Below are 144,179 nucleotides of genomic sequence, written 5' to 3' on the forward strand. Positions count from 1 at the left end.
AGATGAACATGTAGGACTCATATATGCGGTAGCTTCTTGGAATTAGGTTGAGATCGAATTCGCAACAATATAAGGAATTTCAGGGCAATTCTATTATTGTTTTTCTTTCATTCTTGACAGTATGTCGTGCATTTGGCCTTAAAAATTAGAAATACAGTATAACACAACGTATGCGAGTCGTGTGTTGGAATTTAGTATCGGTGGGCAGTTAGGGGTTCGACGTACGTATGCTGGCGAAATTGCGTGAGTTTTGAGAGCAATAATAATCGCCTGCGTGATTTTACTCTCCCGGATAGCCGATAATTATAAATGCATCGACTGAAGTTCGGTTACCCTGCCGTTCCAAGTGATCGGCTACAAATTTCTTAATGTGAGAATTTTTAATGACATGCAGTTTCGGAAGCCATAGACATCCCTGTTTAAAACAGAATAGCTGCGTTGAGAAAAAATACAGACTTCTCGTCCCTGCGAACAAGAAAGAATCATGTCAGGTGTTCCGTGGTTGGTCAGGGTACGCCAAGCTCGTTACTGTGGCATTATAGCGGAATTGATAAATAGAAGAAGAAGACGGTGACGAAGAGGAGAAGAAGAGTGGTGTGCACAGTATTAAACTGGAAATGGGGAAGGATAGATTGACTGTCATTGGAAATACTAAAAATGATTTAATATTTGTTACCAGTTGTGAGGAGCAATTTGATGAGAATTTGTGAAAAGAAAAATGACATAAATGCATTTAAATCGTAAAATTTGTAACTGTAATCAGAATTCTTAGTATACATGTACTTAATGTACGTAATTATACAGGAAATGAATATGATGTCTGAGAAGAAGTGAATGAATGTGTGCGCTTGTAATGTGGGAACGTTTGTTAATTTGGTGGTAACGATCTGAACCTGTACTGCCGTTATGTAAGAAATAGTTGATATGGAACATGGGAGATCACGTGTACATACGTATTTTCCAGACACGCTGAGTTTAGAGTACTAATAACGTTAGGTAGAAACTTAATAATATGCTTTTGTTCAGATTGGGAATCGTTTTGAAATGAATGTTTGAGGACGTCATGTTACCCATTTGAAATGAAGAAGAAAGAGCCGAGGAGACCTAGCCTCTTACATCAGCACTTGGATGCGTTGTAAATATTATTGTTGATTTAGTAGCCTACAGCATGCATCATAGCGGTATAAATGTTCGTGTTGATCATAGTCTAGTCGTTATATACTAATCCGTGGCACGACAGACCATGAAGGACCATGACCGAGCAACCGGCTGCTGAACTCACGTCAACATGCCGAAGCAGAGGTGGACGATCATGAAACCAAAATGGAAGTATCGTGTGGTTAGCACGATGAATCCCCCAGCCGTTATAGAGCTGGCTTTATTTCGCCACCTATCGTAGCTCCCCAAGTGCACCACGATGCTGGGTGGGCACCGGTCCCATACACTGGCCGAAGCCATGAGTACTCGGAATAGCCCGGATTCCATGACGGGAATCCTAGGGAGGATGTCTTAGACCACGGCGCGGGACCTAGTTTAATAGGGATGCTGGCGTATTATGAGCGAGGGTAACGCCAACAGCAGGCGCTAGATGGCAGACACACGTAATGTGCACGCGTGGCATAATAATTCATTGTATTTCGTAATTAATTTTACTTGATATCCGAATGCAGGTGAAGTGTGCACTCTGAATGCGCATGAGACGATAGTAGTTCTGTTCAGAGAGTCTTGCTATGATATTTTGTAATGAATTTAATTTCTGAGGCCAGCGGGATAAGTTCGCGTCCCGTCTGTGACAGGCGTCGTTGTAAGATTAATTGTGTCGCGACGGGCGTCGTTTGGCATCGCTTCTCGGCCTTTTGGCTAAGATCAAAGTGTAGTATCTGTTCTTATCAGCTTAATTTTTGCTACCGCCACCAACCTCATCATGGCCGACCGGGAAGTGGATCACACAAACGTACTGTTGGATGTGCCGCTGCGACCACCTTTTGCCTGCACCGCCTGCCTGCCTGTGCCGAGGAACTACAGGGACCACAACGGCCTCGCCAGGCACTTGAAGAAGGAACACCAGATGCGCCTCTCCTTCCGCTGCGTTGGATGCAGCAGGGAGTTCGAGCAGCTGAAATGCGCCAAGGCGCACATCAACAAGTCGCCTGCCTGCGCCGAGGCGTCTGCTGCTCAGCCCGATCCTGTTGACGTGGCATCGCTGCCCATCCGGCGGATACCTCTTGGACACCGCAGAACACCAGCGAGGACGACTAACCAAGAGGACAGCATTGCTGCAAGCCCCGCCGAGGGAAGCGATGCTGCGGCCGCGGAATCCAACAGGGGTGGTGCCGGTGATTCCGCGAATGTTGCCAACGACTGCTGCGACTCTGCCCCGAGCACCTCCGGTCACCAGCTCGGCGGTGTCGCATGTTCCGATGCACAACCCTGTGATGAGCCAGTGCAAGCATCGGAATCCTCTGCGACTACCGCCGAGCCCAGCGCCCAGGACTCGGAAGCCACCGCCGCAGCCCCCGAGACCGGAGAGTCTACCGAGTCCACCGCTCGGGCACAGATGACACCCGCGCAGCAGCAATGGGTCACGCGCCTCGACTCTGTGGACGCGGCAGAGGGGTTAGAAACTCTTCTAGCCGCTCTCATCGCCGAGGTACAGGAGCAGAAAGTGGGACCCCAGCAACACCGCGACACCGAGGAACCGGCACCACACCGCCAACGCACGGACCCGAGGAGACGACGACGTCGGAGACAATCAGGAGACGCATACGACCCCGCATCGGCATCGAGGATCCAGCGGTTGTATCGACGCAACCGGGGACGGGCATTCCGCGAGATCACTGCCAGCAAATCGCCTTACTGTCAGCTCCAGAAAGCGGAGCTACATGAACATTTCTCGGCAGTATTTAGGCGTCGTGATCGCGAGGAGCTGCCCGCCCCCGAAGAGCTGCCGATCCTCGACTCCCCCGAAGACAAGGACCCGCTGAGCCCACCGTTCACCCCGGAGGAAGCCTGGAACCGGCTCCGTAGATGTCAAGACACCGCACCCGGATCTGACAACCTGCGGTACGGAGCCTGGCGCCGATTCGATCCCGGGTGCCATATCATCTCCGCCCTATTCAACGCAGTCCGCCGCCTCGACCACATCCCGGCGGACTGGAAGCGGTCGACCACCATTCTACTTCACAAGAGGGGGGCGGAGGAGGATATCTCGAATTGGCGCCCCATCGCACTCTCAAACACGGTGGGCAAGCTCCATGCGTCGTGCATCGCAGCAAGGCTCACGGAGTGGTGCCGTCGGCACGGCCGGATCTCCCCAGCGCAGAAGGGCTTTATGCCCTACGAAGGCTGTATTGAACACAACTTTGTGCTTCAAACAGCCATCCAGAACGCGAGGCGCAATCGAGCAGAAATTGCAGTCGCCTGGCTCGACCTGCAAAACGCGTTCTGCTCAGTCCCACACTCCACCATCTGGGACTGCCTCCGCTGGATCGGCCTGGGGGAAGATTCGATCCGAGTCGTGCAGAAACTTTACGACGGCAGCACCACCAACATCAGAAGCTCCGAGGGCCTGACCGACGACGTGGAGGTTGCTTCAGGAGTGAAGCAGGGCTGCCCACTGAGCCCAATAATATTCAACATAGTGATGGAGTCGATCATCCGGGCGGTCACCCAGCTCAACATGGGCTACGTTCTCCACGGCGAGGAACTCTCAGTCCTCGCCTACGCCGACGACATTGCCATCCTATCATCGTCGGCAGCTGGACTCCAGAACATGCTGGACGTGACCGCCACGATGGCTCAGTGGGCGGGTTTGGAATTCAACGTCCGGAAGTGCTCTTCACTCCACGTCGACGGTAAGAAGCACGCTGCGCGACGCACTGTCTTCACAATTCGGGGAGAGCCAATGGAAGACCTAGACGAGAGCGGGGTCTATGAACACCTGGGGGTCCCAACGGGATTCCAGAAGCAGCCATCTGCCGGGGACACCATCCGCTCACTTCTCAGCGACCTCGACAAGATCGACAAGTCGCTGCTCGCACCTTGGCAGAAACTCGACGCCGTGAACACCTACGTGCTGTCGAGGCTGGCCTTCCACCTGAAAGCCGGGGCAGTGCCGAAGAAGCCACTTACGCAGCTAGACAACAAGCTAAAACAACTTGGCAAGAAGTGGCTGCACCTGCCCCAGAGGGCCAGCGCCGAGGTGCTGTATCTCCGTCATCAGTGGGGAGGAATGAATCTGCTCCCCACGAACGTCATAGCGGATGTGTCCCAGGCAGTACACGGGCTGCGTCTCCTGACGAGTCCCGACGTCACCACAGCGCGCCTGGCGAGGGCGTCCCTGGAGGAGGTCGTCAGGAAGAAGCTGCTGCGCAACCCAACAACAGAGGAGATAGCAGCATTCCTGACGGGCGCCACGGAGGGGGACTTGCAGCGAGACAGCGGGGACATCTCGTCCGCCTGGACGAGACTTCGCTCAGCGACGAGGCGCCTCCGCTCGAAACTCGACGTGTGCTGGACGTCGCAGGACCAAGACCTCGTCCTCCAACTCCACGGCGTCAACCTCCATCGGCAGCAGGCGGAAGGCGTTCTGAAGGACGGTGTTCGACACTTCTATCTGTCCCGACTCCTAGCCAAACCCGACCAGGGAAAGGTAAGTGACGTCACCACCTTAGCCTCTGCATCCAACCACTTCATGAGGGGTGGAAACTACACCAGGTTTGCGGAATGGAGATTCATCCATCGAGCTCGCCTGGGTGTGGTTCCATTGAATGGTTGCCGAAGATTTGGTGGTGGCGACAAACGCTGTCGTCGATGTGGAGCCGCCAATGAAACCCTTCCTCACGTCCTGAATCACTGTCCCCCTCACCTTGTCACCATGACCCGCAGGCACAACGCCGTCCTAGACCGCCTCACCCGGGCCATGAACAAGTCAGGCTCGAAGGAGATTTACTCCAACCAGCCCCTGCCCAACTACGAGGGTTCGGAGAGACCGGATCTTGTTGTTGTCGACAGGGACGAGAGGACGGTATTCATTCTAGACGTCACCATTCCTTTCGAAAACCGTTATACGGCTTTCGAAATTGCCAGAAACACTAAAATTCAAAAATATCAGAACTTGGCGGCCCACTTCGAACGGCAGGGTTTCCGCACTTCGGTCGATGCATTTGTAATCGGCTCTCTGGGCGGGTACGATCCGGCTAACGAAAATGCTCTCCGTCACCTGGGCATCTCCCATGCGTACGCAGTACTTATGAAGAGGCTCATGGTGTCGGACACAATTCGATGGAGTCGGGACATATATGTCGAACACGTGACAGGCCACCGACAGTATGAATGATATGTGCTGGATAGTGAAGTGATCGTGAAGTGCGTGAAGGACATATAATTGTTCTATTACTATATGCTTTTTTTTTCTTTTCTTCTAAAAAAAAAAAAAAAAAAAACACACAAAGAACAATATAATTATTGTCCTGTTACATATTATATTATTATTGTGCATACTCTTGTATTTACAAGTATTATCTAAATAAATTTAATCTGTTCTTATCAGCTTAATATCTGATACGTCCTGCATTGCAGGACCAGAATATTAAACTGATTTTTGGAAAATGACGGAGTGCTAGGAGCTTGCTCCACCTCTGTCACGGGTTGGCCCGGTATTGCAGTGCTTCCGGGATCGGCCCATTTAATCGCTATCATGTAGTGTTGTATTTGTGTATGTATATATGTACGGCAATAAAATTATGTAAGATGGCTGCGGATGCTTGGCGGAACTTTATGTTTCGTATTAATTCTCTGCGATATCAGATGTATTTATTGTACGATACAAGTATTGAAAGTGTGTTTGTGCGAAGGAATATGTAGCAGCATTAAGGAGATTAAATGAACGGTACAAAATTCGAAGTACAGCAGCAATGACCGATCCTCTGAACAGGTAGGCTCAAGAGAAAAGTATTTTAATATTATGGACACTGTAACATAATCTTCTACACCTCGCCACAAATAAATCTCAAATATTCTCATTCACTACAGCGGAAGGAACAATTTGATTACATGTGCTCATATCCGCAGCCTTTTCCCTACGGAGATACATCACATTGCCACCATACAGACTGATTAAAATGAACATCTAGTAACGAATAATTCCATTATTCTAAAAACGTTGTACCTTACCTCGCCACCGTTTGGATTTGTGATGTAGTGATATTGTGTTCGACTGGAGCAGAGCGGGTCATATTCAACATAATTTCAATTATTGTAGGTAATATAGTAGTTTTTCTCGGAATGAAGCGTCACGTCTCCGCTGTGGGGAAAGCTACAGACGAAGTTAACAGCCGTTCCAGACAATTGAAAATTAAATTAGTTAAATCTAAAATCTGAAGAAACTTTGCAAGCTGAAACGGTTTATGTGAGACGATAAAAAGAGATGCGAAGTAATATTATATTGTAGTTTATGGCAATTTGCGAAATGAATAGAGAAGCCTAATATTATTCCTATAGTGAGTGACTTGTGTAGGCGGGGATGTTGTGAAAGGAGTTGAAGTTGGACAATGAATTTATATTTGTGGGCACGGGTTAACGTTGGTTGTTGGGATGAATGAATCGCTCAGTAATTCTGAAGCTATGATTGTCACAGGCATAATTGGGAAATCTATGCGAAAAATAGTGTGAACGAGTGCTTTAAATGTCGGTGAATATTCGCTGCGTAGTGGCAAAGTATTGCGAGCGCTTAAGTGCTCATAGCTCAACACTTCGGAAATATGGTTCATAGAAACTATAATACAGCGATGTCAGACAGGGACTAAACGGAGCTGAGCGCTCCACTAGACGGGTTTCGTGCTCCGGTGTTTCCACAGACACAAGCAAGTTCATGCTCCGATCTAGCTCCACAAACGGTATTGGAGCTTACAAATCTGACACTACTGCTATAATAACACAATGAATGTTGCAATGCAGTAAATTCTGTGTAGTTACCATCTGTTGTTTGACTAGTTGTCTCAAGAGCTGGACGCTAGTTTCCGTGCTGTCGCTCCGCTTGAATGAAATTAAGCTGATCTCTGTCTCTTTCTTTTCTTTTTCCTTTATCACAAAAAGTTCATTATTTAAGGATATGATTGCCGTTTCTATAGGTGCGGCAACCGCGGTTAGATAGTTTTCGATCGCTATATTAAGAATTAATGCGAGGAATGTAACATCGGCCTATCGTAGGCAGCAGTAGCAAGTTCACTGTACTTGCGCGAGAATAACTCCGACAGCATTCGCTAGAGGGCAGGTGTACGTAATTTAGACACACGTCATTACAATTTATAATCTGTATTGTGATTAATTGAAATACAAATGGTATGCGCACTCTATTCGAAAGATATGGCAGTACAGCTTTAGCGAGAGTCCCTTTAGAAGATGGTGTATCGAACTGTATATCTAAATGGAGCGGAGTTTGTTAATAACCCGCATATGGCAGGTGCTGTTGTAGAATTAAATAGATCCCGACGGCACGTGATCGGTTTTTCTTCTCGGTCTTTTGGCTAAGATCGAAGTGTAGTATATGGGACTGTTCCTCAGCCTATTGTCCAAGATGAAATTCTGTTGATCTCTGAATTTCCTTGATGGGCGTTTAGCTGATATGGTGTGATGGAGGTATTCATTGTTGTTGGGTTTTCGGATTATATCCGAATGTGATGTCGTATTTGCGACTTTCTTGGGTTTTTGCCTGAGCTGAGGTAGAAAAAATGTTCATCATATCCGATCTAACTTAGTGGCCTGGCCTGGCCTGGCCCTTTGACTGAGATGAACATGTAGGACTCATATATGCGGTAGCTTCTTGGAATTAGGTTGAGATCGAATTCGCAACAATATAAGGAATTTCAGGGCAATTCTATTATTGTTTTTCTTTCATTCTTGACAGTATGTCGTGCATTTGGCCTTAAAAATTAGAAATACAGTATAACACAACGTATGCGAGTCGTGTGTTGGAATTTAGTATCGGTGGGCAGTTAGGGGTTCGACGTACGTATGCTGGCGAAATTGCGTGAGTTTTGAGAGCAATAATAATCGCCTGCGTGATTTTACTCTCCCGGATAGCCGATAATTATAAATGCATCGACTGAAGTTCGGTTACCCTGCCGTTCCAAGTGATCGGCTACAAATTTCTTAATGTGAGAATTTTTAATGACATGCAGTTTCGGAAGCCATAGACATCCCTGTTTAAAACAGAATAGCTGCGTTGAGAAAAAATACAGACTTCTCGTCCCTGCGAACAAGAAAGAATCATGTCAGGTGTTCCGTGGTTGGTCAGGGTACGCCAAGCTCGTTACTGTGGCATTATAGCGGAATTGATAAATAGAAGAAGAAGACGGTGACGAAGAGGAGAAGAAGAGTGGTGTGCACAGTATTAAACTGGAAATGGGGAAGGATAGATTGACTGTCATTGGAAATACTAAAAATGATTTAATATTTGTTACCAGTTGTGAGGAGCAATTTGATGAGAATTTGTGAAAAGAAAAATGACATAAATGCATTTAAATCGTAAAATTTGTAACTGTAATCAGAATTCTTAGTATACATGTACTTAATGTACGTAATTATACAGGAAATGAATATGATGTCTGAGAAGAAGTGAATGAATGTGTGCGCTTGTAATGTGGGAACGTTTGTTAATTTGGTGGTAACGATCTGAACCTGTACTGCCGTTATGTAAGAAATAGTTGATATGGAACATGGGAGATCACGTGTACATACGTATTTTCCAGACACGCTGAGTTTAGAGTACTAATAACGTTAGGTAGAAACTTAATAATATGCTTTTGTTCAGATTGGGAATCGTTTTGAAATGAATGTTTGAGGACGTCATGTTACCCATTTGAAATGAAGAAGAAAGAGCCGAGGAGACCTAGCCTCTTACATCAGCACTTGGATGCGTTGTAAATATTATTGTTGATTTAGTAGCCTACAGCATGCATCATAGCGGTATAAATGTTCGTGTTGATCATAGTCTAGTCGTTATATACTAATCCGTGGCACGACAGACCATGAAGGACCATGACCGAGCAACCGGCTGCTGAACTCACGTCAACATGCCGAAGCAGAGGTGGACGATCATGAAACCAAAATGGAAGTATCGTGTGGTTAGCACGATGAATCCCCCAGCCGTTATAGAGCTGGCTTTATTTCGCCACCTATCGTAGCTCCCCAAGTGCACCACGATGCTGGGTGGGCACCGGTCCCATACACTGGCCGAAGCCATGAGTACTCGGAATAGCCCGGATTCCATGACGGGAATCCTAGGGAGGATGTCTTAGACCACGGCGCGGGACCTAGTTTAATAGGGATGCTGGCGTATTATGAGCGAGGGTAACGCCAACAGCAGGCGCTAGATGGCAGACACACGTAATGTGCACGCGTGGCATAATAATTCATTGTATTTCGTAATTAATTTTACTTGATATCCGAATGCAGGTGAAGTGCGCACTCTGAATGCGCATGAGACGATAGTAGTTCTGTTCAGAGAGTCTTGCTATGATATTTTGTAATGAATTTAATTTCTGAGGCCAGCGGGATAAGTTCGCGTCCCGTCTGTGACAGGCGTCGTTGTAAGATTAATTGTGTCGCGACGGGCGTCGTTTGGCATCGCTTCTCGGCCTTTTGGCTAAGATCAAAGTGTAGTATCTGTTCTTATCAGCTTAATATCTGATACGTCCTGCATTGCAGGACCAGAATATTAAACTGATTTTTGGAAAATGACGGAGTGCTAGGAGCTTGCTCCACCTCTGTCACGGGTTGGCCCGGTATTGCAGTGCTTCCTGGATCGGCCCATTTAATCGCTATCATGTAGTGTTGTATTTGTGTATGTATATATGTACGGCAATAAAATTATGTAAGATGGCTGCGGATGCTTGGCGGAACTTTATGTTTCGTATTAATTCTCTGCGATATCAGATGTATTTATTGTACGATACAAGTATTGAAAGGGTGTTTGTGCGAAGGAATATGTAGCAGCATTAAGGAGATTAAATGAACGGTACAAAATTCGAAGTACAGCAGCAATGACCGATCCTCTGAACAGGTAGGCTCAAGAGAAAAGTATTTTAATATTATGGACACTGTAACATAATCTTCTACACCTCGCCACAAATAAATCTCAAATATTCTCATTCACTACAGCGGAAGGAACAATTTGATTACATGTGCTCATATCCGCAGCCTTTTCCCTACGGAGATACATCACATTGCCACCATACAGACTGATTAAAATGAACATCTAGTAACGAATAATTCCATTATTCTAAAAACGTTGTACCTTACCTCGCCACCGTTTGGATTTGTGATGTAGTGATATTGTGTTCGACTGGAGCAGAGCGGGTCATATTCAACATAATTTCAATTATTGTAGGTAATATAGTAGTTTTTCTCGGAATGAAGCGTCACGTCTCCGCTGTGGGGAAAGCTACAGACGAAGTTAACAGCCGTTCCAGACAATTGAAAATTAAATTAGTTAAATCTAAAATCTGAAGAAACTTTGCAAGCTGAAACGGTTTATGTGAGACGATAAAAAGAGATGCGAAGTAATATTATATTGTAGTTTATGGCAATTTGCGAAATGAATAGAGAAGCCTAATATTATTCCTATAGTGAGTGACTTGTGTAGGCGGGGATGTTGTGAAAGGAGTTGAAGTTGGACAATGAATTTATATTTGTGGGCACGGGTTAACGTTGGTTGTTGGGATGAATGAATCGCTCAGTAATTCTGAAGCTATGATTGTCACAGGCATAATTGGGAAATCTATGCGAAAAATAGTGTGAACGAGTGCTTTAAATGTCGGTGAATATTCGCTGCGTAGTGGCAAAGTATTGCGAGCGCTTAAGTGCTCATAGCTCAACACTTCGGAAATATGGTTCATAGAAACTATAATACAGCGATGTCAGACAGGGACTAAACGGAGCTGAGCGCTCCACTAGACGGGTTTCGTGCTCCGGTGTTTCCACAGACACAAGCAAGTTCATGCTCCGATCTAGCTCCACAAACGGTATTGGAGCTTACAAATCTGACACTACTGCTATAATAACACAATGAATGTTGCAATGCAGTAAATTCTGTGTAGTTACCATCTGTTGTTTGACTAGTTGTCTCAAGAGCTGGACGCTAGTTTCCGTGCTGTCGCTCCGCTTGAATGAAATTAAGCTGATCTCTGTCTCTTTCTTTTCTTTTTCCTTTATCACAAAAAGTTCATTATTTAAGGATATGATTGCCGTTTCTATAGGTGCGGCAACCGCGGTTAGATAGTTTTCGATCGCTATATTAAGAATTAATGCGAGGAATGTAACATCGGCCTATCGTAGGCAGCAGTAGCAAGTTCACTGTACTTGCGCGAGAATAACTCCGACAGCATTCGCTAGAGGGCAGGTGTACGTAATTTAGACACACGTCATTACAATTTATAATCTGTATTGTGATTAATTGAAATACAAATGGTATGCGCACTCTATTCGAAAGATATGGCAGTACAGCTTTAGCGAGAGTCCCTTTAGAAGATGGTGTATCGAACTGTATATCTAAATGGAGCGGAGTTTGTTAATAACCCGCATATGGCAGGTGCTGTTGTAGAATTAAATAGATCCCGACGGCACGTGATCGGTTTTTCTTCTCGGTCTTTTGGCTAAGATCGAAGTGTAGTATATGGGACTGTTCCTCAGCCTATTGTCCAAGATGAAATTCTGTTGATCTCTGAATTTCCTTGATGGGCGTTTAGCTGATATGGTGTGATGGAGGTATTCATCATATGTCTTAACTTTGTTGTTGGGTTTTCGGATTATATCCGAATGTGATGTCGTATTTGCGACTTTCTTGGGTTTTTGCCTGAGCTGAGGTAGAAAAAATGTTCATCATATCCGATCTAACTTAGTGGCCTGGCCTGGCCTGGCCCTTTGACTGAGATGAACATGTAGGACTCATATATGCGGTAGCTTCTTGGAATTAGGTTGAGATCGAATTCGCAACAATATAAGGAATTTCAGGGCAATTCTATTATTGTTTTTCTTTCATTCTTGACAGTATGTCGTGCATTTGGCCTTAAAAATTAGAAATACAGTATAACACAACGTATGCGAGTCGTGTGTTGGAATTTAGTATCGGTGGGCAGTTAGGGGTTCGACGTACGTACGTATGCTGGCGAAATTGCGTGAGTTTTGAGAGCAATAATAATCGCCTGCGTGATTTTACTCTCCCGGATAGCCGATAATTATAAATGCATCGACTGAAGTTCGGTTACCCTGCCGTTCCAAGTGATCGGCTACAAATTTCTTAATGTGAGAATTTTTAATGACATGCAGTTTCGGAAGCCATAGACATCCCTGTTGAAAAAAGAATAGCTGCGTTGAGAAAAAATACAGACTTCTCGTCCCTGCGAACAAGAAAGAATCATGTCAGGTGTTCCGTGGTTGGTCAGGGTACGCCAAGCTCGTTACTGTGGCATTATAGCGGAATTGATAAATAGAAGAAGAAGACGGTGACGAAGAGGAGAAGAAGAGTGGTGTGCACAGTATTAAACTGGAAATGGGGAAGGATAGATTGACTGTCATTGGAAATACTAAAAATGATTTAATATTTGTTACCAGTTGTGAGGAGCAATTTGATGAGAATTTGTGAAAAGAAAAATGACATAAATGCATTTAAATCGTAAAATTTGTAACTGTAATCAGAATTCTTAGTATACATGTACTTAATGTACGTAATTATACAGGAAATGAATATGATGTCTGAGAAGAAGTGAATGAATGTGTGCGCTTGTAATGTGGGAACGTTTGTTAATTTGGTGGTAACGATCTGAACCTGTACTGCCGTTATGTAAGATATGGAACATGGGAGATCACGTGTACATACGTATTTTCCAGACACGCTGAGTTTAGAGTACTAATAACGTTAGGTAGAAACTTAATAATATGCTTTTGTTCAGATTGGGAATCATTTTGAAATGAATGTTTGAGGACGTCATGTTACCCATTTGAAATGAAGAAGAAAGAGCCGAGGAGACCTAGCCTCTTACATCAGCACTTGGATGCGTTGTAAATATTATTGTTGATTTAGTAGCCTACAGCATGCATCATAGCGGTATAAATGTTCGTGTTGATCATAGTCTAGTCGTTATATACTAATCCGTGGCACGACAGACCATGAAGGACCATGACCGAGCAACCGGCTGCTGAACTCACGTCAACATGCCGAAGCAGAGGTGGACGATCATGAAACCAAAATGGAAGTATCGTGTGCTTAGCACGATGAATCCCCCAGCCGTTATAGAGCTGGCTTTATTTCGCAACCTATCGTAGCTCCCCAAGTGCACCACGATGCTGGGTGGGCACCGGTCCCATACACTGGCCGAAGCCATGAGTACTCGGAATAACCCGGATTCCATGACGGGAATCCTAGGGAGGATGTCTTAGACCACGGCGCGGGACCTAGTTTAATAGGGATGCTGGCGTATTATGAGCGAGGGTAACGCCGACAGCAGGCGCTAGATGGCAGACACACGTAATGTGCAAGCGTGGCATAATAATTCATTGTATTTCGTAATTAATTTTACTTGATATCCGAATGCAGGTGAAGTGCGCACTCTGAATGCGCATGAGACGATAGTAGTTCTGTTCAGAGAGTCTTGCTATGATATTTTGTAATGAATTTAATTTCTGAGGCCAGCGGGATAAGTTCGCGTCCCGTCTGTGACAGGCGTCGTTGCAAGATTAATTGTGTTGCGACGGGCGTCGTTTGGCGGGAGAGGACTTCTTTCTTGGACGTGAAACGAGCAAGACGTGTCCTGAGACCTTCTGATTGGCGCACCAGCGAAAGCAGCTACAGCGGACAACCAACCAGATCCCTCAGTGCTACAGCAGCAAGCGAGCGCAGCAGCCAAGCAGCTCTCGGCCAGGGAGGCTCGAGGCGCCGAGCATCGTACTTCTGTCGGCCAGGCGGCGGACACTTACGTAATCGGCACTTCTTAAAGAGCAGCCTATTGGTTCCATTGCCGCACCGGCGCTCAGCGCGAAGAAAGCCGCGCAGCCTACGGAGGGCTGTGCGCACTAACTTCCCTAGGCCAGGCGGATCCCGGTCGGGGATTGGGTCCTCTCTCGAGGAGACCCCTAGCCGTCCTCGGCCCCTAGGCAGGCTTCCTGCTAGGGAGAGACTCTGTGCCTTCGTGCCGGAGTGACTGCCCAAAGGCAGGGCCTTCGGGCTAATTTGCTTTCCGCCCTCCACTCTTCTACTATTGCCCGGCCCTTCTGAGGGCTACGCAAATTTTCGTCCGGCCCTTATAAGGGCCAACGAAATTAGCGAACCAAACCGACGGTCCCCGGCGGGCTCCGCAACGCTTGTTGCGATCGGCTAACCGGGCTAGGCTTCGGCGACCGGTCGGGCGTAACTGCTGGGCTTCCACCCTTAGTGGGAAAGGGGCCTAGCAGGTTCTTGCACTGCGGACAGAGTGCCGCTTAGGTTGCCCCCCCCTGACAGGATCGAATTTCTAATTCGAATGGCTCCAGTTAAGAGCAACAAGGCCACGAGCCAACCTACTGCAGGTGGCGTAAAGCGGTTGCTAGTTTGCACTAGCCAGACAGGGCCCACCACCTCCTACTTGCGCGTGTCGCGTCCCGCGCAGATTACTCCTCCGCCCAGGCGTCGGAACTTGCGATCGGCTGGACCTATACGGACACCGCCTGTCCCGGTTCCCGTTGCGGAGATCCTTGAGCTTCGTCCCCCTACCACGATCCCAGTCCCTTCAGGACTCCCACGAAAGCCCACCCCTCCCAAGTTAGCTCCCAAGGTCACAGAGGTGACACGTGTTGACTCGCCCGGTCCTGGCGGACTGAATAGCCGTGGTGTTACGGTCTTGGCTGATGAGGTGCCGCCGATTCCATCTGGGTCCGGCGCACTTCAGGTCATTAAGGCCAAAAAGAAGAAGAAGAAGGGCTCAGCTAAGACTGAGCAGGGCGGCATTCCTTCCGCTAGTGAGCTCACCAAGGAAGAGAGATCGGCTCTCTCTACCTTGGAGCAATTAGAGGCGGCGACTCTTCAAGTCGTGACCAAGGAGGCAGCACCCCCCGCCGAACCTGAGGCCCCACAGGAGACGGCTGCTGCCTCTGAGGTAGATGAGGCAGTTCCCCGCCCCCCTTCCCCAGCTCGTACTCACGTGTCGGAGAGTGAGGACGATGGAGATGATGTTGAGACTGCCCTCACTAGGCGACGTGGTGATATCCCACCCGTTATTATTACGCCAGCCTTCACTGGCTCGCTGGGCCGACTGAACTTAGAGTTCAAGGCCGAATACGAACCGTTGGGCTTATGCTCGTACAGGGCGCGCGGCGGGACGGCCGTGAAAACTGTTTGCGAAAGGGACTACGCAAATCTTTGCAGGTTCCTGACCGAACGGGGAGTAGCGTACAACTTGCTGCGCCCCAAGAACGACAAGCCTCTGCGATTCGTTCTAAGAGGAATAGATATCCACACAGATGAGGAGGACATCCAGGGCGACCTGGAATTCCAAAGCATAATCGTCCGGCGAGTGACGAGGATGCACTCATCAAGGACAAAGGCCAAACTCCCAATGGTCATTGTCGATGTGGAGAATTCCTCCGAAACCCGGGATAGAATGAGAGCCTTGCGTCAGTGCTGCCTGATGAGGGTAACAGTTGAGGACTACGTCCCCAGCAAGCGCCCGCCTCAGTGCAGCAACTGCCAGTGGTACTACCACACGCAGGCTAGCTGCAAAGCGCAAGCGCAGCCTATGTGTCGAGCTTGTGCACGCCCCCATAAGACTAAAGATTGTCGCAAGCCGCACGATGTCCCCGCTACATGCGCACTCTGTACTGGCGCTCACACCGCCAATTACGGAGGGTGTCCCGTAGCATTACAGGTTAGAGATGCCACGGAAGGAACGAGCAGGGCTGCCCGACGGAGGAGGGCAGAGCTCGAGGAACAGCGGACGCTCCAATACGAGTGGCTCCGGCAGCAGCGGGTGGAGCGGGCTGCGAGGCAGCAGCAGCTGTTCCGAGAACAGCAGCCGCAGCCACAGGCTCGCGCCCCTGTGCAGGGGCCCCGTGCGGAGCGACGCACGGAACTCGGGCCGGTCCGCCAACAGCAGCAGCAAACGCAGCAGCAGCAGGCGGACATCCCTTCACTTTTGGAGGTGCCCGTTGCCGCGCCTCTGTGGTCCACCGTGGCAGCGACAGCCCCCCAAACTGCTGCCAATAATGTAGGACCCCTTTCTCAGCGCCCTAAGCGCAACAGGGGCAGCAGAAAAGCTACCAAGGCTACCACGGTTGAGTCCATCTCCGCCCCTGTCCCACAGGCCCAGCAGGAAGCTATTGCAAGCACCTCGAAAGGCCCGACCGGTCAAGGCGCGACCTTGGACCAAGTTCAGCACTTTGCCGAGGCGTTGCAATTAGCAAACCCTAACCTCCCGCTCGCCCCAATATTAGAAGGATTAACCAGAGTGATAGTTCTCCTTATGGAGAATCCTATGTCTGCCCTCCCGGAGATATTTAAGCTCCTAACCTCCCTCGTTTCTCTCAATGGCCAGACGAAGTGACGGAGTTGCTAGGATGTGTATATGGAACGCCAGGGGCCTTAGACATGATAGACATGAGTTCAGGGCTTTCCTAGACGCTAATAATATAGACGTAGCATTTATAACAGAAACGTTCCTGACACCCCAAGTAAATTTAAGATGCGCGGGGTTTAAAGTCTATAGACAAGATAGAGCAGGTAGAAGAGGCGGAGGTGTAGCGGTGTTCGTTCGTTCTACGATCGCGCACTGTGAGTATCTCCTTCCCCAGCTAGCGGCATTAGAGGCAGTGGCTATTAGAGCCTACATAGGCAGACTCCCCTTTCTGCTCATGGCTGCCTACTGTCCTCCGGGCATACTAAATGAACGCGATTTAGATATAGTGACAAGTCTATCCGATAGATTCGTAGTCGCCGGCGACCTCAATGCGAAGCACGCTAGCTGGAACTGTCAACGCCCCAATCGGCAGGGCGATAGGCTTTTTCTTAATTCTACAGGAAACGGATACGTCGTGATGGCCCCTAGGGAACCCACACACGTACCGGATGATGCAAATCAACTGCCTGACATATTAGACATCGCTCTGGTGAAAGGTCTCACAACTAGAGCGAGACTAACAACCCTGGATGATCTTCCGTCCGACCACCTACCGGTGATAATGGAGATCATGCACCCAGTCGAACTCTCCCCAACCGCTGAGAAATTCAACTACAAGGCGGCAGACTGGGTGTTCTTTCAAGACCAGGTAGCCGCTACGCTTCCACCACTCCCCCCTGAAGTCACTCCGGCAGGGATAGATAGGTCAGTTAGCGACCTGACGGAGTGCATAAAGAAGGCAATGGTTGCTGCAATACCGAAACGGTCTTCACAACCGGGACGGATGCAGCTCCCAGCCTATATTAGAGACCTAAAGATCGCCCGCAATAGAGCAAGAACATTGTGGAAGCGTACTAGGTTAGATCAACATAGAATAGAAATGAACCGCTTGCGCAGGCGGATCAGTGAGGCGGTCCACGAAACGGTCGTGGATGCTTGGAAATCCAAGGTTGAGACGATGGACAGCAGAAACATGTCAGATGTCTGGCGTGTATCTCGAGCTCTGTCCAATCCGTCTCAATCTATTCACCCATTAGTAGTCGGTCCAGATGTCACGGCCTTTACTCCTGAGGAGAAGGCTACCGCACTGGCAGACGTTCTAGAGACCACTTTTCAACCCGTGGAACAAAATTTAAACTTGCCCCATATCAGAGCTGTTGAGGAATCGGTTCGAGACCTCCTTAGCAGGGAGCCGGAAAATGGGATACGACCTACGAACACCCACGAGGTCGCCCATTTCATTCGTCGCCTCGGCCCTCATAAGGCCGCAGGAGCCGACGGTATCCAAGGAATTATATTGCAGCATCTCCCAAGGTCAGCTATGAAGCGCATAGCAGAGATAATTAATAACATCTTGGCTTCCGGTCACTATCCCATTCCCTGGAAAGAAGCTCACGTAGTTCTCTTTCCAAAGCCCGGAAAGGATAAGACGAATCCAAGCAACTATAGGCCTATTAGTCTCCTCAGTTGTCTCAGCAAACTGGCGGAGCGGGTCATACATAGACGCCTCACTGAAGTAGTATTGCCCCAAATCAGGAACGAGCAATTCGGTTTTCACCCTGGCCGTTCCACTACACTCCAGGCACTCCGCATGACGGAGGACATTACCTGGGCTATGAGCACGAAGCGTGTAGTAGCTGCAGCTTACCTGGACATCGAGCGAGCATTCGACAAGGTTTGGCATGAGGGACTCCTCGTTAAGTTACTGGGCATGGGAGTCCCAGATGGAATGATACGCCTCATTTCTAACTACCTCCGAGGCCGTACATTCAAAACCCGTGTAGGCACTAGTATCTCCACCCCCCGTGAAGTTCACGCAGGAGTCCCACAGGGTTCCATTATCGGGCCCATACTTTTCAATATATTCATTAATGACCTCCCGTTCCGCTATATCCACGGCAGAAGTAGTCATCTGTATATCTATGCAGACGACACTGCCCTCTTGGCGATGGGCAAAACCTATAGATTAGCGTCCCGTAGATTACAGTCGATCTTAGATCACCTCCAGCCGTGGTTCCACGACTGGAGAATCAAGGTCAATGTAGAGAAATGTCAGGCCATACTCTTTTCACTAAGAGCGAGGCTCGAAGACATACCACCACCACCCACACTTTTCGGACGAGAAATGCCGTGGATGAACCAAATTAAATATTTAGGGATCATCATGGACTCTCATCTCAACTTCCGAGATCACATCCAATCCCTTCTTCGTAAGGCCAACGGCCTGATAGTTAGACACTATCCCATTCTGGCGGCCTTAACTCCTGACAACCTGAGGGTAGGACTTACCATGTATAAGGCCCTCATTCGCTCTGTCATTACCTATGCCGCACCCGCATGGGGGTTTGCGGCAGTGTCCCATCTCCGTAAACTCCAAGTTGTCCAAAACCAGGTGATTCGACTCATTACCCATCTCCCCCGAGTCGCCTCGAGAAGAAAGTTCCATGATGAACTAGAGTTGCCAACCATAGACGAGTTCATTGCTCGACTGGCTAGGAACCTGTATGCGGAAGCTCGTGCTAACCCCAACCCGCTCATATCTGGCCTCGGCCAGTATGATCCTAGGTTACGGCGTAGACACCAGACAGGTCCATTAGCTATACTATTGAGACAGGAGGACAGGGAGGCTGGCGTTACTCCCAGGTTTTGGTAGCCACGGCTCAACTCCATGAGACTCCTTGGATAGTGCAACCGCTGTAAAATGACCTTGTCTTAACTGGGCTAAACAAAATCCCTCCATAACATTATCTACTTTTGTTGATCGATGGAAATCTAATAGAGCCAATTGGCTAGTATATATCCATCGATTCATAGAGTCATTCAACCTAAGAGCCAACTGGCTAGTCTCTGATATTGAGACAACTCATCCTGCCTAAGGTTTTTCCGTGGTTTTCCTAAGGCGCTAAGACAAATGTCGGGATGAGCCCTAAAAGAAATGGGCCACGGACCTGCACTCATATCCCCATGAATCTCCTTAATTAACAATTACATCTCTCCCCCCTCTTCGCAATTGAGCCATCATATAGCCAAATGGCTGGTCTCGAAATTGAGACAAATCAACAAGGCTCATGACCTCCTACATAATAGCCAAATTGGCTAGTCTCTTATATGAGACAACTCATCCTGCCTAAGGTATTCCGTGGTTTTCCTCAGGCGTAAGACAAATGTCGGGATGAGCCCTATAAGAAATGGGCCACGGACCTATATGCCCTTCCCCATATATATTCCACCTTTATTATAAATTATGTATGCCCTAGTTCAGATAATATTAATAGTCTATTAAACATATGAGGTCACTCAATAAGTCGCAAATTGAAAGGACAGGGATATCTCAAATTGCAGCTTAGATTTCACGGCGCTTCTTCCGACGGCCTTCACCTGCTTTGTCATCGAACAACAGATGACGGCGTCTTGCCATCCTGACGGCAAACACCAGCCAACTCCTCCTCGCCCCGTTCCGTGATCAATTGATCAATCTCAGCCCCCCTCGCGTATGTGGTACCTAAGAGGTTACGTCCAATTTCGGCTTCCCCTTCAAAATTTTCTAGAGCTCCTTCAGGGGAGCAGCGTAACCCGGAGTGAGACTAGTGGCCAACAGGCTTGGAACTCACATATTTAGTTTTGTACAGCCCCCAACCCCTTGCAAGGACGCGTTTTGCGTACCTTTTAAATTTTCCTCCCAATTCTCCTTCGATTTTTCGATTTTTCGATTTTCGTCGTTTGGCATCGCTTCTCGGCCTTTTGGCTAAGATCACAGTGTAGTATCTGTTCTTATCAGCTTAATTTTTGCTACCGCCACCAACCTCATCATGGCCGACCGGGAAGTGGATCACACAAACGTACTGTTGGATGTGCCGCTGCGACCACCTTTTGCCTGCACCGCCTGCCTGCCTGTGCCGAGGAACTACAGGGACCACAACGGCCTCGCCAGGCACTTGAAGAAGGAACACCAGATGCGCCTCTCCTTCCGCTGCGTTGGATGCAACAGGGAGTTCGAGCAGCTGAAATGCGCCAAGGCGCACATCAACAAGTCGCCTGCCTGCGCCGAGGCGTCTGCTGCTCAGCCCGATCCTGTTGACGTGGCATCGCTGCCCATCCGGCGGATACCTCTTGGACACCGCAGAACACCAGCGAGGACGACTAACCAAGAGGACAGCATTGCTGCAAGCCCCGCCGAGGGAAGCGATGCTGCGGCCGAGGAATCCAACAGGGGTGGAGCCGGTGATTCCGCGAATGTTGCCAACGACTGCTGCGACTCTGCCCCGAGCACCTCCGGTCACCAGCTCGGCGGTGTCGCATGTTCCGATGCACAACCATGTGATGAGCCAGTGCAAGCATCGGAATCCTCTGCGACTACCGCCGAGCCCAGCGCCCAGGACTCGGAAGCCACCGCCGCAGCCCCCGAGACCGGAGAGTCTACCGAGTCCACCGCTCGGGCACAGATGACACCCGCGCAGCAGCAATGGGTCACGCGCCTCGACTCTGTGGACGCGGCAGAGGGGTTAGAAACTCTTCTAGCCGCTCTCATCGCCGAGGTACAGGAGCAGAACGTGGGACCCCAGCAACACCGCGACACCGAGGAACCGGCACCACACCGCCAACGCACGGACCCGAGGAGACGACGACGTCGGAGACAATCAGGAGACGCATACGACCCCGCATCGGCATCGAGGATCCAGCGGTTGTATCGACGCAACCGGGGACGGGCATTCCGCGAGATCACTGCCAGCAAATCGCCTTACTGTCAGCTCCAGAAAGCGGAGCTACATGAACATTTCTCGGCAGTATTTAGGCGTCGTGATCGCGAGGAGCTGCCCGCCCCCGAAGAGCTGCCGATCCTCGACTCCCCCGAAGACAAGGACCCGCTGAGCCCACCGTTCACCCCGGAGGAAGCCTGGAACCGGCTCCGTAGATGTCAAGACACCGCACCCGGATCTGACAACCTGCGGTACGGAGCCTGGCGCCGATTCGACCCCGGGTTCCATATCATCTCCGCCCTATTCAACGCAGTCCGCCGCCTCGACCACATCCCGGCGGACTGGAAGCGGTCGACCACCATTCTACTTCACAAGAAGGGGGCGGAGGAGGATATCTCGAATTGGCGCCCCATCGCACTCTCAAACACGGTGGGCAAGCTCCATGCGTCGTGCATCGCAGCAAGGCTCACGGAGTGGTGCCGTCGGCACGACCGGATCTCCCCAGCGCAGAAGGGCTTTATGCCCTACGAAGGCTGTATTGAACACAACTTTGTGCTTCAAACAGCCATCCAGAACGCGAGGCGCAGTCGAGCAGAAATTGCAGTCGCCTGGCTCGACCTGCAAAACGCGTTCTGCTCAGTCCCACACTCCACCATCTGGGACTGCCTCCACTGGATCGGCCTGGGGGAAGATTCGATCCGAGTCGTGCAGAAACTTTACGACGGCAGCACCACCAACATCAGAAGCTCCGAGGGCCTGACCGACGACGTGGAGGTTGCTTCAGGAGTGAAGCAGGGCTGCCCACTGAGCCCAATAATATTCAACATAGTGATGGAGTCGATCATCCGGGCGGTCACCCAGCTCAACATGGGCTACGTTCTCCACGGCGAGGAACTCTCAGTCCTCGCCTACGCCGACGACATTGCCATCCTATCATCGTCGGCAGCTGGACTCCAGAACATGCTGGACGTGACCGCCACGATGGCTCAGTGGGCGGGTTTGGACTTCAACGTCCGGAAGTGCTCTTCACTCCACGTCGACGGTAAGAAGCACGCTGCGCGACGCACTGTCTTCACAATTCGGGGAGAGCCAATGGAAGACCTAGACGAGAGCGGGGTCTATGAACACCTGGGGGTCCCAACGGGATTCCAGAAGCAGCCATCTGCCGGGGACACCATCCGCTCACTTCTCAGCGACCTCGACAAGATCGACAAGTCGCTGCTCGCACCTTGGCAGAAACTCGACGCCGTGAACACCTACGTGCTGTCGAGGCTGGCCTTCCACCTGAAAGCCGGGGCAGTGCCGAAGAAGCCACTTACGCAGCTAGACAACAAGCTAAAACAACTTGGCAAGAAGTGGCTGCACCTGCCCCAGAGGGCCAGCGCCGAGGTGCTGTATCTCCGTCATCAGTGGGGAGGAATGAATCTGCTCCCCACGAACGTCATAGCGGATGTGTCCCAGGCAGTACACGGGCTGCGTCTCCTGACGAGTCCCGACGTCACCACAGCGCGCCTGGCGAGGGCGTCCCTGGAGGAGGTCGTCAGGAAGAAGCTGCTGCGCAACCCAACAACAGAGGAGATAGCAGCATTCCTGACGGGCGCCACGGAGGGGGACTTCCAGCGAGACAGCGGGGACATCTCGTCCGCCTGGACGAGACTTCGCTCAGCGACGAGGCGCCTCCGCTCGAAACTCGACGTGTGCTGGACGTCGCAGGACCAAGACCTCGTCCTCCAACTCCACGGCGTCAACCTCCATCGGCAGCAGGCGGAAGGCGTTCTGAAGGACGGTGTTCGACACTTCTATCTGTCCCGACTTCTAGCCAAACCCGACCACGGAAAGGTAAGTGACGTCACCACCTTAGCCTCTGCATCCAACCACTTCATGAGGGGTGGAAACTACACCAGGTTTTTCGGAATGGAGATTCATCCATCGAGCTCGCCTGGGTGTGGTTCCATTGAATGGTTGCCGAAGATTTGGTGGTGGCGACAAACGCTGTCGTCGATGTGGAGCCGCCAATGAAACCCTTCCTCACGTCCTGAATCACTGTCCCCCTCACCTTGTCACCATGACCCGCAGGCACAACGCCGTCCTAGACCGCCTCACCCGGGCCATGAACAAGTCAGGCTCGAAGGAGATTTACTCCAACCAGCCCCTGCCCAACTACGAGGGTTCGGAGAGACCGGATCTTGTTGTTGTCGACAGGGACGAGAGGACGGTATTCATTCTAGACGTCACCATTCCTTTCGAAAACCGTTATACGGTTTCGAAATTGCCAGAAACACTAAAATTCAAAAATACCAGAACTTGGCGGCCCACTTCGAACGGCAGGGTTTCCGCACTTCGGTCGATGCATTTGTAATCGGCTCCCTGGGCGGGTACGATCCGGCTAACGAAAATGCTCTCCGTCACCTGGGCATCTCCCATGCGTACGCAGTACTTATGAAGAGGCTCATGGTGTCGGACACAATTCGATGGAGTCGGGACATATATGTCGAACACGTGACAGGCCACCGACAGTATGAATGATATGTGCTGGATAGTGAAGTGATCGTGAAGTGCGTGAAGGACATATAATTGTTCTATTACTATATGCTTTTTTTTTCTCATATAAAAAAAAAACACACACAAAGAACAATTTAATTATTGTCCTGTTACATATTATATTATTATTGTGCATACTCTTGTATTTACAAGTATTATCTAAATAAATTTAATCTGTTCTTATCAGCTTAATATCTGATACGTCCTGCATTGCAGGACCAGAATATTAAACTGATTTTTGGAAAATGACGGAGTGCTAGGAGCTTGCTCCACCTCTGTCACGGGTTGGCCCGGTATTGCAGTGCTTCCGGGATCGGCCCATTTAATCGCTATCATGTAGTGTTGTATTTGTGTATGTATATATGTACGGCAATAAAATTATGTAAGATGGCTGCGGATGCTTGGCGGAACTTTATGTTTCGTATTAATTCTCTGCGATATCAGATGTATTTATTGTACGATACAAGTATTGAAAGTGTGTTTGTGCGAAGGAATATGTAGCAGCATTAAGGAGATTAAATGAACGGTACAAAATTCGAAGTACAGCAGCAATGACCGATCCTCTGAACAGGTAGGCTCAAGAGAAAAGTATTTTAATATTATGGACACTGTAACATAATCTTCTACACCTCGCCACAAATAAATCTCAAATATTCTCATTCACTACAGCGGAAGGAACAATTTGATTACATGTGCTCATATCCGCAGCCTTTTCCCTACGGAGATACATCACATTGCCACCATACAGACTGATTAAAATGAACATCTAGTAACGAATAATTCCATTATTCTAAAAACGTTGTACCTTACCTCGCCACCGTTTGGATTTGTGATGTAGTGATATTGTGTTCGACTGGAGCAGAGCGGGTCATATTCAACATAATTTCAATTATTGTAGGTAATATAGTAGTTTTTCTCGGAATGAAGCGTCACGTCTCCGCTGTGGGGAAAGCTACAGACGAAGTTAACAGCCGTTCCAGACAATTGAAAATTAAATTAGTTAAATCTAAAATCTGAAGAAACTTTGCAAGCTGAAACGGTTTATGTGAGACGATAAAAAGAGATGCGAAGTAATATTATATTGTAGTTTATGGCAATTTGCGAAATGAATAGAGAAGCCTAATATTATTCCTATAGTGAGTGACTTGTGTAGGCGGGGATGTTGTGAAAGGAGTTGAAGTTGGACAATGAATTTATATTTGTGGGCACGGGTTAACGTTGGTTGTTGGGATGAATGAATCGCTCAGTAATTCTGAAGCTATGATTGTCACAGGCATAATTGGGAAATCTATGCGAAAAATAGTGTGAACGAGTGCTTTAAATGTCGGTGAATATTCGCTGCGTAGTGGCAAAGTATTGCGAGCGCTTAAGTGCTCATAGCTCAACACTTCGGAAATATGGTTCATAGAAACTATAATACAGCGATGTCAGACAGGGACTAAACGGAGCTGAGCGCTCCACTAGACGGGTTTCGTGCTCCGGTGTTTCCACAGACACAAGCAAGTTCATGCTCCGATCTAGCTCCACAAACGGTATTGGAGCTTACAAATCTGACACTACTGCTATAATAACACAATGAATGTTGCAATGCAGTAAATTCTGTGTAGTTACCATCTGTTGTTTGACTAGTTGTCTCAAGAGCTGGACGCTAGTTTCCGTGCTGTCGCTCCGCTTGAATGAAATTAAGCTGATCTCTCTCTCTTTCTTTTCTTTTTCATTTATCACAAAAAGTTCATTATTTAAGGATATGATTGCCGTTTCTATAGGTGCGGCAACCGCGGTTAGATAGTTTTCGATCGCTATATTAAGAATTAATGCGAGGAATGTAACATCGGCCTATCGTAGGCAGCAGTAGCAAGTTCACTGTACTTGCGCGAGAATAACTCCGACAGCATTCGCTAGAGGGCAGGTGTACGTAATTTAGACACACGTCATTACAATTTATAATCTGTATTGTGATTAATTGAAATACAAATGGTATGCGCACTCTATTCGAAAGATATGGCAGTACAGCTTTAGCGAGAGTCCCTTTAGAAGATGGTGTATCGAACTGTATATCTAAATGGAGCGGAGTTTGTTAATAACCCGCATATGGCAGGTGCTGTTGTAGAATTAAATAGATCCCGACGGCACGTGATCGGTTTTTCTTCTCGGTCTTTTGGCTAAGATCGAAGTGTAGTATATGGGACTGTTCCTCAGCCTATTGTCCAAGATGAAATTCTGTTGATCTCTGAATTTCCTTGATGGGCGTTTAGCTGATATGGTGTGATGGAGGTATTCATCATATGTCTTAACTTTGTTGTTGGGTTTTCGGATTATATCCGAATGTGATGTCGTATTTGCGACTTTCTTGGGTTTTTGCCTGAGCTGAGGTAGAAAAAATGTTCATCATATCCGATCTAACTTAGTGGCCTGGCCTGGCCTGGCCCTTTGACTGAGATGAACATGTAGGACTCATATATGCGGTAGCTTCTTGGAATTAGGTTGAGATCGAATTCGCAACAATATAAGGAATTTCAGGGCAATTCTATTATTGTTTTTCTTTCATTCTTGACAGTATGTCGTGCATTTGGCCTTAAAAATTAGAAATACAGTATAACACAACGTATGCGAGTCGTGTGTTGGAATTTAGTATCGGTGGGCAGTTAGGGGTTCGACGTACGTACGTATGCTGGCGAAATTGCGTGAGTTTTGAGAGCAATAATAATCGCCTGCGTGATTTTACTCTCCCGGATAGCCGATAATTATAAATGCATCGACTGAAGTTCGGTTACCCTGCCGTTCCAAGTGATCGGCTACAAATTTCTTAATGTGAGAATTTTTAATGACATGCAGTTTCGGAAGCCATAGACATCCCTGTTGAAAAAAGAATAGCTGCGTTGAGAAAAAATACAGACTTCTCGTCCCTGCGAACAAGAAAGAATCATGTCAGGTGTTCCGTGGTTGGTCAGGGTACGCCAAGCTCGTTACTGTGGCATTATAGCGGAATTGATAAATAGAAGAAGAAGACGGTGACGAAGAGGAGAAGAAGAGTGGTGTGCACAGTATTAAACTGGAAATGGGGAAGGATAGATTGACTGTCATTGGAAATACTAAAAATGATTTAATATTTGTTACCAGTTGTGAGGAGCAATTTGATGAGAATTTGTGAAAAGAAAAATGACATAAATGCATTTAAATCGTAAAATTTGTAACTGTAATCAGAATTCTTAGTATACATGTACTTAATGTACGTAATTATACAGGAAATGAATATGATGTCTGAGAAGAAGTGAATGAATGTGTGCGCTTGTAATGTGGGAACGTTTGTTAATTTGGTGGTAACGATCTGAACCTGTACTGCCGTTATGTAAGATATGGAACATGGGAGATCACGTGTACATACGTATTTTCCAGACACGCTGAGTTTAGAGTACTAATAACGTTAGGTAGAAACTTAATAATATGCTTTTGTTCAGATTGGGAATCATTTTGAAATGAATGTTTGAGGACGTCATGTTACCCATTTGAAATGAAGAAGAAAGAGCCGAGGAGACCTAGCCTCTTACATCAGCACTTGGATGCGTTGTAAATATTATTGTTGATTTAGTAGCCTACAGCATGCATCATAGCGGTATAAATGTTCGTGTTGATCATAGTCTAGTCGTTATATACTAATCCGTGGCACGACAGACCATGAAGGACCATGACCGAGCAACCGGCTGCTGAACTCACGTCAACATGCCGAAGCAGAGGTGGACGATCATGAAACCAAAATGGAAGTATCGTGTGCTTAGCACGATGAATCCCCCAGCCGTTATAGAGCTGGCTTTATTTCGCAACCTATCGTAGCTCCCCAAGTGCACCACGATGCTGGGTGGGCACCGGTCCCATACACTGGCCGAAGCCATGAGTACTCGGAATAACCCGGATTCCATGACGGGAATCCTAGGGAGGATGTCTTAGACCACGGCGCGGGACCTAGTTTAATAGGGATGCTGGCGTATTATGAGCGAGGGTAACGCCGACAGCAGGCGCTAGATGGCAGACACACGTAATGTGCAAGCGTGGCATAATAATTCATTGTATTTCGTAATTAATTTTACTTGATATCCGAATGCAGGTGAAGTGCGCACTCTGAATGCGCATGAGACGATAGTAGTTCTGTTCAGAGAGTCTTGCTATGATATTTTGTAATGAATTTAATTTCTGAGGCCAGCGGGATAAGTTCGCGTCCCGTCTGTGACAGGCGTCGTTGCAAGATTAATTGTGTTGCGACGGGCGTCGTTTGGCGGGAGAGGACTTCTTTCTTGGACGTGAAAGGAGCAAGACGTGTCCTGAGACCTTCTGATTGGCGCACCAGCGAAAGCAGCTACAGCGGACAACCAACCAGATCCCTCAGTGCTACAGCAGCAAGCGAGCGCAGCAGCCAAGCAGCTCTCGGCCAGGGAGGCTCGAGGCGCCGAGCATCGTACTTCTGTCGGCCAGGCGGCGGACACTTACGTAATCGGCACTTCTTAAAGAGCAGCCTATTGGTTCCATTGCCGCACCGGCGCTCAGCGCGAAGAAAGCCGCGCAGCCTACGGAGGGCTGTGCGCACTAACTTCCCTAGGCCAGGCGGATCCCGGTCGGGGATTGGGTCCTCTCTCGAGGAGACCCCTAGCCGTCCTCGGCCCCTAGGCAGGCTTCCTGCTAGGGAGAGACTCTGTGCCTTCGTGCCGGAGTGACTGCCCAAAGGCAGGGCCTTCGGGCTAATTTGCTTTCCGCCCTCCACTCTTCTACTATTGCCCGGCCCTTCTGAGGGCTACGCAAATTTTCGTCCGGCCCTTATAAGGGCCAACGAAATTAGCGAACCAAACCGACGGTCCCCGGCGGGCTCCGCAACGCTTGTTGCGATCGGCTAACCGGGCTAGGCTTCGGCGACCGGTCGGGCGTAACTGCTGGGCTTCCACCCTTAGTGGGAAAGGGGCCTAGCAGGTTCTTGCACTGCGGACAGAGTGCCGCTTAGGTTGCCCCCCCCTGACAGGATCGAATTTCTAATTCGAATGGCTCCAGTTAAGAGCAACAAGGCCACGAGCCAACCTACTGCAGGTGGCGTAAAGCGGTTGCTAGTTTGCACTAGCCAGACAGGGCCCACCACCTCCTACTTGCGCGTGTCGCGTCCCGCGCAGATTACTCCTCCGCCCAGGCGTCGGAACTTGCGATCGGCTGGACCTATACGGACACCGCCTGTCCCGGTTCCCGTTGCGGAGATCCTTGAGCTTCGTCCCCCTACCACGATCCCAGTCCCTTCAGGACTCCCACGAAAGCCCACCCCTCCCAAGTTAGCTCCCAAGGTCACAGAGGTGACACGTGTTGACTCGCCCGGTCCTGGCGGACTGAATAGCCGTGGTGTTACGGTCTTGGCTGATGAGGTGCCGCCGATTCCATCTGGGTCCGGCGCACTTCAGGTCATTAAGGCCAAAAAGAAGAAGAAGAAGGGCTCAGCTAAGACTGAGCAGGGCGGCATTCCTTCCGCTAGTGAGCTCACCAAGGAAGAGAGATCGGCTCTCTCTACCTTGGAGCAATTAGAGGCGGCGACTCTTCAAGTCGTGACCAAGGAGGCAGCACCCCCCGCCGAACCTGAGGCCCCACAGGAGACGGCTGCTGCCTCTGAGGTAGATGAGGCAGTTCCCCGCCCCCCTTCCCCAGCTCGTACTCACGTGTCGGAGAGTGAGGACGATGGAGATGATGTTGAGACTGCCCTCACTAGGCGACGTGGTGATATCCCACCCGTTATTATTACGCCAGCCTTCACTGGCTCGCTGGGCCGACTGAACTTAGAGTTCAAGGCCGAATACGAACCGTTGGGCTTATGCTCGTACAGGGCGCGCGGCGGGACGGCCGTGAAAACTGTTTGCGAAAGGGACTACGCAAATCTTTGCAGGTTCCTGACCGAACGGGGAGTAGCGTACAACTTGCTGCGCCCCAAGAACGACAAGCCTCTGCGATTCGTTCTAAGAGGAATAGATATCCACACAGATGAGGAGGACATCCAGGGCGACCTGGAATTCCAAAGCATAATCGTCCGGCGAGTGACGAGGATGCACTCATCAAGGACAAAGGCCAAACTCCCAATGGTCATTGTCGATGTGGAGAATTCCTCCGAAACCCGGGATAGAATGAGAGCCTTGCGTCAGTGCTGCCTGATGAGGGTAACAGTTGAGGACTACGTCCCCAGCAAGCGCCCGCCTCAGTGCAGCAACTGCCAGTGGTACTACCACACGCAGGCTAGCTGCAAAGCGCAAGCGCAGCCTATGTGTCGAGCTTGTGCACGCCCCCATAAGACTAAAGATTGTCGCAAGCCGCACGATGTCCCCGCTACATGCGCACTCTGTACTGGCGCTCACACCGCCAATTACGGAGGGTGTCCCGTAGCATTACAGGTTAGAGATGCCACGGAAGGAACGAGCAGGGCTGCCCGACGGAGGAGGGCAGAGCTCGAGGAACAGCGGACGCTCCAATACGAGTGGCTCCGGCAGCAGCGGGTGGAGCGGGCTGCGAGGCAGCAGCAGCTGTTCCGAGAACAGCAGCCGCAGCCACAGGCTCGCGCCCCTGTGCAGGGGCCCCGTGCGGAGCGACGCACGGAACTCGGGCCGGTCCGCCAACAGCAGCAGCAAACGCAGCAGCAGCAGGCGGACATCCCTTCACTTTTGGAGGTGCCCGTTGCCGCGCCTCTGTGGTCCACCGTGGCAGCGACAGCCCCCCAAACTGCTGCCAATAATGTAGGACCCCTTTCTCAGCGCCCTAAGCGCAACAGGGGCAGCAGAAAAGCTACCAAGGCTACCACGGTTGAGTCCATCTCCGCCCCTGTCCCACAGGCCCAGCAGGAAGCTATTGCAAGCACCTCGAAAGGCCCGACCGGTCAAGGCGCGACCTTGGACCAAGTTCAGCACTTTGCCGAGGCGTTGCAATTAGCAAACCCTAACCTCCCGCTCGCCCCAATATTAGAAGGATTAACCAGAGTGATAGTTCTCCTTATGGAGAATCCTATGTCTGCCCTCCCGGAGATATTTAAGCTCCTAACCTCCCTCGTTTCTCTCAATGGCCAGACGAAGTGACGGAGTTGCTAGGATGTGTATATGGAACGCCAGGGGCCTTAGACATGATAGACATGAGTTCAGGGCTTTCCTAGACGCTAATAATATAGACGTAGCATTTATAACAGAAACGTTCCTGACACCCCAAGTAAATTTAAGATGCGCGGGGTTTAAAGTCTATAGACAAGATAGAGCAGGTAGAAGAGGCGGAGGTGTAGCGGTGTTCGTTCGTTCTACGATCGCGCACTGTGAGTATCTCCTTCCCCAGCTAGCGGCATTAGAGGCAGTGGCTATTAGAGCCTACATAGGCAGACTCCCCTTTCTGCTCATGGCTGCCTACTGTCCTCCGGGCATACTAAATGAACGCGATTTAGATATAGTGACAAGTCTATCCGATAGATTCGTAGTCGCCGGCGACCTCAATGCGAAGCACGCTAGCTGGAACTGTCAACGCCCCAATCGGCAGGGCGATAGGCTTTTTCTTAATTCTACAGGAAACGGATACGTCGTGATGGCCCCTAGGGAACCCACACACGTACCGGATGATGCAAATCAACTGCCTGACATATTAGACATCGCTCTGGTGAAAGGTCTCACAACTAGAGCGAGACTAACAACCCTGGATGATCTTCCGTCCGACCACCTACCGGTGATAATGGAGATCATGCACCCAGTCGAACTCTCCCCAACCGCTGAGAAATTCAACTACAAGGCGGCAGACTGGGTGTTCTTTCAAGACCAGGTAGCCGCTACGCTTCCACCACTCCCCCCTGAAGTCACTCCGGCAGGGATAGATAGGTCAGTTAGCGACCTGACGGAGTGCATAAAGAAGGCAATGGTTGCTGCAATACCGAAACGGTCTTCACAACCGGGACGGATGCAGCTCCCAGCCTATATTAGAGACCTAAAGATCGCCCGCAATAGAGCAAGAACATTGTGGAAGCGTACTAGGTTAGATCAACATAGAATAGAAATGAACCGCTTGCGCAGGCGGATCAGTGAGGCGGTCCACGAAACGGTCGTGGATGCTTGGAAATCCAAGGTTGAGACGATGGACAGCAGAAACATGTCAGATGTCTGGCGTGTATCTCGAGCTCTGTCCAATCCGTCTCAATCTATTCACCCATTAGTAGTCGGTCCAGATGTCACGGCCTTTACTCCTGAGGAGAAGGCTACCGCACTGGCAGACGTTCTAGAGACCACTTTTCAACCCGTGGAACAAAATTTAAACTTGCCCCATATCAGAGCTGTTGAGGAATCGGTTCGAGACCTCCTTAGCAGGGAGCCGGAAAATGGGATACGACCTACGAACACCCACGAGGTCGCCCATTTCATTCGTCGCCTCGGCCCTCATAAGGCCGCAGGAGCCGACGGTATCCAAGGAATTATATTGCAGCATCTCCCAAGGTCAGCTATGAAGCGCATAGCAGAGATAATTAATAACATCTTGGCTTCCGGTCACTATCCCATTCCCTGGAAAGAAGCTCACGTAGTTCTCTTTCCAAAGCCCGGAAAGGATAAGACGAATCCAAGCAACTATAGGCCTATTAGTCTCCTCAGTTGTCTCAGCAAACTGGCGGAGCGGGTCATACATAGACGCCTCACTGAAGTAGTATTGCCCCAAATCAGGAACGAGCAATTCGGTTTTCACCCTGGCCGTTCCACTACACTCCAGGCACTCCGCATGACGGAGGACATTACCTGGGCTATGAGCACGAAGCGTGTAGTAGCTGCAGCTTACCTGGACATCGAGCGAGCATTCGACAAGGTTTGGCATGAGGGACTCCTCGTTAAGTTACTGGGCATGGGAGTCCCAGATGGAATGATACGCCTCATTTCTAACTACCTCCGAGGCCGTACATTCAAAACCCGTGTAGGCACTAGTATCTCCACCCCCCGTGAAGTTCACGCAGGAGTCCCACAGGGTTCCATTATCGGGCCCATACTTTTCAATATATTCATTAATGACCTCCCGTTCCGCTATATCCACGGCAGAAGTAGTCATCTGTATATCTATGCAGACGACACTGCCCTCTTGGCGATGGGCAAAACCTATAGATTAGCGTCCCGTAGATTACAGTCGATCTTAGATCACCTCCAGCCGTGGTTCCACGACTGGAGAATCAAGGTCAATGTAGAGAAATGTCAGGCCATACTCTTTTCACTAAGAGCGAGGCTCGAAGACATACCACCACCACCCACACTTTTCGGACGAGAAATGCCGTGGATGAACCAAATTAAATATTTAGGGATCATCATGGACTCTCATCTCAACTTCCGAGATCACATCCAATCCCTTCTTCGTAAGGCCAACGGCCTGATAGTTAGACACTATCCCATTCTGGCGGCCTTAACTCCTGACAACCTGAGGGTAGGACTTACCATGTATAAGGCCCTCATTCGCTCTGTCATTACCTATGCCGCACCCGCATGGGGGTTTGCGGCAGTGTCCCATCTCCGTAAACTCCAAGTTGTCCAAAACCAGGTGATTCGACTCATTACCCATCTCCCCCGAGTCGCCTCGAGAAGAAAGTTCCATGATGAACTAGAGTTGCCAACCATAGACGAGTTCATTGCTCGACTGGCTAGGAACCTGTATGCGGAAGCTCGTGCTAACCCCAACCCGCTCATATCTGGCCTCGGCCAGTATGATCCTAGGTTACGGCGTAGACACCAGACAGGTCCATTAGCTATACTATTGAGACAGGAGGACAGGGAGGCTGGCGTTACTCCCAGGTTTTGGTAGCCACGGCTCAACTCCATGAGACTCCTTGGATAGTGCAACCGCTGTAAAATGACCTTGTCTTAACTGGGCTAAACAAAATCCCTCCATAACATTATCTACTTTTGTTGATCGATGGAAATCTAATAGAGCCAATTGGCTAGTATATATCCATCGATTCATAGAGTCATTCAACCTAAGAGCCAACTGGCTAGTCTCTGATATTGAGACAACTCATCCTGCCTAAGGTTTTTCCGTGGTTTTCCTAAGGCGCTAAGACAAATGTCGGGATGAGCCCTAAAAGAAATGGGCCACGGACCTGCACTCATATCCCCATGAATCTCCTTAATTAACAATTACATCTCTCCCCCCTCTTCGCAATTGAGCCATCATATAGCCAAATGGCTGGTCTCGAAATTGAGACAAATCAACAAGGCTCATGACCTCCTACATAATAGCCAAATTGGCTAGTCTCTTATATGAGACAACTCATCCTGCCTAAGGTATTCCGTGGTTTTCCTCAGGCGTAAGACAAATGTCGGGATGAGCCCTATAAGAAATGGGCCACGGACCTATATGCCCTTCCCCATATATATTCCACCTTTATTATAAATTATGTATGCCCTAGTTCAGATAATATTAATAGTCTATTAAACATATGAGGTCACTCAATAAGTCGCAAATTGAAAGGACAGGGATATCTCAAATTGCAGCTTAGATTTCACGGCGCTTCTTCCGACGGCCTTCACCTGCTTTGTCATCGAACAACAGATGACGGCGTCTTGCCATCCTGACGGCAAACACCAGCCAACTCCTCCTCGCCCCGTTCCGTGATCAATTGATCAATCTCAGCCCCCCTCGCGTATGTGGTACCTAAGAGGTTACGTCCAATTTCGGCTTCCCCTTCAAAATTTTCTAGAGCTCCTTCAGGGGAGCAGCGTAACCCGGAGTGAGACTAGTGGCCAACAGGCTTGGAACTCACATATTTAGTTTTGTACAGCCCCCAACCCCTTGCAAGGACGCGTTTTGCGTACCTTTTAAATTTTCCTCCCAATTCTCCTTCGATTTTTCGATTTTTCGATTTTCGTCGTTTGGCATCGCTTCTCGGCCTTTTGGCTAAGATCACAGTGTAGTATCTGTTCTTATCAGCTTAATTTTTGCTACCGCCACCAACCTCATCATGGCCGACCGGGAAGTGGATCACACAAACGTACTGTTGGATGTGCCGCTGCGACCACCTTTTGCCTGCACCGCCTGCCTGCCTGTGCCGAGGAACTACAGGGACCACAACGGCCTCGCCAGGCACTTGAAGAAGGAACACCAGATGCGCCTCTCCTTCCGCTGCGTTGGATGCAACAGGGAGTTCGAGCAGCTGAAATGCGCCAAGGCGCACATCAACAAGTCGCCTGCCTGCGCCGAGGCGTCTGCTGCTCAGCCCGATCCTGTTGACGTGGCATCGCTGCCCATCCGGCGGATACCTCTTGGACACCGCAGAACACCAGCGAGGACGACTAACCAAGAGGACAGCATTGCTGCAAGCCCCGCCGAGGGAAGCGATGCTGCGGCCGAGGAATCCAACAGGGGTGGAGCCGGTGATTCCGCGAATGTTGCCAACGACTGCTGCGACTCTGCCCCGAGCACCTCCGGTCACCAGCTCGGCGGTGTCGCATGTTCCGATGCACAACCATGTGATGAGCCAGTGCAAGCATCGGAATCCTCTGCGACTACCGCCGAGCCCAGCGCCCAGGACTCGGAAGCCACCGCCGCAGCCCCCGAGACCGGAGAGTCTACCGAGTCCACCGCTCGGGCACAGATGACACCCGCGCAGCAGCAATGGGTCACGCGCCTCGACTCTGTGGACGCGGCAGAGGGGTTAGAAACTCTTCTAGCCGCTCTCATCGCCGAGGTACAGGAGCAGAACGTGGGACCCCAGCAACACCGCGACACCGAGGAACCGGCACCACACCGCCAACGCACGGACCCGAGGAGACGACGACGTCGGAGACAATCAGGAGACGCATACGACCCCGCATCGGCATCGAGGATCCAGCGGTTGTATCGACGCAACCGGGGACGGGCATTCCGCGAGATCACTGCCAGCAAATCGCCTTACTGTCAGCTCCAGAAAGCGGAGCTACATGAACATTTCTCGGCAGTATTTAGGCGTCGTGATCGCGAGGAGCTGCCCGCCCCCGAAGAGCTGCCGATCCTCGACTCCCCCGAAGACAAGGACCCGCTGAGCCCACCGTTCACCCCGGAGGAAGCCTGGAACCGGCTCCGTAGATGTCAAGACACCGCACCCGGATCTGACAACCTGCGGTACGGAGCCTGGCGCCGATTCGACCCCGGGTTCCATATCATCTCCGCCCTATTCAACGCAGTCCGCCGCCTCGACCACATCCCGGCGGACTGGAAGCGGTCGACCACCATTCTACTTCACAAGAAGGGGGCGGAGGAGGATATCTCGAATTGGCGCCCCATCGCACTCTCAAACACGGTGGGCAAGCTCCATGCGTCGTGCATCGCAGCAAGGCTCACGGAGTGGTGCCGTCGGCACGACCGGATCTCCCCAGCGCAGAAGGGCTTTATGCCCTACGAAGGCTGTATTGAACACAACTTTGTGCTTCAAACAGCCATCCAGAACGCGAGGCGCAGTCGAGCAGAAATTGCAGTCGCCTGGCTCGACCTGCAAAACGCGTTCTGCTCAGTCCCACACTCCACCATCTGGGACTGCCTCCACTGGATCGGCCTGGGGGAAGATTCGATCCGAGTCGTGCAGAAACTTTACGACGGCAGCACCACCAACATCAGAAGCTCCGAGGGCCTGACCGACGACGTGGAGGTTGCTTCAGGAGTGAAGCAGGGCTGCCCACTGAGCCCAATAATATTCAACATAGTGATGGAGTCGATCATCCGGGCGGTCACCCAGCTCAACATGGGCTACGTTCTCCACGGCGAGGAACTCTCAGTCCTCGCCTACGCCGACGACATTGCCATCCTATCATCGTCGGCAGCTGGACTCCAGAACATGCTGGACGTGACCGCCACGATGGCTCAGTGGGCGGGTTTGGACTTCAACGTCCGGAAGTGCTCTTCACTCCACGTCGACGGTAAGAAGCACGCTGCGCGACGCACTGTCTTCACAATTCGGGGAGAGCCAATGGAAGACCTAGACGAGAGCGGGGTCTATGAACACCTGGGGGTCCCAACGGGATTCCAGAAGCAGCCATCTGCCGGGGACACCATCCGCTCACTTCTCAGCGACCTCGACAAGATCGACAAGTCGCTGCTCGCACCTTGGCAGAAACTCGACGCCGTGAACACCTACGTGCTGTCGAGGCTGGCCTTCCACCTGAAAGCCGGGGCAGTGCCGAAGAAGCCACTTACGCAGCTAGACAACAAGCTAAAACAACTTGGCAAGAAGTGGCTGCACCTGCCCCAGAGGGCCAGCGCCGAGGTGCTGTATCTCCGTCATCAGTGGGGAGGAATGAATCTGCTCCCCACGAACGTCATAGCGGATGTGTCCCAGGCAGTACACGGGCTGCGTCTCCTGACGAGTCCCGACGTCACCACAGCGCGCCTGGCGAGGGCGTCCCTGGAGGAGGTCGTCAGGAAGAAGCTGCTGCGCAACCCAACAACAGAGGAGATAGCAGCATTCCTGACGGGCGCCACGGAGGGGGACTTCCAGCGAGACAGCGGGGACATCTCGTCCGCCTGGACGAGACTTCGCTCAGCGACGAGGCGCCTCCGCTCGAAACTCGACGTGTGCTGGACGTCGCAGGACCAAGACCTCGTCCTCCAACTCCACGGCGTCAACCTCCATCGGCAGCAGGCGGAAGGCGTTCTGAAGGACGGTGTTCGACACTTCTATCTGTCCCGACTTCTAGCCAAACCCGACCACGGAAAGGTAAGTGACGTCACCACCTTAGCCTCTGCATCCAACCACTTCATGAGGGGTGGAAACTACACCAGGTTTTTCGGAATGGAGATTCATCCATCGAGCTCGCCTGGGTGTGGTTCCATTGAATGGTTGCCGAAGATTTGGTGGTGGCGACAAACGCTGTCGTCGATGTGGAGCCGCCAATGAAACCCTTCCTCACGTCCTGAATCACTGTCCCCCTCACCTTGTCACCATGACCCGCAGGCACAACGCCGTCCTAGACCGCCTCACCCGGGCCATGAACAAGTCAGGCTCGAAGGAGATTTACTCCAACCAGCCCCTGCCCAACTACGAGGGTTCGGAGAGACCGGATCTTGTTGTTGTCGACAGGGACGAGAGGACGGTATTCATTCTAGACGTCACCATTCCTTTCGAAAACCGTTATACGGTTTCGAAATTGCCAGAAACACTAAAATTCAAAAATACCAGAACTTGGCGGCCCACTTCGAACGGCAGGGTTTCCGCACTTCGGTCGATGCATTTGTAATCGGCTCCCTGGGCGGGTACGATCCGGCTAACGAAAATGCTCTCCGTCACCTGGGCATCTCCCATGCGTACGCAGTACTTATGAAGAGGCTCATGGTGTCGGACACAATTCGATGGAGTCGGGACATATATGTCGAACACGTGACAGGCCACCGACAGTATGAATGATATGTGCTGGATAGTGAAGTGATCGTGAAGTGCGTGAAGGACATATAATTGTTCTATTACTATATGCTTTTTTTTTCTCATATAAAAAAAAAAACACACACAAAGAACAATTTAATTATTGTCCTGTTACATATTATATTATTATTGTGCATACTCTTGTATTTACAAGTATTATCTAAATAAATTTAATCTGTTCTTATCAGCTTAATATCTGATACGTCCTGCATTGCAGGACCAGAATATTAAACTGATTTTTGGAAAATGACGGAGTGCTAGGAGCTTGCTCCACCTCTGTCACGGGTTGGCCCGGTATTGCAGTGCTTCCGGGATCGGCCCATTTAATCGCTATCATGTAGTGTTGTATTTGTGTATGTATATATGTACGGCAATAAAATTATGTAAGATGGCTGCGGATGCTTGGCGGAACTTTATGTTTCGTATTAATTCTCTGCGATATCAGATGTATTTATTGTACGATACAAGTATTGAAAGTGTGTTTGTGCGAAGGAATATGTAGCAGCATTAAGGAGATTAAATGAACGGTACAAAATTCGAAGTACAGCAGCAATGACCGATCCTCTGAACAGGTAGGCTCAAGAGAAAAGTATTTTAATATTATGGACACTGTAACATAATCTTCTACACCTCGCCACAAATAAATCTCAAATATTCTCATTCACTACAGCGGAAGGAACAATTTGATTACATGTGCTCATATCCGCAGCCTTTTCCCTACGGAGATACATCACATTGCCACCATACAGACTGATTAAAATGAACATCTAGTAACGAATAATTCCATTATTCTAAAAACGTTGTACCTTACCTCGCCACCGTTTGGATTTGTGATGTAGTGATATTGTGTTCGACTGGAGCAGAGCGGGTCATATTCAACATAATTTCAATTATTGTAGGTAATATAGTAGTTTTTCTCGGAATGAAGCGTCACGTCTCCGCTGTGGGGAAAGCTACAGACGAAGTTAACAGCCGTTCCAGACAATTGAAAATTAAATTAGTTAAATCTAAAATCTGAAGAAACTTTGCAAGCTGAAACGGTTTATGTGAGACGATAAAAAGAGATGCGAAGTAATATTATATTGTAGTTTATGGCAATTTGCGAAATGAATAGAGAAGCCTAATATTATTCCTATAGTGAGTGACTTGTGTAGGCGGGGATGTTGTGAAAGGAGTTGAAGTTGGACAATGAATTTATATTTGTGGGCACGGGTTAACGTTGGTTGTTGGGATGAATGAATCGCTCAGTAATTCTGAAGCTATGATTGTCACAGGCATAATTGGGAAATCTATGCGAAAAATAGTGTGAACGAGTGCTTTAAATGTCGGTGAATATTCGCTGCGTAGTGGCAAAGTATTGCGAGCGCTTAAGTGCTCATAGCTCAACACTTCGGAAATATGGTTCATAGAAACTATAATACAGCGATGTCAGACAGGGACTAAACGGAGCTGAGCGCTCCACTAGACGGGTTTCGTGCTCCGGTGTTTCCACAGACACAAGCAAGTTCATGCTCCGATCTAGCTCCACAAACGGTATTGGAGCTTACAAATCTGACACTACTGCTATAATAACACAATGAATGTTGCAATGCAGTAAATTCTGTGTAGTTACCATCTGTTGTTTGACTAGTTGTCTCAAGAGCTGGACGCTAGTTTCCGTGCTGTCGCTCCGCTTGAATGAAATTAAGCTGATCTCTCTCTCTTTCTTTTCTTTTTCATTTATCACAAAAAGTTCATTATTTAAGGATATGATTGCCGTTTCTATAGGTGCGGCAACCGCGGTTAGATAGTTTTCGATCGCTATATTAAGAATTAATGCGAGGAATGTAACATCGGCCTATCGTAGGCAGCAGTAGCAAGTTCACTGTACTTGCGCGAGAATAACTCCGACAGCATTCGCTAGAGGGCAGGTGTACGTAATTTAGACACACGTCATTACAATTTATAATCTGTATTGTGATTAATTGAAATACAAATGGTATGCGCACTCTATTCGAAAGATATGGCAGTACAGCTTTAGCGAGAGTCCCTTTAGAAGATGGTGTATCGAACTGTATATCTAAATGGAGCGGAGTTTGTTAATAACCCGCATATGGCAGGTGCTGTTGTAGAATTAAATAGATCCCGACGGCACGTGATCGGTTTTTCTTCTCGGTCTTTTGGCTAAGATCGAAGTGTAGTATATGGGACTGTTCCTCAGCCTATTGTCCAAGATGAAATTCTGTTGATCTCTGAATTTCCTTGATGGGCGTTTAGCTGATATGGTGTGATGGAGGTATTCATCATATGTCTTAACTTTGTTGTTGGGTTTTCGGATTATATCCGAATGTGATGTCGTATTTGCGACTTTCTTGGGTTTTTGCCTGAGCTGAGGTAGAAAAAATGTTCATCATATCCGATCTAACTTAGTGGCCTGGCCTGGCCTGGCCCTTTGACTGAGATGAACATGTAGGACTCATATATGCGGTAGCTTCTTGGAATTAGGTTGAGATCGAATTCGCAACAATATAAGGAATTTCAGGGCAATTCTATTATTGTTTTTCTTTCATTCTTGACAGTATGTCGTGCATTTGGCCTTAAAAATTAGAAATACAGTATAACACAACGTATGCGAGTCGTGTGTTGGAATTTAGTATCGGTGGGCAGTTAGGGGTTCGACGTACGTATGCTGGCGAAATTGCGTGAGTTTTGAGAGCAATAATAATCGCCTGCGTGATTTTACTCTCCCGGATAGCCGATAATTATAAATGCATCGACTGAAGTTCGGTTACCCTGCCGTTCCAAGTGATCGGCTACAAATTTCTTAATGTGAGAATTTTTAATGACATGCAGTTTCGGAAGCCATAGACATCCCTGTTTAAAACAGAATAGCTGCGTTGAGAAAAAATACAGACTTCTCGTCCCTGCGAACAAGAAAGAATCATGTCAGGTGTTCCGTGGTTGGTCAGGGTACGCCAAGCTCGTTACTGTGGCATTATAGCGGAATTGATAAATAGAAGAAGAAGACGGTGACGAAGAGGAGAAGAAGAGTGGTGTGCACAGTATTAAACTGGAAATGGGGAAGGATAGATTGACTGTCATTGGAAATACTAAAAATGATTTAATATTTGTTACCAGTTGTGAGGAGCAATTTGATGAGAATTTGTGAAAAGAAAAATGACATAAATGCATTTAAATCGTAAAATTTGTAACTGTAATCAGAATTCTTAGTATACATGTACTTAATGTACGTAATTATACAGGAAATGAATATGATGTCTGAGAAGAAGTGAATGAATGTGTGCGCTTGTAATGTGGGAACGTTTGTTAATTTGGTGGTAACGATCTGAACCTGTACTGCCGTTATGTAAGAAATAGTTGATATGGAACATGGGAGATCACGTGTACATACGTATTTTCCAGACACGCTGAGTTTAGAGTACTAATAACGTTAGGTAGAAACTTAATAATATGCTTTTGTTCAGATTGGGAATCGTTTTGAAATGAATGTTTGAGGACGTCATGTTACCCATTTGAAATGAAGAAGAAAGAGCCGAGGAGACCTAGCCTCTTACATCAGCACTTGGATGCGTTGTAAATATTATTGTTGATTTAGTAGCCTACAGCATGCATCATAGCGGTATAAATGTTCGTGTTGATCATAGTCTAGTCGTTATATACTAATCCGTGGCACGACAGACCATGAAGGACCATGACCGAGCAACCGGCTGCTGAACTCACGTCAACATGCCGAAGCAGAGGTGGACGATCATGAAACCAAAATGGAAGTATCGTGTGGTTAGCACGATGAATCCCCCAGCCGTTATAGAGCTGGCTTTATTTCGCCACCTATCGTAGCTCCCCAAGTGCACCACGATGCTGGGTGGGCACCGGTCCCATACACTGGCCGAAGCCATGAGTACTCGGAATAGCCCGGATTCCATGACGGGAATCCTAGGGAGGATGTCTTAGACCACGGCGCGGGACCTAGTTTAATAGGGATGCTGGCGTATTATGAGCGAGGGTAACGCCAACAGCAGTCGCTAGATGGCAGACACACGTAATGTGCACGCGTGGCATAATAATTCATTGTATTTCGTAATTAATTTTACTTGATATCCGAATGCAGGTGAAGTGCGCACTCTGAATGCGCATGAGACGATAGTAGTTCTGTTCAGAGAGTCTTGCTATGATATTTTGTAATGAATTTAATTTCTGAGGCCAGCGGGATAAGTTCGCGTCCCGTCTGTGACAGGCGTCGTTGTAAGATTAATTGTGTCGCGACGGGCGTCGTTTGGCATCGCTTCTCGGCCTTTTGGCTAAGATCAAAGTGTAGTATCTGTTCTTATCAGCTTAATATCTGATACGTCCTGCATTGCAGGACCAGAATATTAAACTGATTTTTGGAAAATGACGGAGTGCTAGGAGCTTGCTCCACCTCTGTCACGGGTTGGCCCGGTATTGCAGTGCTTCCTGGATCGGCCCATTTAATCGCTATCATGTAGTGTTGTATTTGTGTATGTATATATGTACGGCAATAAAATTATGTAAGATGGCTGCGGATGCTTGGCGGAACTTTATGTTTCGTATTAATTCTCTGCGATATCAGATGTATTTATTGTACGATACAAGTATTGAAAGGGTGTTTGTGCGAAGGAATATGTAGCAGCATTAAGGAGATTAAATGAACGGTACAAAATTCGAAGTACAGCAGCAATGACCGATCCTCTGAACAGGTAGGCTCAAGAGAAAAGTATTTTAATATTATGGACACTGTAACATAATCTTCTACACCTCGCCACAAATAAATCTCAAATATTCTCATTCACTACAGCGGAAGGAACAATTTGATTACATGTGCTCATATCCGCAGCCTTTTCCCTACGGAGATACATCACATTGCCACCATACAGACTGATTAAAATGAACATCTAGTAACGAATAATTCCATTATTCTAAAAACGTTGTACCTTACCTCGCCACCGTTTGGATTTGTGATGTAGTGATATTGTGTTCGACTGGAGCAGAGCGGGTCATATTCAACATAATTTCAATTATTGTAGGTAATATAGTAGTTTTTCTCGGAATGAAGCGTCACGTCTCCGCTGTGGGGAAAGCTACAGACGAAGTTAACAGCCGTTCCAGACAATTGAAAATTAAATTAGTTAAATCTAAAATCTGAAGAAACTTTGCAAGCTGAAACGGTTTATGTGAGACGATAAAAAGAGATGCGAAGTAATATTATATTGTAGTTTATGGCAATTTGCGAAATGAATAGAGAAGCCTAATATTATTCCTATAGTGAGTGACTTGTGTAGGCGGGGATGTTGTGAAAGGAGTTGAAGTTGGACAATGAATTTATATTTGTGGGCACGGGTTAACGTTGGTTGTTGGGATGAATGAATCGCTCAGTAATTCTGAAGCTATGATTGTCACAGGCATAATTGGGAAATCTATGCGAAAAATAGTGTGAACGAGTGCTTTAAATGTCGGTGAATATTCGCTGCGTAGTGGCAAAGTATTGCGAGCGCTTAAGTGCTCATAGCTCAACACTTCGGAAATATGGTTCATAGAAACTATAATACAGCGATGTCAGACAGGGACTAAACGGAGCTGAGCGCTCCACTAGACGGGTTTCGTGCTCCGGTGTTTCCACAGACACAAGCAAGTTCATGCTCCGATCTAGCTCCACAAACGGTATTGGAGCTTACAAATCTGACACTACTGCTATAATAACACAATGAATGTTGCAATGCAGTAAATTCTGTGTAGTTACCATCTGTTGTTTGACTAGTTGTCTCAAGAGCTGGACGCTAGTTTCCGTGCTGTCGCTCCGCTTGAATGAAATTAAGCTGATCTCTGTCTCTTTCTTTTCTTTTTCCTTTATCACAAAAAGTTCATTATTTAAGGATATGATTGCCGTTTCTATAGGTGCGGCAACCGCGGTTAGATAGTTTTCGATCGCTATATTAAGAATTAATGCGAGGAATGTAACATCGGCCTATCGTAGGCAGCAGTAGCAAGTTCACTGTACTTGCGCGAGAATAACTCCGACAGCATTCGCTAGAGGGCAGGTGTACGTAATTTAGACACACGTCATTACAATTTATAATCTGTATTGTGATTAATTGAAATACAAATGGTATGCGCACTCTATTCGAAAGATATGGCAGTACAGCTTTAGCGAGAGTCCCTTTAGAAGATGGTGTATCGAACTGTATATCTAAATGGAGCGGAGTTTGTTAATAACCCGCATATGGCAGGTGCTGTTGTAGAATTAAATAGATCCCGACGGCACGTGATCGGTTTTTCTTCTCGGTCTTTTGGCTAAGATCGAAGTGTAGTATATGGGACTGTTCCTCAGCCTATTGTCCAAGATGAAATTCTGTTGATCTCTGAATTTCCTTGATGGGCGTTTAGCTGATATGGTGTGATGGAGGTATTCATCATATGTCTTAACTTTGTTGTTGGGTTTTCGGATTATATCCGAATAGCGTTGGGCGAAATAGTTCATTGTCAAGAGCTAGTTCGTTCGTTCCCGCACATGAACTTGAGTCGTTCAAATGAACTAGTTCGTTCATTTTACAAATGAACTAATAGGAACTAAGTAGTTCAATATCGCACAAAACGCACATTCGTGCGCACTTTGTTGCCAGTATCACTAAGTGGTGAATGAAATCGTCAACAGATGGCATAGCAATGTGATGTTCTGACCCGGACTCTGTTCTGACCTAAAGCTATAGTGAGAGAGTAGCGAACATAACCTTCTCTCTCTCTCATTTCCTCCCTGTCCCTTTATATAAAACGGACTAGGACAAAAAAAGTTTCCTTGAAACACAACTTCTCCCTTCCTTATTGCAGATAAATAACAAACCAACCGACCTTTTCTTGCAAGATAATATTTTAATCGATTATTTTATGAAATGCTATACATATCTTTATAGCTGTTAATTATGCTCTCTTTTAATAAAAAAACCCCAAACACCAAAGCATCGGCAATTATTGAGGTCGACAAATTTGTACAGGAATCACTGCTATCGAGAAAGGGTAACCCACTTTCTTGGTGGAATGAAAGAAAAGAGGTATATCCAGATTTATACAAACTGGCAAAATCTCGGCTCTCTAGTGTTGCTACATCTGTGCCTTGTGTGAGAGAGTGTTTTCCAAGGCAGGACACACAATTACGGATGCAAGAAATCGTCTGAGTGGCAAAGAGTAGAGCAACTCTTATTTTTGAGTGAAAATTTATAAAGCGTTATTTTAGTTTGGGCCTACATATTGTACTCACTACTCAGTTTTCAACAAAAACATGAACAATTGTGAGAGGCTGTGAAAGGAAAGACAAAGAAGTGATATTTTAAATTATCAATAACTATTTAACGATTTGAACTGTAGTGATTTTTTTTTTTTAAACCTCGGTTGTTCTGGAGTTGGAGGGGATTGCAACATGCGGCGCGATGGAATTTGTTGAGGTACATTTTAAAAGTGACGTAGAAGTACCCATTCAAACCTTTGCCATTGACCACAAATTAATATTTACAGAACATCTACACAGTGTTGCCAATTCTCTGCTGATTCTGACAGATTTGAATTTCATAAAAGCTGGAAAATATGCTTGTATGCAGTGAATTGTAATTTTATACGCTAATTCATGCACAAAACAGGTATTTGTCCCATATTTGTTAAAATAAAAGAGGGATTCATCTGCTGGCTGAGTGCTATGTGAATTATCTCAAAGTTCTAAGTTTTTTTTACAATACATATCAAGTGAATTAATTCTTCATAGTAAACATAGTTATAAAATTAGATACACAATATTATTTCATAGCAGATTTTCGCATCGGTTTAGGAGATTCTATAGTAGAGAGATTATAGTAGTTAGTTAGAACCTATCTGGTAGAGTTGGCTGCACTGCATCTACAGCACGCCACACAGCTGACATAGCACAGCCAGAATGAACGAATTGTGAATCGTGTGTGAACTTGGTGAAGATAAATGTGAACGGTATCATTGAGCGCTATTAAAGTTATAAAACACGAATGTGCACATTTCTCCAATTTATTATAAAAAAATTCTGTTAATCACTCAGTATGCAAGCGCAAAACAACTCAAAGTCACTTTACACGTATGTATTCAAATACAGTTGGTAATTCAGTCCATTCAGTGTTCGTTCGTTCGTTCAATTGTGCGGCACACGTGAACTGTATATGAACTATTAGTTCAAAAATAATGAACGAACTATGAGCAGTTCGTTTGAACGAGTCGTTCAAATGAACTAGTTCGTTCATGAACGACCCATCGCTATATCCGAATGTGATGTCGTATTTGCGACTTTCTTGGGTTTTTGCCTGAGCTGAGGTAGAAAAAATGTTCATCATATCCGATCTAACTTAGTGGCCTGGCCTGGCCTGGCCCTTTGACTGAGATGAACATGTAGGACTCATATATGCGGTAGCTTCTTGGAATTAGGTTGAGATCGAATTCGCAACAATATAAGGAATTTCAGGGCAATTCTATTATTGTTTTTCTTTCATTCTTGACAGTATGTCGTGCATTTGGCCTTAAAAATTAGAAATACAGTATAACACAACGTATGCGAGTCGTGTGTTGGAATTTAGTATCGGTGGGCAGTTAGGGGTTCGACGTACGTATGCTGGCGAAATTGCGTGAGTTTTGAGAGCAATAATAATCGCCTGCGTGATTTTACTCTCCCAGATAGCCGATAATTATAAATGCATCGACTGAAGTTCGGTTACCCTGCCGTTCCAAGTGATCGGCTACAAATTTCTTAATGTGAGAATTTTTAATGACATGCAGTTTCGGAAGCCATAGACATCCCTGTTTAAAACAGAATAGCTGCGTTGAGAAAAAATACAGACTTCTCGTCCCTGCGAACAAGAAAGAATCATGTCAGGTGTTCCGTGGTTGGTCAGGGTACGCCAAGCTCGTTACTGTGGCATTATAGCGGAATTGATAAATAGAAGAAGAAGACGGTGACGAAGAGGAGAAGAAGAGTGGTGTGCACAGTATTAAACTGGAAATGGGGAAGGATAGATTGACTGTCATTGGAAATACTAAAAATGATTTAATATTTGTTACCAGTTGTGAGGAGCAATTTGATGAGAATTTGTGAAAAGAAAAATGACATAAATGCATTTAAATCGTAAAATTTGTAACTGTAATCAGAATTCTTAGTATACATGTACTTAATGTACGTAATTATACAGGAAATGAATATGATGTCTGAGAAGAAGTGAATGAATGTGTGCGCTTGTAATGTGGGAACGTTTGTTAATTTGGTGGTAACGATCTGAACCTGTACTGCCGTTATGTAAGAAATAGTTGATATGGAACATGGGAGATCACGTGTACATACGTATTTTCCAGACACGCTGAGTTTAGAGTACTAATAACGTTAGGTAGAAACTTAATAATATGCTTTTGTTCAGATTGGGAATCGTTTTGAAATGAATGTTTGAGGACGTCATGTTACCCATTTGAAATGAAGAAGAAAGAGCCGAGGAGACCTAGCCTCTTACATCAGCACTTGGATGCGTTGTAAATATTATTGTTGATTTAGTAGCCTACAGCATGCATCATAGCGGTATAAATGTTCGTGTTGATCATAGTCTAGTCGTTATATACTAATCCGTGGCACGACAGACCATGAAGGACCATGACCGAGCAACCGGCTGCTGAACTCACGTCAACATGCCGAAGCAGAGGTGGACGATCATGAAACCAAAATGGAAGTATCGTGTGGTTAGCACGATGAATCCCCCAGCCGTTATAGAGCTGGCTTTATTTCGCCACCTATCGTAGCTCCCCAAGTGCACCACGATGCTGGGTGGGCACCGGTCCCATACACTGGCCGAAGCCATGAGTACTCGGAATAGCCCGGATTCCATGACGGGAATCCTAGGGAGGATGTCTTAGACCACGGCGCGGGACCTAGTTTAATAGGGATGCTGGCGTATTATGAGCGAGGGTAACGCCAACAGCAGGCACTAGATGGCAGACACACGTAATGTGCACGCGTGGCATAATAATTCATTGTATTTCGTAATTAATTTTACTTGATATCCGAATGCAGGTGAAGTGCGCACTCTGAATGCGCATGAGACGATAGTAGTTCTGTTCAGAGAGTCTTGCTATGATATTTTGTAATGAATTTAATTTCTGAGGCCAGCGGGATAAGTTCGCGTCCCGTCTGTGACAGGCGTCGTTGTAAGATTAATTGTGTCGCGACGGGCGTCGTTTGGCATCGCTTCTCGGCCTTTTGGCTAAGATCAAAGTGTAGTATCTGTTCTTATCAGCTTAATATCTGATACGTCCTGCATTGCAGGACCAGAATATTAAACTGATTTTTGGAAAATGACGGAGTGCTAGGAGCTTGCTCCACCTCTGTCACGGGTTGGCCCGGTATTGCAGTGCTTCCGGGATCGGCCCATTTAATCGCTATCATGTAGTGTTGTATTTGTGTATGTATATATGTACGGCAATAAAATTATGTAAGATGGCTGCGGATGCTTGGCGGAACTTTATGTTTCGTATTAATTCTCTGCGATATCAGATGTATTTATTGTACGATACAAGTATTGAAAGTGTGTTTGTGCGAAGGAATATGTAGCAGCATTAAGGAGATTAAATGAACGGTACAAAATTCGAAGTACAGCAGCAATGACCGATCCTCTGAACAGGTAGGCTCAAGAGAAAAGTATTTTAATATTATGGACACTGTAACATAATCTTCTACACCTCGCCACAAATAAATCTCAAATATTCTCATTCACTACAGCGGAAGGAACAATTTGATTACATGTGCTCATATCCGCAGCCTTTTCCCTACGGAGATACATCACATTGCCACCATACAGACTGATTAAAATGAACATCTAGTAACGAATAATTCCATTATTCTAAAAACGTTGTACCTTACCTCGCCACCGTTTGGATTTGTGATGTAGTGATATTGTGTTCGACTGGAGCAGAGCGGGTCATATTCAACATAATTTCAATTATTGTAGGTAATATAGTAGTTTTTCTCGGAATGAAGCGTCACGTCTCCGCTGTGGGGAAAGCTACAGACGAAGTTAACAGCCGTTCCAGACAATTGAAAATTAAATTAGTTAAATCTAAAATCTGAAGAAACTTTGCAAGCTGAAACGGTTTATGTGAGACGATAAAAAGAGATGCGAAGTAATATTATATTGTAGTTTATGGCAATTTGCGAAATGAATAGAGAAGCCTAATATTATTCCTATAGTGAGTGACTTGTGTAGGCGGGGATGTTGTGAAAGGAGTTGAAGTTGGACAATGAATTTATATTTGTGGGCACGGGTTAACGTTGGTTGTTGGGATGAATGAATCGCTCAGTAATTCTGAAGCTATGATTGTCACAGGCATAATTGGGAAATCTATGCGAAAAATAGTGTGAACGAGTGCTTTAAATGTCGGTGAATATTCGCTGCGTAGTGGCAAAGTATTGCGAGCGCTTAAGTGCTCATAGCTCAACACTTCGGAAATATGGTTCATAGAAACTATAATACAGCGATGTCAGACAGGGACTAAACGGAGCTGAGCGCTCCACTAGACGGGTTTCGTGCTCCGGTGTTTCCACAGACACAAGCAAGTTCATGCTCCGATCTAGCTCCACAAACGGTATTGGAGCTTACAAATCTGACACTACTGCTATAATAACACAATGAATGTTGCAATGCAGTAAATTCTGTGTAGTTACCATCTGTTGTTTGACTAGTTGTCTCAAGAGCTGGACGCTAGTTTCCGTGCTGTCGCTCCGCTTGAATGAAATTAAGCTGATCTCTGTCTCTTTCTTTTCTTTTTCCTTTATCACAAAAAGTTCATTATTTAAGGATATGATTGCCGTTTCTATAGGTGCGGCAACCGCGGTTAGATAGTTTTCGATCGCTATATTAAGAATTAATGCGAGGAATGTAACATCGGCCTATCGTAGGCAGCAGTAGCAAGTTCACTGTACTTGCGCGAGAATAACTCCGACAGCATTCGCTAGAGGGCAGGTGTACGTAATTTAGACACACGTCATTACAATTTATAATCTGTATTGTGATTAATTGAAATACAAATGGTATGCGCACTCTATTCGAAAGATATGGCAGTACAGCTTTAGCGAGAGTCCCTTTAGAAGATGGTGTATCGAACTGTATATCTAAATGGAGCGGAGTTTGTTAATAACCCGCATATGGCAGGTGCTGTTGTAGAATTAAATAGATCCCGACGGCACGTGATCGGTTTTTCTTCTCGGTCTTTTGGCTAAGATCGAAGTGTAGTATATGGGACTGTTCCTCAGCCTATTGTCCAAGATGAAATTCTGTTGATCTCTGAATTTCCTTGATGGGCGTTTAGCTGATATGGTGTGATGGAGGTATTCATTGTTGTTGGGTTTTCGGATTATATCCGAATGTGATGTCGTATTTGCGACTTTCTTGGGTTTTTGCCTGAGCTGAGGTAGAAAAAATGTTCATCATATCCGATCTAACTTAGTGGCCTGGCCTGGCCTGGCCCTTTGACTGAGATGAACATGTAGGACTCATATATGCGGTAGCTTCTTGGAATTAGGTTGAGATCGAATTCGCAACAATATAAGGAATTTCAGGGCAATTCTATTATTGTTTTTCTTTCATTCTTGACAGTATGTCGTGCATTTGGCCTTAAAAATTAGAAATACAGTATAACACAACGTATGCGAGTCGTGTGTTGGAATTTAGTATCGGTGGGCAGTTAGGGGTTCGACGTACGTATGCTGGCGAAATTGCGTGAGTTTTGAGAGCAATAATAATCGCCTGCGTGATTTTACTCTCCCGGATAGCCGATAATTATAAATGCATCGACTGAAGTTCGGTTACCCTGCCGTTCCAAGTGATCGGCTACAAATTTCTTAATGTGAGAATTTTTAATGACATGCAGTTTCGGAAGCCATAGACATCCCTGTTTAAAACAGAATAGCTGCGTTGAGAAAAAATACAGACTTCTCGTCCCTGCGAACAAGAAAGAATCATGTCAGGTGTTCCGTGGTTGGTCAGGGTACGCCAAGCTCGTTACTGTGGCATTATAGCGGAATTGATAAATAGAAGAAGAAGACGGTGACGAAGAGGAGAAGAAGAGTGGTGTGCACAGTATTAAACTGGAAATGGGGAAGGATAGATTGACTGTCATTGGAAATACTAAAAATGATTTAATATTTGTTACCAGTTGTGAGGAGCAATTTGATGAGAATTTGTGAAAAGAAAAATGACATAAATGCATTTAAATCGTAAAATTTGTAACTGTAATCAGAATTCTTAGTATACATGTACTTAATGTACGTAATTATACAGGAAATGAATATGATGTCTGAGAAGAAGTGAATGAATGTGTGCGCTTGTAATGTGGGAACGTTTGTTAATTTGGTGGTAACGATCTGAACCTGTACTGCCGTTATGTAAGATATGGAACATGGGAGATCACGTGTACATACGTATTTTCCAGACACGCTGAGTTTAGAGTACTAATAACGTTAGGTAGAAACTTAATAATATGCTTTTGTTCAGATTGGGAATCATTTTGAAATGAATGTTTGAGGACGTCATGTTACCCATTTGAAATGAAGAAGAAAGAGCCGAGGAGACCTAGCCTCTTACATCAGCACTTGGATGCGTTGTAAATATTATTGTTGATTTAGTAGCCTACAGCATGCATCATAGCGGTATAAATGTTCGTGTTGATCATAGTCTAGTCGTTATATACTAATCCGTGGCACGACAGACCATGAAGGACCATGACCGAGCAACCGGCTGCTGAACTCACGTCAACATGCCGAAGCAGAGGTGGACGATCATGAAACCAAAATGGAAGTATCGTGTGGTTAGCACGATGAATCCCCCAGCCGTTATAGAGCTGGCTTTATTTCGCCACCTATCGTAGCTCCCCAAGTGCACCACGATGCTGGGTGGGCACCGGTCCCATACACTGGCCGAAGCCATGAGTACTCGGAATAGCCCGGATTCCATGACGGGAATCCTAGGGAGGATGTCTTAGACCACGGCGCGGGACCTAGTTTAATAGGGATGCTGGCGTATTATGAGCGAGGGTAACGCCAACAGCAGGCGCTAGATGGCAGACACACGTAATGTGCACGCGTGGCATAATAATTCATTGTATTTCGTAATTAATTTTACTTGATATCCGAATGCAGGTGAAGTGCGCACTCTGAATGCGCATGAGACGATAGTAGTTCTGTTCAGAGAGTCTTGCTATGATATTTTGTAATGAATTTAATTTCTGAGGCCAGCGGGATAAGTTCGCGTCCCGTCTGTGACAGGCGTCGTTGTAAGATTAATTGTGTCGCGACGGGCGTCGTTTGGCATCGCTTCTCGGCCTTTTGGCTAAGATCAAAGTGTAGTATCTGTTCTTATCAGCTTAATATCTGATACGTCCTGCATTGCAGGACCAGAATATTAAACTGATTTTTGGAAAATGACGGAGTGCTAGGAGCTTGCTCCACCTCTGTCACGGGTTGGCCCGGTATTGCAGTGCTTCCTGGATCGGCCCATTTAATCGCTATCATGTAGTGTTGTATTTGTGTATGTATATATGTACGGCAATAAAATTATGTAAGATGGCTGCGGATGCTTGGCGGAACTTTATGTTTCGTATTAATTCTCTGCGATATCAGATGTATTTATTGTACGATACAAGTATTGAAAGTGTGTTTGTGCGAAGGAATATGTAGCAGCATTAAGGAGATTAAATGAACGGTACAAAATTCGAAGTACAGCAGCAATGACCGATCCTCTGAACAGGTAGGCTCAAGAGAAAAGTATTTTAATATTATGGACACTGTAACATAATCTTCTACACCTCGCCACAAATAAATCTCAAATATTCTCATTCACTACAGCGGAAGGAACAATTTGATTACATGTGCTCATATCCGCAGCCTTTTCCCTACGGAGATACATTACATTGCCACCATACAGACTGATTAAAATGAACATCTAGTAACGAATAATTCCATTATTCTAAAAACGTTGTACCTTACCTCGCCACCGTTTGGATTTGTGATGTAGTGATATTGTGTTCGACTGGAGCAGAGCGGGTCATATTCAACATAATTTCAATTATTGTAGGTAATATAGTAGTTTTTCTCGGAATGAAGCGTCACGTCTCCGCTGTGGGGAAAGCTACAGACGAAGTTAACAGCCGTTCCAGACAATTGAAAATTAAATTAGTTAAATCTAAAATCTGAAGAAACTTTGCAAGCTGAAACGGTTTATGTGAGACGATAAAAAGAGATGCGAAGTAATATTATATTGTAGTTTATGGCAATTTGCGAAATGAATAGAGAAGCCTAATATTATTCCTATAGTGAGTGACTTGTGTAGGCGGGGATGTTGTGAAAGGAGTTGAAGTTGGACAATGAATTTATATTTGTGGGCACGGGTTAACGTTGGTTGTTGGGATGAATGAATCGCTCAGTAATTCTGAAGCTATGATTGTCACAGGCATAATTGGGAAATCTATGCGAAAAATAGTGTGAACGAGTGCTTTAAATGTCGGTGAATATTCGCTGCGTAGTGGCAAAGTATTGCGAGCGCTTAAGTGCTCATAGCTCAACACTTCGGAAATATGGTTCATAGAAACTATAATACAGCGATGTCAGACAGGGACTAAACGGAGCTGAGCGCTCCACTAGACGGGTTTCGTGCTCCGGTGTTTCCACAGACACAAGCAAGTTCATGCTCCGATCTAGCTCCACAAACGGTATTGGAGCTTACAAATCTGACACTACTGCTATAATAACACAATGAATGTTGCAATGCAGTAAATTCTGTGTAGTTACCATCTGTTGTTTGACTAGTTGTCTCAAGAGCTGGACGCTAGTTTCCGTGCTGTCGCTCCGCTTGAATGAAATTAAGCTGATCTCTGTCTCTTTCTTTTCTTTTTCCTTTATCACAAAAAGTTCATTATTTAAGGATATGATTGCCGTTTCTATAGGTGCGGCAACCGCGGTTAGATAGTTTTCGATCGCTATAATAAGAATTAATGCGAGGAATGTAACATCGGCCTATCGTAGGCAGCAGTAGCAAGTTCACTGTACTTGCGCGAGAATAACTCCGACAGCATTCGCTAGAGGGCAGGTGTACGTAATTTAGACACACGTCATTACAATTTATAATCTGTATTGTGATTAATTGAAATACAAATGGTATGCGCACTCTATTCGAAAGATATGGCAGTACAGCTTTAGCGAGAGTCCCTTTAGAAGATGGTGTATCGAACTGTATATCTAAATGGAGCGGAGTTTGTTAATAACCCGCATATGGCAGGTGCTGTTGTAGAATTAAATAGATCCCGACGGCACGTGATCGGTTTTTCTTCTCGGTCTTTTGGCTAAGATCGAAGTGTAGTATATGGGACTGTTCCTCAGCCTATTGTCCAAGATGAAATTCTGTTGATCTCTGAATTTCCTTGATGGGCGTTTAGCTGATATGGTGTGATGGAGGTATTCATCATATGTCTTAACTTTGTTGTTGGGTTTTCGGATTATATCCGAATAGCGTTGGGCGAAATAGTTCATTGTCAAGAGCTAGTTCGTTCGTTCCCGCACATGAACTTGAGTCGTTCAAATGAACTAGTTCGTTCATTTTACAAATGAACTAATAGGAACTAAGTAGTTCAATATCGCACAAAACGCACATTCGTGCGCACTTTGTTGCCAGTATCACTAAGTGGTGAATGAAATCGTCAACAGATGGCATAGCAATGTGATGTTCTGACCCGGACTCTGTTCTGACCTAAAGCTATAGTGAGAGAGTAGCGAACATAACCTTCTCTCTCTCTCATTTCCTCCCTGTCCCTTTATATAAAACGGACTAGGACAAAAAAAGTTTCCTTGAAACACAACTTCTCCCTTCCTTATTGCAGATAAATAACAAACCAACCGACCTTTTCTTGCAAGATAATATTTTAATCGATTATTTTATGAAATGCTATACATATCTTTATAGCTGTTAATTATGCTCTCTTTTAATAAAAAAACCCCAAACACCAAAGCATCGGCAATTATTGAGGTCGACAAATTTGTACAGGAATCACTGCTATCGAGAAAGGGTAACCCACTTTCTTGGTGGAATGAAAGAAAAGAGGTATATCCAGATTTATACAAACTGGCAAAATCTCGGCTCTCTAGTGTTGCTACATCTGTGCCTTGTGTGAGAGAGTGTTTTCCAAGGCAGGACACACAATTACGGATGCAAGAAATCGTCTGAGTGGCAAAGAGTAGAGCAACTCTTATTTTTGAGTGAAAATTTATAAAGCGTTATTTTAGTTTGGGCCTACATATTGTACTCACTACTCAGTTTTCAACAAAAACATGAACAATTGTGAGAGGCTGTGAAAGGAAAGACAAAGAAGTGATATTTTAAATTATCAATAACTATTTAACGATTTGAACTGTAGTGATTTTTTTTTTTTAAACCTCGGTTGTTCTGGAGTTGGAGGGGATTGCAACATGCGGCGCGATGGAATTTGTTGAGGTACATTTTAAAAGTGACGTAGAAGTACCCATTCAAACCTTTGCCATTGACCACAAATTAATATTTACAGAACATCTACACAGTGTTGCCAATTCTCTGCTGATTCTGACAGATTTGAATTTCATAAAAGCTGGAAAATATGCTTGTATGCAGTGAATTGTAATTTTATACGCTAATTCATGCACAAAACAGGTATTTGTCCCATATTTGTTAAAATAAAAGAGGGATTCATCTGCTGGCTGAGTGCTATGTGAATTATCTCAAAGTTCTAAGTTTTTTTTACAATACATATCAAGTGAATTAATTCTTCATAGTAAACATAGTTATAAAATTAGATACACAATATTATTTCATAGCAGATTTTCGCATCGGTTTAGGAGATTCTATAGTAGAGAGATTATAGTAGTTAGTTAGAACCTATCTGGTAGAGTTGGCTGCACTGCATCTACAGCACGCCACACAGCTGACATAGCACAGCCAGAATGAACGAATTGTGAATCGTGTGTGAACTTGGTGAAGATAAATGTGAACGGTATCATTGAGCGCTATTAAAGTTATAAAACACGAATGTGCACATTTCTCCAATTTATTATAAAAAAATTCTGTTAATCACTCAGTATGCAAGCGCAAAACAACTCAAAGTCACTTTACACGTATGTATTCAAATACAGTTGGTAATTCAGTCCATTCAGTGTTCGTTCGTTCGTTCAATTGTGCGGCACACGTGAACTGTATATGAACTATTAGTTCAAAAATAATGAACGAACTATGAGCAGTTCGTTTGAACGAGTCGTTCAAATGAACTAGTTCGTTCATGAACGACCCATCGCTATATCCGAATGTGATGTCGTATTTGCGACTTTCTTGGGTTTTTGCCTGAGCTGAGGTAGAAAAAATGTTCATCATATCCGATCTAACTTAGTGGCCTGGCCTGGCCTGGCCCTTTGACTGAGATGAACATGTAGGACTCATATATGCGGTAGCTTCTTGGAATTAGGTTGAGATCGAATTCGCAACAATATAAGGAATTTCAGGGCAATTCTATTATTGTTTTTCTTTCATTCTTGACAGTATGTCGTGCATTTGGCCTTAAAAATTAGAAATACAGTATAACACAACGTATGCGAGTCGTGTGTTGGAATTTAGTATCGGTGGGCAGTTAGGGGTTCGACGTACGTATGCTGGCGAAATTGCGTGAGTTTTGAGAGCAATAATAATCGCCTGCGTGATTTTACTCTCCCAGATAGCCGATAATTATAAATGCATCGACTGAAGTTCGGTTACCCTGCCGTTCCAAGTGATCGGCTACAAATTTCTTAATGTGAGAATTTTTAATGACATGCAGTTTCGGAAGCCATAGACATCCCTGTTTAAAACAGAATAGCTGCGTTGAGAAAAAATACAGACTTCTCGTCCCTGCGAACAAGAAAGAATCATGTCAGGTGTTCCGTGGTTGGTCAGGGTACGCCAAGCTCGTTACTGTGGCATTATAGCGGAATTGATAAATAGAAGAAGAAGACGGTGACGAAGAGGAGAAGAAGAGTGGTGTGCACAGTATTAAACTGGAAATGGGGAAGGATAGATTGACTGTCATTGGAAATACTAAAAATGATTTAATATTTGTTACCAGTTGTGAGGAGCAATTTGATGAGAATTTGTGAAAAGAAAAATGACATAAATGCATTTAAATCGTAAAATTTGTAACTGTAATCAGAATTCTTAGTATACATGTACTTAATGTACGTAATTATACAGGAAATGAATATGATGTCTGAGAAGAAGTGAATGAATGTGTGCGCTTGTAATGTGGGAACGTTTGTTAATTTGGTGGTAACGATCTGAACCTGTACTGCCGTTATGTAAGAAATAGTTGATATGGAACATGGGAGATCACGTGTACATACGTATTTTCCAGACACGCTGAGTTTAGAGTACTAATAACGTTAGGTAGAAACTTAATAATATGCTTTTGTTCAGATTGGGAATCGTTTTGAAATGAATGTTTGAGGACGTCATGTTACCCATTTGAAATGAAGAAGAAAGAGCCGAGGAGACCTAGCCTCTTACATCAGCACTTGGATGCGTTGTAAATATTATTGTTGATTTAGTAGCCTACAGCATGCATCATAGCGGTATAAATGTTCGTGTTGATCATAGTCTAGTCGTTATATACTAATCCGTGGCACGACAGACCATGAAGGACCATGACCGAGCAACCGGCTGCTGAACTCACGTCAACATGCCGAAGCAGAGGTGGACGATCATGAAACCAAAATGGAAGTATCGTGTGGTTAGCACGATGAATCCCCCAGCCGTTATAGAGCTGGCTTTATTTCGCCACCTATCGTAGCTCCCCAAGTGCACCACGATGCTGGGTGGGCACCGGTCCCATACACTGGCCGAAGCCATGAGTACTCGGAATAGCCCGGATTCCATGACGGGAATCCTAGGGAGGATGTCTTAGACCACGGCGCGGGACCTAGTTTAATAGGGATGCTGGCGTATTATGAGCGAGGGTAACGCCAACAGCAGGCACTAGATGGCAGACACACGTAATGTGCACGCGTGGCATAATAATTCATTGTATTTCGTAATTAATTTTACTTGATATCCGAATGCAGGTGAAGTGCGCACTCTGAATGCGCATGAGACGATAGTAGTTCTGTTCAGAGAGTCTTGCTATGATATTTTGTAATGAATTTAATTTCTGAGGCCAGCGGGATAAGTTCGCGTCCCGTCTGTGACAGGCGTCGTTGTAAGATTAATTGTGTCGCGACGGGCGTCGTTTGGCATCGCTTCTCGGCCTTTTGGCTAAGATCAAAGTGTAGTATCTGTTCTTATCAGCTTAATATCTGATACGTCCTGCATTGCAGGACCAGAATATTAAACTGATTTTTGGAAAATGACGGAGTGCTAGGAGCTTGCTCCACCTCTGTCACGGGTTGGCCCGGTATTGCAGTGCTTCCTGGATCGGCCCATTTAATCGCTATCATGTAGTGTTGTATTTGTGTATGTATATATGTACGGCAATAAAATTATGTAAGATGGCTGCGGATGCTTGGCGGAACTTTATGTTTCGTATTAATTCTCTGCGATATCAGATGTATTTATTGTACGATACAAGTATTGAAAGTGTGTTTGTGCGAAGGAATATGTAGCAGCATTAAGGAGATTAAATGAACGGTACAAAATTCGAAGTACAGCAGCAATGACCGATCCTCTGAACAGGTAGGCTCAAGAGAAAAGTATTTTAATATTATGGACACTGTAACATAATCTTCTACACCTCGCCACAAATAAATCTCAAATATTCTCATTCACTACAGCGGAAGGAACAATTTGATTACATGTGCTCATATCCGCAGCCTTTTCCCTACGGAGATACATCACATTGCCACCATACAGACTGATTAAAATGAACATCTAGTAACGAATAATTCCATTATTCTAAAAACGTTGTACCTTACCTCGCCACCGTTTGGATTTGTGATGTAGTGATATTGTGTTCGACTGGAGCAGAGCGGGTCATATTCAACATAATTTCAATTATTGTAGGTAATATAGTAGTTTTTCTCGGAATGAAGCGTCACGTCTCCGCTGTGGGGAAAGCTACAGACGAAGTTAACAGCCGTTCCAGACAATTGAAAATTAAATTAGTTAAATCTAAAATCTGAAGAAACTTTGCAAGCTGAAACGGTTTATGTGAGACGATAAAAAGAGATGCGAAGTAATATTATATTGTAGTTTATGGCAATTTGCGAAATGAATAGAGAAGCCTAATATTATTCCTATAGTGAGTGACTTGTGTAGGCGGGGATGTTGTGAAAGGAGTTGAAGTTGGACAATGAATTTATATTTGTGGGCACGGGTTAACGTTGGTTGTTGGGATGAATGAATCGCTCAGTAATTCTGAAGCTATGATTGTCACAGGCATAATTGGGAAATCTATGCGAAAAATAGTGTGAACGAGTGCTTTAAATGTCGGTGAATATTCGCTGCGTAGTGGCAAAGTATTGCGAGCGCTTAAGTGCTCATAGCTCAACACTTCGGAAATATGGTTCATAGAAACTATAATACAGCGATGTCAGACAGGGACTAAACGGAGCTGAGCGCTCCACTAGACGGGTTTCGTGCTCCGGTGTTTCCACAGACACAAGCAAGTTCATGCTCCGATCTAGCTCCACAAACGGTATTGGAGCTTACAAATCTGACACTACTGCTATAATAACACAATGAATGTTGCAATGCAGTAAATTCTGTGTAGTTACCATCTGTTGTTTGACTAGTTGTCTCAAGAGCTGGACGCTAGTTTCCGTGCTGTCGCTCCGCTTGAATGAAATTAAGCTGATCTCTGTCTCTTTCTTTTCTTTTTCCTTTATCACAAAAAGTTCATTATTTAAGGATATGATTGCCGTTTCTATAGGTGCGGCAACCGCGGTTAGATAGTTTTCGATCGCTATATTAAGAATTAATGCGAGGAATGTAACATCGGCCTATCGTAGGCAGCAGTAGCAAGTTCACTGTACTTGCGCGAGAATAACTCCGACAGCATTCGCTAGAGGGCAGGTGTACGTAATTTAGACACACGTCATTACAATTTATAATCTGTATTGTGATTAATTGAAATACAAATGGTATGCGCACTCTATTCGAAAGATATGGCAGTACAGCTTTAGCGAGAGTCCCTTTAGAAGATGGTGTATCGAACTGTATATCTAAATGGAGCGGAGTTTGTTAATAACCCGCATATGGCAGGTGCTGTTGTAGAATTAAATAGATCCCGACGGCACGTGATCGGTTTTTCTTCTCGGTCTTTTGGCTAAGATCGAAGTGTAGTATATGGGACTGTTCCTCAGCCTATTGTCCAAGATGAAATTCTGTTGATCTCTGAATTTCCTTGATGGGCGTTTAGCTGATATGGTGTGATGGAGGTATTCATTGTTGTTGGGTTTTCGGATTATATCCGAATGTGATGTCGTATTTGCGACTTTCTTGGGTTTTTGCCTGAGCTGAGGTAGAAAAAATGTTCATCATATCCGATCTAACTTAGTGGCCTGGCCTGGCCTGGCCCTTTGACTGAGATGAACATGTAGGACTCATATATGCGGTAGCTTCTTGGAATTAGGTTGAGATCGAATTCGCAACAATATAAGGAATTTCAGGGCAATTCTATTATTGTTTTTCTTTCATTCTTGACAGTATGTCGTGCATTTGGCCTTAAAAATTAGAAATACAGTATAACACAACGTATGCGAGTCGTGTGTTGGAATTTAGTATCGGTGGGCAGTTAGGGGTTCGACGTACGTATGCTGGCGAAATTGCGTGAGTTTTGAGAGCAATAATAATCGCCTGCGTGATTTTACTCTCCCGGATAGCCGATAATTATAAATGCATCGACTGAAGTTCGGTTACCCTGCCGTTCCAAGTGATCGGCTACAAATTTCTTAATGTGAGAATTTTTAATGACATGCAGTTTCGGAAGCCATAGACATCCCTGTTTAAAACAGAATAGCTGCGTTGAGAAAAAATACAGACTTCTCGTCCCTGCGAACAAGAAAGAATCATGTCAGGTGTTCCGTGGTTGGTCAGGGTACGCCAAGCTCGTTACTGTGGCATTATAGCGGAATTGATAAATAGAAGAAGAAGACGGTGACGAAGAGGAGAAGAAGAGTGGTGTGCACAGTATTAAACTGGAAATGGGGAAGGATAGATTGACTGTCATTGGAAATACTAAAAATGATTTAATATTTGTTACCAGTTGTGAGGAGCAATTTGATGAGAATTTGTGAAAAGAAAAATGACATAAATGCATTTAAATCGTAAAATTTGTAACTGTAATCAGAATTCTTAGTATACATGTACTTAATGTACGTAATTATACAGGAAATGAATATGATGTCTGAGAAGAAGTGAATGAATGTGTGCGCTTGTAATGTGGGAACGTTTGTTAATTTGGTGGTAACGATCTGAACCTGTACTGCCGTTATGTAAGATATGGAACATGGGAGATCACGTGTACATACGTATTTTCCAGACACGCTGAGTTTAGAGTACTAATAACGTTAGGTAGAAACTTAATAATATGCTTTTGTTCAGATTGGGAATCATTTTGAAATGAATGTTTGAGGACGTCATGTTACCCATTTGAAATGAAGAAGAAAGAGCCGAGGAGACCTAGCCTCTTACATCAGCACTTGGATGCGTTGTAAATATTATTGTTGATTTAGTAGCCTACAGCATGCATCATAGCGGTATAAATGTTCGTGTTGATCATAGTCTAGTCGTTATATACTAATCCGTGGCACGACAGACCATGAAGGACCATGACCGAGCAACCGGCTGCTGAACTCACGTCAACATGCCGAAGCAGAGGTGGACGATCATGAAACCAAAATGGAAGTATCGTGTGGTTAGCACGATGAATCCCCCAGCCGTTATAGAGCTGGCTTTATTTCGCCACCTATCGTAGCTCCCCAAGTGCACCACGATGCTGGGTGGGCACCGGTCCCATACACTGGCCGAAGCCATGAGTACTCGGAATAGCCCGGATTCCATGACGGGAATCCTAGGGAGGATGTCTTAGACCACGGCGCGGGACCTAGTTTAATAGGGATGCTGGCGTATTATGAGCGAGGGTAACGCCAACAGCAGGCGCTAGATGGCAGACACACGTAATGTGCACGCGTGGCATAATAATTCATTGTATTTCGTAATTAATTTTACTTGATATCCGAATGCAGGTGAAGTGCGCACTCTGAATGCGCATGAGACGATAGTAGTTCTGTTCAGAGAGTCTTGCTATGATATTTTGTAATGAATTTAATTTCTGAGGCCAGCGGGATAAGTTCGCGTCCCGTCTGTGACAGGCGTCGTTGTAAGATTAATTGTGTCGCGACGGGCGTCGTTTGGCATCGCTTCTCGGCCTTTTGGCTAAGATCAAAGTGTAGTATCTGTTCTTATCAGCTTAATATCTGATACGTCCTGCATTGCAGGACCAGAATATTAAACTGATTTTTGGAAAATGACGGAGTGCTAGGAGCTTGCTCCACCTCTGTCACGGGTTGGCCCGGTATTGCAGTGCTTCCTGGATCGGCCCATTTAATCGCTATCATGTAGTGTTGTATTTGTGTATGTATATATGTACGGCAATAAAATTATGTAAGATGGCTGCGGATGCTTGGCGGAACTTTATGTTTCGTATTAATTCTCTGCGATATCAGATGTATTTATTGTACGATACAAGTATTGAAAGTGTGTTTGTGCGAAGGAATATGTAGCAGCATTAAGGAGATTAAATGAACGGTACAAAATTCGAAGTACAGCAGCAATGACCGATCCTCTGAACAGGTAGGCTCAAGAGAAAAGTATTTTAATATTATGGACACTGTAACATAATCTTCTACACCTCGCCACAAATAAATCTCAAATATTCTCATTCACTACAGCGGAAGGAACAATTTGATTACATGTGCTCATATCCGCAGCCTTTTCCCTACGGAGATACATTACATTGCCACCATACAGACTGATTAAAATGAACATCTAGTAACGAATAATTCCATTATTCTAAAAACGTTGTACCTTACCTCGCCACCGTTTGGATTTGTGATGTAGTGATATTGTGTTCGACTGGAGCAGAGCGGGTCATATTCAACATAATTTCAATTATTGTAGGTAATATAGTAGTTTTTCTCGGAATGAAGCGTCACGTCTCCGCTGTGGGGAAAGCTACAGACGAAGTTAACAGCCGTTCCAGACAATTGAAAATTAAATTAGTTAAATCTAAAATCTGAAGAAACTTTGCAAGCTGAAACGGTTTATGTGAGACGATAAAAAGAGATGCGAAGTAATATTATATTGTAGTTTATGGCAATTTGCGAAATGAATAGAGAAGCCTAATATTATTCCTATAGTGAGTGACTTGTGTAGGCGGGGATGTTGTGAAAGGAGTTGAAGTTGGACAATGAATTTATATTTGTGGGCACGGGTTAACGTTGGTTGTTGGGATGAATGAATCGCTCAGTAATTCTGAAGCTATGATTGTCACAGGCATAATTGGGAAATCTATGCGAAAAATAGTGTGAACGAGTGCTTTAAATGTCGGTGAATATTCGCTGCGTAGTGGCAAAGTATTGCGAGCGCTTAAGTGCTCATAGCTCAACACTTCGGAAATATGGTTCATAGAAACTATAATACAGCGATGTCAGACAGGGACTAAACGGAGCTGAGCGCTCCACTAGACGGGTTTCGTGCTCCGGTGTTTCCACAGACACAAGCAAGTTCATGCTCCGATCTAGCTCCACAAACGGTATTGGAGCTTACAAATCTGACACTACTGCTATAATAACACAATGAATGTTGCAATGCAGTAAATTCTGTGTAGTTACCATCTGTTGTTTGACTAGTTGTCTCAAGAGCTGGACGCTAGTTTCCGTGCTGTCGCTCCGCTTGAATGAAATTAAGCTGATCTCTGTCTCTTTCTTTTCTTTTTCCTTTATCACAAAAAGTTCATTATTTAAGGATATGATTGCCGTTTCTATAGGTGCGGCAACCGCGGTTAGATAGTTTTCGATCGCTATAATAAGAATTAATGCGAGGAATGTAACATCGGCCTATCGTAGGCAGCAGTAGCAAGTTCACTGTACTTGCGCGAGAATAACTCCGACAGCATTCGCTAGAGGGCAGGTGTACGTAATTTAGACACACGTCATTACAATTTATAATCTGTATTGTGATTAATTGAAATACAAATGGTATGCGCACTCTATTCGAAAGATATGGCAGTACAGCTTTAGCGAGAGTCCCTTTAGAAGATGGTGTATCGAACTGTATATCTAAATGGAGCGGAGTTTGTTAATAACCCGCATATGGCAGGTGCTGTTGTAGAATTAAATAGATCCCGACGGCACGTGATCGGTTTTTCTTCTCGGTCTTTTGGCTAAGATCGAAGTGTAGTATATGGGACTGTTCCTCAGCCTATTGTCCAAGATGAAATTCTGTTGATCTCTGAATTTCCTTGATGGGCGTTTAGCTGATATGGTGTGATGGAGGTATTCATCATATGTCTTAACTTTGTTGTTGGGTTTTCGGATTATATCCGAATGTGATGTCGTATTTGCGACTTTCTTGGGTTTTTGCCTGAGCTGAGGTAGAAAAAATGTTCATCATATCCGATCTAACTTAGTGGCCTGGCCTGGCCTGGCCCTTTGACTGAGATGAACATGTAGGACTCATATATGCGGTAGCTTCTTGGAATTAGGTTGAGATCGAATTCGCAACAATATAAGGAATTTCAGGGCAATTCTATTATTGTTTTTCTTTCATTCTTGACAGTATGTCGTGCATTTGGCCTTAAAAATTAGAAATACAGTATAACACAACGTATGCGAGTCGTGTGTTGGAATTTAGTATCGGTGGGCAGTTAGGGGTTCGACGTACGTATGCTGGCGAAATTGCGTGAGTTTTGAGAGCAATAATAATCGCCTGCGTGATTTTACTCTCCCGGATAGCCGATAATTATAAATGCATCGACTGAAGTTCGGTTACCCTGCCGTTCCAAGTGATCGGCTACAAATTTCTTAATGTGAGAATTTTTAATGACATGCAGTTTCGGAAGCCATAGACATCCCTGTTTAAAACAGAATAGCTGCGTTGAGAAAAAATACAGACTTCTCGTCCCTGCGAACAAGAAAGAATCATGTCAGGTGTTCCGTGGTTGGTCAGGGTACGCCAAGCTCGTTACTGTGGCATTATAGCGGAATTGATAAATAGAAGAAGAAGACGGTGACGAAGAGGAGAAGAAGAGTGGTGTGCACAGTATTAAACTGGAAATGGGGAAGGATAGATTGACTGTCATTGGAAATACTAAAAATGATTTAATATTTGTTACCAGTTGTGAGGAGCAATTTGATGAGAATTTGTGAAAAGAAAAATGACATAAATGCATTTAAATCGTAAAATTTGTAACTGTAATCAGAATTCTTAGTATACATGTACTTAATGTACGTAATTATACAGGAAATGAATATGATGTCTGAGAAGAAGTGAATGAATGTGTGCGCTTGTAATGTGGGAACGTTTGTTAATTTGGTGGTAACGATCTGAACCTGTACTGCCGTTATGTAAGATATGGAACATGGGAGATCACGTGTACATACGTATTTTCCAGACACGCTGAGTTTAGAGTACTAATAACGTTAGGTAGAAACTTAATAATATGCTTTTGTTCAGATTGGGAATCATTTTGAAATGAATGTTTGAGGACGTCATGTTACCCATTTGAAATGAAGAAGAAAGAGCCGAGGAGACCTAGCCTCTTACATCAGCACTTGGATGCGTTGTAAATATTATTGTTGATTTAGTAGCCTACAGCATGCATCATAGCGGTATAAATGTTCGTGTTGATCATAGTCTAGTCGTTATATACTAATCCGTGGCACGACAGACCATGAAGGACCATGACCGAGCAACCGGCTGCTGAACTCACGTCAACATGCCGAAGCAGAGGTGGACGATCATGAAACCAAAATGGAAGTATCGTGTGGTTAGCACGATGAATCCCCCAGCCGTTATAGAGCTGGCTTTATTTCGCCACCTATCGTAGCTCCCCAAGTGCACCACGATGCTGGGTGGGCACCGGTCCCATACACTGGCCGAAGCCATGAGTACTCGGAATAGCCCGGATTCCATGACGGGAATCCTAGGGAGGATGTCTTAGACCACGGCGCGGGACCTAGTTTAATAGGGATGCTGGCGTATTATGAGCGAGGGTAACGCCAACAGCAGGCGCTAGATGGCAGACACACGTAATGTGCACGCGTGGCATAATAATTCATTGTATTTCGTAATTAATTTTACTTGATATCCGAATGCAGGTGAAGTGCGCACTCTGAATGCGCATGAGACGATAGTAGTTCTGTTCAGAGAGTCTTGCTATGATATTTTGTAATGAATTTAATTTCTGAGGCCAGCGGGATAAGTTCGCGTCCCGTCTGTGACAGGCGTCGTTGTAAGATTAATTGTGTCGCGACGGGCGTCGTTCGGCATCGCTTCTCGGCCTTTTGGCTAAGATCAAAGTGTAGTATCTGTTCTTATCAGCTTAATATCTGATACGTCCTGCATTGCAGGACCAGAATATTAAACTGATTTTTGGAAAATGACGGAGTGCTAGGAGCTTGCTCCACCTCTGTCACGGGTTGGCCCGGTATTGCAGTGCTTCCGGGATCGGCCCATTTAATCGCTATCATGTAGTGTTGTATTTGTGTATGTATATATGTACGGCAATAAAATTATGTAAGATGGCTGCGGATGCTTGGCGGAACTTTATGTTTCGTATTAATTCTCTGCGATATCAGATGTATTTATTGTACGATACAAGTATTGAAAGTGTGTTTGTGCGAAGGAATATGTAGCAGCATTAAGGAGATTAAATGAACGGTACAAAATTCGAAGTACAGCAGCAATGACCGATCCTCTGAACAGGTAGGCTCAAGAGAAAAGTATTTTAATATTATGGACACTGTAACATAATCTTCTACACCTCGCCACAAATAAAACTCAAATATTCTCATTCACTACAGCGGAAGGAACAATTTGATTACATGTGCTCATATCCGCAGCCTTTTCCCTACGGAGATACATCACATTGCCACCATACAGACTGATTAAAATGAACATCTAGTAACGAATAATTCCATTATTCTAAAAACGTTGTACCTTACCTCGCCACCGTTTGGATTTGTGATGTAGTGATATTGTGTTCGACTGGAGCAGAGCGGGTCATATTCAACATAATTTCAATTATTGTAGGTAATATAGTAGTTTTTCTCGGAATGAAGCGTCACGTCTCCGCTGTGGGGAAAGCTACAGACGAAGTTAACAGCCGTTCCAGACAATTGAAAATTAAATTAGTTAAATCTAAAATCTGAAGAAACTTTGCAAGCTGAAACGGTTTATGTGAGACGATAAAAAGAGATGCGAAGTAATATTATATTGTAGTTTATGGCAATTTGCGAAATGAATAGAGAAGCCTAATATTATTCCTATAGTGAGTGACTTGTGTAGGCGGGGATGTTGTGAAAGGAGTTGAAGTTGGACAATGAATTTATATTTGTGGGCACGGGTTAACGTTGGTTGTTGGGATGAATGAATCGCTCAGTAATTCTGAAGCTATGATTGTCACAGGCATAATTGGGAAATCTATGCGAAAAATAGTGTGAACGAGTGCTTTAAATGTCGGTGAATATTCGCTGCGTAGTGGCAAAGTATTGCGAGCGCTTAAGTGCTCATAGCTCAACACTTCGGAAATATGGTTCATAGAAACTATAATACAGCGATGTCAGACAGGGACTAAACGGAGCTGAGCGCTCCACTAGACGGGTTTCGTGCTCCGGTGTTTCCACAGACACAAGCAAGTTCATGCTCCGATCTAGCTCCACAAACGGTATTGGAGCTTACAAATCTGACACTACTGCTATAATAACACAATGAATGTTGCAATGCAGTAAATTCTGTGTAGTTACCATCTGTTGTTTGACTAGTTGTCTCAAGAGCTGGACGCTAGTTTCCGTGCTGTCGCTCCGCTTGAATGAAATTAAGCTGATCTCTGTCTCTTTCTTTTCTTTTTCCTTTATCACAAAAAGTTCATTATTTAAGGATATGATTGCCGTTTCTATAGGTGCGGCAACCGCGGTTAGATAGTTTTCGATCGCTATATTAAGAATTAATGCGAGGAATGTAACATCGGCCTATCGTAGGCAGCAGTAGCAAGTTCACTGTACTTGCGCGAGAATAACTCCGACAGCATTCGCTAGAGGGCAGGTGTACGTAATTTAGACACACGTCATTACAATTTATAATCTGTATTGTGATTAATTGAAATACAAATGGTATGCGCACTCTATTCGAAAGATATGGCAGTACAGCTTTAGCGAGAGTCCCTTTAGAAGATGGTGTATCGAACTGTATATCTAAATGGAGCGGAGTTTGTTAATAACCCGCATATGGCAGGTGCTGTTGTAGAATTAAATAGATCCCGACGGCACGTGATCGGTTTTTCTTCTCGGTCTTTTGGCTAAGATCGAAGTGTAGTATATGGGACTGTTCCTCAGCCTATTGTCCAAGATGAAATTCTGTTGATCTCTGAATTTCCTTGATGGGCGTTTAGCTGATATGGTGTGATGGAGGTATTAATTGTTGTTGGGTTTTCGGATTATATCCGAATGTGATGTCGTATTTGCGACTTTCTTGGGTTTTTGCCTGAGCTGAGGTAGAAAAAATGTTCATCATATCCGATCTAACTTAGTGGCCTGGCCTGGCCCTTTGACTGAGATGAACATGTAGGACTCATATATGCGGTAGCTTCTTGGAATTAGGTTGAGATCGAATTCGCAACAATATAAGGAATTTCAGGGCAATTCTATTATTGTTTTTCTTTCATTCTTGACAGTATGTCGTGCATTTGGCCTTAAAAATTAGAAATACAGTATAACACAACGTATGCGAGTCGTGTGTTGGAATTTAGTATCGGTGGGCAGTTAGGGGTTCGACGTACGTATGCTGGCGAAATTGCGTGAGTTTTGAGAGCAATAATAATCGCCTGCGTGATTTTACTCTCCCGGATAGCCGATAATTATAAATGCATCGACTGAAGTTCGGTTACCCTGCCGTTCCAAGTGATCGGCTACAAATTTCTTAATGTGAGAATTTTTAATGACATGCAGTTTCGGAAGCCATAGACATCCCTGTTTAAAACAGAATAGCTGCGTTGAGAAAAAATACAGACTTCTCGTCCCTGCGAACAAGAAAGAATCATGTCAGGTGTTCCGTGGTTGGTCAGGGTACGCCAAGCTCGTTACTGTGGCATTATAGCGGAATTGATAAATAGAAGAAGAAGACGGTGACGAAGAGGAGAAGAAGAGTGGTGTGCACAGTATTAAACTGGAAATGGGGAAGGATAGATTGACTGTCATTGGAAATACTAAAAATGATTTAATATTTGTTACCAGTTGTGAGGAGCAATTTGATGAGAATTTGTGAAAAGAAAAATGACATAAATGCATTTAAATCGTAAAATTTGTAACTGTAATCAGAATTCTTAGTATACATGTACTTAATGTACGTAATTATACAGGAAATGAATATGATGTCTGAGAAGAAGTGAATGAATGTGTGCGCTTGTAATGTGGGAACGTTTGTTAATTTGGTGGTAACGATCTGAACCTGTACTGCCGTTATGTAAGATATGGAACATGGGAGATCACGTGTACATACGTATTTTCCAGACACGCTGAGTTTAGAGTACTAATAACGTTAGGTAGAAACTTAATAATATGCTTTTGTTCAGATTGGGAATCATTTTGAAATGAATGTTTGAGGACGTCATGTTACCCATTTGAAATGAAGAAGAAAGAGCCGAGGAGACCTAGCCTCTTACATCAGCACTTGGATGCGTTGTAAATATTATTGTTGATTTAGTAGCCTACAGCATGCATCATAGCGGTATAAATGTTCGTGTTGATCATAGTCTAGTCGTTATATACTAATCCGTGGCACGACAGACCATGAAGGACCATGACCGAGCAACCGGCTGCTGAACTCACGTCAACATGCCGAAGCAGAGGTGGACGATCATGAAACCAAAATGGAAGTATCGTGTGGTTAGCACGATGAATCCCCCAGCCGTTATAGAGCTGGCTTTATTTCGCCACCTATCGTAGCTCCCCAAGTGCACCACGATGCTGGGTGGGCACCGGTCCCATACACTGGCCGAAGCCATGAGTACTCGGAATAGCCCGGATTCCATGACGGGAATCCTAGGGAGGATGTCTTAGACCACGGCGCGGGACCTAGTTTAATAGGGATGCTGGCGTATTATGAGCGAGGGTAACGCCAACAGCAGGCGCTAGATGGCAGACACACGTAATGTGCACGCGTGGCATAATAATTCATTGTATTTCGTAATTAATTTTACTTGATATCCGAATGCAGGTGAAGTGCGCACTCTGAATGCGCATGAGACGATAGTAGTTCTGTTCAGAGAGTCTTGCTATGATATTTTGTAATGAATTTAATTTCTGAGGCCAGCGGGATAAGTTCGCGTCCCGTCTGTGACAGGCGTCGTTGTAAGATTAATTGTGTCGCGACGGGCGTCGTTTGGCATCGCTTCTCGGCCTTTTGGCTAAGATCAAAGTGTAGTATCTGTTCTTATCAGCTTAATATCTGATACGTCCTGCATTGCAGGACCAGAATATTAAACTGATTTTTGGAAAATGACGGAGTGCTAGGAGCTTGCTCCACCTCTGTCACGGGTTGGCCCGGTATTGCAGTGCTTCCGGGATCGGCCCATTTAATCGCTATCATGTAGTGTTGTATTTGTGTATGTATATATGTACGGCAATAAAATTATGTAAGATGGCTGCGGATGCTTGGCGGAACTTTATGTTTCGTATTAATTCTCTGCGATATCAGATGTATTTATTGTACGATACAAGTATTGAAAGTGTGTTTGTGCGAAGGAATATGTAGCAGCATTAAGGAGATTAAATGAACGGTACAAAATTCGAAGTACAGCAGCAATGACCGATCCTCTGAACAGGTAGGCTCAAGAGAAAAGTATTTTAATATTATGGACACTGTAACATAATCTTCTACACCTCGCCACAAATAAATCTCAAATATTCTCATTCACTACAGCGGAAGGAACAATTTGATTACATGTGCTCATATCCGCAGCCTTTTCCCTACGGAGATACATCACATTGCCACCATACAGACTGATTAAAATGAACATCTAGTAACGAATAATTCCATTATTCTAAAAACGTTGTACCTTACCTCGCCACCGTTTGGATTTGTGATGTAGTGATATTGTGTTCGACTGGAGCAGAGCGGGTCATATTCAACATAATTTCAATTATTGTAGGTAATATAGTAGTTTTTCTCGGAATGAAGCGTCACGTCTCCGCTGTGGGGAAAGCTACAGACGAAGTTAACAGCCGTTCCAGACAATTGAAAATTAAATTAGTTAAATCTAAAATCTGAAGAAACTTTGCAAGCTGAAACGGTTTATGTGAGACGATAAAAAGAGATGCGAAGTAATATTATATTGTAGTTTATGGCAATTTGCGAAATGAATAGAGAAGCCTAATATTATTCCTATAGTGAGTGACTTGTGTAGGCGGGGATGTTGTGAAAGGAGTTGAAGTTGGACAATGAATTTATATTTGTGGGCACGGGTTAACGTTGGTTGTTGGGATGAATGAATCGCTCAGTAATTCTGAAGCTATGATTGTCACAGGCATAATTGGGAAATCTATGCGAAAAATAGTGTGAACGAGTGCTTTAAATGTCGGTGAATATTCGCTGCGTAGTGGCAAAGTATTGCGAGCTCTTAAGTGCTCATAGCTCAACACTTCGGAAATATGGTTCATAGAAACTATAATACAGCGATGTCAGACAGGGACTAAACGGAGCTGAGCGCTCCACTAGACGGGTTTCGTGCTCCGGTGTTTCCACAGACACAAGCAAGTTCATGCTCCGATCTAGCTCCACAAACGGTATTGGAGCTTACAAATCTGACACTACTGCTATAATAACACAATGAATGTTGCAATGCAGTAAATTCTGTGTAGTTACCATCTGTTGTTTGACTAGTTGTCTCAAGAGCTGGACGCTAGTTTCCGTGCTGTCGCTCCGCTTGAATGAAATTAAGCTGATCTCTGTCTCTTTCTTTTCTTTTTCCTTTATCACAAAAAGTTCATTATTTAAGGATATGATTGCCGTTTCTATAGGTGCGGCAACCGCGGTTAGATAGTTTTCGATCGCTATATTAAGAATTAATGCGAGGAATGTAACATCGGCCTATCGTAGGCAGCAGTAGCAAGTTCACTGTACTTGCGCGAGAATAACTCCGACAGCATTCGCTAGAGGGCAGGTGTACGTAATTTAGACACACGTCATTACAATTTATAATCTGTATTGTGATTAATTGAAATACAAATGGTATGCGCACTCTATTCGAAAGATATGGCAGTACAGCTTTAGCGAGAGTCCCTTTAGAAGATGGTGTATCGAACTGTATATCTAAATGGAGCGGAGTTTGTTAATAATCCGCATATGGCAGGTGCTGTTGTAGAATTAAATAGATCCCGACGGCACGTGATCGGTTTTTCTTCTCGGTCTTTTGGCTAAGATCGAAGTGTAGTATATGGGACTGTTCCTCAGCCTATTGTCCAAGATGAAATTCTGTTGATCTCTGAATTTCCTTGATGGGCGTTTAGCTGATATGGTGTGATGGAGGTATTCATCATATGTCTTAACTTTGTTGTTGGGTTTTCGGATTATATCCGAATGTGATGTCGTATTTGCGACTTTCTTGGGTTTTTGCCTGAGCTGAGGTAGAAAAAATGTTCATCATATCCGATCTAACTTAGTCGCCTGGCCTGGCCTGGCCCTTTGACTGAGATGAACATGTAGGACTCATATATGCGGTAGCTTCTTGGAATTAGGTTGAGATCGAATTCGCAACAATATAAGGAATTTCAGGGCAATTCTATTATTGTTTTTCTTTCATTCTTGACAGTATGTCGTGCATTTGGCCTTAAAAATTAGAAATACAGTATAACACAACGTATGCGAGTCGTGTGTTGGAATTTAGTATCGGTGGGCAGTTAGGGGTTCGACGTACGTATGCTGGCGAAATTGCGTGAGTTTTGAGAGCAATAATAATCGCCTGCGTGATTTTACTCTCCCGGATAGCCGATAATTATAAATGCATCGACTGAAGTTCGGTTACCCTGCCGTTCCAAGTGATCGGCTACAAATTTCTTAATGTGAGAATTTTTAATGACATGCAGTTTCGGAAGCCATAGACATCCCTGTTTAAAACAGAATAGCTGCGTTGAGAAAAAATACAGACTTCTCGTCCCTGCGAACAAGAAAGAATCATGTCAGGTGTTCCGTGGTTGGTCAGGGTACGCCAAGCTCGTTACTGTGGCATTATAGCGGAATTGATAAATAGAAGAAGAAGACGGTGACGAAGAGGAGAAGAAGAGTGGTGTGCACAGTATTAAACTGGAAATGGGGAAGGATAGATTGACTGTCATTGGAAATACTAAAAATGATTTAATATTTGTTACCAGTTGTGAGGAGCAATTTGATGAGAATTTGTGAAAAGAAAAATGACATAAATGCATTTAAATCGTAAAATTTGTAACTGTAATCAGAATTCTTAGTATACATGTACTTAATGTACGTAATTATACAGGAAATGAATATGATGTCTGAGAAGAAGTGAATGAATGTGTGCGCTTGTAATGTGGGAACGTTTGTTAATTTGGTGGTAACGATCTGAACCTGTACTGCCGTTATGTAAGAAATACTTGATATGGAACATGGGAGATCACGTGTACATACGTATTTTCCAGACACGCTGAGTTTAGAGTACTAATAACGTTAGGTAGAAACTTAATAATATGCTTTTGTTCAGATTGGGAATCGTTTTGAAATGAATGTTTGAGGACGTCATGTTACCCATTTGAAATGAAGAAGAAAGAGCCGAGGAGACCTAGCCTCTTACATCAGCACTTGGATGCGTTGTAAATATTATTGTTGATTTAGTAGCCTACAGCATGCATCATAGCGGTATAAATGTTCGTGTTGATCATAGTCTAGTCGTTATATACTAATCCGTGGCACGACAGACCATGAAGGACCATGACCGAGCAACCGGCTGCTGAACTCACGTCAACATGCCGAAGCAGAGGTGGACGATCATGAAACCAAAATGGAAGTATCGTGTGGTTAGCACGATGAATCCCCCAGCCGTTATAGAGCTGGCTTTATTTCGCCACCTATCGTAGCTCCCCAAGTGCACCACGATGCTGGGTGGGCACCGGTCCCATACACTGGCCGAAGCCATGAGTACTCGGAATAGCCCGGATTCCATGACGGGAATCCTAGGGAGGATGTCTTAGACCACGGCGCGGGACCTAGTTTAATAGGGATGCTGGCGTATTATGAGCGAGGGTAACGCCAACAGCAGGCGCTAGATGGCAGACACACGTAATGTGCACGCGTGGCATAATAATTCATTGTATTTCGTAATTAATTTTACTTGATATCCGAATGCAGGTGAAGTGCGCACTCTGAATGCGCATGAGACGATAGTAGTTCTGTTCAGAGAGTCTTGCTATGATATTTTGTAATGAATTTAATTTCTGAGGCCAGCGGGATAAGTTCGCGTCCCGTCTGTGACAGGCGTCGTTGTAAGATTAATTGTGTCGCGACGGGCGTCGTTCGGCATCGCTTCTCGGCCTTTTGGCTAAGATCAAAGTGTAGTATCTGTTCTTATCAGCTTAATTTTTGCTACCGCCACCAACCTCATCATGGCCGACCGGGAAGTGGATCACACAAACGTACTGTTGGATGTGCCGCTGCGACCACCTTTTGCCTGCACCGCCTGCCTGCCTGTGCCGAGGAACTACAGGGACCACAACGGCCTCGCCAGGCACTTGAAGAAGGAACACCAGATGCGCCTCTCCTTCCGCTGCGTTGGATGCAGCAGGGAGTTCGAGCAGCTGAAATGCGCCAAGGCGCACATCAACAAGTCGCCTGCCTGCGCCGAGGCGTCTGCTGCTCAGCCCGATCCTGTTGACGTGGCATCGCTGCCCATCCGGCGGATACCTCTTGGACACCGCAGAACACCAGCGAGGACGACTAACCAAGAGGACAGCATTGCTGCAAGCCCCGCCGAGGGAAGCGATGCTGCGGCCGCGGAATCCAACAGGGGTGGTGCCGGTGATTCCGCGAATGTTGCCAACGACTGCTGCGACTCTGCCCCGAGCACCTCCGGTCACCAGCTCGGCGGTGTCGCATGTTCCGATGCACAACCCTGTGATGAGCCAGTGCAAGCATCGGAATCCTCTGCGACTACCGCCGAGCCCAGCGCCCAGGACTCGGAAGCCACCGCCGCAGCCCCCGAGACCGGAGAGTCTACCGAGTCCACCGCTCGGGCACAGATGACACCCGCGCAGCAGCAATGGGTCACGCGCCTCGACTCTGTGGACGCGGCAGAGGGGTTAGAAACTCTTCTAGCCGCTCTCATCGCCGAGGTACAGGAGCAGAAAGTGGGACCCCAGCAACACCGCGACACCGAGGAACCGGCACCACACCGCCAACGCACGGACCCGAGGAGACGACGACGTCGGAGACAATCAGGAGACGCATACGACCCCGCATCGGCATCGAGGATCCAGCGGTTGTATCGACGCAACCGGGGACGGGCATTCCGCGAGATCACTGCCAGCAAATCGCCTTACTGTCAGCTCCAGAAAGCGGAGCTACATGAACATTTCTCGGCAGTATTTAGGCGTCGTGATCGCGAGGAGCTGCCCGCCCCCGAAGAGCTGCCGATCCTCGACTCCCCCGAAGACAAGGACCCGCTGAGCCCACCGTTCACCCCGGAGGAAGCCTGGAACCGGCTCCGTAGATGTCAAGACACCGCACCCGGATCTGACAACCTGCGGTACGGAGCCTGGCGCCGATTCGATCCCGGGTGCCATATCATCTCCGCCCTATTCAACGCAGTCCGCCGCCTCGACCACATCCCGGCGGACTGGAAGCGGTCGACCACCATTCTACTTCACAAGAGGGGGGCGGAGGAGGATATCTCGAATTGGCGCCCCATCGCACTCTCAAACACGGTGGGCAAGCTCCATGCGTCGTGCATCGCAGCAAGGCTCACGGAGTGGTGCCGTCGGCACGGCCGGATCTCCCCAGCGCAGAAGGGCTTTATGCCCTACGAAGGCTGTATTGAACACAACTTTGTGCTTCAAACAGCCATCCAGAACGCGAGGCGCAATCGAGCAGAAATTGCAGTCGCCTGGCTCGACCTGCAAAACGCGTTCTGCTCAGTCCCACACTCCACCATCTGGGACTGCCTCCGCTGGATCGGCCTGGGGGAAGATTCGATCCGAGTCGTGCAGAAACTTTACGACGGCAGCACCACCAACATCAGAAGCTCCGAGGGCCTGACCGACGACGTGGAGGTTGCTTCAGGAGTGAAGCAGGGCTGCCCACTGAGCCCAATAATATTCAACATAGTGATGGAGTCGATCATCCGGGCGGTCACCCAGCTCAACATGGGCTACGTTCTCCACGGCGAGGAACTCTCAGTCCTCGCCTACGCCGACGACATTGCCATCCTATCATCGTCGGCAGCTGGACTCCAGAACATGCTGGACGTGACCGCCACGATGGCTCAGTGGGCGGGTTTGGAATTCAACGTCCGGAAGTGCTCTTCACTCCACGTCGACGGTAAGAAGCACGCTGCGCGACGCACTGTCTTCACAATTCGGGGAGAGCCAATGGAAGACCTAGACGAGAGCGGGGTCTATGAACACCTGGGGGTCCCAACGGGATTCCAGAAGCAGCCATCTGCCGGGGACACCATCCGCTCACTTCTCAGCGACCTCGACAAGATCGACAAGTCGCTGCTCGCACCTTGGCAGAAACTCGACGCCGTGAACACCTACGTGCTGTCGAGGCTGGCCTTCCACCTGAAAGCCGGGGCAGTGCCGAAGAAGCCACTTACGCAGCTAGACAACAAGCTAAAACAACTTGGCAAGAAGTGGCTGCACCTGCCCCAGAGGGCCAGCGCCGAGGTGCTGTATCTCCGTCATCAGTGGGGAGGAATGAATCTGCTCCCCACGAACGTCATAGCGGATGTGTCCCAGGCAGTACACGGGCTGCGTCTCCTGACGAGTCCCGACGTCACCACAGCGCGCCTGGCGAGGGCGTCCCTGGAGGAGGTCGTCAGGAAGAAGCTGCTGCGCAACCCAACAACAGAGGAGATAGCAGCATTCCTGACGGGCGCCACGGAGGGGGACTTGCAGCGAGACAGCGGGGACATCTCGTCCGCCTGGACGAGACTTCGCTCAGCGACGAGGCGCCTCCGCTCGAAACTCGACGTGTGCTGGACGTCGCAGGACCAAGACCTCGTCCTCCAACTCCACGGCGTCAACCTCCATCGGCAGCAGGCGGAAGGCGTTCTGAAGGACGGTGTTCGACACTTCTATCTGTCCCGACTCCTAGCCAAACCCGACCAGGGAAAGGTAAGTGACGTCACCACCTTAGCCTCTGCATCCAACCACTTCATGAGGGGTGGAAACTACACCAGGTTTGCGGAATGGAGATTCATCCATCGAGCTCGCCTGGGTGTGGTTCCATTGAATGGTTGCCGAAGATTTGGTGGTGGCGACAAACGCTGTCGTCGATGTGGAGCCGCCAATGAAACCCTTCCTCACGTCCTGAATCACTGTCCCCCTCACCTTGTCACCATGACCCGCAGGCACAACGCCGTCCTAGACCGCCTCACCCGGGCCATGAACAAGTCAGGCTCGAAGGAGATTTACTCCAACCAGCCCCTGCCCAACTACGAGGGTTCGGAGAGACCGGATCTTGTTGTTGTCGACAGGGACGAGAGGACGGTATTCATTCTAGACGTCACCATTCCTTTCGAAAACCGTTATACGGCTTTCGAAATTGCCAGAAACACTAAAATTCAAAAATATCAGAACTTGGCGGCCCACTTCGAACGGCAGGGTTTCCGCACTTCGGTCGATGCATTTGTAATCGGCTCTCTGGGCGGGTACGATCCGGCTAACGAAAATGCTCTCCGTCACCTGGGCATCTCCCATGCGTACGCAGTACTTATGAAGAGGCTCATGGTGTCGGACACAATTCGATGGAGTCGGGACATATATGTCGAACACGTGACAGGCCACCGACAGTATGAATGATATGTGCTGGATAGTGAAGTGATCGTGAAGTGCGTGAAGGACATATAATTGTTCTATTACTATATGCTTTTTTTTTCTTTTCTTCTAAAAAAAAAAAAAAAAAAACACACAAAGAACAATATAATTATTGTCCTGTTACATATTATATTATTATTGTGCATACTCTTGTATTTACAAGTATTATCTAAATAAATTTAATCTGTTCTTATCAGCTTAATATCTGATACGTCCTGCATTGCAGGACCAGAATATTAAACTGATTTTTGGAAAATGACGGAGTGCTAGGAGCTTGCTCCACCTCTGTCACGGGTTGGCCCGGTATTGCAGTGCTTCCGGGATCGGCCCATTTAATCGCTATCATGTAGTGTTGTATTTGTGTATGTATATATGTACGGCAATAAAATTATGTAAGATGGCTGCGGATGCTTGGCGGAACTTTATGTTTCGTATTAATTCTCTGCGATATCAGATGTATTTATTGTACGATACAAGTATTGAAAGTGTGTTTGTGCGAAGGAATATGTAGCAGCATTAAGGAGATTAAATGAACGGTACAAAATTCGAAGTACAGCAGCAATGACCGATCCTCTGAACAGGTAGGCTCAAGAGAAAAGTATTTTAATATTATGGACACTGTAACATAATCTTCTACACCTCGCCACAAATAAAACTCAAATATTCTCATTCACTACAGCGGAAGGAACAATTTGATTACATGTGCTCATATCCGCAGCCTTTTCCCTACGGAGATACATCACATTGCCACCATACAGACTGATTAAAATGAACATCTAGTAACGAATAATTCCATTATTCTAAAAACGTTGTACCTTACCTCGCCACCGTTTGGATTTGTGATGTAGTGATATTGTGTTCGACTGGAGCAGAGCGGGTCATATTCAACATAATTTCAATTATTGTAGGTAATATAGTAGTTTTTCTCGGAATGAAGCGTCACGTCTCCGCTGTGGGGAAAGCTACAGACGAAGTTAACAGCCGTTCCAGACAATTGAAAATTAAATTAGTTAAATCTAAAATCTGAAGAAACTTTGCAAGCTGAAACGGTTTATGTGAGACGATAAAAAGAGATGCGAAGTAATATTATATTGTAGTTTATGGCAATTTGCGAAATGAATAGAGAAGCCTAATATTATTCCTATAGTGAGTGACTTGTGTAGGCGGGGATGTTGTGAAAGGAGTTGAAGTTGGACAATGAATTTATATTTGTGGGCACGGGTTAACGTTGGTTGTTGGGATGAATGAATCGCTCAGTAATTCTGAAGCTATGATTGTCACAGGCATAATTGGGAAATCTATGCGAAAAATAGTGTGAACGAGTGCTTTAAATGTCGGTGAATATTCGCTGCGTAGTGGCAAAGTATTGCGAGCGCTTAAGTGCTCATAGCTCAACACTTCGGAAATATGGTTCATAGAAACTATAATACAGCGATGTCAGACAGGGACTAAACGGAGCTGAGCGCTCCACTAGACGGGTTTCGTGCTCCGGTGTTTCCACAGACACAAGCAAGTTCATGCTCCGATCTAGCTCCACAAACGGTATTGGAGCTTACAAATCTGACACTACTGCTATAATAACACAATGAATGTTGCAATGCAGTAAATTCTGTGTAGTTACCATCTGTTGTTTGACTAGTTGTCTCAAGAGCTGGACGCTAGTTTCCGTGCTGTCGCTCCGCTTGAATGAAATTAAGCTGATCTCTGTCTCTTTCTTTTCTTTTTCCTTTATCACAAAAAGTTCATTATTTAAGGATATGATTGCCGTTTCTATAGGTGCGGCAACCGCGGTTAGATAGTTTTCGATCGCTATATTAAGAATTAATGCGAGGAATGTAACATCGGCCTATCGTAGGCAGCAGTAGCAAGTTCACTGTACTTGCGCGAGAATAACTCCGACAGCATTCGCTAGAGGGCAGGTGTACGTAATTTAGACACACGTCATTACAATTTATAATCTGTATTGTGATTAATTGAAATACAAATGGTATGCGCACTCTATTCGAAAGATATGGCAGTACAGCTTTAGCGAGAGTCCCTTTAGAAGATGGTGTATCGAACTGTATATCTAAATGGAGCGGAGTTTGTTAATAACCCGCATATGGCAGGTGCTGTTGTAGAATTAAATAGATCCCGACGGCACGTGATCGGTTTTTCTTCTCGGTCTTTTGGCTAAGATCGAAGTGTAGTATATGGGACTGTTCCTCAGCCTATTGTCCAAGATGAAATTCTGTTGATCTCTGAATTTCCTTGATGGGCGTTTAGCTGATATGGTGTGATGGAGGTATTCATTGTTGTTGGGTTTTCGGATTATATCCGAATGTGATGTCGTATTTGCGACTTTCTTGGGTTTTTGCCTGAGCTGAGGTAGAAAAAATGTTCATCATATCCGATCTAACTTAGTGGCCTGGCCTGGCCTGGCCCTTTGACTGAGATGAACATGTAGGACTCATATATGCGGTAGCTTCTTGGAATTAGGTTGAGATCGAATTCGCAACAATATAAGGAATTTCAGGGCAATTCTATTATTGTTTTTCTTTCATTCTTGACAGTATGTCGTGCATTTGGCCTTAAAAATTAGAAATACAGTATAACACAACGTATGCGAGTCGTGTGTTGGAATTTAGTATCGGTGGGCAGTTAGGGGTTCGACGTACGTATGCTGGCGAAATTGCGTGAGTTTTGAGAGCAATAATAATCGCCTGCGTGATTTTACTCTCCCGGATAGCCGATAATTATAAATGCATCGACTGAAGTTCGGTTACCCTGCCGTTCCAAGTGATCGGCTACAAATTTCTTAATGTGAGAATTTTTAATGACATGCAGTTTCGGAAGCCATAGACATCCCTGTTTAAAACAGAATAGCTGCGTTGAGAAAAAATACAGACTTCTCGTCCCTGCGAACAAGAAAGAATCATGTCAGGTGTTCCGTGGTTGGTCAGGGTACGCCAAGCTCGTTACTGTGGCATTATAGCGGAATTGATAAATAGAAGAAGAAGACGGTGACGAAGAGGAGAAGAAGAGTGGTGTGCACAGTATTAAACTGGAAATGGGGAAGGATAGATTGACTGTCATTGGAAATACTAAAAATGATTTAATATTTGTTACCAGTTGTGAGGAGCAATTTGATGAGAATTTGTGAAAAGAAAAATGACATAAATGCATTTAAATCGTAAAATTTGTAACTGTAATCAGAATTCTTAGTATACATGTACTTAATGTACGTAATTATACAGGAAATGAATATGATGTCTGAGAAGAAGTGAATGAATGTGTGCGCTTGTAATGTGGGAACGTTTGTTAATTTGGTGGTAACGATCTGAACCTGTACTGCCGTTATGTAAGATATGGAACATGGGAGATCACGTGTACATACGTATTTTCCAGACACGCTGAGTTTAGAGTACTAATAACGTTAGGTAGAAACTTAATAATATGCTTTTGTTCAGATTGGGAATCATTTTGAAATGAATGTTTGAGGACGTCATGTTACCCATTTGAAATGAAGAAGAAAGAGCCGAGGAGACCTAGCCTCTTACATCAGCACTTGGATGCGTTGTAAATATTATTGTTGATTTAGTAGCCTACAGCATGCATCATAGCGGTATAAATGTTCGTGTTGATCATAGTCTAGTCGTTATATACTAATCCGTGGCACGACAGACCATGAAGGACCATGACCGAGCAACCGGCTGCTGAACTCACGTCAACATGCCGAAGCAGAGGTGGACGATCATGAAACCAAAATGGAAGTATCGTGTGGTTAGCACGATGAATCCCCCAGCCGTTATAGAGCTGGCTTTATTTCGCCACCTATCGTAGCTCCCCAAGTGCACCACGATGCTGGGTGGGCACCGGTCCCATACACTGGCCGAAGCCATGAGTACTCGGAATAGCCCGGATTCCATGACGGGAATCCTAGGGAGGATGTCTTAGACCACGGCGCGGGTCCTAGTTTAATAGGGATGCTGGCGTATTATGAGCGAGGGTAACGCCAACAGCAGGCGCTAGATGGCAGACACACGTAATGTGCACGCGTGGCATAATAATTCATTGTATTTCGTAATTAATTTTACTTGATATCCGAATGCAGGTGAAGTGCGCACTCTGAATGCGCATGAGACGATAGTAGTTCTGTTCAGAGAGTCTTGCTATGATATTTTGTAATGAATTTAATTTCTGAGGCCAGCGGGATAAGTTCGCGTCTCGTCTGTGACAGGCGTCGTTGTAAGATTAATTGTGTCGCGACGGGCGTCGTTTGGCATCGCTTCTCGGCCTTTTGGCTAAGATCAAAGTGTAGTATCTGTTCTTATCAGCTTAATATCTGATACGTCCTTCATTGCAGGACCAGAATATTAAACTGATTTTTGGAAAATGACGGAGTGCTAGGAGCTTGCTCCACCTCTGTCACGGGTTGGCCCGGTATTGCAGTGCTTCCGGGATCGGCCCATTTAATCGCTATCATGTAGTGTTGTATTTGTGTATGTATATATGTACGGCAATAAAATTATGTAAGATGGCTGCGGATGCTTGGCGGAACTTTATGTTTCGTATTAATTCTCTGCGATATCAGATGTATTTATTGTACGATACAAGTATTGAAAGTGTGTTTGTGCGAAGGAATATGTAGCAGCATTAAGGAGATTAAATGAACGGTACAAAATTCGAAGTACAGCAGCAATGACCGATCCTCTGAACAGGTAGGCTCAAGAGAAAAGTATTTTAATATTATGGACACTGTAACATAATCTTCTACACCTCGCCACAAATAAATCTCAAATATTCTCATTCACTACAGCGGAAGGAACAATTTGATTACATGTGCTCATATCCGCAGCCTTTTCCCTACGGAGATACATCACATTGCCACCATACAGACTGATTAAAATGAACATCTAGTAACGAATAATTCCATTATTCTAAAAACGTTGTACCTTACCTCGCCACCGTTTGGATTTGTGATGTAGTGATATTGTGTTCGACTGGAGCAGAGCGGGTCATATTCAACATAATTTCAATTATTGTAGGTAATATAGTAGTTTTTCTCGGAATGAAGCGTCACGTCTCCGCTGTGGGGAAAGCTACAGACGAAGTTAACAGCCGTTCCAGACAATTGAAAATTAAATTAGTTAAATCTAAAATCTGAAGAAACTTTGCAAGCTGAAACGGTTTATGTGAGACGATAAAAAGAGATGCGAAGTAATATTATATTGTAGTTTATGGCAATTTGCGAAATGAATAGAGAAGCCTAATATTATTCCTATAGTGAGTGACTTGTGTAGGCGGGGATGTTGTGAAAGGAGTTGAAGTTGGACAATGAATTTATATTTGTGGGCACGGGTTAACGTTGGTTGTTGGGATGAATGAATCGCTCAGTAATTCTGAAGCTATGATTGTCACAGGCATAATTGGGAAATCTATGCGAAAAATAGTGTGAACGAGTGCTTTAAATGTCGGTGAATATTCGCTGCGTAGTGGCAAAGTATTGCGAGCGCTTAAGTGCTCATAGCTCAACACTTCGGAAATATGGTTCATAGAAACTATAATACAGCGATGTCAGACAGGGACTAAACGGAGCTGAGCGCTCCACTAGACGGGTTTCGTGCTCCGGTGTTTCCACAGACACAAGCAAGTTCATGCTCCGATCTAGCTCCACAAACGGTATTGGAGCTTACAAATCTGACACTACTGCTATAATAACACAATGAATGTTGCAATGCAGTAAATTCTGTGTAGTTACCATCTGTTGTTTGACTAGTTGTCTCAAGAGCTGGACGCTAGTTTCCGTGCTGTCGCTCCGCTTGAATGAAATTAAGCTGATCTCTGTCTCTTTCTTTTCTTTTTCCTTTATCACAAAAAGTTCATTATTTAAGGATATGATTGCCGTTTCTATAGGTGCGGCAACCGCGGTTAGATAGTTTTCGATCGCTATATTAAGAATTAATGCGAGGAATGTAACATCGGCCTATCGTAGGCAGCAGTAGCAAGTTCACTGTACTTGCGCGAGAATAACTCCGACAGCATTCGCTAGAGGGCAGGTGTACGTAATTTAGACACACGTTATTACAATTTATAATCTGTATTGTGATTAATTGAAATACAAATGGTATGCGCACTCTATTCGAAAGATATGGCAGTACAGCTTTAGCGAGAGTCCCTTTAGAAGATGGTGTATCGAACTGTATATCTAAATGGAGCGGAGTTTGTTAATAATCCGCATATGGCAGGTGCTGTTGTAGAATTAAATAGATCCCGACGGCACGTGATCGGTTTTTCTTCTCGGTCTTTTGGCTAAGATCGAAGTGTAGTATATGGGACTGTTCCTCAGCCTATTGTCCAAGATGAAATTCTGTTGATCTCTGAATTTCCTTGATGGGCGTTTAGCTGATATGGTGTGATGGAGGTATTCATTGTTGTTGGGTTTTCGGATTATATCCGAATGTGATGTCGTATTTGCGACTTTCTTGGGTTTTTGCCTGAGCTGAGGTAGAAAAAATGTTCATCATATCCGATCTAACTTAGTGGCCTGGCCTGGCCTGGCCCTTTGACTGAGATGAACATGTAGGACTCATATATGCGGTAGCTTCTTGGAATTAGGTTGAGATCGAATTCGCAACAATATAAGGAATTTCAGGGCAATTCTATTATTGTTTTTCTTTCATTCTTGACAGTATGTCGTGCATTTGGCCTTAAAAATTAGAAATACAGTATAACACAACGTATGCGAGTCGTGTGTTGGAATTTAGTATCGGTGGGCAGTTAGGGGTTCGACGTACGTATGCTGGCGAAATTGCGTGAGTTTTGAGAGCAATAATAATCGCCTGCGTGATTTTACTCTCCCGGATAGCCGATAATTATAAATGCATCGACTGAAGTTCGGTTACCCTGCCGTTCCAAGTGATCGGCTACAAATTTCTTAATGTGAGAATTTTTAATGACATGCAGTTTCGGAAGCCATAGACATCCCTGTTTAAAACAGAATAGCTGCGTTGAGAAAAAATACAGACTTCTCGTCCCTGCGAACAAGAAAGAATCATGTCAGGTGTTCCGTGGTTGGTCAGGGTACGCCAAGCTCGTTACTGTGGCATTATAGCGGAATTGATAAATAGAAGAAGAAGACGGTGACGAAGAGGAGAAGAAGAGTGGTGTGCACAGTATTAAACTGGAAATGGGGAAGGATAGATTGACTGTCATTGGAAATACTAAAAATGATTTAATATTTGTTACCAGTTGTGAGGAGCAATTTGATGAGAATTTGTGAAAAGAAAAATGACATAAATGCATTTAAATCGTAAAATTTGTAACTGTAATCAGAATTCTTAGTATACATGTACTTAATGTACGTAATTATACAGGAAATGAATATGATGTCTGAGAAGAAGTGAATGAATGTGTGCGCTTGTAATGTGGGAACGTTTGTTAATTTGGTGGTAACGATCTGAACCTGTACTGCCGTTATGTAAGATATGGAACATGGGAGATCACGTGTACATACGTATTTTCCAGACACGCTGAGTTTAGAGTACTAATAACGTTAGGTAGAAACTTAATAATATGCTTTTGTTCAGATTGGGAATCATTTTGAAATGAATGTTTGAGGACGTCATGTTACCCATTTGAAATGAAGAAGAAAGAGCCGAGGAGACCTAGCCTCTTACATCAGCACTTGGATGCGTTGTAAATATTATTGTTGATTTAGTAGCCTACAGCATGCATCATAGCGGTATAAATGTTCGTGTTGATCATAGTCTAGTCGTTATATACTAATCCGTGGCACGACAGACCATGAAGGACCATGACCGAGCAACCGGCTGCTGAACTCACGTCAACATGCCGAAGCAGAGGTGGACGATCATGAAACCAAAATGGAAGTATCGTGTGGTTAGCACGATGAATCCCCCAGCCGTTATAGAGCTGGCTTTATTTCGCCACCTATCGTAGCTCCTCAAGTGCACCACGATGCTGGGTGGGCACCGGTCCCATACACTGGCCGAAGCCATGAGTACTCGGAATAGCCCGGATTCCATGACGGGAATCCTAGGGAGGATGTCTTAGACCACGGCGCGGGACCTAGTTTAATAGGGATGCTGGCGTATTATGAGCGAGGGTAACGCCAACAGCAGGCGCTAGATGGCAGACACACGTAATGTGCACGCGTGGCATAATAATTCATTGTATTTCGTAATTAATTTTACTTGATATCCGAATGCAGGTGAAGTGCGCACTCTGAATGCGCATGAGACGATAGTAGTTCTGTTCAGAGAGTCTTGCTATGATATTTTGTAATGAATTTAATTTCTGAGGCCAGCGGGATAAGTTCGCGTCCCGTCTGTGACAGGCGTCGTTGTAAGATTAATTGTGTCGCGACGGGCGTCGTTTGGCATCGCTTCTCGGCCTTTTGGCTAAGATCAAAGTGTAGTATCTGTTCTTATCAGCTTAATATCTGATACGTCCTGCATTGCAGGACCAGAATATTAAACTGATTTTTGGAAAATGACGGAGTGCTAGGAGCTTGCTCCACCTCTGTCACGGGTTGGCCCGGTATTGCAGTGCTTCCGGGATCGGCCCATTTAATCGCTATCATGTAGTGTTGTATTTGTGTATGTATATATGTACGGCAATAAAATTATGTAAGATGGCTGCGGATGCTTGGCGGAACTTTATGTTTCGTATTAATTCTCTGCGATATCAGATGTATTTATTGTACGATACAAGTATTGAAAGTGTGTTTGTGCGAAGGAATATGTAGCAGCATTAAGGAGATTAAATGAACGGTACAAAATTCGAAGTACAGCAGCAATGACCGATCCTCTGAACAGGTAGGCTCAAGAGAAAAGTATTTTAATATTATGGACACTGTAACATAATCTTCTACACCTCGCCACAAATAAATCTCAAATATTCTCATTCACTACAGCGGAAGGAACAATTTGATTACATGTGCTCATATCCGCAGCCTTTTCCCTACGGAGATACATCACATTGCCACCATACAGACTGATTAAAATGAACATCTAGTAACGAATAATTCCATTATTCTAAAAACGTTGTACCTTACCTCGCCACCGTTTGGATTTGTGATGTAGTGATATTGTGTTCGACTGGAGCAGAGCGGGTCATATTCAACATAATTTCAATTATTGTAGGTAATATAGTAGTTTTTCTCGGAATGAAGCGTCACGTCTCCGCTGTGGGGAAAGCTACAGACGAAGTTAACAGCCGTTCCAGACAATTGAAAATTAAATTAGTTAAATCTAAAATCTGAAGAAACTTTGCAAGCTGAAACGGTTTATGTGAGACGATAAAAAGAGATGCGAAGTAATATTATATTGTAGTTTATGGCAATTTGCGAAATGAATAGAGAAGCCTAATATTATTCCTATAGTGAGTGACTTGTGTAGGCGGGGATGTTGTGAAAGGAGTTGAAGTTGGACAATGAATTTATATTTGTGGGCACGGGTTAACGTTGGTTGTTGGGATGAATGAATCGCTCAGTAATTCTGAAGCTATGATTGTCACAGGCATAATTGGGAAATCTATGCGAAAAATAGTGTGAACGAGTGCTTTAAATGTCGGTGAATATTCGCTGCGTAGTGGCAAAGTATTGCGAGCGCTTAAGTGCTCATAGCTCAACACTTCGGAAATATGGTTCATAGAAACTATAATACAGCGATGTCAGACAGGGACTAAACGGAGCTGAGCGCTCCACTAGACGGGTTTCGTGCTCCGGTGTTTCCACAGACACAAGCAAGTTCATGCTCCGATCTAGCTCCACAAACGGTATTGGAGCTTACAAATCTGACACTACTGCTATAATAACACAATGAATGTTGCAATGCAGTAAATTCTGTGTAGTTACCATCTGTTGTTTGACTAGTTGTCTCAAGAGCTGGACGCTAGTTTCCGTGCTGTCGCTCCGCTTGAATGAAATTAAGCTGATCTCTGTCTCTTTCTTTTCTTTTTCCTTTATCACAAAAAGTTCATTATTTAAGGATATGATTGCCGTTTCTATAGGTGCGGCAACCGCGGTTAGATAGTTTTCGATCGCTATATTAAGAATTAATGCGAGGAATGTAACATCGGCCTATCGTAGGCAGCAGTAGCAAGTTCACTGTACTTGCGCGAGAATAACTCCGACAGCATTCGCTAGAGGGCAGGTGTACGTAATTTAGACACACGTTATTACAATTTATAATCTGTATTGTGATTAATTGAAATACAAATGGTATGCGCACTCTATTCGAAAGATATGGCAGTACAGCTTTAGCGAGAGTCCCTTTAGAAGATGGTGTATCGAACTGTATATCTAAATGGAGCGGAGTTTGTTAATAACCCGCATATGGCAGGTGCTGTTGTAGAATTAAATAGATCCCGACGGCACGTGATCGGTTTTTCTTCTCGGTCTTTTGGCTAAGATCGAAGTGTAGTATATGGGACTGTTCCTCAGCCTATTGTCCAAGATGAAATTCTGTTGATCTCTGAATTTCCTTGATGGGCGTTTAGCTGATATGGTGTGATGGAGGTATTCATTGTTGTTGGGTTTTCGGATTATATCCGAATGTGATGTCGTATTTGCGACTTTCTTGGGTTTTTGCCTGAGCTGAGGTAGAAAAAATGTTCATCATATCCGATCTAACTTAGTGGCCTGGCCTGGCCTGGCCCTTTGACTGAGATGAACATGTAGGACTCATATATGCGGTAGCTTCTTGGAATTAGGTTGAGATCGAATTCGCAACAATATAAGGAATTTCAGGGCAATTCTATTATTGTTTTTCTTTCATTCTTGACAGTATGTCGTGCATTTGGCCTTAAAAATTAGAAATACAGTATAACACAACGTATGCGAGTCGTGTGTTGGAATTTAGTATCGGTGGGCAGTTAGGGGTTCGACGTACGTATGCTGGCGAAATTGCGTGAGTTTTGAGAGCAATAATAATCGCCTGCGTGATTTTACTCTCCCGGATAGCCGATAATTATAAATGCATCGACTGAAGTTCGGTTACCCTGCCGTTCCAAGTGATCGGCTACAAATTTCTTAATGTGAGAATTTTTAATGACATGCAGTTTCGGAAGCCATAGACATCCCTGTTTAAAACAGAATAGCTGCGTTGAGAAAAAATACAGACTTCTCGTCCCTGCGAACAAGAAAGAATCATGTCAGGTGTTCCGTGGTTGGTCAGGGTACGCCAAGCTCGTTACTGTGGCATTATAGCGGAATTGATAAATAGAAGAAGAAGACGGTGACGAAGAGGAGAAGAAGAGTGGTGTGCACAGTATTAAACTGGAAATGGGGAAGGATAGATTGACTGTCATTGGAAATACTAAAAATGATTTAATATTTGTTACCAGTTGTGAGGAGCAATTTGATGAGAATTTGTGAAAAGAAAAATGACATAAATGCATTTAAATCGTAAAATTTGTAACTGTAATCAGAATTCTTAGTATACATGTACTTAATGTACGTAATTATACAGGAAATGAATATGATGTCTGAGAAGAAGTGAATGAATGTGTGCGCTTGTAATGTGGGAACGTTTGTTAATTTGGTGGTAACGATCTGAACCTGTACTGCCGTTATGTAAGATATGGAACATGGGAGATCACGTGTACATACGTATTTTCCAGACACGCTGAGTTTAGAGTACTAATAACGTTAGGTAGAAACTTAATAATATGCTTTTGTTCAGATTGGGAATCATTTTGAAATGAATGTTTGAGGACGTCATGTTACCCATTTGAAATGAAGAAGAAAGAGCCGAGGAGACCTAGCCTCTTACATCAGCACTTGGATGCGTTGTAAATATTATTGTTGATTTAGTAGCCTACAGCATGCATCATAGCGGTATAAATGTTCGTGTTGATCATAGTCTAGTCGTTATATACTAATCCGTGGCACGACAGACCATGAAGGACCATGACCGAGCAACCGGCTGCTGAACTCACGTCAACATGCCGAAGCAGAGGTGGACGATCATGAAACCAAAATGGAAGTATCGTGTGGTTAGCACGATGAATCCCCCAGCCGTTATAGAGCTGGCTTTATTTCGCCACCTATCGTAGCTCCCCAAGTGCACCACGATGCTGGGTGGGCACCGGTCCCATACACTGGCCGAAGCCATGAGTACTCGGAATAGCCCGGATTCCATGACGGGAATCCTAGGGAGGATGTCTTAGACCACGGCGCGGGACCTAGTTTAATAGGGATGCTGGCGTATTATGAGCGAGGGTAACGCCAACAGCAGGCGCTAGATGGCAGACACACGTAATGTGCACGCGTGGCATAATAATTCATTGTATTTCGTAATTAATTTTACTTGATATCCGAATGCAGGTGAAGTGCGCACTCTGAATGCGCATGAGACGATAGTAGTTCTGTTCAGAGAGTCTTGCTATGATATTTTGTAATGAATTTAATTTCTGAGGCCAGCGGGATAAGTTCGCGTCCCGTCTGTGACAGGCGTCGTTGTAAGATTAATTGTGTCGCGACGGGCGTCGTTTGGCATCGCTTCTCGGCCTTTTGGCTAAGATCAAAGTGTAGTATCTGTTCTTATCAGCTTAATATCTGATACGTCCTGCATTGCAGGACCAGAATATTAAACTGATTTTTGGAAAATGACGGAGTGCTAGGAGCTTGCTCCACCTCTGTCACGGGTTGGCCCGGTATTGCAGTGCTTCCGGGATCGGCCCATTTAATCGCTATCATGTAGTGTTGTATTTGTGTATGTATATATGTACGGCAATAAAATTATGTAAGATGGCTGCGGATGCTTGGCGGAACTTTATGTTTCGTATTAATTCTCTGCGATATCAGATGTATTTATTGTACGATACAAGTATTGAAAGTGTGTTTGTGCGAAGGAATATGTAGCAGCATTAAGGAGATTAAATGAACGGTACAAAATTCGAAGTACAGCAGCAATGACCGATCCTCTGAACAGGTAGGCTCAAGAGAAAAGTATTTTAATATTATGGACACTGTAACATAATCTTCTACACCTCGCCACAAATAAATCTCAAATATTCTCATTCACTACAGCGGAAGGAACAATTTGATTACATGTGCTCATATCCGCAGCCTTTTCCCTACGGAGATACATCACATTGCCACCATACAGACTGATTAAAATGAACATCTAGTAACGAATAATTCCATTATTCTAAAAACGTTGTACCTTACCTCGCCACCGTTTGGATTTGTGATGTAGTGATATTGTGTTCGACTGGAGCAGAGCGGGTCATATTCAACATAATTTCAATTATTGTAGGTAATATAGTAGTTTTTCTCGGAATGAAGCGTCACGTCTCCGCTGTGGGGAAAGCTACAGACGAAGTTAACAGCCGTTCCAGACAATTGAAAATTAAATTAGTTAAATCTAAAATCTGAAGAAACTTTGCAAGCTGAAACGGTTTATGTGAGACGATAAAAAGAGATGCGAAGTAATATTATATTGTAGTTTATGGCAATTTGCGAAATGAATAGAGAAGCCTAATATTATTCCTATAGTGAGTGACTTGTGTAGGCGGGGATGTTGTGAAAGGAGTTGAAGTTGGACAATGAATTTATATTTGTGGGCACGGGTTAACGTTGGTTGTTGGGATGAATGAATCGCTCAGTAATTCTGAAGCTATGATTGTCACAGGCATAATTGGGAAATCTATGCGAAAAATAGTGTGAACGAGTGCTTTAAATGTCGGTGAATATTCGCTGCGTAGTGGCAAAGTATTGCGAGCGCTTAAGTGCTCATAGCTCAACACTTCGGAAATATGGTTCATAGAAACTATAATACAGCGATGTCAGACAGGGACTAAACGGAGCTGAGCGCTCCACTAGACGGGTTTCGTGCTCCGGTGTTTCCACAGACACAAGCAAGTTCATGCTCCGATCTAGCTCCACAAACGGTATTGGAGCTTACAAATCTGACACTACTGCTATAATAACACAATGAATGTTGCAATGCAGTAAATTCTGTGTAGTTACCATCTGTTGTTTGACTAGTTGTCTCAAGAGCTGGACGCTAGTTTCCGTGCTGTCGCTCCGCTTGAATGAAATTAAGCTGATCTCTGTCTCTTTCTTTTCTTTTTCCTTTATCACAAAAAGTTCATTATTTAAGGATATGATTGCCGTTTCTATAGGTGCGGCAACCGCGGTTAGATAGTTTTCGATCGCTATATTAAGAATTAATGCGAGGAATGTAACATCGGCCTATCGTAGGCAGCAGTAGCAAGTTCACTGTACTTGCGCGAGAATAACTCCGACAGCATTCGCTAGAGGGCAGGTGTACGTAATTTAGACACACGTCATTACAATTTATAATCTGTATTGTGATTAATTGAAATACAAATGGTATGCGCACTCTATTCGAAAGATATGGCAGTACAGCTTTAGCGAGAGTCCCTTTAGAAGATGGTGTATCGAACTGTATATCTAAATGGAGCGGAGTTTGTTAATAACCCGCATATGGCAGGTGCTGTTGTAGAATTAAATAGATCCCGACGGCACGTGATCGGTTTTTCTTCTCGGTCTTTTGGCTAAGATCGAAGTGTAGTATATGGGACTGTTCCTCAGCCTATTGTCCAAGATGAAATTCTGTTGATCTCTGAATTTCCTTGATGGGCGTTTAGCTGATATGGTGTGATGGAGGTATTCATCATATGTCTTAACTTTGTTGTTGGGTTTTCGGATTATATCCGAATGTGATGTCGTATTTGCGACTTTCTTGGGTTTTTGCCTGAGCTGAGGTAGAAAAAATGTTCATCATATCCGATCTAACTTAGTGGCCTGGCCTGGCCTGGCCTGGCCCTTTGACTGAGATGAACATGTAGGACTCATATATGCGGTAGCTTCTTGGAATTAGGTTGAGATCGAATTCGCAACAATATAAGGAATTTCAGGGCAATTCTATTATTGTTTTTCTTTCATTCTTGACAGTATGTCGTGCATTTGGCCTTAAAAATTAGAAATACAGTATAACACAACGTATGCGAGTCGTGTGTTGGAATTTAGTATCGGTGGGCAGTTAGGGGTTCGACGTACGTATGCTGGCGAAATTGCGTGAGTTTTGAGAGCAATAATAATCGCCTGCGTGATTTTACTCTCCCGGATAGCCGATAATTATAAATGCATCGACTGAAGTTCGGTTACCCTGCCGTTCCAAGTGATCGGCTACAAATTTCTTAATGTGAGAATTTTTAATGACATGCAGTTTCGGAAGCCATAGACATCCCTGTTTAAAACAGAATAGCTGCGTTGAGAAAAAATACAGACTTCTCGTCCCTGCGAACAAGAAAGAATCATGTCAGGTGTTCCGTGGTTGGTCAGGGTACGCCAAGCTCGTTACTGTGGCATTATAGCGGAATTGATAAATAGAAGAAGAAGACGGTGACGAAGAGGAGAAGAAGAGTGGTGTGCACAGTATTAAACTGGAAATGGGGAAGGATAGATTGACTGTCATTGGAAATACTAAAAATGATTTAATATTTGTTACCAGTTGTGAGGAGCAATTTGATGAGAATTTGTGAAAAGAAAAATGACATAAATGCATTTAAATCGTAAAATTTGTAACTGTAATCAGAATTCTTAGTATACATGTACTTAATGTACGTAATTATACAGGAAATGAATATGATGTCTGAGAAGAAGTGAATGAATGTGTGCGCTTGTAATGTGGGAACGTTTGTTAATTTGGTGGTAACGATCTGAACCTGTACTGCCGTTATGTAAGAAATAGTTGATATGGAACATGGGAGATCACGTGTACATACGTATTTTCCAGACACGCTGAGTTTAGAGTACTAATAACGTTAGGTAGAAACTTAATAATATGCTTTTGTTCAGATTGGGAATCGTTTTGAAATGAATGTTTGAGGACGTCATGTTACCCATTTGAAATGAAGAAGAAAGAGCCGAGGAGACCTAGCCTCTTACATCAGCACTTGGATGCGTTGTAAATATTATTGTTGATTTAGTAGCCTACAGCATGCATCATAGCGGTATAAATGTTCGTGTTGATCATAGTCTAGTCGTTATATACTAATCCGTGGCACGACAGACCATGAAGGACCATGACCGAGCAACCGGCTGCTGAACTCACGTCAACATGCCGAAGCAGAGGTGGACGATCATGAAACCAAAATGGAAGTATCGTGTGGTTAGCACGATGAATCCCCCAGCCGTTATAGAGCTGGCTTTATTTCGCCACCTATCGTAGCTCCCCAAGTGCACCACGATGCTGGGTGGGCACCGGTCCCATACACTGGCCGAAGCCATGAGTACTCGGAATAGCCCGGATTCCATGACGGGAATCCTAGGGAGGATGTCTTAGACCACGGCGCGGGACCTAGTTTAATAGGGATGCTGGCGTATTATGAGCGAGGGTAACGCCAACAGCAGGCACTAGATGGCAGACACACGTAATGTGCACGCGTGGCATAATAATTCATTGTATTTCGTAATTAATTTTACTTGATATCCGAATGCAGGTGAAGTGCGCACTCTGAATGCGCATGAGACGATAGTAGTTCTGTTCAGAGAGTCTTGCTATGATATTTTGTAATGAATTTAATTTCTGAGGCCAGCGGGATAAGTTCGCGTCCCGTCTGTGACAGGCGTCGTTGTAAGATTAATTGTGTCGCGACGGGCGTCGTTTGGCATCGCTTCTCGGCCTTTTGGCTAAGATCAAAGTGTAGTATCTGTTCTTATCAGCTTAATATCTGATACGTCCTGCATTGCAGGACCAGAATATTAAACTGATTTTTGGAAAATGACGGAGTGCTAGGAGCTTGCTCCACCTCTGTCACGGGTTGGCCCGGTATTGCAGTGCTTCCGGGATCGGCCCATTTAATCGCTATCATGTAGTGTTGTATTTGTGTATGTATATATGTACGGCAATAAAATTATGTAAGATGGCTGCGGATGCTTGGCGGAACTTTATGTTTCGTATTAATTCTCTGCGATATCAGATGTATTTATTGTACGATACAAGTATTGAAAGTGTGTTTGTGCGAAGGAATATGTAGCAGCATTAAGGAGATTAAATGAACGGTACAAAATTCGAAGTACAGCAGCAATGACCGATCCTCTGAACAGGTAGGCTCAAGAGAAAAGTATTTTAATATTATGGACACTGTAACATAATCTTCTACACCTCGCCACAAATAAATCTCAAATATTCTCATTCACTACAGCGGAAGGAACAATTTGATTACATGTGCTCATATCCGCAGCCTTTTCCCTACGGAGATACATCACATTGCCACCATACAGACTGATTAAAATGAACATCTAGTAACGAATAATTCCATTATTCTAAAAACGTTGTACCTTACCTCGCCACCGTTTGGATTTGTGATGTAGTGATATTGTGTTCGACTGGAGCAGAGCGGGTCATATTCAACATAATTTCAATTATTGTAGGTAATATAGTAGTTTTTCTCGGAATGAAGCGTCACGTCTCCGCTGTGGGGAAAGCTACAGACGAAGTTAACAGCCGTTCCAGACAATTGAAAATTAAATTAGTTAAATCTAAAATCTGAAGAAACTTTGCAAGCTGAAACGGTTTATGTGAGACGATAAAAAGAGATGCGAAGTAATATTATATTGTAGTTTATGGCAATTTGCGAAATGAATAGAGAAGCCTAATATTATTCCTATAGTGAGTGACTTGTGTAGGCGGGGATGTTGTGAAAGGAGTTGAAGTTGGACAATGAATTTATATTTGTGGGCACGGGTTAACGTTGGTTGTTGGGATGAATGAATCGCTCAGTAATTCTGAAGCTATGATTGTCACAGGCATAATTGGGAAATCTATGCGAAAAATAGTGTGAACGAGTGCTTTAAATGTCGGTGAATATTCGCTGCGTAGTGGCAAAGTATTGCGAGCGCTTAAGTGCTCATAGCTCAACACTTCGGAAATATGGTTCATAGAAACTATAATACAGCGATGTCAGACAGGGACTAAACGGAGCTGAGCGCTCCACTAGACGGGTTTCGTGCTCCGGTGTTTCCACAGACACAAGCAAGTTCATGCTCCGATCTAGCTCCACAAACGGTATTGGAGCTTACAAATCTGACACTACTGCTATAATAACACAATGAATGTTGCAATGCAGTAAATTCTGTGTAGTTACCATCTGTTGTTTGACTAGTTGTCTCAAGAGCTGGACGCTAGTTTCCGTGCTGTCGCTCCGCTTGAATGAAATTAAGCTGATCTCTGTCTCTTTCTTTTCTTTTTCCTTTATCACAAAAAGTTCATTATTTAAGGATATGATTGCCGTTTCTATAGGTGCGGCAACCGCGGTTAGATAGTTTTCGATCGCTATATTAAGAATTAATGCGAGGAATGTAACATCGGCCTATCGTAGGCAGCAGTAGCAAGTTCAGTGTACTTGCGCGAGAATAACTCCGACAGCATTCGCTAGAGGGCAGGTGTACGTAATTTAGACACACGTCATTACAATTTATAATCTGTATTGTGATTAATTGAAATACAAATGGTTTGCGCACTCTATTCGAAAGATATGGCAGTACAGCTTTAGCGAGAGTCCCTTTAGAAGATGGTGTATCGAACTGTATATCTAAATGGAGCGGAGTTTGTTAATAACCCGCATATGGCAGGTGCTGTTGTAGAATTAAATAGATCCCGACGGCACGTGATCGGTTTTTCTTCTCGGTCTTTTGGCTAAGATCGAAGTGTAGTATATGGGACTGTTCCTCAGCCTATTGTCCAAGATGAAATTCTGTTGATCTCTGAATTTCCTTGATGGGCGTTTAGCTGATATGGTGTGATGGAGGTATTCATTGTTGTTGGGTTTTCGGATTATATCCGAATGTGATGTCGTATTTGCGACTTTCTTGGGTTTTTGCCTGAGCTGAGGTAGAAAAAATGTTCATCATATCCGATCTAACTTAGTGGCCTGGCCTGGCCTGGCCCTTTGACTGAGATGAACATGTAGGACTCATATATGCGGTAGCTTCTTGGAATTAGGTTGAGATCGAATTCGCAACAATATAAGGAATTTCAGGGCAATTCTATTATTGTTTTTCTTTCATTCTTGACAGTATGTCGTGCATTTGGCCTTAAAAATTAGAAATACAGTATAACACAACGTATGCGAGTCGTGTGTTGGAATTTAGTATCGGTGGGCAGTTAGGGGTTCGACGTACGTATGCTGGCGAAATTGCGTGAGTTTTGAGAGCAATAATAATCGCCTGCGTGATTTTACTCTCCCGGATAGCCGATAATTATAAATGCATCGACTGAAGTTCGGTTACCCTGCCGTTCCAAGTGATCGGCTACAAATTTCTTAATGTGAGAATTTTTAATGACATGCAGTTTCGGAAGCCATAGACATCCCTGTTTAAAACAGAATAGCTGCGTTGAGAAAAAATACAGACTTCTCGTCCCTGCGAACAAGAAAGAATCATGTCAGGTGTTCCGTGGTTGGTCAGGGTACGCCAAGCTCGTTACTGTGGCATTATAGCGGAATTGATAAATAGAAGAAGAAGACGGTGACGAAGAGGAGAAGAAGAGTGGTGTGCACAGTATTAAACTGGAAATGGGGAAGGATAGATTGACTGTCATTGGAAATACTAAAAATGATTTAATATTTGTTACCAGTTGTGAGGAGCAATTTGATGAGAATTTGTGAAAAGAAAAATGACATAAATGCATTTAAATCGTAAAATTTGTAACTGTAATCAGAATTCTTAGTATACATGTACTTAATGTACGTAATTATACAGGAAATGAATATGATGTCTGAGAAGAAGTGAATGAATGTGTGCGCTTGTAATGTGGGAACGTTTGTTAATTTGGTGGTAACGATCTGAACCTGTACTGCCGTTATGTAAGAAATAGTTGATATGGAACATGGGAGATCACGTGTACATACGTATTTTCCAGACACGCTGAGTTTAGAGTACTAATAACGTTAGGTAGAAACTTAATAATATGCTTTTGTTCAGATTGGGAATCGTTTTGAAATGAATGTTTGAGGACGTCATGTTACCCATTTGAAATGAAGAAGAAAGAGCCGAGGAGACCTAGCCTCTTACATCAGCACTTGGATGCGTTGTAAATATTATTGTTGATTTAGTAGCCTACAGCATGCATCATAGCGGTATAAATGTTCGTGTTGATCATAGTCTAGTCGTTATATACTAATCCGTGGCACGACAGACCATGAAGGACCATGACCGAGCAACCGGCTGCTGAACTCACGTCAACATGCCGAAGCAGAGGTGGACGATCATGAAACCAAAATGGAAGTATCGTGTGGTTAGCACGATGAATCCCCCAGCCGTTATAGAGCTGGCTTTATTTCGCCACCTATCGTAGCTCCCCAAGTGCACCACGATGCTGGGTGGGCACCGGTCCCATACACTGGCCGAAGCCATGAGTACTCGGAATAGCCCGGATTCCATGACGGGAATCCTAGGGAGGATGTCTTAGACCACGGCGCGGGACCTAGTTTAATAGGGATGCTGGCGTATTATGAGCGAGGGTAACGCCAACAGCAGGCGCTAGATGGCAGACACACGTAATGTGCACGCGTGGCATAATAATTCATTGTATTTCGTAATTAATTTTACTTGATATCCGAATGCAGGTGAAGTGCGCACTCTGAATGCGCATGAGACGATAGTAGTTCTGTTCAGAGAGTCTTGCTATGATATTTTGTAATGAATTTAATTTCTGAGGCCAGCGGGATAAGTTCGCGTCCCGTCTGTGACAGGCGTCGTTGTAAGATTAATTGTGTCGCGACGGGCGTCGTTTGGCATCGCTTCTCGGCCTTTTGGCTAAGATCAAAGTGTAGTATCTGTTCTTATCAGCTTAATATCTGATACGTCCTGCATTGCAGGACCAGAATATTAAACTGATTTTTGGAAAATGACGGAGTGCTAGGAGCTTGCTCCACCTCTGTCACGGGTTGGCCCGGTATTGCAGTGCTTCCGGGATCGGCCCATTTAATCGCTATCATGTAGTGTTGTATTTGTGTATGTATATATGTACGGCAATAAAATTATGTAAGATGGCTGCGGATGCTTGGCGGAACTTTATGTTTCGTGTTAATTCTCTGCGATATCAGATGTATTTATTGTACGATACAAGTATTGAAAGTGTGTTTGTGCGAAGGAATATGTAGCAGCATTAAGGAGATTAAATGAACGGTACAAAATTCGAAGTACAGCAGCAATGACCGATCCTCTGAACAGGTAGGCTCAAGAGAAAAGTATTTTAATATTATGGACACTGTAACATAATCTTCTACACCTCGCCACAAATAAATCTCAAATATTCTCATTCACTACAGCGGAAGGAACAATTTGATTACATGTGCTCATATCCGCAGCCTTTTCCCTACGGAGATACATCACATTGCCACCATACAGACTGATTAAAATGAACATCTAGTAACGAATAATTCCATTATTCTAAAAACGTTGTACCTTACCTCGCCACCGTTTGGATTTGTGATGTAGTGATATTGTGTTCGACTGGAGCAGAGCGGGTCATATTCAACATAATTTCAATTATTGTAGGTAATATAGTAGTTTTTCTCGGAATGAAGCGTCACGTCTCCGCTGTGGGGAAAGCTACAGACGAAGTTAACAGCCGTTCCAGACAATTGAAAATTAAATTAGTTAAATCTAAAATCTGAAGAAACTTTGCAAGCTGAAACGGTTTATGTGAGACGATAAAAAGAGATGCGAAGTAATATTATATTGTAGTTTATGGCAATTTGCGAAATGAATAGAGAAGCCTAATATTATTCCTATAGTGAGTGACTTGTGTAGGCGGGGATGTTGTGAAAGGAGTTGAAGTTGGACAATGAATTTATATTTGTGGGCACGGGTTAACGTTGGTTGTTGGGATGAATGAATCGCTCAGTAATTCTGAAGCTATGATTGTCACAGGCATAATTGGGAAATCTATGCGAAAAATAGTGTGAACGAGTGCTTTAAATGTCGGTGAATATTCGCTGCGTAGTGGCAAAGTATTGCGAGCGCTTAAGTGCTCATAGCTCAACACTTCGGAAATATGGTTCATAGAAACTATAATACAGCGATGTCAGACAGGGACTAAACGGAGCTGAGCGCTCCACTAGACGGGTTTCGTGCTCCGGTGTTTCCACAGACACAAGCAAGTTCATGCTCCGATCTAGCTCCACAAACGGTATTGGAGCTTACAAATCTGACACTACTGCTATAATAACACAATGAATGTTGCAATGCAGTAAATTCTGTGTAGTTACCATCTGTTGTTTGACTAGTTGTCTCAAGAGCTGGACGCTAGTTTCCGTGCTGTCGCTCCGCTTGAATGAAATTAAGCTGATCTCTGTCTCTTTCTTTTCTTTTTCCTTTATCACAAAAAGTTCATTATTTAAGGATATGATTGCCGTTTCTATAGGTGCGGCAACCGCGGTTAGATAGTTTTCGATCGCTATATTAAGAATTAATGCGAGGAATGTAACATCGGCCTATCGTAGGCAGCAGTAGCAAGTTCAGTGTACTTGCGCGAGAATAACTCCGACAGCATTCGCTAGAGGGCAGGTGTACGTAATTTAGACACACGTCATTACAATTTATAATCTGTATTGTGATTAATTGAAATACAAATGGTATGCGCACTCTATTCGAAAGATATGGCAGTACAGCTTTAGCGAGAGTCCCTTTAGAAGATGGTGTATCGAACTGTATATCTAAATGGAGCGGAGTTTGTTAATAACCCGCATATGGCAGGTGCTGTTGTAGAATTAAATAGATCCCGACGGCACGTGATCGGTTTTTCTTCTCGGTCTTTTGGCTAAGATCGAAGTGTAGTATATGGGACTGTTCCTCAGCCTATTGTCCAAGATGAAATTCTGTTGATCTCTGAATTTCCTTGATGGGCGTTTAGCTGATATGGTGTGATGGAGGTATTCATTGTTGTTGGGTTTTCGGATTATATCCGAATGTGATGTCGTATTTGCGACTTTCTTGGGTTTTTGCCTGAGCTGAGGTAGAAAAAATGTTCATCATATCCGATCTAACTTAGTGGCCTGGCCTGGCCTGGCCCTTTGACTGAGATGAACATGTAGGACTCATATATGCGGTAGCTTCTTGGAATTAGGTTGAGATCGAATTCGCAACAATATAAGGAATTTCAGGGCAATTCTATTATTGTTTTTCTTTCATTCTTGACAGTATGTCGTGCATTTGGCCTTAAAAATTAGAAATACAGTATAACACAACGTATGCGAGTCGTGTGTTGGAATTTAGTATCGGTGGGCAGTTAGGGGTTCGACGTACGTATGCTGGCGAAATTGCGTGAGTTTTGAGAGCAATAATAATCGCCTGCGTGATTTTACTCTCCCGGATAGCCGATAATTATAAATGCATCGACTGAAGTTCGGTTACCCTGCCGTTCCAAGTGATCGGCTACAAATTTCTTAATGTGAGAATTTTTAATGACATGCAGTTTCGGAAGCCATAGACATCCCTGTTTAAAACAGAATAGCTGCGTTGAGAAAAAATACAGACTTCTCGTCCCTGCGAACAAGAAAGAATCATGTCAGGTGTTCCGTGGTTGGTCAGGGTACGCCAAGCTCGTTACTGTGGCATTATAGCGGAATTGATAAATAGAAGAAGAAGACGGTGACGAAGAGGAGAAGAAGAGTGGTGTGCACAGTATTAAACTGGAAATGGGGAAGGATAGATTGACTGTCATTGGAAATACTAAAAATGATTTAATATTTGTTACCAGTTGTGAGGAGCAATTTGATGAGAATTTGTGAAAAGAAAAATGACATAAATGCATTTAAATCGTAAAATTTGTAACTGTAATCAGAATTCTTAGTATACATGTACTTAATGTACGTAATTATACAGGAAATGAATATGATGTCTGAGAAGAAGTGAATGAATGTGTGCGCTTGTAATGTGGGAACGTTTGTTAATTTGGTGGTAACGATCTGAACCTGTACTGCCGTTATGTAAGAAATAGTTGATATGGAACATGGGAGATCACGTGTACATACGTATTTTCCAGACACGCTGAGTTTAGAGTACTAATAACGTTAGGTAGAAACTTAATAATATGCTTTTGTTCAGATTGGGAATCGTTTTGAAATGAATGTTTGAGGACGTCATGTTACCCATTTGAAATGAAGAAGAAAGAGCCGAGGAGACCTAGCCTCTTACATCAGCACTTGGATGCGTTGTAAATATTATTGTTGATTTAGTAGCCTACAGCATGCATCATAGCGGTATAAATGTTCGTGTTGATCATAGTCTAGTCGTTATATACTAATCCGTGGCACGACAGACCATGAAGGACCATGACCGAGCAACCGGCTGCTGAACTCACGTCAACATGCCGAAGCAGAGGTGGACGATCATGAAACCAAAATGGAAGTATCGTGTGGTTAGCACGATGAATCCCCCAGCCGTTATAGAGCTGGCTTTATTTCGCCACCTATCGTAGCTCCCCAAGTGCACCACGATGCTGGGTGGGCACCGGTCCCATACACTGGCCGAAGCCATGAGTACTCGGAATAGCCCGGATTCCATGACGGGAATCCTAGGGAGGATGTCTTAGACCACGGCGCGGGACCTAGTTTAATAGGGATGCTGGCGTATTATGAGCGAGGGTAACGCCAACAGCAGGCGCTAGATGGCAGACACACGTAATGTGCACGCGTGGCATAATAATTCATTGTATTTCGTAATTAATTTTACTTGATATCCGAATGCAGGTGAAGTGCGCACTCTGAATGCGCATGAGACGATAGTAGTTCTGTTCAGAGAGTCTTGCTATGATATTTTGTAATGAATTTAATTTCTGAGGCCAGCGGGATAAGTTCGCGTCCCGTCTGTGACAGGCGTCGTTGTAAGATTAATTGTGTCGCGACGGGCGTCGTTTGGCATCGCTTCTCGGCCTTTTGGCTAAGATCAAAGTGTAGTATCTGTTCTTATCAGCTTAATATCTGATACGTCCTGCATTGCAGGACCAGAATATTAAACTGATTTTTGGAAAATGACGGAGTGCTAGGAGCTTGCTCCACCTCTGTCACGGGTTGGCCCGGTATTGCAGTGCTTCCGGGATCGGCCCATTTAATCGCTATCATGTAGTGTTGTATTTGTGTATGTATATATGTACGGCAATAAAATTATGTAAGATGGCTGCGGATGCTTGGCGGAACTTTATGTTTCGTATTAATTCTCTGCGATATCAGATGTATTTATTGTACGATACAAGTATTGAAAGTGTGTTTGTGCGAAGGAATATGTAGCAGCATTAAGGAGATTAAATGAACGGTACAAAATTCGAAGTACAGCAGCAATGACCGATCCTCTGAACAGGTAGGCTCAAGAGAAAAGTATTTTAATATTATGGACACTGTAACATAATCTTCTACACCTCGCCACAAATAAATCTCAAATATTCTCATTCACTACAGCGGAAGGAACAATTTGATTACATGTGCTCATATCCGCAGCCTTTTCCCTACGGAGATACATCACATTGCCACCATACAGACTGATTAAAATGAACATCTAGTAACGAATAATTCCATTATTCTAAAAACGTTGTACCTTACCTCGCCACCGTTTGGATTTGTGATGTAGTGATATTGTGTTCGACTGGAGCAGAGCGGGTCATATTCAACATAATTTCAATTATTGTAGGTAATATAGTAGTTTTTCTCGGAATGAAGCGTCACGTCTCCGCTGTGGGGAAAGCTACAGACGAAGTTAACAGCCGTTCCAGACAATTGAAAATTAAATTAGTTAAATCTAAAATCTGAAGAAACTTTGCAAGCTGAAACGGTTTATGTGAGACGATAAAAAGAGATGCGAAGTAATATTATATTGTAGTTTATGGCAATTTGCGAAATGAATAGAGAAGCCTAATATTATTCCTATAGTGAGTGACTTGTGTAGGCGGGGATGTTGTGAAAGGAGTTGAAGTTGGACAATGAATTTATATTTGTGGGCACGGGTTAACGTTGGTTGTTGGGATGAATGAATCGCTCAGTAATTCTGAAGCTATGATTGTCACAGGCATAATTGGGAAATCTATGCGAAAAATAGTGTGAACGAGTGCTTTAAATGTCGGTGAATATTCGCTGCGTAGTGGCAAAGTATTGCGAGCGCTTAAGTGCTCATAGCTCAACACTTCGGAAATATGGTTCATAGAAACTATAATACAGCGATGTCAGACAGGGACTAAACGGAGCTGAGCGCTCCACTAGACGGGTTTCGTGCTCCGGTGTTTCCACAGACACAAGCAAGTTCATGCTCCGATCTAGCTCCACAAACGGTATTGGAGCTTACAAATCTGACACTACTGCTATAATAACACAATGAATGTTGCAATGCAGTAAATTCTGTGTAGTTACCATCTGTTGTTTGACTAGTTGTCTCAAGAGCTGGACGCTAGTTTCCGTGCTGTCGCTCCGCTTGAATGAAATTAAGCTGATCTCTGTCTCTTTCTTTTCTTTTTCCTTTATCACAAAAAGTTCATTATTTAAGGATATGATTGCCGTTTCTATAGGTGCGGCAACCGCGGTTAGATAGTTTTCGATCGCTATATTAAGAATTAATGCGAGGAATGTAACATCGGCCTATCGTAGGCAGCAGTAGCAAGTTCACTGTACTTGCGCGAGAATAACTCCGACAGCATTCGCTAGAGGGCAGGTGTACGTAATTTAGACACACGTCATTACAATTTATAATCTGTATTGTGATTAATTGAAATACAAATGGTATGCGCACTCTATTCGAAAGATATGGCAGTACAGCTTTAGCGAGAGTCCCTTTAGAAGATGGTGTATCGAACTGTATATCTAAATGGAGCGGAGTTTGTTAATAATCCGCATATGGCAGGTGCTGTTGTAGAATTAAATAGATCCCGACGGCACGTGATCGGTTTTTCTTCTCGGTCTTTTGGCTAAGATCGAAGTGTAGTATATGGGACTGTTCCTCAGCCTATTGTCCAAGATGAAATTCTGTTGATCTCTGAATTTCCTTGATGGGCGTTTAGCTGATATGGTGTGATGGAGGTATTCATTGTTGTTGGGTTTTCGGATTATATCCGAATGTGATGTCGTATTTGCGACTTTCTTGGGTTTTTGCCTGAGCTGAGGTAGAAAAAATGTTCATCATATCCGATCTAACTTAGTGGCCTGGCCTGGCCTGGCCCTTTGACTGAGATGAACATGTAGGACTCATATATGCGGTAGCTTCTTGGAATTAGGTTGAGATCGAATTCGCAACAATATAAGGAATTTCAGGGCAATTCTATTATTGTTTTTCTTTCATTCTTGACAGTATGTCGTGCATTTGGCCTTAAAAATTAGAAATACAGTATAACACAACGTATGCGAGTCGTGTGTTGGAATTTAGTATCGGTGGGCAGTTAGGGGTTCGACGTACGTATGCTGGCGAAATTGCGTGAGTTTTGAGAGCAATAATAATCGCCTGCGTGATTTTACTCTCCCGGATAGCCGATAATTATAAATGCATCGACTGAAGTTCGGTTACCCTGCCGTTCCAAGTGATCGGCTACAAATTTCTTAATGTGAGAATTTTTAATGACATGCAGTTTCGGAAGCCATAGACATCCCTGTTTAAAACAGAATAGCTGCGTTGAGAAAAAATACAGACTTCTCGTCCCTGCGAACAAGAAAGAATCATGTCAGGTGTTCCGTGGTTGGTCAGGGTACGCCAAGCTCGTTACTGTGGCATTATAGCGGAATTGATAAATAGAAGAAGAAGACGGTGACGAAGAGGAGAAGAAGAGTGGTGTGCACAGTATTAAACTGGAAATGGGGAAGGATAGATTGACTGTCATTGGAAATACTAAAAATGATTTAATATTTGTTACCAGTTGTGAGGAGCAATTTGATGAGAATTTGTGAAAAGAAAAATGACATAAATGCATTTAAATCGTAAAATTTGTAACTGTAATCAGAATTCTTAGTATACATGTACTTAATGTACGTAATTATACAGGAAATGAATATGATGTCTGAGAAGAAGTGAATGAATGTGTGCGCTTGTAATGTGGGAACGTTTGTTAATTTGGTGGTAACGATCTGAACCTGTACTGCCGTTATGTAAGAAATAGTTGATATGGAACATGGGAGATCACGTGTACATACGTATTTTCCAGACACGCTGAGTTTAGAGTACTAATAACGTTAGGTAGAAACTTAATAATATGCTTTTGTTCAGATTGGGAATCGTTTTGAAATGAATGTTTGAGGACGTCATGTTACCCATTTGAAATGAAGAAGAAAGAGCCGAGGAGACCTAGCCTCTTACATCAGCACTTGGATGCGTTGTAAATATTATTGTTGATTTAGTAGCCTACAGCATGCATCATAGCGGTATAAATGTTCGTGTTGATCATAGTCTAGTCGTTATATACTAATCCGTGGCACGACAGACCATGAAGGACCATGACCGAGCAACCGGCTGCTGAACTCACGTCAACATGCCGAAGCAGAGGTGGACGATCATGAAACCAAAATGGAAGTATCGTGTGGTTAGCACGATGAATCCCCCAGCCGTTATAGAGCTGGCTTTATTTCGCCACCTATCGTAGCTCCCCAAGTGCACCACGATGCTGGGTGGGCACCGGTCCCATACACTGGCCGAAGCCATGAGTACTCGGAATAGCCCGGATTCCATGACGGGAATCCTAGGGAGGATGTCTTAGACCACGGCGCGGGACCTAGTTTAATAGGGATGCTGGCGTATTATGAGCGAGGGTAACGCCAACAGCAGGCGCTAGATGGCAGACACACGTAATGTGCACGCGTGGCATAATAATTCATTGTATTTCGTAATTAATTTTACTTGATATCCGAATGCAGGTGAAGTGCGCACTCTGAATGCGCATGAGACGATAGTAGTTCTGTTCAGAGAGTCTTGCTATGATATTTTGTAATGAATTTAATTTCTGAGGCCAGCGGGATAAGTTCGCGTCCCGTCTGTGACAGGCGTCGTTGTAAGATTAATTGTGTCGCGACGGGCGTCGTTTGGCATCGCTTCTCGGCCTTTTGGCTAAGATCAAAGTGTAGTATCTGTTCTTATCAGCTTAATATCTGATACGTCCTGCATTGCAGGACCAGAATATTAAACTGATTTTTGGAAAATGACGGAGTGCTAGGAGCTTGCTCCACCTCTGTCACGGGTTGGCCCGGTATTGCAGTGCTTCCGGGATCGGCCCATTTAATCGCTATCATGTAGTGTTGTATTTGTGTATGTATATATGTACGGCAATAAAATTATGTAAGATGGCTGCGGATGCTTGGCGGAACTTTATGTTTCGTATTAATTCTCTGCGATATCAGATGTATTTATTGTACGATACAAGTATTGAAAGTGTGTTTGTGCGAAGGAATATGTAGCAGCATTAAGGAGATTAAATGAACGGTACAAAATTCGAAGTACAGCAGCAATGACCGATCCTCTGAACAGGTAGGCTCAAGAGAAAAGTATTTTAATATTATGGACACTGTAACATAATCTTCTACACCTCGCCACAAATAAATCTCAAATATTCTCATTCACTACAGCGGAAGGAACAATTTGATTACATGTGCTCATATCCGCAGCCTTTTCCCTACGGAGATACATCACATTGCCACCATACAGACTGATTAAAATGAACATCTAGTAACGAATAATTCCATTATTCTAAAAACGTTGTACCTTACCTCGCCACCGTTTGGATTTGTGATGTAGTGATATTGTGTTCGACTGGAGCAGAGCGGGTCATATTCAACATAATTTCAATTATTGTAGGTAATATAGTAGTTTTTCTCGGAATGAAGCGTCACGTCTCCGCTGTGGGGAAAGCTACAGACGAAGTTAACAGCCGTTCCAGACAATTGAAAATTAAATTAGTTAAATCTAAAATCTGAAGAAACTTTGCAAGCTGAAACGGTTTATGTGAGACGATAAAAAGAGATGCGAAGTAATATTATATTGTAGTTTATGGCAATTTGCGAAATGAATAGAGAAGCCTAATATTATTCCTATAGTGAGTGACTTGTGTAGGCGGGGATGTTGTGAAAGGAGTTGAAGTTGGACAATGAATTTATATTTGTGGGCACGGGTTAACGTTGGTTGTTGGGATGAATGAATCGCTCAGTAATTCTGAAGCTATGATTGTCACAGGCATAATTGGGAAATCTATGCGAAAAATAGTGTGAACGAGTGCTTTAAATGTCGGTGAATATTCGCTGCGTAGTGGCAAAGTATTGCGAGCGCTTAAGTGCTCATAGCTCAACACTTCGGAAATATGGTTCATAGAAACTATAATACAGCGATGTCAGACAGGGACTAAACGGAGCTGAGCGCTCCACTAGACGGGTTTCGTGCTCCGGTGTTTCCACAGACACAAGCAAGTTCATGCTCCGATCTAGCTCCACAAACGGTATTGGAGCTTACAAATCTGACACTACTGCTATAATAACACAATGAATGTTGCAATGCAGTAAATTCTGTGTAGTTACCATCTGTTGTTTGACTAGTTGTCTCAAGAGCTGGACGCTAGTTTCCGTGCTGTCGCTCCGCTTGAATGAAATTAAGCTGATCTCTGTCTCTTTCTTTTCTTTTTCCTTTATCACAAAAAGTTCATTATTTAAGGATATGATTGCCGTTTCTATAGGTGCGGCAACCGCGGTTAGATAGTTTTCGATCGCTATATTAAGAATTAATGCGAGGAATGTAACATCGGCCTATCGTAGGCAGCAGTAGCAAGTTCAGTGTACTTGCGCGAGAATAACTCCGACAGCATTCGCTAGAGGGCAGGTGTACGTAATTTAGACACACGTCATTACAATTTATAATCTGTATTGTGATTAATTGAAATACAAATGGTATGCGCACTCTATTCGAAAGATATGGCAGTACAGCTTTAGCGAGAGTCCCTTTAGAAGATGGTGTATCGAACTGTATATCTAAATGGAGCGGAGTTTGTTAATAACCCGCATATGGCAGGTGCTGTTGTAGAATTAAATAGATCCCGACGGCACGTGATCGGTTTTTCTTCTCGGTCTTTTGGCTAAGATCGAAGTGTAGTATATGGGACTGTTCCTCAGCCTATTGTCCAAGATGAAATTCTGTTGATCTCTGAATTTCCTTGATGGGCGTTTAGCTGATATGGTGTGATGGAGGTATTCATTGTTGTTGGGTTTTCGGATTATATCCGAATGTGATGTCGTATTTGCGACTTTCTTGGGTTTTTGCCTGAGCTGAGGTAGAAAAAATGTTCATCATATCCGATCTAACTTAGTGGCCTGGCCTGGCCTGGCCCTTTGACTGAGATGAACATGTAGGACTCATATATGCGGTAGCTTCTTGGAATTAGGTTGAGATCGAATTCGCAACAATATAAGGAATTTCAGGGCAATTCTATTATTGTTTTTCTTTCATTCTTGACAGTATGTCGTGCATTTGGCCTTAAAAATTAGAAATACAGTATAACACAACGTATGCGAGTCGTGTGTTGGAATTTAGTATCGGTGGGCAGTTAGGGGTTCGACGTACGTATGCTGGCGAAATTGCGTGAGTTTTGAGAGCAATAATAATCGCCTGCGTGATTTTACTCTCCCGGATAGCCGATAATTATAAATGCATCGACTGAAGTTCGGTTACCCTGCCGTTCCAAGTGATCGGCTACAAATTTCTTAATGTGAGAATTTTTAATGACATGCAGTTTCGGAAGCCATAGACATCCCTGTTTAAAACAGAATAGCTGCGTTGAGAAAAAATACAGACTTCTCGTCCCTGCGAACAAGAAAGAATCATGTCAGGTGTTCCGTGGTTGGTCAGGGTACGCCAAGCTCGTTACTGTGGCATTATAGCGGAATTGATAAATAGAAGAAGAAGACGGTGACGAAGAGGAGAAGAAGAGTGGTGTGCACAGTATTAAACTGGAAATGGGGAAGGATAGATTGACTGTCATTGGAAATACTAAAAATGATTTAATATTTGTTACCAGTTGTGAGGAGCAATTTGATGAGAATTTGTGAAAAGAAAAATGACATAAATGCATTTAAATCGTAAAATTTGTAACTGTAATCAGAATTCTTAGTATACATGTACTTAATGTACGTAATTATACAGGAAATGAATATGATGTCTGAGAAGAAGTGAATGAATGTGTGCGCTTGTAATGTGGGAACGTTTGTTAATTTGGTGGTAACGATCTGAACCTGTACTGCCGTTATGTAAGAAATAGTTGATATGGAACATGGGAGATCACGTGTACATACGTATTTTCCAGACACGCTGAGTTTAGAGTACTAATAACGTTAGGTAGAAACTTAATAATATGCTTTTGTTCAGATTGGGAATCGTTTTGAAATGAATGTTTGAGGACGTCATGTTACCCATTTGAAATGAAGAAGAAAGAGCCGAGGAGACCTAGCCTCTTACATCAGCACTTGGATGCGTTGTAAATATTATTGTTGATTTAGTAGCCTACAGCATGCATCATAGCGGTATAAATGTTCGTGTTGATCATAGTCTAGTCGTTATATACTAATCCGTGGCACGACAGACCATGAAGGACCATGACCGAGCAACCGGCTGCTGAACTCACGTCAACATGCCGAAGCAGAGGTGGACGATCATGAAACCAAAATGGAAGTATCGTGTGGTTAGCACGATGAATCCCCCAGCCGTTATAGAGCTGGCTTTATTTCGCCACCTATCGTAGCTCCCCAAGTGCACCACGATGCTGGGTGGGCACCGGTCCCATACACTGGCCGAAGCCATGAGTACTCGGAATAGCCCGGATTCCATGACGGGAATCCTAGGGAGGATGTCTTAGACCACGGCGCGGGACCTAGTTTAATAGGGATGCTGGCGTATTATGAGCGAGGGTAACGCCAACAGCAGGCGCTAGATGGCAGACACACGTAATGTGCACGCGTGGCATAATAATTCATTGTATTTCGTAATTAATTTTACTTGATATCCGAATGCAGGTGAAGTGCGCACTCTGAATGCGCATGAGACGATAGTAGTTCTGTTCAGAGAGTCTTGCTATGATATTTTGTAATGAATTTAATTTCTGAGGCCAGCGGGATAAGTTCGCGTCCCGTCTGTGACAGGCGTCGTTGTAAGATTAATTGTGTCGCGACGGGCGTCGTTTGGCATCGCTTCTCGGCCTTTTGGCTAAGATCAAAGTGTAGTATCTGTTCTTATCAGCTTAATATCTGATACGTCCTGCATTGCAGGACCAGAATATTAAACTGATTTTTGGAAAATGACGGAGTGCTAGGAGCTTGCTCCACCTCTGTCACGGGTTGGCCCGGTATTGCAGTGCTTCCGGGATCGGCCCATTTAATCGCTATCATGTAGTGTTGTATTTGTGTATGTATATATGTACGGCAATAAAATTATGTAAGATGGCTGCGGATGCTTGGCGGAACTTTATGTTTCGTATTAATTCTCTGCGATATCAGATGTATTTATTGTACGATACAAGTATTGAAAGTGTGTTTGTGCGAAGGAATATGTAGCAGCATTAAGGAGATTAAATGAACGGTACAAAATTCGAAGTACAGCAGCAATGACCGATCCTCTGAACAGGTAGGCTCAAGAGAAAAGTATTTTAATATTATGGACACTGTAACATAATCTTCTACACCTCGCCACAAATAAATCTCAAATATTCTCATTCACTACAGCGGAAGGAACAATTTGATTACATGTGCTCATATCCGCAGCCTTTTCCCTACGGAGATACATCACATTGCCACCATACAGACTGATTAAAATGAACATCTAGTAACGAATAATTCCATTATTCTAAAAACGTTGTACCTTACCTCGCCACCGTTTGGATTTGTGATGTAGTGATATTGTGTTCGACTGGAGCAGAGCGGGTCATATTCAACATAATTTCAATTATTGTAGGTAATATAGTAGTTTTTCTCGGAATGAAGCGTCACGTCTCCGCTGTGGGGAAAGCTACAGACGAAGTTAACAGCCGTTCCAGACAATTGAAAATTAAATTAGTTAAATCTAAAATCTGAAGAAACTTTGCAAGCTGAAACGGTTTATGTGAGACGATAAAAAGAGATGCGAAGTAATATTATATTGTAGTTTATGGCAATTTGCGAAATGAATAGAGAAGCCTAATATTATTCCTATAGTGAGTGACTTGTGTAGGCGGGGATGTTGTGAAAGGAGTTGAAGTTGGACAATGAATTTATATTTGTGGGCACGGGTTAACGTTGGTTGTTGGGATGAATGAATCGCTCAGTAATTCTGAAGCTATGATTGTCACAGGCATAATTGGGAAATCTATGCGAAAAATAGTGTGAACGAGTGCTTTAAATGTCGGTGAATATTCGCTGCGTAGTGGCAAAGTATTGCGAGCGCTTAAGTGCTCATAGCTCAACACTTCGGAAATATGGTTCATAGAAACTATAATACAGCGATGTCAGACAGGGACTAAACGGAGCTGAGCGCTCCACTAGACGGGTTTCGTGCTCCGGTGTTTCCACAGACACAAGCAAGTTCATGCTCCGATCTAGCTCCACAAACGGTATTGGAGCTTACAAATCTGACACTACTGCTATAATAACACAATGAATGTTGCAATGCAGTAAATTCTGTGTAGTTACCATCTGTTGTTTGACTAGTTGTCTCAAGAGCTGGACGCTAGTTTCCGTGCTGTCGCTCCGCTTGAATGAAATTAAGCTGATCTCTGTCTCTTTCTTTTCTTTTTCCTTTATCACAAAAAGTTCATTATTTAAGGATATGATTGCCGTTTCTATAGGTGCGGCAACCGCGGTTAGATAGTTTTCGATCGCTATATTAAGAATTAATGCGAGGAATGTAACATCGGCCTATCGTAGGCAGCAGTAGCAAGTTCACTGTACTTGCGCGAGAATAACTCCGACAGCATTCGCTAGAGGGCAGGTGTACGTAATTTAGACACACGTCATTACAATTTATAATCTGTATTGTGATTAATTGAAATACAAATGGTATGCGCACTCTATTCGAAAGATATGGCAGTACAGCTTTAGCGAGAGTCCCTTTAGAAGATGGTGTATCGAACTGTATATCTAAATGGAGCGGAGTTTGTTAATAACCCGCATATGGCAGGTGCTGTTGTAGAATTAAATAGATCCCGACGGCACGTGATCGGTTTTTCTTCTCGGTCTTTTGGCTAAGATCGAAGTGTAGTATATGGGACTGTTCCTCAGCCTATTGTCCAAGATGAAATTCTGTTGATCTCTGAATTTCCTTGATGGGCGTTTAGCTGATATGGTGTGATGGAGGTATTCATTGTTGTTGGGTTTTCGGATTATATCCGAATGTGATGTCGTATTTGCGACTTTCTTGGGTTTTTGCCTGAGCTGAGGTAGAAAAAATGTTCATCATATCCGATCTAACTTAGTGGCCTGGCCTGGCCTGGCCCTTTGACTGAGATGAACATGTAGGACTCATATATGCGGTAGCTTCTTGGAATTAGGTTGAGATCGAATTCGCAACAATATAAGGAATTTCAGGGCAATTCTATTATTGTTTTTCTTTCATTCTTGACAGTATGTCGTGCATTTGGCCTTAAAAATTAGAAATACAGTATAACACAACGTATGCGAGTCGTGTGTTGGAATTTAGTATCGGTGGGCAGTTAGGGGTTCGACGTACGTATGCTGGCGAAATTGCGTGAGTTTTGAGAGCAATAATAATCGCCTGCGTGATTTTACTCTCCCGGATAGCCGATAATTATAAATGCATCGACTGAAGTTCGGTTACCCTGCCGTTCCAAGTGATCGGCTACAAATTTCTTAATGTGAGAATTTTTAATGACATGCAGTTTCGGAAGCCATAGACATCCCTGTTTAAAACAGAATAGCTGCGTTGAGAAAAAATACAGACTTCTCGTCCCTGCGAACAAGAAAGAATCATGTCAGGTGTTCCGTGGTTGGTCAGGGTACGCCAAGCTCGTTACTGTGGCATTATAGCGGAATTGATAAATAGAAGAAGAAGACGGTGACGAAGAGGAGAAGAAGAGTGGTGTGCACAGTATTAAACTGGAAATGGGGAAGGATAGATTGACTGTCATTGGAAATACTAAAAATGATTTAATATTTGTTACCAGTTGTGAGGAGCAATTTGATGAGAATTTGTGAAAAGAAAAATGACATAAATGCATTTAAATCGTAAAATTTGTAACTGTAATCAGAATTCTTAGTATACATGTACTTAATGTACGTAATTATACAGGAAATGAATATGATGTCTGAGAAGAAGTGAATGAATGTGTGCGCTTGTAATGTGGGAACGTTTGTTAATTTGGTGGTAACGATCTGAACCTGTACTGCCGTTATGTAAGAAATACTTGATATGGAACATGGGAGATCACGTGTACATACGTATTTTCCAGACACGCTGAGTTTAGAGTACTAATAACGTTAGGTAGAAACTTAATAATATGCTTTTGTTCAGATTGGGAATCGTTTTGAAATGAATGTTTGAGGACGTCATGTTACCCATTTGAAATGAAGAAGAAAGAGCCGAGGAGACCTAGCCTCTTACATCAGCACTTGGATGCGTTGTAAATATTATTGTTGATTTAGTAGCCTACAGCATGCATCATAGCGGTATAAATGTTCGTGTTGATCATAGTCTAGTCGTTATATACTAATCCGTGGCACGACAGACCATGAAGGACCATGACCGAGCAACCGGCTGCTGAACTCACGTCAACATGCCGAAGCAGAGGTGGACGATCATGAAACCAAAATGGAAGTATCGTGTGGTTAGCACGATGAATCCCCCAGCCGTTATAGAGCTGGCTTTATTTCGCCACCTATCGTAGCTCCCCAAGTGCACCACGATGCTGGGTGGGCACCGGTCCCATACACTGGCCGAAGCCATGAGTACTCGGAATAGCCCGGATTCCATGACGGGAATCCTAGGGAGGATGTCTTAGACCACGGCGCGGGACCTAGTTTAATAGGGATGCTGGCGTATTATGAGCGAGGGTAACGCCAACAGCAGGCGCTAGATGGCAGACACACGTAATGTGCACGCGTGGCATAATAATTCATTGTATTTCGTAATTAATTTTACTTGATATCCGAATGCAGGTGAAGTGCGCACTCTGAATGCGCATGAGACGATAGTAGTTCTGTTCAGAGAGTCTTGCTATGATATTTTGTAATGAATTTAATTTCTGAGGCCAGCGGGATAAGTTCGCGTCCCGTCTGTGACAGGCGTCGTTGTAAGATTAATTGTGTCGCGACGGGCGTCGTTTGGCATCGCTTCTCGGCCTTTTGGCTAAGATCAAAGTGTAGTATCTGTTCTTATCAGCTTAATATCTGATACGTCCTGCATTGCAGGACCAGAATATTAAACTGATTTTTGGAAAATGACGGAGTGCTAGGAGCTTGCTCCACCTCTGTCACGGGTTGGCCCGGTATTGCAGTGCTTCCGGGATCGGCCCATTTAATCGCTATCATGTAGTGTTGTATTTGTGTATGTATATATGTACGGCAATAAAATTATGTAAGATGGCTGCGGATGCTTGGCGGAACTTTATGTTTCGTATTAATTCTCTGCGATATCAGATGTATTTATTGTACGATACAAGTATTGAAAGTGTGTTTGTGCGAAGGAATATGTAGCAGCATTAAGGAGATTAAATGAACGGTACAAAATTCGAAGTACAGCAGCAATGACCGATCCTCTGAACAGGTAGGCTCAAGAGAAAAGTATTTTAATATTATGGACACTGTAACATAATCTTCTACACCTCGCCACAAATAAATCTCAAATATTCTCATTCACTACAGCGGAAGGAACAATTTGATTACATGTGCTCATATCCGCAGCCTTTTCCCTACGGAGATACATCACATTGCCACCATACAGACTGATTAAAATGAACATCTAGTAACGAATAATTCCATTATTCTAAAAACGTTGTACCTTACCTCGCCACCGTTTGGATTTGTGATGTAGTGATATTGTGTTCGACTGGAGCAGAGCGGGTCATATTCAACATAATTTCAATTATTGTAGGTAATATAGTAGTTTTTCTCGGAATGAAGCGTCACGTCTCCGCTGTGGGGAAAGCTACAGACGAAGTTAACAGCCGTTCCAGACAATTGAAAATTAAATTAGTTAAATCTAAAATCTGAAGAAACTTTGCAAGCTGAAACGGTTTATGTGAGACGATAAAAAGAGATGCGAAGTAATATTATATTGTAGTTTATGGCAATTTGCGAAATGAATAGAGAAGCCTAATATTATTCCTATAGTGAGTGACTTGTGTAGGCGGGGATGTTGTGAAAGGAGTTGAAGTTGGACAATGAATTTATATTTGTGGGCACGGGTTAACGTTGGTTGTTGGGATGAATGAATCGCTCAGTAATTCTGAAGCTATGATTGTCACAGGCATAATTGGGAAATCTATGCGAAAAATAGTGTGAACGAGTGCTTTAAATGTCGGTGAATATTCGCTGCGTAGTGGCAAAGTATTGCGAGCGCTTAAGTGCTCATAGCTCAACACTTCGGAAATATGGTTCATAGAAACTATAATACAGCGATGTCAGACAGGGACTAAACGGAGCTGAGCGCTCCACTAGACGGGTTTCGTGCTCCGGTGTTTCCACAGACACAAGCAAGTTCATGCTCCGATCTAGCTCCACAAACGGTATTGGAGCTTACAAATCTGACACTACTGCTATAATAACACAATGAATGTTGCAATGCAGTAAATTCTGTGTAGTTACCATCTGTTGTTTGACTAGTTGTCTCAAGAGCTGGACGCTAGTTTCCGTGCTGTCGCTCCGCTTGAATGAAATTAAGCTGATCTCTGTCTCTTTCTTTTCTTTTTCCTTTATCACAAAAAGTTCATTATTTAAGGATATGATTGCCGTTTCTATAGGTGCGGCAACCGCGGTTAGATAGTTTTCGATCGCTATATTAAGAATTAATGCGAGGAATGTAACATCGGCCTATCGTAGGCAGCAGTAGCAAGTTCACTGTACTTGCGCGAGAATAACTCCGACAGCATTCGCTAGAGGGCAGGTGTACGTAATTTAGACACACGTCATTACAATTTATAATCTGTATTGTGATTAATTGAAATACAAATGGTATGCGCACTCTATTCGAAAGATATGGCAGTACAGCTTTAGCGAGAGTCCCTTTAGAAGATGGTGTATCGAACTGTATATCTAAATGGAGCGGAGTTTGTTAATAACCCGCATATGGCAGGTGCTGTTGTAGAATTAAATAGATCCCGACGGCACGTGATCGGTTTTTCTTCTCGGTCTTTTGGCTAAGATCGAAGTGTAGTATATGGGACTGTTCCTCAGCCTATTGTCCAAGATGAAATTCTGTTGATCTCTGAATTTCCTTGATGGGCGTTTAGCTGATATGGTGTGATGGAGGTATTCATTGTTGTTGGGTTTTCGGATTATATCCGAATGTGATGTCGTATTTGCGACTTTCTTGGGTTTTTGCCTGAGCTGAGGTAGAAAAAATGTTCATCATATCCGATCTAACTTAGTGGCCTGGCCTGGCCTGGCCCTTTGACTGAGATGAACATGTAGGACTCATATATGCGGTAGCTTCTTGGAATTAGGTTGAGATCGAATTCGCAACAATATAAGGAATTTCAGGGCAATTCTATTATTGTTTTTCTTTCATTCTTGACAGTATGTCGTGCATTTGGCCTTAAAAATTAGAAATACAGTATAACACAACGTATGCGAGTCGTGTGTTGGAATTTAGTATCGGTGGGCAGTTAGGGGTTCGACGTACGTATGCTGGCGAAATTGCGTGAGTTTTGAGAGCAATAATAATCGCCTGCGTGATTTTACTCTCCCGGATAGCCGATAATTATAAATGCATCGACTGAAGTTCGGTTACCCTGCCGTTCCAAGTGATCGGCTACAAATTTCTTAATGTGAGAATTTTTAATGACATGCAGTTTCGGAAGCCATAGACATCCCTGTTTAAAACAGAATAGCTGCGTTGAGAAAAAATACAGACTTCTCGTCCCTGCGAACAAGAAAGAATCATGTCAGGTGTTCCGTGGTTGGTCAGGGTACGCCAAGCTCGTTACTGTGGCATTATAGCGGAATTGATAAATAGAAGAAGAAGACGGTGACGAAGAGGAGAAGAAGAGTGGTGTGCACAGTATTAAACTGGAAATGGGGAAGGATAGATTGACTGTCATTGGAAATACTAAAAATGATTTAATATTTGTTACCAGTTGTGAGGAGCAATTTGATGAGAATTTGTGAAAAGAAAAATGACATAAATGCATTTAAATCGTAAAATTTGTAACTGTAATCAGAATTCTTAGTATACATGTACTTAATGTACGTAATTATACAGGAAATGAATATGATGTCTGAGAAGAAGTGAATGAATGTGTGCGCTTGTAATGTGGGAACGTTTGTTAATTTGGTGGTAACGATCTGAACCTGTACTGCCGTTATGTAAGAAATACTTGATATGGAACATGGGAGATCACGTGTACATACGTATTTTCCAGACACGCTGAGTTTAGAGTACTAATAACGTTAGGTAGAAACTTAATAATATGCTTTTGTTCAGATTGGGAATCGTTTTGAAATGAATGTTTGAGGACGTCATGTTACCCATTTGAAATGAAGAAGAAAGAGCCGAGGAGACCTAGCCTCTTACATCAGCACTTGGATGCGTTGTAAATATTATTGTTGATTTAGTAGCCTACAGCATGCATCATAGCGGTATAAATGTTCGTGTTGATCATAGTCTAGTCGTTATATACTAATCCGTGGCACGACAGACCATGAAGGACCATGACCGAGCAACCGGCTGCTGAACTCACGTCAACATGCCGAAGCAGAGGTGGACGATCATGAAACCAAAATGGAAGTATCGTGTGGTTAGCACGATGAATCCCCCAGCCGTTATAGAGCTGGCTTTATTTCGCCACCTATCGTAGCTCCCCAAGTGCACCACGATGCTGGGTGGGCACCGGTCCCATACACTGGCCGAAGCCATGAGTACTCGGAATAGCCCGGATTCCATGACGGGAATCCTAGGGAGGATGTCTTAGACCACGGCGCGGGACCTAGTTTAATAGGGATGCTGGCGTATTATGAGCGAGGGTAACGCCAACAGCAGGCGCTAGATGGCAGACACACGTAATGTGCACGCGTGGCATAATAATTCATTGTATTTCGTAATTAATTTTACTTGATATCCGAATGCAGGTGAAGTGCGCACTCTGAATGCGCATGAGACGATAGTAGTTCTGTTCAGAGAGTCTTGCTATGATATTTTGTAATGAATTTAATTTCTGAGGCCAGCGGGATAAGTTCGCGTCCCGTCTGTGACAGGCGTCGTTGTAAGATTAATTGTGTCGCGACGGGCGTCGTTTGGCATCGCTTCTCGGCCTTTTGGCTAAGATCAAAGTGTAGTATCTGTTCTTATCAGCTTAATATCTGATACGTCCTGCATTGCAGGACCAGAATATTAAACTGATTTTTGGAAAATGACGGAGTGCTAGGAGCTTGCTCCACCTCTGTCACGGGTTGGCCCGGTATTGCAGTGCTTCCGGGATCGGCCCATTTAATCGCTATCATGTAGTGTTGTATTTGTGTATGTATATATGTACGGCAATAAAATTATGTAAGATGGCTGCGGATGCTTGGCGGAACTTTATGTTTCGTATTAATTCTCTGCGATATCAGATGTATTTATTGTACGATACAAGTATTGAAAGTGTGTTTGTGCGAAGGAATATGTAGCAGCATTAAGGAGATTAAATGAACGGTACAAAATTCGAAGTACAGCAGCAATGACCGATCCTCTGAACAGGTAGGCTCAAGAGAAAAGTATTTTAATATTATGGACACTGTAACATAATCTTCTACACCTCGCCACAAATAAATCTCAAATATTCTCATTCACTACAGCGGAAGGAACAATTTGATTACATGTGCTCATATCCGCAGCCTTTTCCCTACGGAGATACATCACATTGCCACCATACAGACTGATTAAAATGAACATCTAGTAACGAATAATTCCATTATTCTAAAAACGTTGTACCTTACCTCGCCACCGTTTGGATTTGTGATGTAGTGATATTGTGTTCGACTGGAGCAGAGCGGGTCATATTCAACATAATTTCAATTATTGTAGGTAATATAGTAGTTTTTCTCGGAATGAAGCGTCACGTCTCCGCTGTGGGGAAAGCTACAGACGAAGTTAACAGCCGTTCCAGACAATTGAAAATTAAATTAGTTAAATCTAAAATCTGAAGAAACTTTGCAAGCTGAAACGGTTTATGTGAGACGATAAAAAGAGATGCGAAGTAATATTATATTGTAGTTTATGGCAATTTGCGAAATGAATAGAGAAGCCTAATATTATTCCTATAGTGAGTGACTTGTGTAGGCGGGGATGTTGTGAAAGGAGTTGAAGTTGGACAATGAATTTATATTTGTGGGCACGGGTTAACGTTGGTTGTTGGGATGAATGAATCGCTCAGTAATTCTGAAGCTATGATTGTCACAGGCATAATTGGGAAATCTATGCGAAAAATAGTGTGAACGAGTGCTTTAAATGTCGGTGAATATTCGCTGCGTAGTGGCAAAGTATTGCGAGCGCTTAAGTGCTCATAGCTCAACACTTCGGAAATATGGTTCATAGAAACTATAATACAGCGATGTCAGACAGGGACTAAACGGAGCTGAGCGCTCCACTAGACGGGTTTCGTGCTCCGGTGTTTCCACAGACACAAGCAAGTTCATGCTCCGATCTAGCTCCACAAACGGTATTGGAGCTTACAAATCTGACACTACTGCTATAATAACACAATGAATGTTGCAATGCAGTAAATTCTGTGTAGTTACCATCTGTTGTTTGACTAGTTGTCTCAAGAGCTGGACGCTAGTTTCCGTGCTGTCGCTCCGCTTGAATGAAATTAAGCTGATCTCTGTCTCTTTCTTTTCTTTTTCCTTTATCACAAAAAGTTCATTATTTAAGGATATGATTGCCGTTTCTATAGGTGCGGCAACCGCGGTTAGATAGTTTTCGATCGCTATAATAAGAATTAATGCGAGGAATGTAACATCGGCCTATCGTAGGCAGCAGTAGCAAGTTCACTGTACTTGCGCGAGAATAACTCCGACAGCATTCGCTAGAGGGCAGGTGTACGTAATTTAGACACACGTCATTACAATTTATAATCTGTATTGTGATTAATTGAAATACAAATGGTATGCGCACTCTATTCGAAAGATATGGCAGTACAGCTTTAGCGAGAGTCCCTTTAGAAGATGGTGTATCGAACTGTATATCTAAATGGAGCGGAGTTTGTTAATAACCCGCATATGGCAGGTGCTGTTGTAGAATTAAATAGATCCCGACGGCACGTGATCGGTTTTTCTTCTCGGTCTTTTGGCTAAGATCGAAGTGTAGTATATGGGACTGTTCCTCAGCCTATTGTCCAAGATGAAATTCTGTTGATCTCTGAATTTCCTTGATGGGCGTTTAGCTGATATGGTGTGATGGAGGTATTCATTGTTGTTGGGTTTTCGGATTATATCCGAATGTGATGTCGTATTTGCGACTTTCTTGGGTTTTTGCCTGAGCTGAGGTAGAAAAAATGTTCATCATATCCGATCTAACTTAGTGGCCTGGCCTGGCCTGGCCCTTTGACTGAGATGAACATGTAGGACTCATATATGCGGTAGCTTCTTGGAATTAGGTTGAGATCGAATTCGCAACAATATAAGGAATTTCAGGGCAATTCTATTATTGTTTTTCTTTCATTCTTGACAGTATGTCGTGCATTTGGCCTTAAAAATTAGAAATACAGTATAACACAACGTATGCGAGTCGTGTGTTGGAATTTAGTATCGGTGGGCAGTTAGGGGTTCGACGTACGTATGCTGGCGAAATTGCGTGAGTTTTGAGAGCAATAATAATCGCCTGCGTGATTTTACTCTCCCGGATAGCCGATAATTATAAATGCATCGACTGAAGTTCGGTTACCCTGCCGTTCCAAGTGATCGGCTACAAATTTCTTAATGTGAGAATTTTTAATGACATGCAGTTTCGGAAGCCATAGACATCCCTGTTTAAAACAGAATAGCTGCGTTGAGAAAAAATACAGACTTCTCGTCCCTGCGAACAAGAAAGAATCATGTCAGGTGTTCCGTGGTTGGTCAGGGTACGCCAAGCTCGTTACTGTGGCATTATAGCGGAATTGATAAATAGAAGAAGAAGACGGTGACGAAGAGGAGAAGAAGAGTGGTGTGCACAGTATTAAACTGGAAATGGGGAAGGATAGATTGACTGTCATTGGAAATACTAAAAATGATTTAATATTTGTTACCAGTTGTGAGGAGCAATTTGATGAGAATTTGTGAAAAGAAAAATGACATAAATGCATTTAAATCGTAAAATTTGTAACTGTAATCAGAATTCTTAGTATACATGTACTTAATGTACGTAATTATACAGGAAATGAATATGATGTCTGAGAAGAAGTGAATGAATGTGTGCGCTTGTAATGTGGGAACGTTTGTTAATTTGGTGGTAACGATCTGAACCTGTACTGCCGTTATGTAAGAAATAGTTGATATGGAACATGGGAGATCACGTGTACATACGTATTTTCCAGACACGCTGAGTTTAGAGTACTAATAACGTTAGGTAGAAACTTAATAATATGCTTTTGTTCAGATTGGGAATCGTTTTGAAATGAATGTTTGAGGACGTCATGTTACCCATTTGAAATGAAGAAGAAAGAGCCGAGGAGACCTAGCCTCTTACATCAGCACTTGGATGCGTTGTAAATATTATTGTTGATTTAGTAGCCTACAGCATGCATCATAGCGGTATAAATGTTCGTGTTGATCATAGTCTAGTCGTTATATACTAATCCGTGGCACGACAGACCATGAAGGACCATGACCGAGCAACCGGCTGCTGAACTCACGTCAACATGCCGAAGCAGAGGTGGACGATCATGAAACCAAAATGGAAGTATCGTGTGGTTAGCACGATGAATCCCCCAGCCGTTATAGAGCTGGCTTTATTTCGCCACCTATCGTAGCTCCCCAAGTGCACCACGATGCTGGGTGGGCACCGGTCCCATACACTGGCCGAAGCCATGAGTACTCGGAATAGCCCGGATTCCATGACGGGAATCCTAGGGAGGATGTCTTAGACCACGGCGCGGGACCTAGTTTAATAGGGATGCTGGCGTATTATGAGCGAGGGTAACGCCAACAGCAGGCGCTAGATGGCAGACACACGTAATGTGCACGCGTGGCATAATAATTCATTGTATTTCGTAATTAATTTTACTTGATATCCGAATGCAGGTGAAGTGCGCACTCTGAATGCGCATGAGACGATAGTAGTTCTGTTCAGAGAGTCTTGCTATGATATTTTGTAATGAATTTAATTTCTGAGGCCAGCGGGATAAGTTCGCGTCCCGTCTGTGACAGGCGTCGTTGTAAGATTAATTATGTCGCGACGGGCGTCGTTTGGCATCGCTTCTCGGCCTTTTGGCTAAGATCAAAGTGTAGTATCTGTTCTTATCAGCTTAATTTTTGCTACCGCCACCAACCTCATCATGGCCGACCGGGAAGTGGATCACACAAACGTACTGTTGGATGTGCCGCTGCGACCACCTTTTGCTTGCACCGCCTGCCTGCCTGTGCCGAGGAACTACAGGGACCACAACGGCCTCGCCAGGCACTTGAAGAAGGAACACCAGATGCGCCTCTCCTTCCGCTGCGTTGGATGCAATAGGGAGTTCGAGCAGCTGAAATGCGCCAAGGCGCACATCAACAAGTCGCCTGCCTGCGCCGAGGCGTCTGCTGCTCAGCCCGATCCTGTTGACGTGGCATCGCTGCCCATCCGGCGGATACCTCTTGGACACCGCAGAACACCAGCGAGGACGACTAACCAAGAGGACAGCATTGCTGCAAGCCCCGCCGAGGGAAGCGATGCTGCGGCCGCGGAATCCAACAGGGGTGGTGCCGGTGATTCCGCGAATGTTGCCAACGACTGCTGCGACTCTGCCCCGAGCACCTCCGGTCACCAGCTCGGCGGTGTCGCATGTTCCGATGCACAACCCTGTGATGAGCCAGTGCAAGCATCGGAATCCTCTGCGACTACCGCCGAGCCCAGCGCCCAGGACTCGGAAGCCACCGCCGCAGCCCCCGAGACCGGAGAGTCTACCGAGTCCACTGCTCGGGCACAGATGACACCCGCGCAGCAGCAATGGGTCGCGCGCCTCGGCTCTGTGGACGCGGCAGAGGGGTTAGAAACTCTTCTAGCCGCTCTCATCGCCGAGGTACAGGAGCAGAACGTGGGACCCCAGCAACACCGCGACACCGAGGAACCGGCACCACACCGCCAACGCACGGACCCGAGGAGACGACGACGTCGGAGACAATCAGGAGACGCATACGACCCCGCATCGGCATCGAGGATCCAGCGGTTGTATCGACGCAACCGGGGACGGGCATTCCGCGAGATCACTGCCAGCAAATCGCCTTACTGTCAGCTCCAGAAAGCGGAGCTACATGAACATTTTTCGGCAGTATTTAGGCGTCGTGATCGCGAGGAGCTGCCCGCCCCCGAAGAGCTGCCGATCCTCGACTCCCCCGAAGACAAGGACCCTTTGAGCCCATCGTTCACACCGGAGGAAGCCTGGAACCGGCTCCGTAGATGTCAAGACACCGCACCCGGATCTGACAACCTGCGGTACGGAGCCTGGCGCCGATTCGACACCGGGTGCCATATCATCTCCGCCCTATTCAACGCAGTCCGCCGCCTCGACCACATCCCGGCGGACTGGAAGCGGTCGACCACCATTCTACTTCACAATTGGGGGGCGGAGGAGGATATCTCGAATTGGCGCCCCATCGCACTCTCAAACACGGTGGGCAAGCTCCATGCGTCGTGCATCGCAGCAAGGCTCACGGAGTGGTGCCGTCGGCACGACCGGATCTCCCCAGCGCAGAAGGGCTTTATGCCCTACGAGGGCTGTATTGAACACAACTTTGTGCTTCAAACAGCCATCCAGAACGCGAGGCGCAATCGAGCAGAAATTGCAGTCGCCTGGCTCGACCTGCAAAACGCGTTCTGCTCAGTCCCACACTCCACCATCTGGGACTGCCTCCACTGGATCGGCCTGGGGGAAGATTCGATCCGAGTCGTGCAGAAACTTTACGACGGCAGCACCACCAACATCAGAAGCTCCGAGGGCCTGACCGACGACGTGGAAGTTGCTTCAGGGGTGAAGCAGGGCTGCCCACTGAGCCCAATAATATTCAACATAGTGATGGAGTCGATCATCCGGGCGGTCACCCAGCTCAACATGGGCTACGTTCTCCACGGCGAGGTATTCTCAGTCCTCGCCTACGCCGACGACATTGCCATCCTATCATCGTCGGCAGCTGGACTCCAGAACATGCTGGACGTGACCGCCACGATGGCTCAGTGGGCGGGTTTGGACTTCAACGTCCGGAAGTGCTCTTCACTCCACGTCGACGGTAAGAAGCACGCTGCGCGACGCACTGTCTTCACAATTCGGGGAGAGCCAATGGAAGACCTAGACGAGAGCGGGGTCTATGAACACCTGGGGGTCCCAACGGGATTCCAGAAGCAGCCATCTGCCGGGGACACCATCCGCTCACTTCTCAGCGACCTCGACAAGATCGACAAGTCGCTGCTCGCACCTTGGCAGAAACTCGACGCCGTGAACACCTACGTGCTGTCGAGGCTGGCCTTCCACCTCAAAGCCGGGGCAGTGCCGAAGAAGCCACTTACGCAGCTAGACAACAAGCTAAAACAACTTGGCAAGAAGTGGCTGCACCTGCCCCAGAGGGCCAGCGCCGAGGTGCTGTATCTCCGTCATCAGTGGGGAGGAATGAATCTGCTCCCCACGAACGTCATAGCGGATGTGTCCCAGGCAGTACACGGGCTGCGTCTCCTGACGAGTCCCGACGTCACCACAGCGCGCCTGGCGAGGGCGTCCCTGGAGGAGGTCGTCAGGAAGAAGCTGCTGCGCAACCCAACAACAGAGGAGATAGCAGCATTCCTGACGGGCGCCACGGAGGGGGACTTCCAGCGAGACAGCGGGGACATCTCGTCCGCCTGGACGAGACTTCGCTCAGCGACGAGGCGCCTCCGCTCGAAACTCGACGTGTACTGGACGTCGCAGGACCAAGACCTCGTCCTCCAACTCCACGGCGCCAACCTCCATCGGCAGCAGGCAGAAGGCGTTCTGAAGGACGGTGTTCGACACTTCTATCTGTCCCGACTCCTAGCCAAACCCGACCAGGGAAAGGTAAGTGACGTCACCACCTTAGCCTCTGCATCCAACCACTTCATGAGGGGTGGAAACTACACCAGGTTTGCGGAATGGAGATTCATCCATCGAGCTCGCCTGGGTGTGGTTCCATTGAATGGTTGCCGAAGGTTTGGTGGTGGCGACAAACGCTGTCGTCGATGTGGAGCCGCCAATGAAACCCTTCCTCACGTCCTGAATCACTGTCCCCCTCACCTTGTCACCATGACCCGCAGGCACAACGCCGTCCTAGACCGCCTCACCCGGGCCATGAACAAGTCAGGCTCGAAGGAGATTTACTCCAACCAGCCCCTGCCCAACTACGAGGGTTCGGAGAGACCGGATCTTGTTGTTGTCGACAGGGACGAGAGGACGGTATTCATTCTAGACGTCACCATTCCTTTCGAAAACCGTTATACGGCTTTCGAAATTGCCAGAAACACTAAAATTCAAAAATACCAGAACTTGGCGGCCCACTTCGAACGGCAGGGTTTCCGCACTTCGGTCGATGCATTTGTAATCGGCTCTCTGGGCGGGTACGATCCGGCTAACGAAAATGCTCTCCGTCACCTGGGCATCTCCCATGCGTACGCAGTACTTATGAAGAGGCTCATGGTGTCGGACACAATTCGATGGAGTCGGGACATATATGTCGAACACGTGACAGGCCACCGACAGTATGAATGATATGTGCTGGATAGTGAAGTGATCGTGAAGTGCGTCAAGGACATATAATTGTTCTATTATTATATGCTTTTTTCTTCTAAAAAAAAAAAAAAAAAAAAAAGAACACAAAGAACAATTTAATTATTGTCCTGTTACATATTATATTATTATTATTGTGCATACTCTTGTATTTACAAGTATTATCTAAATAAATTTAATCTGTTCTTATCAGCTTAATATCTGATACGTCCTGCATTGCAGGACCAGAATATTAAACTGATTTTTGGAAAATGACGGAGTGCTAGGAGCTTGCTCCACCTCTGTCACGGGTTGGCCCGGTATTGCAGTGCTTCCGGGATCGGCCCATTTAATCGCTATCATGTAGTGTTGTATTTGTGTATGTATATATGTACGGCAATAAAATTATGTAAGATGGCTGCGGATGCTTGGCGGAACTTTATGTTTCGTATTAATTCTCTGCGATATCAGATGTATTTATTGTACGATACAAGTATTGAAAGTGTGTTTGTGCGAAGGAATATGTAGCAGCATTAAGGAGATTAAATGAACGGTACAAAATTCGAAGTACAGCAGCAATGACCGATCCTCTGAACAGGTAGGCTCAAGAGAAAAGTATTTTAATATTATGGACACTGTAACATAATCTTCTACACCTCGCCACAAATAAATCTCAAATATTCTCATTCACTACAGCGGAAGGAACAATTTGATTACATGTGCTCATATCCGCAGCCTTTTCCCTACGGAGATACATCACATTGCCACCATACAGACTGATTAAAATGAACATCTAGTAACGAATAATTCCATTATTCTAAAAACGTTGTACCTTACCTCGCCACCGTTTGGATTTGTGATGTAGTGATATTGTGTTCGACTGGAGCAGAGCGGGTCATATTCAACATAATTTCAATTATTGTAGGTAATATAGTAGTTTTTCTCGGAATGAAGCGTCACGTCTCCGCTGTGGGGAAAGCTACAGACGAAGTTAACAGCCGTTCCAGACAATTGAAAATTAAATTAGTTAAATCTAAAATCTGAAGAAACTTTGCAAGCTGAAACGGTTTATGTGAGACGATAAAAAGAGATGCGAAGTAATATTATATTGTAGTTTATGGCAATTTGCGAAATGAATAGAGAAGCCTAATATTATTCCTATAGTGAGTGACTTGTGTAGGCGGGGATGTTGTGAAAGGAGTTGAAGTTGGACAATGAATTTATATTTGTGGGCACGGGTTAACGTTGGTTGTTGGGATGAATGAATCGCTCAGTAATTCTGAAGCTATGATTGTCACAGGCATAATTGGGAAATCTATGCGAAAAATAGTGTGAACGAGTGCTTTAAATGTCGGTGAATATTCGCTGCGTAGTGGCAAAGTATTGCGAGCGCTTAAGTGCTCATAGCTCAACACTTCGGAAATATGGTTCATAGAAACTATAATACAGCGATGTCAGACAGGGACTAAACGGAGCTGAGCGCTCCACTAGACGGGTTTCGTGCTCCGGTGTTTCCACAGACACAAGCAAGTTCATGCTCCGATCTAGCTCCACAAACGGTATTGGAGCTTACAAATCTGACACTACTGCTATAATAACACAATGAATGTTGCAATGCAGTAAATTCTGTGTAGTTACCATCTGTTGTTTGACTAGTTGTCTCAAGAGCTGGACGCTAGTTTCCGTGCTGTCGCTCCGCTTGAATGAAATTAAGCTGATCTCTGTCTCTTTCTTTTCTTTTTCCTTTATCACAAAAAGTTCATTATTTAAGGATATGATTGCCGTTTCTATAGGTGCGGCAACCGCGGTTAGATAGTTTTCGATCGCTATATTAAGAATTAATGCGAGGAATGTAACATCGGCCTATCGTAGGCAGCAGTAGCAAGTTCACTGTACTTGCGCGAGAATAACTCCGACAGCATTCGCTAGAGGGCAGGTGTACGTAATTTAGACACACGTCATTACAATTTATAATCTGTATTGTGATTAATTGAAATACAAATGGTATGCGCACTCTATTCGAAAGATATGGCAGTACAGCTTTAGCGAGAGTCCCTTTAGAAGATGGTGTATCGAACTGTATATCTAAATGGAGCGGAGTTTGTTAATAACCCGCATATGGCAGGTGCTGTTGTAGAATTAAATAGATCCCGACGGCACGTGATCGGTTTTTCTTCTCGGTCTTTTGGCTAAGATCGAAGTGTAGTATATGGGACTGTTCCTCAGCCTATTGTCCAAGATGAAATTCTGTTGATCTCTGAATTTCCTTGATGGGCGTTTAGCTGATATGGTGTGATGGAGGTATTCATTGTTGTTGGGTTTTCGGATTATATCCGAATGTGATGTCGTATTTGCGACTTTCTTGGGTTTTTGCCTGAGCTGAGGTAGAAAAAATGTTCATCATATCCGATCTAACTTAGTGGCCTGGCCTGGCCTGGCCCTTTGACTGAGATGAACATGTAGGACTCATATATGCGGTAGCTTCTTGGAATTAGGTTGAGATCGAATTCGCAACAATATAAGGAATTTCAGGGCAATTCTATTATTGTTTTTCTTTCATTCTTGACAGTATGTCGTGCATTTGGCCTTAAAAATTAGAAATACAGTATAACACAACGTATGCGAGTCGTGTGTTGGAATTTAGTATCGGTGGGCAGTTAGGGGTTCGACGTACGTATGCTGGCGAAATTGCGTGAGTTTTGAGAGCAATAATAATCGCCTGCGTGATTTTACTCTCCCGGATAGCCGATAATTATAAATGCATCGACTGAAGTTCGGTTACCCTGCCGTTCCAAGTGATCGGCTACAAATTTCTTAATGTGAGAATTTTTAATGACATGCAGTTTCGGAAGCCATAGACATCCCTGTTTAAAACAGAATAGCTGCGTTGAGAAAAAATACAGACTTCTCGTCCCTGCGAACAAGAAAGAATCATGTCAGGTGTTCCGTGGTTGGTCAGGGTACGCCAAGCTCGTTACTGTGGCATTATAGCGGAATTGATAAATAGAAGAAGAAGACGGTGACGAAGAGGAGAAGAAGAGTGGTGTGCACAGTATTAAACTGGAAATGGGGAAGGATAGATTGACTGTCATTGGAAATACTAAAAATGATTTAATATTTGTTACCAGTTGTGAGGAGCAATTTGATGAGAATTTGTGAAAAGAAAAATGACATAAATGCATTTAAATCGTAAAATTTGTAACTGTAATCAGAATTCTTAGTATACATGTACTTAATGTACGTAATTATACAGGAAATGAATATGATGTCTGAGAAGAAGTGAATGAATGTGTGCGCTTGTAATGTGGGAACGTTTGTTAATTTGGTGGTAACGATCTGAACCTGTACTGCCGTTATGTAAGATATGGAACATGGGAGATCACGTGTACATACGTATTTTCCAGACACGCTGAGTTTAGAGTACTAATAACGTTAGGTAGAAACTTAATAATATGCTTTTGTTCAGATTGGGAATCATTTTGAAATGAATGTTTGAGGACGTCATGTTACCCATTTGAAATGAAGAAGAAAGAGCCGAGGAGACCTAGCCTCTTACATCAGCACTTGGTTGCGTTGTAAATATTATTGTTGATTTAGTAGCCTACAGCATGCATCATAGCGGTATAAATGTTCGTGTTGATCATAGTCTAGTCGTTATATACTAATCCGTGGCACGACAGACCATGAAGGACCATGACCGGGCAACCGGCTGCTGAACTCACGTCAACATGCCGAAGCAGAGGTGGACGATCATGAAACCAAAATGGAAGTATCGTGTGGTTAGCACGATGAATCCCCCAGCCGTTATAGAGCTGGCTTTATTTCGCCACCTATCGTAGCTCCCCAAGTGCACCACGATGCTGGGTGGGCACCGGTCCCATACACTGGCCGAAGCCATGAGTACTCGGAATAGCCCGGATTCCATGACGGGAATCCTAGGGAGGATGTCTTAGACCACGGCGCGGGACCTAGTTTAATAGGGATGCTGGCGTATTATGAGCGAGGGTAACGCCAACAGCAGGCGCTAGATGGCAGACACACGTAATGTGCACGCGTGGCATAATAATTCATTGTATTTCGTAATTAATTTTACTTGATATCCGAATGCAGGTGAAGTGCGCACTCTGAATGCGCATGAGACGATAGTAGTTCTGTTCAGAGAGTCTTGCTATGATATTTTGTAATGAATTTAATTTCTGAGGCCAGCGGGATAAGTTCGCGTCCCGTCTGTGACAGGCGTCGTTGTAAGATTAATTGTGTCGCGACGGGCGTCGTTTGGCATCGCTTCTCGGCCTTTTGGCTAAGATCAAAGTGTAGTAGCTGAAATGCGCCAAGGCGCACATCAACAAGTCGCCTGCCTGCGCCGAGGCGTCTGCTGCTCAGCCCGATCCTGTTGACGTGGCATCGCTGCCCATCCGGCGGATACCTCTTGGACACCGCAGAACACCAGCGAGGACGACTAACCAAGAGGACAGCATTGCTGCAAGCCCCGCCGAGGGAAGCGATGCTGCGGCCGCGGAATCCAACAGGGGTGGTGCCGGTGATTCCGCGAATGTTGCCAACGACTGCTGCGACTCTGCCCCGAGCACCTCCGGTCACCAGCTCGGCGGTGTCGCATGTTCCGATGCACAACACTGTGATGAGCCAGTGCAAGCATCGGAATCCTCTGCGACTACCGCCGAGCTCAGCGCCCAGGACTCGGAAGCCACCGCCGCAGCCCCCGAGACCGGAGAGTCTACCGAGTCCACCGCTCGGGCACAGATGACACCCGCGCAGCAGCAAAGGGTCACGCGCCTCGACTCTGTGGACGCGGCAGAGGTGTTAGAAACTCTTCTAGCCGCTCTCATCGCCGAGGTACAGGAGCAGAAAGTGGGACCCCAGCAACACCGCGACACCGAGGAACCGGCACCACACCGCCAACGCACGGACCCGAGGAGACGACGACGTCGGAGACAATCAGGAGACGCATACGACCCCGCATCGGCATCGAGGATCCAGCGGTTGTATCGACGCAACCGGGGACGGGCATTCCGCGAGATTACTGCCAGCAAATCGCCTTACTGTCAGCTCCAGAAAGCGGAGCTACATGAACATTTCTCTTCAGTATTTAGGCGTCGTGATAGCGAGGAGCTGCCCGCCCCCGAAGAGCTGCCGATCCTCGACTCCCCCGAAGACAAGGACCCGCTGAGCCCACCGTTCACCCCGGAGGAAGCCTGGAACCGGCTCCGTAGATGTCAAGACACCGCACCCGGATCTGACAACCTGCGGTACGGAGCCTGGCGCCGATTCGACCCCGGGTGCCATATCATCTCCGCCCTATTCAACGCAGTCCGCCGCCTCGACCACATCCCGGCGGACTGGAAGCGGTCGACCACCATTCTACTTCACAATTGGGGGGCGGAGGAGGATATCTCGAATTGGCGCCCCATCGCACTCTCAAACACGGTGGGCAAGCTCCATGCGTCGTGCATCGCAGCAAGGCTCACGGAGTGGTGCCGTCGGCACGACCGGATCTCCCCAGCGCAGAAGGGCTTTATGCCCTACGAGGGCTGTATTGAACACAACTTTGTGCTTCAAACAGCCATCCAGAACGCGAGGCGCAATCGAGCAGAAATTGCAGTCGCCTGGCTCGACCTGCAAAACGCGTTCTGCTCAGTCCCACACTCCACCATCTGGGACTGCCTCCACTGGATCGGCCTGGGGGAAGATTCGATCCGAGTCGTGCAGAAACTTTACGACGGCAGCACCACCAACATCAGAAGCTCCGAGGGCCTGACCGACGACGTGGAGGTTGCTTCAGGAGTGAAGCAGGGCTGCCCACTGAGCCCAATAATATTCAACATAGTGATGGAGTCGATCATCCGGGCGGTCACCCAGCTCAACATGGGCTACGTTCTCCACGGCGAGGAACTCTCAGTCCTCGCCTACGCCGACGACATTGCCATCCTATCATCGTCGGCAGCTGGACTCCAGAACATGCTGGACGTGACCGCCACGATGGCTCAGTGGGCGGGTTTGGACTTCAACGTCCGGAAGTGCTCTTCACTCCACGTCGACGGTAAGAAGCACGCTGCGCGACGCACTGTCTTCACAATTCGGGGAGAGCCAATGGAAGACCTAGACGAGAGCGGGGTCTATGAACACCTGGGGGTCCCAACGGGATTCCAGAAGCAGCCATCTGCCGGGGACACCATCCGCTCACTTCTCAGCGACCTCGACAAGATCGACAAGTCGCTGCTCGCACCTTGGCAGAAACTCGACGCCGTGAACACCATACGTGCTGTCGAGGCTGGCCTTCCACCTGAAAGCCGGGGCAGTGCCGAAGAAGCCACTTACGCAGCTAGACAACAAGCTAAAACAACTTGGCAAGAAGTGGCTGCACCTGCCCCAGAGGGCCAGCGCCGAGGTGCTGTATCTCCGTCATCAGTGGGGAGGAATGAATCTGCTCCCCACGAACGTCATAGCGGATGTGTCCCAGGCAGTACACGGGCTGCGTCTCCTGACGAGTCCCGACGTCACCACAGCGCGCCTGGCGAGTGCGTCCCTGGAGGAGGTCGTCAGGAAGAAGCTGCTGCGCAACCCAACAACAGAGGAGATAGCAGCATTCCTGACGGGCGCCACGGAGGGAGACTTCCAGCGAGACAGCGGGGACATCTCGTCCGCCTGGACGAGACTTCGCTCAGCGACGAGGCGCCTCCGCTCGAAACTCGACGTGTGCTGGACGTCGCAGGACCAAGACCTCGTCCTCCAACTCCACGGCGTCAACCTCCATCGGCAGCAGGCAGAAGGCGTTCTGAAGGACGGTGTTCGACACTTCTATCTGTCCCGACTCCTAGCCAAACCCGACCAGGGAAAGGTAAGTGACGTCACCACCTTAGCCTCTGCATCCAACCACTTCATGAGGGGTGGAAACTACACCAGGTTTGGGGAATGGAGATTCATCCATCGAGCTCGCCTGGGTGTGGTTCCATTGAATGGTTGCCGAAGATTTGGTGGTGGCGACAAACGCTGTCGTCGATGTGGAGCCGCCAATGAAACCCTTCCTCACGTCCTGAATCACTGTCCCCCTCACCTTGTCACCATGACCCGCAGGCACAACGCCGTCCTAGACCGCCTCACCCGGGCCATGAACAAGTCAGGCTCGAAGGAGATTTACTCCAACCAGCCCCTGCCCAACTACGAGGGTTCGGAGAGACAGGATCTTGTTGTTGTCGACGGGGACGAGAGGACGGTATTCATTCTAGACGTCACCATTCCTTTCGAAAACCGTTATACGGCTTTCGAAATTGCCAGAAACACTAAAATTCAAAAATACCAGAAGTTGGCGGCCCAATTCGAACGGCAGGGTTTCCGCACTTCGGTCGATGCATTTGTAATCGGCTCCCTGGGCGGGTACGATCCGGCTAACGAAAATGCTCTCCGTCACCTGGGCATCACTCATGCGTACGCAGTACTTATGAAGAGGCTCATGGTGTCGGACACAATTCGATGGAGTCGGGACATATATGTCGAACACGTGACACGCCACCGACAGTATGAATGATATGTGCTGGATAGTGAAGTGATCGTGAAGTGCGTGAAGGACATATAATTGTTCTATTACTATATGCTTTTTTTTCATATAAAAAAAAAACACACACACAAAGAACAATTTAAGTATTGTCCTGTTACATATTATATTATTATTGTGCATACTCTTGTATTTACAAGTATTATCTAAATAAATTTAATCTGTTCTTACCAGCTTAATATCTGATACGTCCTGCATTGCAGGACCAGAATATTAAACTGATTTTTGGAAAATGACGGAGTGCTAGGAGCTTGCTCCACCTCTGTCACGGGTTGGCCCGGTATTGCAGTGCTTCCGGGATCGGCCCATTTAATCGCTATCATGTAGTGTTGTATTTGTGTATGTATATATGTGCGGCAATAAAATTATGTAAGATGGCTGCGGATGCTTGGCGGAACTTTATGTTTCGTATTAATTCTCTGCGATATCAGATGTATTTATTGTACGATACAAGTATTGAAAGTGTGTTTGTGCGAAGGAATATGTAGCAGCATTAAGGAGATTAAATGAACGGTACAAAATTCGAAGTACAGCAGCAATGACCGATCCTCTGAACAGGTAGGCTCAAGAGAAAAGTATTTTAATATTATGGACACTGTAACATAATCTTCTACACCTCGCCACAAATAAATCTCAAATATTCTCATTCACTACAGCGGAAGGAACAATTTGATTACATGTGCTCATATCCGCAGCCTTTTCCCTACGGAGATACATCACATTGCCACCATACAGACTGATTAAAATGAACATCTAGTAACGAATAATTCCATTATTCTAAAAACGTTGTACCTTACCTCGCCACCGTTTGGATTTGTGATGTAGTGATATTGTGTTCGACTGGAGCAGAGCGGGTCATATTCAACATAATTTCAATTATTGTAGGTAATATAGTAGTTTTTCTCGGAATGAAGCGTCACGTCTCCGCTGTGGGGAAAGCTACAGACGAAGTTAACAGCCGTTCCAGACAATTGAAAATTAAATTAGTTAAATCTAAAATCTGAAGAAACTTTGCAAGCTGAAACGGTTTATGTGAGACGATAAAAAGAGATGCGAAGTAATATTCTAAAAACGTTGTACCTTACCTCGCCACCGTTTGGATTTGTGATGTAGTGATATTGTGTTCGACTGGAGCAGAGCGGGTCATATTCAACATAATTTCAATTATTGTAGGTAATATAGTAGTTTTTCTCGGAATGAAGCGTCACGTCTCCGCTGTGGGGAAAGCTACAGACGAAGTTAACAGCCGTTCCAGACAATTGAAAATTAAATTAGTTAAATCTAAAATCTGAAGAAACTTTGCAAGCTGAAACGGTTTATGTGAGACGATAAAAAGAGATGCGAAGTAATATTATATTGTAGTTTATGGCAATTTGCGAAATGAATAGAGAAGCCTAATATTATTCCTATAGTGAGTGACTTGTGTAGGCGGGGATGTTGTGAAAGGAGTTGAAGTTGGACAATGAATTTATATTTGTGGGCACGGATTAACGTTGGTTGTTGGGATGAATGAATCGCTCAGTAATTCTGAAGCTATGATTGTCACGGGCATAATTGGGAAATCTATGCGAAAAATAGTGTGAACGAGTGCTTTAAATGTCGGTGAATATTCGCTGCGTAGTGGCAAAGTATTGCGAGCGCTTAAGTGCTCATAGCTCAACACTTCGGAAATATGGTTCATAGAAACTATAATACAGCGATGTCAGACAGGGACTAAACGGAGCGGAGCGCTCCACTAGACGGGTTTCGTGCTCCGGTGTTTCCACAGACACAAGCAAGTTCAAGCTCCGATCTAGCTCCACAAACGGTATTGGAGCTTACACTACTGCTATAATAACACAATGAATGTTGCAATGCATTGAATTCTGTGTAGTACCATCTGTTGTTTGACTAGCTGTCTCAAGAGCTGGACGCTAGTTTCCGTGCTGTCGCTCCGCTTGAATGAAATTAAGCTGATCTCTGTCTCTTTCTTTTCTTTTTCCTTTATCACGAAAAGTTCATTCTTTAAGGATATGATTGCCGTTTCTATAGGTGCGGCAACCGCGGTTAGATAGTTTTCGATCGCTATATTAAGAATTAATGCGAGGAATGTAACATCGGCCTATCGTAGGCAGCAGTAGCAAGTTCAGTGTACTTGCGCGAGAATAATTCCGACAGCATTCGCTAGAGGGCAGGTGTACGTAATTTAGACACACGCCATTACAATTTATAATCTGTTTTGTGATTAATTGAAATACAAATGGTATGCGCACTCTATTCGAAAGATATGGCAGTACAGCTTTAGCGAGAGTCCCTTTAGAAGATGGTGTATCGAACTGTATATCTAAATGGAGCGGAGTTTGTTAATAACCCGCATATGGCAGGTGCTGTTGTAGAATTAAATAGATCCCGACGGCACGTGATCGGTTTTTCTTCTCGGTCTTTTGGCTAAGATCGAAGTGTAGTATATGGGACTGTTCCTCAGCCTATTGTCCAAGATGAAATTCTGTTGATCTCTGACTTTGCTTGTTGGGCGTTTAGCTGATATGGTGTGATGGAGGTATTCATCATATGTCTTAACTTTTTTGTTGGGTTTTCGGATTATATCCGAATGTGATGTCGTATTTGCGACTTTCTTGGGTTTTTGCCTGAGCTGAGGTAGAAAAAATGTTCATCATATCCGATCTAACTTAGTGGCCTGGCCTGGCCTGGCCCTTTGACTGAGATGAACATGTAGGACTCATATATGCGGTAGCTTCTTGGAATTAGTTTGAGATCGAATTCGCAACAATATAAGGAATTTCAGGGCAATTCTATTATGGTTTTTCTTTCATTCTTGACAGTATGTCGTGCATTTGGCCTTAAAAATTAGAAATACAGTATAACACAACGTATGCGAGTCGTGTGTTGGAATTTAGTATCGGTGGGCAGTTAGGGGTTCGACGTACGTATGCTGGCGAAATTGCGTGAGTTTTGAGAGCAATAATAATCGCCTGCGTGATTTTACTCTCCCGGATAGCCGATAATTATAAATGCATCGACTGAAGTTCGGTTACCCTGCCGTTCCAAGTGATCGGCTACAAATTTCTTAATGTGAGAATTTTTAATGACATGCAGTTTCGGAAGCCATAGACATCCCTGTTTAAAACAGAATAGCTGCGTTGAGAAAAAATACAGACTTCTCGTCCCTGCGAACAAGAAAGAATCATGTCAGGTGTTCCGTGGTTGGTCAGGGTACGCCAAGCTCGTTACTGTGGCATTATAGCGGAATTGATAAATAGAAGAAGAAGACGGTGACGAAGAGGAGAAGAAGAGTGGTGTGCACAGTATTAAACTGGAAATGGGGAAGGATAGATTGACTGTCATTGGAAATACTAAAAATGATTTAATATTTGTTACCAGTTGTGAGGAGCAATTTGATGAGAATTTGTGAAAAGAAAAATGACATAAATGCATTTAAATCGTAAAATTTGTAACTGTAATCAGAATTCTTAGTATACATGTACTTAATGTACGTAATTATACAGGAAATGAATATGATGTCTGAGAAGAAGTGAATGAATGTGTGCGCTTGTAATGTGGGAACGCTTGTTAATTTGGTGGTAACGATCTGAACCTGTACTGCCGTTATGTAAGAAATAGTTGATATGGAACATGGGAGATCACGTGTACATACGTATTTTCCAGACACGCTGAGTTTAGAGTACTAATAACGTTAGGTAGAAACTTAATAATATGCTTTTGTTCAGATTGGGAATCATTTTGAAATGAATGTTTGAGGACGTCATGTTACCCATTTGAAATGAAGAAGAAAGAGCCGAGGAGACCTAGCCTCTTACATCTGCACTTGGATGCGTTGTAAATATTATTGTTGATTTAGTAGCCTACAGCATGCATCATAGCGGTATAAATGTTCGTGTTGATCATAGTCTAGTCGTTATATACTAATCCGTGGCACGACAGACCATGAAGGACCATGACCGAGCAACCGGCTGCTGAACTCACGTCAACATGCCGAAGCAGAGGTGGACGATCATGAAACCAAAATGGAAGTATCGTGTGGTTAGCACGATGAATCCCCCAGCCGTTATAGAGCTGGCTTTATTTCGCCACCTATCGTAGCTCCCCAAGTGCACCACGATGCTGGGTGGGCACCGGTCCCATACACTGGCCGAAGCCATGAGTACTCGGAATAGCCCGGATTCCATGACGGGAATCCTAGGGAGGATGTCTTAGACCACGGCGCGGGACCTAGTTTAATAGGGATGCTGGCGTATTATGAGCGAGGGTAACGCCAACAGCAGGCGCTAGATGGCAGACACACGTAATGTGCACGCGTGGCATAATAATTCATTGTATTTCGTAATTAATTTTACTTGATATCCGAATGCAGGTGAAGTGCGCACTCTGAATGCGCATGAGACGATAGTAGTTCTGTGCAGAGAGTCTTGCTATGATATTTTGTAATGAATTTAATTTCTGAGGCCAGCGGGATAAGTTCGCGTCCCGTCTGTGACAGGCGTCGTTGTAAGATTAATTGTGTCGCGACGGGCGTCGTTTGGCATCGCTTCTCGGCCTTTTGGCTAAGATCAAAGTGTAGTATCTGTTTTATCAGCTTAATTTTTGCTACCGCCACCAACCTCATCATGGCCGACCGGGAAGTGGATCACAGAAACGTACTGCTGGATGTGCCGCTGCGACCACCTTTTGCCTGCACCGCCTGCCTGCCTGTGCCGAGGAACTACAGGGACCACAACGGCCTCGCCAGGCACTTGAAGAAGGAACACCAGATGCGCTTCTCCTTCCGCTGCGTTGGATGCAACAGGGAGTTCGAGCAGCTGAAATGCGCCAAGGCGCACATCAACAAGTCGCCTGCCTGCGCCGAGGCGTCTGCTGCTCAGCCCGATCCTGTTGACGTGGCATCGCTGCCCATCCGGCGGATACCTCTTGGACACCGCAGAACACCAGCGAGGACGACTAACCAAGAGGACAGCATTGCTGCAAGCCCCGCCGAGGGAAGCGATGCTGCGGCCGCGGAATCCAACAGGGGTGGTGCCGGTGATTCCGCGAATGTTGCCAACGACTGCTGCGACTCTGCCCCGAGCACCTCCGGTCACCAGCTCGGCGGTGTCGCATGTTCCGATGCACAACCCTGTGATGAGCCAGTGCAAGCATCGGAATTCTCTGCGAATACCGCCGAGCCCAGCGCCCAGGACTCGGAAGCCACCGCCGCAGCCCCCGAGACCGGAGAGTCTACCGAGTCCACCGCTCGGGCACAGATGACACCCGCGCAGCAGCAATGGGTCGCGCGCCTCGACTCTGTGGACGCGGCAGAGGGGTTAGAAACTCTTCTAGCCGCTCTCATCGCCGAGGTACAGGAGCAGAACGTGGGACCCCAGCAACACCGCGACACCGAGGAACCGGCACTACACCGCCAACGCACGGACCCGAGGAGACGACGACGTCGGAGACAATCAGGAGACGCATACGACCCCGCATCGGCATCGAGGATCCAGCGGTTGTATCGACGCAACCGGGGACGGGCATTCCGCGAGATCACTGCCAGCAAATCGCCTTACTGTCAGCTCCAGAAAGCGGAGCTACATGAACATTTCTCGGCAGTATTTAGGCGTCGTGATCGCGAGGAGCTGCCCGCCCCCGAAGAGCTGCCGATCCTCGACTCCCCCGAAGACAAGGACCCGCTGAGCCCACCGTTCACCCCGGAGGAAGCCTGGAACCGGCTCCGTAGATGTCAAGACACCGCACCCGGATCTGACAACCTGCGGTACGGAGCCTGGCGCCGATTCGACCCCGGGTGCCATATCATCTCCGCCCTATTCAACGCAGTCCGCCGCCTCGACCACATCCCGGCGGACTGGAAGCGGTCGACCACCATTCTACTTCACAAGAAGGGGGCGGAGGAGGATATCTCGAATTGGCGCCCCATCGCACTCTCAAACACGGTGGGCAAGCTCCATGCGTCGTGCATCGCAGCAAGGCTCACGGAGTGGTGCCGTCGGCACGACCGGATCTCCCCAGCGCAGAAGGGCTTTATGCCCTACGAGGGCTGTATTGAACACAACTTTGTGCTTCAAACAGCCATCCAGAACGCGAGGCGCAATCGAGCAGAAATTGCAGTCGCCTGGCTCGACCTGCAAAACGCGTTCTGCTCAGTCCCACACTCCACCATCTGGGACTGCCTCCGCTGGATCGGCCTGGGGGAAGATTCGATCCGAGTCGTGCAGAAACTTTACGACGGCAGCACCACCAACATCAGAAGCTCCGAGGGCCTGACCGACGACGTGGAAGTTGCTTCAGGAGTGAAGCAGGGCTGCCCACTGAGCCCAATAATATTCAACATATTGATGGAGTCGATCATCCGGGCGGTCACCCAGCTCAACATGGGCTACGTTCTCCACGGCGAGGAATTCTCAGTCCTCGCCTACGCCGACGACATTGCCATCCTATCATCGTCGGCAGCTGGACTCCAGAACATGCTGGACGTGACCGCCACGATGGCTCAGTGGGCGGGTTTGGACTTCAACGTCCGGAAGTGCTCTTCACTCCACGTCGACGGTAAGAAGCACGCTGCGCGACGCACTGTCTTCACAATTCGGGGAGAGCCAATGGAAGACCTAGACGAGAGCGGGGTCTATGAACACCTGGGGGTCCCAACGGGATTCCAGAAGCAGCCATCTGCCGGGGACACCATCCGCTCACTTCTCAGCGACCTCGACAAGATCGACAAGTCGCTGCTCGCACCTTGGCAGAAACTCGACGCCGTGAACACCTACGTGCTGTCGAGGCTGGCCTTCCACCTCAAAGCCGGGGCAGTGCCGAAGAAGCCACTTACGCAGCTAGACAACAAGCTAAAACAACTTGGCAAGAAGTGGCTGCACCTGCCCCAGAGGGCCAGCGCCGAGGTGCTGTATCTCCGTCATCAGTGGGGAGGAATGAATCTGCTCCCCACGAACGTCATAGCGGATGTGTCCCAGGCAGTACACGGGCTGCGTCTCCTGACGAGTCCCGACGTCACCACAGCGCGCCTGGCGAGGGCGTCCCTGGAGGAGGTCGTCAGGAAGAAGCTGCTGCGCAACCCAACAACAGAGGAGATAGCAGCATTCCTGACGGGCGCCACGGAGGGGGACTTCCAGCGAGACAGCGGGGACATCTCGTCCGTCTGGACGAGACTTCGCTCAGCGACGAGGCGCCACCGCTCGAAACTCGACGTGTGCTGGACGTCGCAGGACCAAGACCTCGTCCTCCAACTCCACGGCGTCAACCTCCATCGGCAGCAGGCAGAAGGCGTTCTGAAGGACGGTGTTCGACACTTCTATCTGTCCCGACTCCTAGCCAAACCCGACCAGGGAAAGGTAAGTGACGTCACCACCTTAGCCTCTGCATCCAACCACTTCATGAGGGGTGGAAACTACACCAGGTTTGCGGAATGGAGATTCATCCATCGAGCTCGCCTGGGTGTGGTTCCATTGAATGGTTGCCGAAGATTTGGTGGTGGCGACAAACGCTGTCGTCGATGTGGAGCCGCCAATGAAACCCTTCCTCACGTCCTGAATCACTGTCCCCCTCACCTTGTCACCATGACCCGCAGGCACAACGCCGTCCTAGACCGCCTCACCCGGGCCATGAACAAGTCAGGCTCGAAGGAGATTTACTCCAACCAGCCCCTGCCCAACTACGAGGGTTCGGAGAGACCGGATCTTGTTGTTGTCGACAGGGACGAGAGGACGGTATTCATTCTAGACGTCACCATTCCTTTCGAAAACCGTTATACGGCTTTCGAAATTGCCAGAAACACTAAAATTCAAAAATACCAGAACTTGGCGGCCCACTTCGAACGGCAGGGTTTCCGCACTTCGGTCGATGCATTTGTAATCGGCTCTCTGGGCGGGTACGATCCGGCTAACGAAAATGCTCTCCGTCACCTGGGCATCTCCCATGCGTACGCAGTACTTATGAAGAGGCTCATGGTGTCGGACACAATTCGATGGAGTCGGGACATATATGTCGAACACGTGACAGGCCACCGACAGTATGAATGATATGTGCTGGATAGTGAAGTGATCGTGAAGTGCGTCAAGGACATATAATTGTTCAATTACTATATGCTTTTTTTCTTCTAAAAAAAAAAAAACACAAAGAACAATTTAATTATTGTCCTGTTACATATTATATTATTATTGTGCATACTCTTGTATTTACAAGTATTATCTAAATAAATTTAATCTGTTCTTATCAGCTTAATATCTGATACGTCCTGCATTGCAGGACCAGAATATTAAACTGATTTTTGGAAAATGACGGAGTGCTAGGAGCTTGCTCCACCTCTGTCACGGGTTGGACCGGTATTGCAGTGCTTCCGGGATCGGCCCATTTAATCGCTATCATGTAGTGTGTGGTTGATCGTATTTGTGTATGTATATATGTACGGCAATAAAATTATGTAAGATGGCTGCGGATGCTTGTTTCGCATTAATTCTCTGCGATATCAGATGTATTTATTGTACGATACAAGTATTGAAAGTGTGTTTGTGCGAAGGAATATGTAGCAGCATTAAGGAGATTAAATGAACCGTACAGAATTCGAAGTACAGCAGCAATGACCGATCCTCTGAACAGGTAGGCTCAAGAGAAAAGTATTTTAATATTATGGACACTGTAACATAATCTTCTACACCTCGCCACAAATAAATCTCAAATATTCTCATTCACTACAGCGGAAAGAACAATTTGATTACATGTGCTCATATCCGCAGCCTTTTCCCTACGGAGATACATCACATTGCCATACAGACTGATTAAAATGAACATCTAGTAACGAATAATTCCATTATTCTAAAAACGTTGTACCTTACCACGCCACCGTTTGGATTTGTGATGTAGTGATATTGTGTTCGACTGGAGCAGAGCGGGTCATATTCAACATAATTTCAATTATTGTAGGTAATATAGTA

At 45.0% G+C, this 144,179-nt stretch overlaps 25 non-coding genes and 6 pseudogenes across 25 annotated transcripts; all 31 read left to right on the top strand.

Annotated features, from left to right (window-relative positions):
* The first annotated feature begins 1,840 nt into the window (after positions 1-1,840).
* LOC138693533 (U2 spliceosomal RNA) lies at positions 1,841-1,987 on the top strand (annotated as a pseudogene).
* A 3,517-nt stretch (positions 1,988-5,504) lies between these two features.
* On the top strand, positions 5,505-5,691 carry LOC138693520 (U2 spliceosomal RNA). Its single transcript, XR_011330359.1, has one exon. It is a non-coding gene; the product is annotated as a U2 spliceosomal RNA (small nuclear RNA).
* Positions 5,692-9,626: 3,935 nt separating this feature from the next.
* Positions 9,627-9,819, top strand: LOC138693514 (U2 spliceosomal RNA). The gene has a single exon (XR_011330353.1). It is a non-coding gene; the product is annotated as a U2 spliceosomal RNA (small nuclear RNA).
* A 10,549-nt stretch (positions 9,820-20,368) lies between these two features.
* On the top strand, positions 20,369-20,515 carry LOC138693537 (U2 spliceosomal RNA; annotated as a pseudogene).
* Positions 20,516-24,021: 3,506 nt separating this feature from the next.
* LOC138693521 (U2 spliceosomal RNA) lies at positions 24,022-24,208 on the top strand. The gene has a single exon (XR_011330360.1). It is a non-coding gene; the product is annotated as a U2 spliceosomal RNA (small nuclear RNA).
* A 10,549-nt stretch (positions 24,209-34,757) lies between these two features.
* Positions 34,758-34,904, top strand: LOC138693538 (U2 spliceosomal RNA; annotated as a pseudogene).
* A 3,507-nt stretch (positions 34,905-38,411) lies between these two features.
* LOC138693522 (U2 spliceosomal RNA) lies at positions 38,412-38,598 on the top strand. The gene has a single exon (XR_011330361.1). It is a non-coding gene; the product is annotated as a U2 spliceosomal RNA (small nuclear RNA).
* Positions 38,599-42,548: 3,950 nt separating this feature from the next.
* Positions 42,549-42,741, top strand: LOC138693515 (U2 spliceosomal RNA). Its single transcript, XR_011330354.1, has one exon. It is a non-coding gene; the product is annotated as a U2 spliceosomal RNA (small nuclear RNA).
* A 5,771-nt stretch (positions 42,742-48,512) lies between these two features.
* Positions 48,513-48,705, top strand: LOC138693501 (U2 spliceosomal RNA). Its single transcript, XR_011330341.1, has one exon. It is a non-coding gene; the product is annotated as a U2 spliceosomal RNA (small nuclear RNA).
* A 3,926-nt stretch (positions 48,706-52,631) lies between these two features.
* On the top strand, positions 52,632-52,824 carry LOC138693516 (U2 spliceosomal RNA). Its single transcript, XR_011330355.1, has one exon. It is a non-coding gene; the product is annotated as a U2 spliceosomal RNA (small nuclear RNA).
* Positions 52,825-58,595: 5,771 nt separating this feature from the next.
* On the top strand, positions 58,596-58,788 carry LOC138693517 (U2 spliceosomal RNA). The gene has a single exon (XR_011330356.1). It is a non-coding gene; the product is annotated as a U2 spliceosomal RNA (small nuclear RNA).
* Positions 58,789-62,714: 3,926 nt separating this feature from the next.
* Positions 62,715-62,907, top strand: LOC138693518 (U2 spliceosomal RNA). The gene has a single exon (XR_011330357.1). It is a non-coding gene; the product is annotated as a U2 spliceosomal RNA (small nuclear RNA).
* A 3,941-nt stretch (positions 62,908-66,848) lies between these two features.
* On the top strand, positions 66,849-67,041 carry LOC138693502 (U2 spliceosomal RNA). The gene has a single exon (XR_011330342.1). It is a non-coding gene; the product is annotated as a U2 spliceosomal RNA (small nuclear RNA).
* Positions 67,042-70,962: 3,921 nt separating this feature from the next.
* LOC138693503 (U2 spliceosomal RNA) lies at positions 70,963-71,155 on the top strand. Its single transcript, XR_011330343.1, has one exon. It is a non-coding gene; the product is annotated as a U2 spliceosomal RNA (small nuclear RNA).
* A 3,950-nt stretch (positions 71,156-75,105) lies between these two features.
* On the top strand, positions 75,106-75,252 carry LOC138693534 (U2 spliceosomal RNA; annotated as a pseudogene).
* A 3,516-nt stretch (positions 75,253-78,768) lies between these two features.
* On the top strand, positions 78,769-78,955 carry LOC138693523 (U2 spliceosomal RNA). The gene has a single exon (XR_011330362.1). It is a non-coding gene; the product is annotated as a U2 spliceosomal RNA (small nuclear RNA).
* A 3,926-nt stretch (positions 78,956-82,881) lies between these two features.
* Positions 82,882-83,074, top strand: LOC138693519 (U2 spliceosomal RNA). The gene has a single exon (XR_011330358.1). It is a non-coding gene; the product is annotated as a U2 spliceosomal RNA (small nuclear RNA).
* Positions 83,075-87,000: 3,926 nt separating this feature from the next.
* On the top strand, positions 87,001-87,193 carry LOC138693504 (U2 spliceosomal RNA). Its single transcript, XR_011330344.1, has one exon. It is a non-coding gene; the product is annotated as a U2 spliceosomal RNA (small nuclear RNA).
* Positions 87,194-91,119: 3,926 nt separating this feature from the next.
* Positions 91,120-91,312, top strand: LOC138693505 (U2 spliceosomal RNA). The gene has a single exon (XR_011330345.1). It is a non-coding gene; the product is annotated as a U2 spliceosomal RNA (small nuclear RNA).
* Positions 91,313-95,267: 3,955 nt separating this feature from the next.
* LOC138693506 (U2 spliceosomal RNA) lies at positions 95,268-95,460 on the top strand. Its single transcript, XR_011330346.1, has one exon. It is a non-coding gene; the product is annotated as a U2 spliceosomal RNA (small nuclear RNA).
* A 3,935-nt stretch (positions 95,461-99,395) lies between these two features.
* On the top strand, positions 99,396-99,588 carry LOC138693507 (U2 spliceosomal RNA). The gene has a single exon (XR_011330347.1). It is a non-coding gene; the product is annotated as a U2 spliceosomal RNA (small nuclear RNA).
* Positions 99,589-103,523: 3,935 nt separating this feature from the next.
* On the top strand, positions 103,524-103,716 carry LOC138693509 (U2 spliceosomal RNA). Its single transcript, XR_011330348.1, has one exon. It is a non-coding gene; the product is annotated as a U2 spliceosomal RNA (small nuclear RNA).
* Positions 103,717-107,651: 3,935 nt separating this feature from the next.
* Positions 107,652-107,844, top strand: LOC138693510 (U2 spliceosomal RNA). Its single transcript, XR_011330349.1, has one exon. It is a non-coding gene; the product is annotated as a U2 spliceosomal RNA (small nuclear RNA).
* A 3,935-nt stretch (positions 107,845-111,779) lies between these two features.
* On the top strand, positions 111,780-111,972 carry LOC138693511 (U2 spliceosomal RNA). The gene has a single exon (XR_011330350.1). It is a non-coding gene; the product is annotated as a U2 spliceosomal RNA (small nuclear RNA).
* Positions 111,973-115,907: 3,935 nt separating this feature from the next.
* Positions 115,908-116,100, top strand: LOC138693512 (U2 spliceosomal RNA). Its single transcript, XR_011330351.1, has one exon. It is a non-coding gene; the product is annotated as a U2 spliceosomal RNA (small nuclear RNA).
* Positions 116,101-120,035: 3,935 nt separating this feature from the next.
* On the top strand, positions 120,036-120,228 carry LOC138693513 (U2 spliceosomal RNA). The gene has a single exon (XR_011330352.1). It is a non-coding gene; the product is annotated as a U2 spliceosomal RNA (small nuclear RNA).
* Positions 120,229-124,163: 3,935 nt separating this feature from the next.
* Positions 124,164-124,310, top strand: LOC138693535 (U2 spliceosomal RNA; annotated as a pseudogene).
* Positions 124,311-127,825: 3,515 nt separating this feature from the next.
* On the top strand, positions 127,826-128,012 carry LOC138693524 (U2 spliceosomal RNA). The gene has a single exon (XR_011330363.1). It is a non-coding gene; the product is annotated as a U2 spliceosomal RNA (small nuclear RNA).
* A 7,343-nt stretch (positions 128,013-135,355) lies between these two features.
* LOC138693529 (U2 spliceosomal RNA) lies at positions 135,356-135,542 on the top strand. Its single transcript, XR_011330366.1, has one exon. It is a non-coding gene; the product is annotated as a U2 spliceosomal RNA (small nuclear RNA).
* A 4,228-nt stretch (positions 135,543-139,770) lies between these two features.
* LOC138693540 (U2 spliceosomal RNA) lies at positions 139,771-139,916 on the top strand (annotated as a pseudogene).
* Positions 139,917-143,417: 3,501 nt separating this feature from the next.
* Positions 143,418-143,604, top strand: LOC138693527 (U2 spliceosomal RNA). Its single transcript, XR_011330365.1, has one exon. It is a non-coding gene; the product is annotated as a U2 spliceosomal RNA (small nuclear RNA).
* The last annotated feature ends 575 nt before the right edge of the window (positions 143,605-144,179 follow it).

The sequence above is a fragment of the Periplaneta americana genome, chromosome 17, assembly GCF_040183065.1.
Source record: "Periplaneta americana isolate PAMFEO1 chromosome 17, P.americana_PAMFEO1_priV1, whole genome shotgun sequence".
Taxonomy (NCBI): domain Eukaryota; kingdom Metazoa; phylum Arthropoda; class Insecta; order Blattodea; family Blattidae; genus Periplaneta; species Periplaneta americana.